The following is a 144,179-nucleotide window of genomic DNA, read 5'->3' as shown; positions in this document are numbered from 1 at the left end:
TACTTAGACTGGGGTCTCTGTCCGCTCTGACCTGCGAGAAACCGGGAAGTTCAATAGTTGCGTCTGTAATGTTATTGCAGAGCTGCGTCTCCGTAAAGATCATCACACTACTTTCCCTGTACAGTTTGACATTCCTCACCAGCGCTCCCAGCTCATCCGCTTTGTTGGATAGCGAGTTCACATTTCCCATCACACACGAAGGGATCACCGGTTTGAATTTCCACTGTTTGGCCAGAGCTCTCTTCTTCACTTTCTGTCCAGGGGTGCGATTCTGGAACGTTAGCATTGTACTACAGATGTACTTTAAAGTTATCTACTTACTTCAAGGCGAACTGCGTGCATTTCTCGAAGCCTTACCATTCCCACAGTAAGCCCAAAGTAGTGTGGCTACTTTTCTGAGTCCACACCGCTACTTACTTTCTTACACCATGTTACCATGGCGGCGCTTCCGAGAGGGCGACGCTGCGGTGCGCTCCGAGTCAATTTAATCGTTTTTCTGTTTATAATCACAATATTTATTTGCCAAGTTAATGCTCATGTATATGATAGAGCTACGTTACTACAGCTGAGAGCGGGAAGCCATTTCGGACTTTTTGACGCAAATAAGTTGGAAAATGTTCCAGAGTTGATAGTGCGGCATCAGTCGGAGAATTCGGATAATAACAATAACAAGCGAAGACGCGGCAGACGAGGAGGGGCGGACCGAAGACTTCGGCGCTTAATTAAAAACGGAAGGACAACTCTACCCGTCATACTGTTTGCCAACGTACAGTCTTTGGAAAACAAGATGGATGAGCTTCATGCGAGGATTTCCATGGAGAGGGACCTCCAGGAATGTTCAATTCTATGTTTCACCGAGACCTGGCTGGGGAACAGGACTCCTGACGCGGCGATAACACCTGTCGGCTACACACTTTTCCGGGAGGACCGAAGTGCGGTGGAGAGCGGCAAGACGCGCGGAGGAGGAACAGCTGCCCTCGTGAAGCAATCCTGGTGCACTGACTGTAAGCCCATCTCCAAATCCTGCACCCAGAATGTGGAATTTCTTACTCTGAAGCTAAGGCCTTTCTATCTGCCCAGAGAGTTTCAATGCATACTTCTGTCTGTTGTGTACATCCCTCCCTCCGCGAAAGAAGACCTCGCTTTGAAGGAGTTACATGACATGATTAGTGCGCAAGAAAGCAAGTATCCTGACGCTGCCAATATTATCCTGGGGGACTTTAATCACTGTAATCTGCGAAAATACATGCCTAAAATGTATCAATTTGTGAATTTTCCCACCAGGGGTGAAAAAACATTAGATCACTGCTACAGTAACATCAGAAATGCCTTTGTAGCTGAGCCAAAACCTCACTTTGGAAAGTCTGATCACATGGCAATTAGGCTCAAACCAGTATATGCAAAAAGACTCAAAACACATCCAGTCAGTGTCAAGATGGTCAACACCTGGACAGAAGAGGCACAGGAAACCCTGCAAGGATGCCTAGAGACCACTGACTGGAGTGTTTTTAAAGAGGCCACTGAGGACATCCATGAGTATACAGAAACTGTGAGTGACTACATCAGCTGGTGCATGTCCACATGTGCTCCCCCTAGGGCTGTGCGTGTGTTTCCCAACCAAAAACCGTGGTTCAATGGGGATGTGAAACATAAGATCAGGTTGCGGCAGGAGGCCTTCAAGACGGCAGACCAGGTGGAATACAAGAAAGCACGTTATGAGCTGCAAAAGTCCATCAGAGCAGCAAAAAGGACTCATTCCCAAAAACTGGAAAGCCACCATATTAGCCAGAACACACGCAGGATGTGGCAAGGAATTCAGTCAGTGACAAATTATAGGAGAACAACAACATCTACAGACTCCAGAGACACTACCCTTCCAGATAAGCTTAACACCTTCTATGCCAGGTTTGACAGACTGAACACAGACAACCCTATAAAAGCCCCCTGCGACTCCACCCTCACAGCCCACCAAGTGACTCACACACAAGTCCTTAAAGTCCTGAAGCAAGTAAACCCCCACAAAGCCACCGGACCGGATGGGGTTCCCCCCAGAGTGCTGAAGGCCTGCAGTGAACAACTGGCTGGTGTGTATACAGACATTTTTAATTCATCTTTATCTCAAGCAGTTGTCCCACATATTTTTAAAAAATCAACTATTATACCAGTTCCAAAAAGACCAGACACAAAAACTCTTAATGACTTCAGGCCTGTGGCACTTACATCAGTCGCCATGAAGTGCCTTGAAAAACTGGTCTTAGCCCATATAAATTATACAGTCCAGGACACTACTGACCCCTTTCAGTTTGCCTACCGTCCCAACCGATCAGTGGATGATGCAGTAGCAATAGCTTTACACCACATATTGGAGCACCTGGAGAGTAGCGGAGCGTATGTTGTTGGATTTTAGCCATTTTGTTCCAAACGTTGTAAACCCATTTCCAAATCATTTTCCAAACTTACTATGTGTTGGCTAGAATCCAGCGTGTTCTTTTTAAAGAGTCAGAGAGCATGGTGTCCAATTCTTGATTTCAGCGGGTTTATTTATCCAAAGCATCTGGCATGAAGTTACAAATAATTAAAGCATTTTTGAATTCTGTTCTTCTGTGACCTCACCCTAACAGCAACAGCCTAGAAAAGTTCTGTCTTTCCCTAGTGTATCTGTCTTTTTTGTAGTAGAGTGACCATCCCCCGTCTGTCTCCAAGCTGTGGGGGCTCCCATTGTGTCCAGGTAGACCTAGGCCCCTTGGCCAGACCTCCTGAGGTGTGTCTTGATCACACAGAGAAAGTGGGTTGGATGTGGCTGATAACCCTTCGCAAAATATACAGCATATGATCATGACCCTTATTAAACATTCTCAATGTCAATTTACAAAAATGTATGCCAATATATTTTCAATTCCCTCTCTTGATTCGATTCAACATCGAATCACAAAAAAAATATCTTAGCATGTCCATCTGCCATGTCTTTATCTGAAATGCAATCGAACGGCTATCACTTGGGTTATGGTTGGAGATTCATAGGCCTACCCATAGTAGCCTATAGGTATTGAAATGCAAAAATTCTGTTCAACCCAAAACAACAGTTCAAAAATAAACAACCAAACCTAAAAGAAGAATACAAAACAAGAACTAAAAATGCAGTCAATATATTGTCACCCCTTTTCTCTGGAGTCCCTCTCTTCAACTGAAAAAATATCGTGGCAACATCATAAAAATAGAAATGTTCTTTTTGGCCCCCGAGAGTGTCAGCTATGGTGAAGTGCTTCTCAATAGTATGTTAAACTCTTTAATAGGAATGATAAGCCCAAAGAAAGAAAGAAAGAAAGAAGAATAAAAGAAAAATTCAAAATTGTTCCAAAATTGCATTTTCATCGCATCACCCAGAGAGCTATAAAGAAAATCCACAACAAAAACCTGGAATAAAAGAAAATGTTTGCGCACCATTTATCATGTCAGACCCTGCCCAACTTTTATGTCACACTTTCCATGGGTTGAGAAACCATAAAAACGTAAAAACCATAAACCATAAAACAAAAACATATGCATTTCTGAAACAACAGCAAAAAATTCAATTTCAGCCCTTTGCCTCTTTACTAATCTAAATTCATAAATAAACTTTCAACTTCCCAAATTATGGTAAGGAAAAAATCTGAATTCTTAGAAGGGGGAATATTACTTCTCTTTGAAAGAAGAAGGGGGGGAATACTTCTCTTAGAAAGCTAAAGATACAGTCAATGACATGTCCCTTATTCATCCACCATTGACAATGAAAATAAACTCTCCCTCTCTTTAATCTGTATGGCACAGCCAAACAGATTAATCTTTAAAATAGTGGAGGTGTGTGCCAAAGTTTATGTAAGTTATCCCTTCAACAAGCAGAGTGCACATCCTTGTTTCCAACTCTAGGACTTTGTCGTCCCATATCATAGATCGAACCAGCGTAGTTCTTTGTGTCCCGTCATGGACACCCTACAGTACTTTGCTCAATGCCCTGGCAGAGAACCACAGTTCTCCCATCTGACTCCGTATAAATCTCCTTGGATTTCTCAACGTTTGCAACTGCCAGACAATAGAGAGCACGTACTTTACTTCATGACACCTGATTTCCTCCAAGTTGACCGCTGATTGATCACATGGTTGCACTCTGTTGAGATTCTGTATCAATTTAAACTATGGCACCTCACCGCCTCTGGGTTTTGAGCCCAAATTTTGGAAATAAAATTAGAACTGGGGGATGAACTTGGAAGACGGCAAAGTCTGTACAATAGCTGTTTAATTAAAGTTTCATGTTAAAATGGCATTGTTTATGACTTATCACTGAATATTACTTTTTATAACTTTTTAGTTTTCTTAAAAACCCATATCAATTACCCATATCATAACATACCTAACCAAAGTGAGTTTTCTTGTTTAATAAAAACAAAATGTATAAAGGGAAAATTGGTGAAGTCAACTAAAGAAATAAAGCACTGTTTAAAGTAACCCAAAACGATGAAAATATAGTCATGGAAACTATAAACTAGAAATCCTATAAAGCTTATTTTAATATAGTATCTCTAACTCCTGCATTTTGATGGAACATAACCAAATAAAGTCATATTTTCCTGAAAGAAGAACACGTTGTAACAAGAAAGCCACCTCTCTAAAAAGCTGAAAATGATTCCTTTGTAACCCAAATAGTAAATAAAATGTTGAAAAATATCCATTTGAAACCCAAATAGTAAATAAAATGTTGAAAAATATCCATTTGAAACCCAAATAGTAAATAAAAATGTTTCTTACTTCAAAACCAAACTCTTTGTTGACCAAAAAGAGAAAGAAAGACCCATCTGTTTTTTTTTAAAGAAAGGAAAACACCGCTTATTAAAAGAAAAATGCTCACAAAGAGGTTCAAATTGATTCATTTGAAAACCAAATCAAGACGTAAAATGAAAGCATTATCAAAACCAACTTGAAGAAACCGAATGAATAAACTCAAATCAATAAATGAAACAACCCAAAAAATGTGTAAAATAAATGTCATGACGTCACTGTAAGTAGGCCTCTGTTAAATTGCCATATTAACCATGTTCTTCTCATTTTTTTTTTTTTTAACCTTTGCAGGTGCACTCTCAATTTTTTACATGAACACACATAACACAGAGACAGACATAGGGCCCATTGACATACAATGACAAGACACACAAGGAATACATATATGTTAGTCTCCTGTTCTTGGGGAAAAAAGGGAATGAAACCTGAAGTTAATCAACCATGGTTACTTCTTGATGATAACCTGTTATGACACACTGATTCCTTCTTATCGTTAACCTGTAGATTAAATCAAATTCACATATAGCATACAAAACAAGAGATATGTTCACATTCCCCAATGTGTCTCGGTCCCCTGGTTTCACTCCATGGTCATGTTCCTGAAAGGACTAAATGATTAAGGCAATTCACAGTATATTCCTCTCTAGGTGTCGACTCCCAAACTCATTGTCTCCAGACATCCTGAAGGGATTAGGTCAACAACGAGCTTTGCACAACAGGCAACCGTATCCTGTTATCGTCTCCTAAGAAGAAAAAAAAAAATGGACAATTAGTTAATCTTCACTTAATTAAATCACACGAAACCAGGTCGATTAAATGCAACTTAATCCTTTTCCAAAACAAATTGTATGATTTTTCCAAACCTGAATGAATTAAAATTATTGCTAAAAACTAATCTATATTGATATCCAAAATTTGAAAACCTTGCCTATTTCATACAATTCTTTTATCACCCCAGTGTCAGTCAGGTTTCTGCTCCACCTCTAATGAATACGGCCAATTCCCCAGGGTGTCAAAGGACCCCAGGGTGTCGACGCCCCCCAAGGCATGCCCACACCCAAATTCTGAAACCCTGATCCATGGTGTGGCGAGGGTTGTGGTAATAGGTACGCTTGCTGTGGGACATACCCATAACCCCTTCTATATTGATTTGGGACGTTTGGGATCCCTCTCCACTGCACTTTGGGGCACATTCTCTTCCAATGACCCAACTCACCACAGCCATGGCATTTGTCCCATGACCTACGCCAACCAGTCCTATGCCTCCTGCCCAATTCCCCTGGGCCTCTTTTCGCTTGCTGGAGGCTCTTTTGAACCATTTGATACTCAGATTTATTTTTTGTGTCACCCACTCTGTTGCGAGCCTCCTCTAACTGCAGTTTCAATAGTTCCAGTCGTGCTGCGTCTGTCTCCTCTTTTGCCTCCTGCTCCTTAGTTTGTTGTATCTTCATGTGATGTTTCAAGTGCTTTTCCCATTGCTCAGTGGTACACCCTGCCAGGTCCGGGTTGTCCTCCATGGCTGTTCGAACTGCTTTGGGTACGCTTCCCATGATGGCTTTTCTGAATTGCAATGTCTGCCACTGTCCAGAGCCAGGGTGACACCCTGCTCTATCAGTCCAAATGTCCTTGCACCTGATCAGAAATTCTGATATGTCTTCATTTTCTTTCATGGTGAATGTGTGTGTGTGTGTGGTCCCTGTAGGAACAGGAAACTTTGCTCGCATAGCTCCTCCCAACTGTGTAGCATGAGAAGTGAATGATTCTGAATCCGCCAAATTGGTTGTACCTGCAATGGTCTCTATCTGCATTACATCAAAGCTGGTCACTTGTTTCTCCAATATTGCTCTCCAATCTCCAATAGCAAGCTTGTGACCCAAAGTGAGTTGAAACAACTTGCTCATCCATGCCCCTCCCCCTTCTGACGGAGGGGGCATTTTTTCAACGATGCAGTTCATGTCAGTGAAGGAGAATGGTTTGTATCTCTCTCCCCCCTGGGGGTCTTTGCATATCAATGGCAACATGTTCTGAGGCACAGGTAGTGGTGACTCCACTGTGTCTCTGCTTTTTGTCTTTCTCGTTTCACAACATGCCCCTGTCTCCACTTTTGAGTGCAATTTGCTCCTTCCATTTCCTGTCTCTCTTTCCACTGTCTTTTGACACTGCTGTGATAATTTAGTAGGAGTTTGTTTCACTTCTTCCAAGACATTTGCAAAGTATGATGCTGGTGCGGGTGGCAGAGATACTGAGGTGGGTCTGTTTTGTATCAACAAGTGTTGATTCTCCGGGCATGTCTCCGATTGTGTCTGTGCAAATTTTAAAGCTGCGCTGGCTAATGACATATTATGGAGGCAACTCCTTTTGTACTCTAATTGTTCCTTCTCCCTTTTCCAGTTATCTCTGAAAGAGAACCTGGACTGCTTCCTGTTTTTTTCATGTTCCTCCAACTGAATTTGGGCACACTGTACTGCTTTGATGAGATGTGGCAACAGGTCACGCTTTTCAGTATCTCTTGGCACATACTTTTGTCTCCTCAACTCCTCCCAAATTTTGTCATACTTTTCTCCAGTTCCTTTCCTTTCCTTTTCAATCGATGCAGCCATAAGCTGTTGTTTTATGGCCTCCCATTGACCCTTCACAGTGGATGTTAGCACTGGAGGTAATCCTCTGAAGTCACCCTTTCCTCCAAGGTCCATTATGTTTTTGTCTTAACTCCTCCTTTACTGCTAAACTCCTTGAGCTTAGTTAGTTAAAATTAATTATTTCAATGATTAACTTTCAACGGAGACTGCTATTCAATTCACATAGAAATAGGTAACATTCACACTGTAACTACCAAATTCCACTCTTAACTAAACATCCGATGAAATCTCTCATGGTCAACCTATACACCGATTCCCACAATGCAGTTGTAACAATCATACCAACACATTCAACGAGGCCCACACTTCAAGCACCATTTTCCCCAGCTATAAACACTCCAATAAATAACCAGCAATGCAATATTCCCAACCAATGCTACCACAATACTTCCCCAGCAACGTAACTCAGAGCAATGTAATCTCAACACAGTACAGTATCCACACAACCATCAGCCAATAATATATGTGCCATCCATTATATCCACAAAATATGGGCCCCTCTGCCCAGCCATAATGATTGTCCGTATTTTTTTTGCATGACCTTTGCCTTAAGCCAGTATTCCATATTTATTTCTTGTGCACTTTAACCTTAATGCTTTAACCATTTGTTTAGACATGCCTACAGTAGGGTGACAACAATAAAACCTTGATCTTCCCAATAACAGTACTTAGATAAATCATTGGTCTGCTTACCATTTGATTACACATTGTAGCGGCTGTTAGTTGTTGTCACCCAACTGCCCCTTCGTCCATTTCTTGTCTTTTTGTCCACCAGCTCTCCTTCTTTATCACAAGTCGTGGTCACCAATTGTTGGATTTTAGCCATTTTGTTCCAAACGTTGTAAACCCATTTCCAAATCATTTTCCAAACTTACTATGTGTTGGCTAGAATCCAGCGTGTTCTTTTTAAAGAGTCAGAGAGCATGGTGTCCAATTCTTGATTTCAGCGGGTTTATTTATCCAAAGCATCTGGCATGAAGTTACAAATAATTAAAGCATTTTTGAATTCTGTTCTTCTGTGACCTCACCCTAACAGCAACAGCCTAGAAAAGTTCTGTCTTTCCCTAGTGTATCTGTCTTTTTTGTAGTAGAGTGACCATCCCCCGTCTGTCTCCAAGCTGTGGGGGCTCCCATTGTGTCCAGGTAGACCTAGGCCCCTTGGCCAGACCTCCTGAGGTGTGTCTTGATCACACAGAGAAAGTGGGTTGGATGTGGCTGATAACCCTTCGCAAAATATACAGCATATGATCATGACCCTTATTAAACATTCTCAATGTCAATTTACAAAAATGTATGCCAATATATTTTCAATGTCAGAATGCTTTTCCTGGACTACAGTTCTGCCTTCAACACCATCCACCCAGGCAGACTGATTGAGAAACTGACAGGCCTTGGCCTCCCAACTCCCACCTGTAATTGGATACTGGACTTCCTTATAGAGAGACCACAGGTGGTGAGAATGGGGGGGCGGGTGTCCTCTGTGCTCACAGTCAGTACGGGATCTCCACAAGGATGCTGCCTCAGTCCTAAACTCTTCACACTGTATACCCATGACCTTCTCTCAAGCCATGACAACACCATCATCATCAAATATGCTGATGACACTACCATCCTGGGGCTCATTAAAGAAGGGGACGAGTCAGGATACAGGTCTGTTGTGAATTACATCATTGACTATGGGGAGACAAACGACCTCATCCTCAACACAGACAACACGAGGGAAATTATAGTGGACTTTAGAAAACATCCTCCTCCCCTACAGCCTCTGCACATTAAAGGGACAGAGGTGGTGAGGGCTGAAAGTCATAAATTCCTAGGCATGCAAGTAACATCAAACCTGAGCTGGAGTCTGAACACCACATCCATCGTGAAAAAAGCCCAGCAAAGGCTGTACTTTATTAGGATGCTTAGGAAGGCTGGACTGAACTACCGCCCTCTTACCCAGGCCTACAGAGGACTTGTAGAGAGCATCCTCACAACAGGCATCACTGTCTGGTATGGCAACATCACTCAGGCTGAAAGGAAGTCTTTGCAACGAATAATCAAGACTGCAGAGAGGATTATAGGCACAGCACTTCCCTCCATGGACTCCATATATGTACAGCGCAGCCATAGGAGAGCAGAGAGAATCATTAAAGACCCACTCCATCCAGCTAACTCTCTGCTCAAACACAAGAACTGCACATACAAACTGAGACACAGTAGAGCGGACAGCATTCCTACCAGAAAAGCAAGGTTTTTCAACAGTTTCTTCCCAGCAACAGTGAGACTGATGGCAAAAAAGAACATTTGATCCACCTTTTTTTATTATTATTTTGACCTCTTTGATTTTTATCACTTTTTAATGTATTTTGTCTTCCTATTTTTCTATTTAATTCTATTTATTGACTCAGAGGGCCTGCACAAGAGTTCATATGTGCTTGGACTACTAGTTTATGCACAAATGGCAAATAAAGTACTTTTTGAACTTTGTACTTTCTTGTCATTGCAGTGCGTGACCAAAGAAGCAAAAAGAGACAAGCATGGATAGCCCTTTTGATTGGATGACAACCACATGTGTCTAGCTGACTCATGATTCAGCTGTTTCCTCCTAAATTCAGTGCGTGAAGTAGAAAGCAATAGTGTACAACCACCATTAGCACATTTGATTGGATGTCACCGCTGACACCAGGGCTGGATCTCAAATGGCACACTTGTGCACTTCGGGTACTGTGTTTCAGTGCGTAACTAATACGGCATGCGCACTGAAACATGAACACTAAAGTGCACAAGTGCACCATTTGAGATTCAGCCCATGACTCAGCTGTTTCCTCCACTAACACACTTCCTGTAATATTGTTGAATTCATCATATGGTTAGACGTTGTGGCATAGCTAGCTTCTGGGACATATGTCCACAGCGAAAGACATTATCAGATTTGCATAACAACACTCCCGTGATCAATGAAAACTGAATATTGTGCTGGAGTCAACTATGGAGCCAAATAGCCTATGTCTGACGTTGTTTCGTTCGATGGAGGACTGAACCCACGACCCAAAAAGAATATCAACTAAACTCGCAACAGCACATTCTACCAGTTGCGCCACGACATGTTGAGGAGAACTAGATGGCTAAACTAGTAGTACAATCCATTCATATCCAAGGGGAAATTCAGGTGCCAAGTAGCTCATAGCTATGTATAGAATGTATAATGTATATGAATAATGTTTAATGAATACATTCTATACATAGTGTGTACATTCTATGCATAGTGTGTACATCTAGGCTATGTATAGATGTACACACAATGTCCTAATATAACACTTAATAGGTTGAAAGGAGGTGAAAAAAATGTTTGGCAATTTCCTATCCTTTGGTTGCACTGCCGACATTTTCATAAGTTCTTCGTTTCACATGTTAGGCTAGCCCACTCTCGCAAATAAAAGAATAACATGACTGGACACGCACACGCATGAATAGGATAACATGATGAATTAGGCTACACCTAGGCTAGGCCTACTAGACCAATGTTTCTACAATACACATTTGTGTAGGCTAAGTAAGGCTTATTCAGCGTAATATCACCCACCATTTAAGCACAATTTGTAGCCTACATTTTCGTCACCCCAGTATGGCCTTCACATAACCTGTCTGAAATAAAGCTGTCTCCAAATGTGTTATTTTATGCTTGTGTGGTATCGGATGCAATGCCGTTACGGCTTGTTGGTTTGGGGTGCCTTGACATTCTTCATGAATTGAAAGGGTGCCTCACCTACAAAAAGCTGAGAAACACTAATAGCCTACCTGCGGCAAACATGAAGTTACTGTAAAAGGCCAGTAGATGGCATTAACGCACTATTGAAATGAAACCTCCCGGTTTCTGAAAGGATAGCCTATCCATGCAGTCGACAGAGTCAAATTGTAAAGATACGCGCTAGGCCATGTCTTGTGATTTTGGAGGATTATTAGGCCACTGTTAGCCTAGAGCCTAGGTGATGGCAACTAGCAGAGTGTGACGTGAAAGGCCATTAGCCTAGGACATATCCAATATGAAAAGTTAAATCAACACCACACGCCTCACTGATTCTTGAGAAAGTGTCTAAAACAGGTTGTAATGTTGACAGAAAAAAACAAAGTGAATTACAAAATTATATGGTATATCCTCGTAGACTAAGGTCTTGGCTTTTCAGAAATGCACAAGGCCAATCTCCCCATTATGTATTTTTTTCAGAAATCAGGCTTTTCTCCGATCATACCTTGCTTTTTGTCAACACCGTCAGACACAATTAAAAGTTATTAAAATTGTATTGATTTGGTTGCATATGTATCTGGAGTTTTTAAGTGATTATGTGTATTTTTTGGTTCACACATATGCTTTTAAATGTTGAAAATTCACTTTTGTTCTATTTTAATACTGTTTCATGTGTTCTAATTTTCACCGTCATACCGTCTAATTTTAACCGTCATACGATGCTTACTTAACGCCTAAATAGAACAAACAATTTTTTGTAATTTCACAAATATTCGTGTAGGCTTAAATTGGCTATTACTTTGATATTTCAACAACTCCTAAGGAAAATGTTGTAAGCACATTCCTTTAAAATGTCCAAAACTCCTTCTTACGGTGGTGACTTAAGAACTGACGGTGGTGACAGTAATCTGAGAGTGGTGAAAGTGGCCTAATTAGTACCTGCATTTAGCAAAATAAATAGCCCTCTCAAGTCAATGGCATCTTGCATAAACACTTTATTTTTGTGTGTGCACAGTATGAGCATGTGTTTTTACTTCATTAGTTAGATTATCTAGGAAGTAAGCCACTGGTTGTTGAAAATGTGGTAAAAACAGGTTGTAGTCTGGACCAGTAGCTTAATGGTATTGATCGGGCTACCAGCTTGTCATCTATAGCCGCAATACCAAGGTGGCTGGTTCTATCCTCAGGTGGTGATTCAACACAATATCAACTCGGTACCATTTACCCAAATGCAGATTGTAGGCCTATTATCAGGGTAGGCCTGTGTCGGAACTGTTTGCAGTAGGCTATTCTTCCTCTCAAATAAGCACATAGCAGTAGAGGTGCTTAACTCGAATCTTTGAGGCGTCCGGATTGATTGGATCATTCCAAGGAGGGTATCCGGATTAGACGGATCACACGGATCACTTATTTAAAATAAATAATAATAATGTATTTTTAAAAACGTTTCTGCCGTTAAGTAGCTATGCGCCTCGCCTTTGTTGTTCCATTTATCAATTCATATTGATAAATCAAAGAGTAAGACAGTTTGATCAACAAAACTCACTTTATGAATGTCACAGTTCCTAAACTCATCCGACCCACCTGGGTCTCCTCCTCACTAAACATGCAACCACAACTCGAACAGCCTTTGGCAGCAGTGAAACGGCATGTTCCTGATTTTGCAATAAATAATGTGTGTGTTTGTAGAAGAAGACTAAAAGTCAAATATTTGGGAGCAGAACCCAGATAGCAAGCTGACATTGAATAGATATTGATTTTCCATCTGAATCATCAGAATGGTCGACATTGAAATATTGATGCAAAATAGATGTTGAATCACCATTGTTAAACCGATGTAACCCGACCTAAAATAAAGTTGACAGCAATGATATTGAAACAACATTGATTCATGGTCGTCCTTATTATGATTGATGTATCATTGATATTTGGTAATCACGTATGATCGAAAGGCCATCAATATATAGTTTACCGGGAAAGATTGTTATCGGTCGTTGCTGAACGGGACAAGACAAAGAGTGGCGCACGCTCGGATCCAGGAATAATTACAGGTAAGCAGACTTTCATACTTTTACACAGTAAGTGTCCCGCGATCCATAAACACAGTTTTCCTATTGAGAGCGCCTGGTGCAATCACGGCCGATTTCCTCCGGTCACCTACGATCGGCAACACAAGCTGAATGAAACAGGCTAGCCGGCTAGCGAGCTTTACTGCAGCCATTCTGTGAACTGCAGCAGTACGTGTAGTCTACTGGTGTCAGTTGCTGGAACACACACTAAAACGTAATAAACTTAACTTGTGTGTATGTGCTTTAGACCTTCCACGACCACGACGAGAGCTCCAGTTCTTACTTTCTTGGCCCATCACAATCATAACGACCTAACAGCCCAGTAGGACCGATGGCCAGAGATGGAGGAGGAGGGAGACAGACGCAGCAGAGGTCGGGGACCTTGATTAGGAAGACTCCAACAGAACGCCCTGCTAACTGTAAGGATACGGTAGGCCTATTCATCCCACAATACCATATTTCCTGCTGTATTCCTCCAGATGTGTAAGTATTGTAATGGATGTTATCACAACAGATGTAGGCCTACATATCGCAACACGAGTAGGCCTACACCTGTTGTGATAACACCCATTATAATATTTCAGAAATTGCACGGTATGGGATTTTCAATATATTTTGAAAAGTTTTATGGACCGCGATGTGTGTTGTTAGGATTCATTTTAATTAAGACTAGGCCTATATTTTGTGTGCTTCAGATGCCCTCGCTCAACAGCCTGGTGGGAATCGGATGGATGGTCTTGTTTTTACACAAGCTGTGCAGAAATGGCTGCGCTATGCGCCGGACAGAGCTGGAGGTGCCAGTCGCGGTGACAGTAATTTCAAATAATTCAAATAATAAACATCTTTCTTTATAAACATCTTGTGTTTCATATTTATTATTTTATATTATTAAAATGTGGATCCTGGCTGTAGATAAAGCAGGATATATGAGCCAGACAATTCTGGTAGCCTTTCTATTGAAATAACATTGAAAGCTCATTGATTTTAGTTACGTCGAAATTTCAATGTTGTTTCAATATAGGCACGTATCGAAATACAGTTGAAGTTACGTGGATCCATAGTTACAAAATCAACATAGTTTCAATGTTAGTCGAGGGTGCAAACTGATGCTAAATCAACATCAACATCTGATGTTGTTTCAATGGTTTAGCGTCGGCAATGGAATGCTGATTCTACATCAATTCAATGTAAGCTTGCTATCTGGGAAGTCTAGTTGAGCAGGGACAGTCAGGAGGCGAGCAGCAGATGACCACTCGCTTCCGCTGCCGAGTTGCGTTGCGACTCGCACACTCGTGGCAAAAATGAAACTTAAGCGTTGATCCGATCCGTAGGGGATTCGCTGCTACCAACAACTCAGTCAGAATTCGTCTCACCGAGTCGCCGAGGGCGCCGCTGCTGAGTGACTCAGACGAGGGGAGTGACAGCAGTGGCTTTAAAGACTGTACGCTGTAACGCAGTGAGTGATAGTAGAGTCACGTCTGTAGACAATAATTTCCCTAAGAGTAGCCTACAGACTGAGATGTTAAAGTGTACCTCCGGGATTTTGGACACCAGACCTCATTTCCGAGTCAGCCAGGGTGTAAACAATGTGTCCAGAACGTTTTTTTCACATTCCATGCAGTCCTTGTGAATTCTCATATCCATGTTGCTAAGCTAACGCAAGTGAACGGATATGGTAGTAGCCTGCCCCCAAAAATAGTCTTATCCGGTTGCAACAACATTCAAAACAACCCCATTATTATGCCAGACTGCAAGTGTAAATACTTGTCTTGATAGAATGAAGTTTGAAATTAAACCAACATTGCAATCATGTTTGGTCACCATCAGCAATTTGTGTTCCGGTTTGAAAGCTTGACAGCCGCGGAGTGATATTCCTAGTACAAATCCTAGCTTCGTTTGACACATCCATAACTTTTCCATAGAGCGAACTCCAACATCTTTGAAGTTTTTTAAAACTGAACGGTTCTTTTTCTAACTTCGCTCGGTGTTTCACTATGGGATACGCTTGGGCGTGACCATCTATGGAAGCTCCAATGACATTACGTCTGTCAAAGACAGACAGTCAACGCAGTCGGGCTCTGCCCGCTTGGGGTGTCTACCCCCGTCGACACGCTGAGTCCAGCATTCTCGCTTTCTTCCCGTGAAGATCTACTACAAGCTCCTCGCACCTGCCAAGGCTGTGCTCGCTTAACCGTTCACAGACGGACCGTCCAGGACCCCGTCGCCGAACGCGACCGCGGCCGGTAAGTGCTATATTGTTTGCCTTCGTCAAGAAGTGCATTGAAGGTTTGCAGTTAAGTCAGCTTACTTTCCAACTCTAGTGAAGTGTCCGCGTCGTGGCGAACTTCAAGTTTAGCATGGCGGGCTACCTAACCCACCTAGCTACCTAACTTCAGCTTAGCCTGATTTAGCTACCTCTACCTCCACCGAGCACTCGGGTGCCGGTGATAACTTATTAATGGTAAGCTACACCGTACAACAGGGAGCGAGAACGCCTTACTCGCTACTCTGTTTGACTATTTTCATCTGTTTTCTGTTTGTAACCCACCGCATGTAAACCCACTCGGCGGGAAACAAGTTGCTAGCTTCGATCTGTAGCTACAAGTTTAGCATGGCGGGCTACCTAACCCACCTAGCTACCTAACTTCAGCTTAGCCTGATTTAGTTACCTCTACCTCCACCCAGCACTCGGGTGCCGGTGATAACTTCTTAATGGTAAGCTACACCTTACAACAGGGAGCGAGAACACCTCACTCGCTACTTTGTTTGACTATTTTAATCTGTTTTCTGTTGGTAACCCACCGCATGTAAACCCACTCGGCGGGAAACAAGTTGCTAGCTTCGATCTGTAGCTACCCCGCACGTGCGGCTAATCTGCTAACACTGGTGTTAACTGAAGTAATCACTTGTTATGACGAGTTCTTCGAGTAACACTACTCTCCTCTCTCTTTTATTCTGAAAGATGCTTCAGGCATTTCCCCCGCCATAGGGAAGAGTGAAAACAAAGAGTGAAGAGCCCGTTGCCTCCCGTGCCGGCGTCACGCAGCCCACCATGGCGGGCGGAGAATCCCAGGTCTGCATGGAACCCTACCATGCACATGCAACGGTTGCAGGCCGCCATACCTGCACCACTGCGTGGACAATACCAGAGGGAATTCGGGAGCGGAGGCTGAATGTGGTGATCGTCACTAACAGCCCCCATGCACAAGTCAGACTCTGTGGATACCATGCCACCCGAGGACGACCCCAGCTTAGGCTACCCCCTCTCACAGGGAGCAGGAGGATACCCAAGCATAAAGCACAATATCGGGGACATCACGTCGCTGCCCCCGTGACCCCAACAGGGTGGGCGACCTATCCTGCAGTAATCAAGGCCCCCCAGTGACCATGCTGACTCGGCGGCCCTCTGCTCAGGATGCAGGAGACAAGGAAAGGGACCAGCAACACTGCCCCCCAACCCCCCTCCCTCCTCAAGTCCAACCTGGCCACCCCTCCCAGCAGTCCTGGCCTGTCTGAGAGATGGCCCCCTGTCACTGGAAGCCTCACAAGTATTCCAAATGTGCCCTAACCGACGGGCTGTGTCGACTATGTCCAACATCGCTCTCCCCTGCAAGAGAGACTGATAGGTGGGCGAGCCGGTCCGATTGCTCTCTGATGCTGTCACCAGGTCCAGACGGACACGGCAAAACAGACACTCAGGCATCATCTACACGCTGCACCAAGGGCCCGGCGCTGTGCTGGTGAAGATGAGGGAGACAAGGTCTCGGCAGGCAGAAGGATGATGCTCTCTGGGCGAGCCTGACACACAAGCCGCCCCCAGGCCCCAACCTCCCAGACAGGTCAACACTGCCAAGGTAGTCATCCTATGGAGAGAGAGGCCATAGCCTGCACCCTAAGGGCTAGAACGGTCAGAAGCTCAAGGTGCTTCAACCCAGAACAGAGGCCCAAACTGTCCAAACGGCCTACAGGACCCAGTGGCGGACCTGACAGCCCAGGCTCACTTGTTCCCACGTCCTCGCCCACAGCGGAGAGGAGAAAAGGTTATGTCTTACAGGTGTTCAAAATCTGAAACTGCAGACAAAGTGTCACCAAGCACAAATCACACCCAATCTCAGTGTCCAGTAAATATACATTATTCGCACCTAGGCCGTGGGCCAAAGGCGAATCTGTTGATACAAAATAAACGCCAATGCTACACAGAGGGTAATTTCACCAAACTGTTCAGTATACCAAGGTGTTCAGTATACAAAGATCTTTATCTTCCTAGCAAGGGCCAGGAACGATTTGGTCAACACATAAGATGCACATAATGCAAGAGAGCTAAGGTGTTAAGTAGACTAAGGTCATTCGCACCAAGGCAGGGCCAAGGGCGAATTTTATTAACACAATATACACACATTGTGTCTCACCAGACTAAAGTGTTAAGTAAACAAAGGTCATTCGCATCTAGGTAGGGGCCTAGTGCGAATTGTCTTAACACATAACAATGTTAACATGTTATAAACATGCACACTTTGCATCTCACCAGACTAAAGTGTTCAGTAAACAAGGGTCATTCGCATCTGGGCAAGAGCCAAGGGCGAAATTGTTACTACATAACTTACACAAGTAATGCAAAGCAGTAGCCTCTGTCTCACCAGACTAAACTGCTCAGTAAACAATTATCATTTGCATCCAGGCAGGGGCCAAGGGTGAAATTGTTAACATTATGCACACAGGGGATACTATCACAGTAGTCTCAGCAGTGTTAAGGGAACAAATATCCCTCGCACCCAGGCGAGGGGCAGATTTGGTAACACAAAAGTGGCTCCCCTTGCAGCCTAGGGGTAGCCTCAACAGACCAGTGTGCTTTAAAATAAATAAAGAATGCCATCCCCATCCAGGCCTTGGGCCAAGGACGGAGTTGTTATTGAGAAGTCACACACGAGGTGTACAAGTACAATGTACTGACACCAGAAATCTCTCTCAAAAATAAATACGGTACATAAATAAAAATAAATAAAAAAAAAGGGGGTGCACCACTGTCATAACACCACCAGGGCGCACCATTTCCCCTTTATTGGCAGCGGAGACATAGCAGAGATCTCTCCGGTGACGCTACTAGTGTGCGTCACGTCACGGCTGCGTGGGTAACGTGACTAACGTCATATAAGAGCGACGGGTCATGCTCATCCATGACGTACAGTACACAAACGCAACACTACTTTATTCCACTGTAAGTGGATAAAGAACTTCTGTTGATCACAAAACCACCTAGGTTCAGTGGAACACTAATTTAATGTCAGTAGACTGAGTTCTCGAGTTACGAACGAAGAGATCCCTTCTTTTCTACTGTAAGGAGCCGTCAATGGGCTCTGTTCAACATACTGCGCGATCTCAGCTGGAAAGCGCATTTTACAGACCGTCTTATAAAAACAGGTATGCCACAATCGCATACATCTGACAACAAGGTGCTTTGTCAATCATATCATCGTCTCGATTTTGGGGTTGTCACAAGAGTTACAGCAGATGATCTTATCACAAGGCTGTAGCCTGTCTGAAATCAGAATGTGTATTATGAGTTTCGCCGCCACGGCAAAACATACAGCATCTCGCTGCCTCAACCGGCGATTGAGGACGGCGTTAGCCCCTCTGACAGGCTTAGGATCAGAATACTGTAATTAAGACAATTTCCCCTATTGCTCCCTCTCGAAGGAGTCAGCATTAGATTCCAGGACGGCGCTAAAGCATCGAGTGAATTTGGGTTCAACAAGTCACCGTTAGTAGTAGTCAGACAAGGTCTAGACTACAGTTGGTGTAACGGCATCCGCTATTACGGTAGCGAGAGGTGTCTCTCTATGATGAAGGGCTTTTACAGTAAAGCTTACAGTAAAGCTTACTGGCCACGTTGTTCATGCAGTGGCTTCACCATCGCACGTCCAGGGCGACCATATACATTAAGTGTTCTGGGCCCTGAAACATTTCCAAAACGATGTAGGTGGTTGAGGAAACTATTGCTGGGTCACAGTTCTGTTAAGTCTGCAGAACAGGGCCAAGGGGAACATCCTCTCTACTCTCAAACATCGGCTTGTGTGGGGCAGGGGTTGGTGCAGGTTTTTGCTATCTCTACACCTTGTAAGGAAACACACAGTGCCCTCTATTCCTCCTTGGCATAAAAGATGCACTAGATTGCTATGGGCAAAACACCCTGCTCTATGCATTCACACCAATAAGCATAATAACCCCCACACTGGTCAGAGTCAGGCAACAGAGCCTGCTACTGATTTTGTTGGCCCAATTATGTCACCCTATGGGGTCACGATTGTGTAAGGTTGTTCGGAGGGCCCTCAGGGGCCCCACCTCTACTGAGAGATCCTCTCAGACAAGAAGCAATATTTATAATTCACACCTAGACAGGCTGGTCCGGTAGGCTCATTCTGTGAGAGGTAGAATTCAGACGCAGTCGCCCTCTCCCAGCAGTCACCGAGACTGTACTAGGGGCAACAGCAGCATACACACTTCATACTTGGTCATACATGGCGTGTGTTCAAGGTATGGGGCACACGGAGACACTTCTCCCTAACGCCCTGTTGTTCAGCTTCTTAGATTCCTACGGGATCTTATACACAGGGTTAAAGTCTTTCCCAATAGGAAAGTTTACCTTGCTGCATTTTCAGCCAGCCACTTAAGTTTTGAGTACAAGCCAGCAGGGTAGTACTCCTTGGAGACTTAGTTCTGGTTAAGTTGAGCTACACGCTCACCCCTCCAAATCACTGGTTTGAAGTTTAGCTTGTCAAGACTGTTCTAATACAGCATTAACCACCATGAAATGAGTGAGTGAACTAAAAGCCTTCCTTGTGAGGCCCTCTTGGTTTACAATCTGACTCTGATTTGAAGAAGGTGCGTCTTCTCCCCATTACAGATTTGTGCCCAGAGCAGGACTTTCTTTAGATGTCGGAGAAAGGACCTGGATGCCCCGCACCCTGCCCCCTCACTCAGAGGAGGGTCAGGAGCTCAACTATGTGTGTCCTGTTAAAGCTCTGTGACTATACAGAATTTAGCAGAGTTCAACTTTTTGTGGCGGCCACACACCATAAAGGACTACCACTGCCACGTCAGGGGTTGTCTCATTGGATTGTGAAAGCTACAGCGGTTGCCTATCAGAATAATGTCTCGCCGGCCCCTTAGGGACCTAAGAGCTTATGCATTAACAGGAATGGCCAATTCCAGGGCACTGTCCACGGGGTTGCCAATGGTAGGCCTGTGCAATGTAGCGAACAGGGCCCCAGGGTACACGTTCGCTCGCTTTCATGAGCTAGAGGTATCTGGCCGACACTTATCTCACGCTGTACTAGGTTCTGACTCCCCAGCAGCGATCTATACATTCTGACCGATGCTACTGTAATAAGGGCTTTACATAGCGTGCATTCCGGGAGTGGGCTATATCTCCCATAGTGAAACACCGAGCGAAGTTAGAAAAATAACGTTAGGTTATGGCTATAACCCTCGGTTCTTTGATAACAGAGTGAGGTGTTTCACCTATTTTTCCCTCCTTGCACTAGTTGTTAGGTGGGGAAGAAACCGTTAAGAATGCTGGACTCAGCGTGTCGACGGGGGTAGACACCCCAAGCGGGCGGAGCCCGACTGCGTCGACTGTCTGTCTTTGACAGACGTAATGTCATTGGAGCTTCCATAGATGGTCACGCCCAAGCGTATCCCATAGTGAAACACCTCACTCTGTTATCAATGAACCGAGGGTTATAGCCATAACCTAACGTTTTCCCCTCTCCCTGACTTCGCTCGCAAACATCAAGAGTAATGCTTTCTGTCCGACTTTGTAAACCTTTCGTAACATTGAAACATATGCCATAACAATGTTTGGTTGTTACTAGATGACCCGTGTGTCTACACAGCATGTTGGCGAACAGAACGCACACTCTTCTCCCTTTCATCCTCCCATTGCATCTCGTCTCAAAATAACATTCCATGTACCGGTAATAATAACTAGAGCTACGAGTGACATATTTCACAATGTCAAGCCAGATCACATAGCGTTGCGTAACTTATGAATCCATAGGAATACGGCAAGTCATGTCTAATGCCATTTGTCACAGCAATTACACAAAATAACAGTAAAGCATTACAACATGCCAATCCAAAAGGGTAACTTCTAGCCCAAGTTTTGGCTAACGTAGGCGAAGCCATTATACCACTGGGCTACCATCATAGAGGCAGAAGGAGACTGTTGGTGCGCGCCACAAAATGTAGATCTGGGAATGCGGTTGGCACCGCGGACACTTTTAGAGTTTTCCGTGTAGGTATTAGACTTCGAGAAGGACTTTGTGAAGTCGTCAGGCCTGAAATGGTCACTGCAAAGCACCGGGGTAGCTTACGGAGCGTCTCCATCGGTGTGTTGATGTAGCCCTGCAGCAGCCAGGAGCCAGAGTTTGGTTCTTTCAACATCTTTCACGGAAACCAATGGAAACTTGCCGATACCCATCTGTGGGCTTTATTATTGCAGTTGGTATATACACTGATGTACCATGGTGCGATGTCGTTGGGTTTTAATCCACTATTCGATCCGAAAGCAGTTGTAGAACTAGCCTTGATTTGCAATGTCTCTTGCGGGTCCCTGCAGTGGGTGGGTGGGCTACATCACAACTGAAGAGAGCAAAGTAAAATTCCGCCGACCCCGAGAAAATAGTCTCTCAACATGGCAAAATCCACGCAGTGCAAGGTTGGTTAAATTTCAAACTTCATTCTACTAAGACAAACATTTACACTTGCAGTATGGTATAATAACGGTTTTGTTTTGAATGTTGTTTAAACGGGATAAGACTATTTTTGGGGGCAGGCTACTACCATATCCGTTCACTTGCGCTAGCTTAGCAACATGGATATGAGAATTCACAAGGACTGCATGGAATGTGAAAAAAACGTTCTGGACACATTGTTAACACCCTGGCTGACTCGGAAATGAGGTCTGGTGTCCAGAATCCCGGAGGTACACTTTAAAGCGTTGACAGAGCACTGTTAACATTTAGAAGTGTAGACCTCAACAGAGTCAGAAGCACACACATATAGGGAGCGGGGATCCGCGACTCAATTGGCCACAACAGGCTGGACGGATCAAACAGGCTCGATGAATGACGAGGCGGGAGTTGGTTCAGTTTTACTCAGTGAGTGTTCGTGACTGAACAGCATAGTAGGGAGATTAGAGAATGGCTGTTGTAGTCAACTAAAGAGGATATATTCCGGTTTCACAATTTCTCGCGCTGTAACTGCCATTTTGTTGACATATTAATGAAATGCCGTCTGACCCGCCTTTGGCGGATCAATGCACGACAGCCATCCGGTCTGTTCGGATGAGGTCTTGAGCCGGCTCTCCAACCGGATCCTCCGGGTTTTATATCATCTCTACATAGCAGGGCAAGGCATGTGAACAGTGGTGTAGTCTACTATCCTTTTTTGTGGTGGGTATGTATATTTGAACATTTTATTAATTATAATTTAAGTGGGTATACTGTAGCCTATATGTTTGTGCTATTCTAAATAATGGATCAATCAATTTTAAGTGGGTATACTGAAATCACCGAAATTTTGAAGTGGGTTCACTCCGTATACCCGCGTTCTACGTAGACTACACCACTGCATGTGAAGCCGATGGTTGGCTGCAGTGCGCAAATCACGGCCGTGCCTCTGATTCAATGTGTTCATTCCGCCCTGCATTCCAACATGCAGTTTACGACACACCTTTTATTCTGATTTTATTATATGGTGTGACGTCATCGGTCGAATGCTCCATTCATTTCAACGGGGCTCCCCAACGTTCGCACGTCTGTTATTTTTTGATAACGGACGGGGTGGTCTATAACAGACCGCTGTCAATGGCAACAAGACTTTTCACTGCTAAAGCGACTTTTCAACAAGACTCTAATCAGCTGCTGTGATAGACAACGCCTGTTGTCCTGGCTAGCTGTTGCCTAGCGGTGTTCCACAACGGCACTGTTTTGTTTTGCGCAGCAACAATCTTAACATTAAATAGGCCTAAAGAAATGTCCCCGCCATGTGTGAATCATTTAAGTATATCCATATAATAAGCGGGTTAACTTTCGGCGAGTCGGTCGCTTTGTGGAATAGCAGCACTTAGGCCTAGGCGTACCTGGCGAAACTTTGCCCATCCCAACTGAAACACGTGGACCCTTTCAATAGGACTAAAGTAGCCTAGTTGGATTTTGCCGAAATGGTTTTACGAACCTTCGTTCACAATTAACACGTCATCAGTTCAAATTGAAAACACCTGGCGATGCCTTAGCCTATTTAAACACTGCGTTGAACCTTGCGTCCTGATCCGACAAACAACACCATGAACACCACGGCAAACAACACCAAGAGACCAAGAAAACCCCATTTTTCCCCCCAGGAGCTGTCTGCATTGGTGGCTGAGTCACCGTTGAAGACCTCAGTCACCAATGCAGACAAGAAATTAGCGTGGGTGGAGGTGACGCGGAGGGTCAATGCGGTGGGCCAGGGCATCACCAGAACAGCGGACGAGGTCCGCATCAAGTGGAGGGACTATTCCACCGTAGTTAAAAAGAAGGCTGCCGCTCTCAGGAGAGAGATGGCGAAAACTGGTGGTGGTAGCAGCAGTCTGCCTCCTCTCTCTCCTGAGGAGGAGAAGGTGCTTGCGGTGTTGGGTCCCGAGGCGACTGAAGGCACTCGGGGGGGGCTAGATATGTATCAATTAAACAGCCAGCCACCCCCCAGTCGCCTGCTGGCCTCAACATCTGCTGTAAGTACTATGTATTTTATGTGTCTGTCCATATACTGAATTTCTATGACAAGTTATTACATAAACGTAGAAAAAAAGCTATTGTCTATACTCAGAGCAACAATCACTTCATTGTTTATGTGAACAGAACACCAGCTAATATTAATAATGTGCTTCCTTTCCCCTTGCTGCTCACATGGTCACCAAGGCACCTTTCGGCAGCCTTCACACAAGTTCCTCCACTTGAAGCGGGCCTCTCTGACGCTAGTGAGTGCCCTGGCCCACACCCCAGACAAGCAACATCTGGCCCTCCGCACACCATTGCCACCTCCACCTCAAGACACCACCCTGCTAACTCCACCTCCTCCATCAACCAACCCAGCAGTCCTCCAAACATCACCGTTCACTCCCCTCCACTCTCCATATCAGGCACCCAACCCAGCACTCCACCGTCATCCACAGTCACCAGACCCAGCAGCCCAGCCTTCACCTACAACCCCTCATCCTCCCCAGCCGCTTCACCCTTCTACAGCAACACAGTGCCTGACCCTGCTCCCAACTATGCACACCCCAGGGCTGCCTCCTCACCTCCCTCTCGTCTAAGGAGCCTCCAAGCAGGGTGCAGGGACCCTTGTGGGTGCAGTGCGGAGCTCCTGGGGTATGAGAGGGAGAAGATCGTGGTGGGGAGAGCCATCAGGGAGGAGCTGGTAGCCCTGGGGGACATAGCAAAGGACATGATGGCCCAAGCGGAGAGACACCATCAGGAATCCCTTGCGGCCATCAGGGAGCAGGGTCAGAGACACCATAACCAGTTCATGGACCTCCTCAGTATAATCCAGCAGCAAGTCACACGACCTTCGTTCACACTTCACCTACCACAAGGTATGCCATTGTCATATGCCATATACCACATATGCCATATACCACAAGGTATGCCATTGTCTTTCTATAATGTGAGTTTTAATTCAGTAATTACAAATCGAACATATGTTTAGGGTAGCCATTGTGTAATGGAGGTGCAGTGAATATCACAGGGTTGCAGGTTTGAATGCCACCCTTAATGTTCCCTACACCTCTATCAGTGGATGAAGTGCCCTTGGGCAAGCCACCTAACCCCACATTGCTTCAGGGACTGGAACCATTACCCTGTAAATTATTAAATTGATCTGTATAGAAATGACGGCTTAGTGTAATGTAATGTAATGTGTAAAGACTTACTATGATTTCACAGATCACCAGGACACACCATCCCCACATCCTTCACAACCTCCACCCCCCAAGACCCCCACGCTTAAATAAATATCACATATATCTAAATGAAACTGCTTCTTTCTGTTGATTTCCCCACAATGAATTACACTAGGCCTACTTTGTGTTGCAAAGAGGTTATCTTAAGGGTTACATTACTGTAGTTTAGACAGAACAATTACAGTGTGAAGGACAAGGAATGGGAAATACACTTTGAAATGTTTGGCAAACCTCAGACCACACTCAAACACAGGTCCCTTGTGCAGCACACCAGCTAACAGAAAGTTCACCTGTGTGTGTGTGTGTGCGTGTGATTACAATCGCATCCAGTAGGCCTATATCATATTACAATACCATTCATTACACCGCATTACACATAGGTAATGCTTTTATCACAACAGAATAAGTAAGGTACCGTATATTGGTTACAATCTCCACAGCAATACATGGGCTCCAAATATTGTTTATTACCCGACTGCGCGAAACTATCTGTGCACAACTCCACCTCTGATTGTTGCAAACCGCTGTCGGTCAAAAAAATAGCGCATGAGGTTGGTGTCTTGCCCCTCATAACATTGTGTTTACAAACATTCAGAACCCATTTATTGGAACACAGAAGTCCTGACACAAGGTGGTGAAAGACACAGGATTTGAACCAAAGGCCTTTTACATTGAAGTCCCATATCTGTTTTCATCGTCATGACCATGGAATATCAGTAGCCATGACGTTATCTCGCCAGAACTTCCATTTTCATAGATGAATGGGATGTAGGCCTAATGGCCTTTATCAGGTGCAATCAGGTCTGCAGGGGAAACCTGACACTGCAGTGTGTGCAACTGGAAAACTTCATCGGTTAAGGACCACATGCTCTAGGCACACATTCAAACATGCAAGCACACAACTTTTGAATACAGATTCAACTGTTGCAGTGCCATTGCAATGAAATAAAACCAATCGGCTCATTTACAAGACACATTTAATTCAAAATATGAATGTCATAACATCACAGTTCAATGTAAAGTTGATGGAACAATATACCACAGTATTATTCCGGAATTAAATACATCATGTAAACGTGGCCATTGTCAATAAAACCGTTGCCATTAAAGGCCAATCTCACAATGTCAATGTGTTCCCTCATTAATGTCTACTACACATAGCGTATGCACCTGCTTGCAAGTCACAGACCCTGGTATCATGGGGAGCACATCATCAATTATCATCAATCTATCAAGCAGTTATTAGGCCATGCCAGGTGACTAATGATAACGATGGCATACAGCTGCTAATTGACTGTGTGCCACAATGTGAGGCCACTAAACGTGAAAAACCAAAGAAGACGTAGGCCTAGAAGAAGAAGAACCCACTGTCTGAACCCAATGGCTGCGAGACAAAGAATTCTGTTCTTAAATCACCTGGGGCAACGGCAGCGCCGCCGCCGTTCTGTCATCACCTACATGAATGCGTTCATCCGCCAAACATTCGATCCCCTTGACATACAGCTCCAGGCCTTTTTATTAGAATAGCATGAAAAAGTTGATTTATTTCCATAATTCCATCAATAATGTTAAACTGTCATGGATTGTAGATTCATGGCCCAGTTTTTTTTTTAACTATTCCAATCATTAATTTTTTTCTTTTTATATACGTTGGCCTTCCAGCTCAAAAAACCCATGAATTGGGGAATTCGCAGCATTAGAATATTGTTATTAAATCACATTTTTCTTCACCAAAATTCGGGTCACATTAAATCAGTTGAAATTTGGTACTTTCTACATAACATGCAATGGTCAATACTTGGTTAGGACTTTCTCTGTCTTCATAATGGCCATGATGCGTTGAAGTTGAACATTGAAGTCAATGGCAAAAACAGTGCATGGGAGTTATGGAAGCCCAGATATCCTTGATGCTTTGTTGTCAGCTGTTCTTGTTTGTTGACCTGGTGCCCCACACTTCACTCTTCAATATACCCTGTAGATTTCCATGCCACGTTTTGGTGTTAACTCACCAGTTTAATTCTAAATCACCAGAAATGAAACCCCATTGAAAATGAATGGGGTTTAATTTCTGTTGAGTTAGAATTAAACTGATGATCCATGACAGTTTAACATTATTGATGGAATTATGGAAATAAATCAACTTTTTCATGGTATTCTAATATAAAGGCCTGGAGCTGTATTTCCTGATGAAGTCATCATTAGGAAGTACCGTCTTAGACGGGGACAGATTATGGAGCTGCTGAATGCTGTGCGCCCTCATTTGGTAAGACCCACAGGGCGCAGCTTTGCCCTCACACCAGCAGTACAGTTACTGGCAGAGCTTCGCTTCTATGCCACAGGCAGTTATTTTGAGGTCCTAGGTGAGGGTCTGGGCCTCAGCAAGGCGTCCTTAAAGCTGGGCTTACACTGTGCGACTTTTGCCCCGATTTGGCACTCGCACGACTTTTTGAGAGTCGGGCCGATTTCTTGCTCAATCGCAGGTCAATCGTGAGTCTCGCATCGTGCAGTGTACATGGGGTAACGACAAGCGATTTCGCCTCACGACCGTGCAATCGCAGGGTCGCAAGAAAATCAAAACGGTTTGAAATTCTGGTCGTGGCTCGTGCGTAAATCGCACAGTTAAAGCAGTGCTACGACACGATTTGACATTTCACATGCACAAATGAATAGGGCCGTGCGATTCGCTGTTGAGCGCGACCTCATCTCCACCTCAGGTGCGCATGTTCCCTCCTCTGCAGACCGGGGAAACATGCCTGTCGCGTCGTACGGTGGAAGCATCCGACTGTCGGCTCGTGTAGTGTGAGGACGTGAGTCGTGAGTTGTGAACTTTTAAACACTGAAATTCCATCGTGCAGTGTGAGCAGAAGCTTAAGACCCACGAGTGAAAATATCGCACAGTGTAGCCTAGGCTTAAGTAGGGCTGTGACAGTGGTGACCAATGCGCTGCTGTTGCACTTTGCTCACAGGATGTCCTTTCCAGCCACTCCTGATGAAATCCGTCGGGTTAATCAGGGGTTTTATAATATCGCTGGGCTGCCAAGGGTCATAGGTGCCATCGATGGGACCCTCATCAAAATCGACCATCCCTCCGCCAACAGACAGTGGTACATTTGCCGTAAAGGCTTTAGTGCCCTCAATATCCTAGTTGTGTGATGCCGGTGGCACCTTCGTTGATGTGGTTGCAAAATGGCCTGGGTACACACATGACTCCTTCATGTGGTCAAACAGTGGACTGTACCAGGCAGCCGGAAATTATGCTTTTAGGGGTTGTTGGCTCCTTGCGGACAGTGGCTTTCCACTGTGGCCCTTCCTGCTGACTCCATACCCTAATGCTGATTCGGCATCAAAGGCTCGGTTACAGTGTAACAGAGACCACGCACAGTTGTGGAGAGGGCCATAGGGATGTGGAAGCAGGGGTGCTGGAGGGTTGCAACTGCAGACTCATAAGAGTTGTGCAGTGATTGTTGTCACAGCACTACTGCACAACATGGCTTTCAGGGATAACGTCCAACTGCCCGAGGGGGAGGAGGAGTTGCCCCAGGATCAGGATGCAGAAGATGAAGTTGCTGACCAGGACACGGACTATGCCGCAGGCCGCCAGGTCAGAGATGACCTGGTGGCCAACCTTTATGGCCCCCCTTAGACGCATTCATATCCCCTTCCCCTAGTCATTTTCCCCTTTCCCCTTGGTAATGCCCCCCTCTCCCCTTGTGATTAGCCCCTTTACGCTGATACAATACTGCTGCAAAAAGACGGCTCATGGAAAGGAATGTCAGGCGGCTATAGTTGAAGGCTGTTATACGGGGACCCATGAACAATTCCCGTCTCATTGCAGCCATGAAGCATCCAGCAGTCAACCAGTTCAATCTGCACCCTGTGTTGCTGGTGAATGGGACATCAAATAAGGCAGTGTTTCCCAACCACTGTGCCGTGAGAGATCGTCAGGTGTGCCGTGGAAAATTCTTGAGGATTTTTTTTGTGTGTGAATTCATCGTTATTATCGGCAAATAATGCCTATGGCTCAATTCGAAAAGGGAGGCAGTGACTCGATGACTCTCCTCCTACATAAACAGGTCACTGATCAGATAGGTGAAGTTAGCTGATGAGGCAGCCGTTACGAACGGCACTAACGAGTGCGCTGCCTTGCACATTTGATGTTACGGCGATTGTATGGCGGGAGTTACGTTCATCACGTTAGCGCTTAGCTTAGGCATGCTATTTGAACGGTGAATGATCGTCAGACGGCGGAATCGTAAATTAGGCTATAAATAGATCTAGCGACAGCATACTTGAATACTAGGCTACAATGTTGATTTATCCATTCGATTTTCAATATCTACATACATAAGTGTCAGAATAAAGAGTATGATAAGGTAGTAGCTTGGGTAGTAGCCATGTTTGTTTTTCAGGTTTCCGGTTGAGAGGGAGGTGGCGCACAGCATGTTGGGTACCAAGGCAGCGAAGTCAGCATCTGATGCTGACCTCAAATATCCCCGTTACACCCACAAATGCAGTCAACTGCCGAGGGAGGAAATAAAGCAATTTTTCGTTTCGATCCACACTTCATGACTCGATGTCCAGTTAGCTCACTGGAAGGACAGCTGCTTTCCCTGTTTCTAATTGAGCCTGTCATTTTCTAGTAGCCTACTGTCTGCTGTTGACTGGCGTCCTTAGTATGAAATAATTCCTCATCACTAGGTGGCAGCAGGTAGCGAATTGCATTGATGTATCTTCAGTAGCCCTAACAAAAAACATCCATCAGCTGCTAGTCAAAACAATCCTCCTGACGTGACTGATAGTTAACTTTGCCAGCGCTGTTTCTTCATTAATTAGGTCAGAAAACCAAAATCCTACCCTGAAACTGATTTGTGTTTTGCTTAAAATCTTACTAAAAAGTGAGTGAGGTGGTGGCATGATTGAGCACCATTGAGCACATAACGTAGTTTGTGGTCCGCGTGCTTTCTAGTCGAGTGTGAGGAAGCAGAGACCCTTCAAGCCAGACTATCCAAATAAGCATAATTAGCCCGGTTTTAGGGAAAGGGGAAATCAATTACCTCCTGTTACCTCGCGGGGAAACTTGCACCTTTGTCACAAACACCCCAGACACAATTTCCAATCAGTTTTTAATAATAATATGACCGTAATATCTTGCATTTGAAAACATGAGATTTCCGCTTTGAGTTCATATGAGTTCATGAGTTTTGCAGCGCTGTGATTGTGGTCAAACAGCATTTTAGGGCAGGCCTTAGCCAAAGGTGAAAGAGGCATAGGTTTCACATTAAGATTAAGTGAGTAAAATATACAGAGATTGATATTTGTATATGCATCTTCAGTGAAATATTTCCCAAATGTTGCTTCTGTCAGAATAAGCATTAGGCTATTTTCTGTATTCCTGCTAATAGAATGCTTTTGGACAGAATAACAATTTGTAAATTGTAGGCCTACTTTGAAGTTTATAGCTTCTTTAAGAAGTGAACATTAAGTGCACTTTTTATTTGAAAGAGGAAATATAAAATATGACTAAAAAAATACAGTTTTGTGTTTATTCGATTGCTATTCAAGACACTTTGTAGCCGCCTTTATTAACAATATAGTCATTCTTATCAGAGAATAATTTGTTTTCATTATTACATCATTTTTGGTTGGTTTTTTTTCAAGGGAAAAAGTGTGCCTTGGCACAAAAAAGGTTGGGAAACACTGCACTAGTAACTAGCTCTTCCAGTGATAATAGTAGCAGTAAACGGAAGTGATCCAGGTGTTTTTTCATGAACATAGTTAACTTTGAAGCGATTGGTCTTCTCTTTGGAGTGTGAAAATATATTTAGATCCTCAAATTAAACTCGGAGATTCAAAGAGCGCATCCGTGACAAAAAAAGCCTTTTTCTCCGTTTCGAATGGGGGAAAGTGCCATTTTTCGCAACATAAAAACGTGCCGTAAAAACCTGTAGAAAGAACAAGCCCTAACATGTGTCTGTAGGTCTAAGACAAAATATTCTGTGGCTGTTCGAAAATGATGAAACTGGCTGGGAGTCTTGGGCTAACATTTCAAAAACCGCCTGGTAGTCCATGAGTTAATGAATCTGCCCCCAACAACAAAAACATGAAGTCTGATCACTGCGTTATGACAAGAGTTGCGTTTGAGGGAAAAGATGCACACTAGTAGTCTATCTAGCGGTCCCGTGGCCCAATGGTGCGAAACTGAAAGTTGAGCGCGGCATTTGTTTCACTGAGCCTATCACTCCATCCATTGACTTATCGACCAGCTCCTCCAAAACAACCATCACTTCCTTAAAAACCTCTGCGTCCGTAAATGGTTTGTTGTGACGGGGGAACCCATGCTGCTTTAGGGGACACACTCGTAACCCTCTGATGCTCTGTGACAAGTATTTTGTTGCTGTGTGCATTAGGGTGCATCAAATGCCCCCTATGAAAAAATATTGCCTTGGCTCTATAGTAAAAATGCTCTACACCCAGTAAAAACACACTGTGTAAAATATTTTCAAATTTGGAGAAAATAATGGTGATAGTCAAAATCTTAGAATAGAAACAGGGCTGGACTGACCATCTGTCATAGCGGGCATTTCCGGGTGGGCCCTGCACCCTCATGGGGCCCCATTTTTTTTATTTTTTACATTACTGGAAATAGGGGCCCACCGGTGAATCAGTTCTCCGCCACTATATAATGAGGAGGCACCTTAAATCCAAAAGTGCCTGGTCCCTACAGTATTTATCCCCCAGTCCATGAATAGAAATGGACATTTCGGTGCATCAAGCTACCCAATAAAAAACATATTGCCTCAGCTGTGTCATAAAAATGTTCTATGCACAGTAAAATCATTCTGTGTAAAATATGTTGAAATTTAGATGAATTCTACTGGGCCCACCAGGCCCATGAAAATACAAAACAATGGTGGTAGTGATGGGCAACCTGGATTCCAAAGCTGAAGTCCAGTGCCACATGTTCCAAATATAGCCAATATAATGAACCAGCTGACCCACTGCTAGTATCAAGCAAGAGATTGCGAAGCTGTATGACTTTTGTTTGTTTCACCTGTGGGCCAACTGTTAATACCTGGTGGAACATCTGTACTAAAGCTGTGAATGCTCCTTGGAATTACTTGTGTTTTTTCAAGAAATCCCTGCAGCAGTTCAATAGAGTACAGTCAAAACAACTGTAGCCTATGTGATGTTGGAAAGAGTGGCTTCCCAAAACCTGTACTTAAGTGACTTCTAGATATGTCATGAGCATCACCAGGTCCAGAGTTCATTGCCAAGGGCCTCTCAGGTAAGTTATGGTACTCATCCGATGGAGTAAAGTGAAATACCACCACAGGCGATGGGATAAAGAAGTAATGGCACTCTTCGATACAGTTGTATTGACTGCCTTGTAGCCTAGTCATTCCAAGGAGCATTCACAGCTTTAGTACAGATGTTGCTCCATGAATTGTAGGCCCACAGGTGAAACGCACAAATATAACAGTCATACAGCTCTGCAATCTCTCGCTTGATACTAGCAGTGGTCCAAGGCAGCCAGGAATTGATATTGTGTCGCTAAACAGCAATTTTGCCTGTATATAGCAGTTTGACCATCAGTCTGTCCCGAGACTGAAGTCTGTGTAAGTGGATCGACTGAATACACTGTTTGTGCTCCCAATACAGGTGATTTCACTAATTACCTCATCAACCTGGCTTAAGTGGTAATTAGGATCAGCTGGTTCATTATATTGGCTGGGGCAAATGTGTCACCGGGTTTGTCCACCTCTGTTTTAAGACAATGGGAAACCTGGATTCAAAAGCTACAATCCAGTGCCACAGATTTCAAATTACCTGGTTTTACCTGTCCAATTGCCCTAATTGGAAAGGTAAAACTAGGTATGTCATTTGGAATATGTGGCACTGGACTTCAGCTTTGGAATCCAGGTTGCCCATCACTATCACCATTATTTTGTATTTTCATGGGCCTGGTGGACCCAGTAGAATTAATCTAAATTTCAACACATTTTACACAGAGTGACTTTACTAGAACATTTGTATCACACAGCTGAGGCAATATGTTTTTATCGGGTAGCTTTATATAGGGCCAAGGCAATATCTTTTCATAGGGGGCATTGGATGCACCCTAGTGTGCATATCCAGCCTGTTTCGAACCCACGACCTGTGCCTTTAGATTTCGTCGTAGTTTAGCAAACTATTACTTTTTGATTTTAACCTATGATCTTTTATTTCATGAGCCAAATAAGATTCGAACTCACAACACTCAGCACTGTATTTGCACAACAACGCCCCACTTCATGCCTCTAGAGTAATTTAGCTAGCCTAAATAGTTAGAGGAGGAAACATAAAAATATTCCCAAAAGAGCGTTTGAACCCACAATCCCTACCACTGCATTTGCACAAAACCACATCATACCACTTCTGTTTCTTTAAAAGAATGTTTTAAAGCAGACCTATGGGCAAATTAGCTTATCAGGTCTAAATTTACAAAACTCTGAGGTTTAAATGTAAAACCCATATGACATTCTATGCCTCGACTCTGATCATGTCATTTACTCTGTCTTCGTTTTACCGTACGGAAGTTAGACTTGATATTTTACCCAGTTCTAGTTATATAATGTGCAATACTTCAAATAGTGATTACATTTTTTGCTGAATTTGATGACACTCTTGCCAGGACTTGCACCCGGATTTTCCACCCAAAGGATAGCTGTGTTACTTTTACACCAGAAGAGTTGTGTGAAATCTGCATCAAAGAAGTTTTCAAGGAACTCATTTGGTTGAGCTTAAGCTCGTAAGCCCCAACACCATGTCAAGGTAGAGTTCACGTTGGGGTTTTTTTTCCCCCACACAGAACAAGGTGGGTTATTTTTGTTTTTTTTTCTGCGGTTGTTTTTTTTTGTTGAATTTTTTTTCTTTTTCTTTTTTTTTTTGGTAACGTAAAGTACATTTTAAAAAAAAAAACATGTTAAAAACAAAGAGGGGAGGGTGAGGGGTAGAAAGAACTATTTACAAAAAACAAAAAAATCAAGACCTTAATATTTTCTCCCTCTTGTCCACAAATGACCTAAATGTATGCACCGCGTGTCCCATGGCCTGTACATCTTTTATGTACATGACATAGGCCTCGCGGTGCGATTTTCTCTTATCCCTCGGAATAGCAGAGGGCTCTTCGCCCATCCACCTGCACCTTGTGTTGGGGGGCTGAAATCTCAATTCCCCCTTTGTCCACAAGGGCAGGTGGATCGTCAGTGTCCATCTGGACGTCCCCCGAATGGAGGGTTTGGAACTCCATCTGGCCACGTTTTCTTTTCTCTGCTTCTACAGGAGAAGCTGCTGCTCTGGATTGTGGGGGGACTTGGGTGGGGATGGTGTCATGCAGTTGGTAGATATCAATGTTTGTGATGTGTGGCAGTTTAAATGATGACAGCAGCAGCTTCTCCTGTATCTGCCTCAAATCCAGAGGCAGCCTCTTCTGTAGTTGTTGAAAGTTATCGAGGCCCACCTCCGTGCTGTTTTGTTAACGCCACACAGGATACAAATCCAGCCCTGTATAGTGAACTATTTGTGTCTGATAAGTTCATGGTGTATTTTTACATCAATCCATGGCCACGAAATATATTATCATCCAGGCTTTTTAAATTAAGTAAAAACTTTCGTGCTGTAAGTAGCACGGACGGCCGGCATATTTCTTCTTAGAAAGTTTTCTGTATTTACTAGGTAGCCCGGCCCCCCATCTCGCTCCTGGCGATTTGATTGGCCCTGTCATCGGATAACTTTCAGCCTCGCAAAACGGCCGGGGTCCGCTAGACTGCCCCCTGGAGCAAATTCAATTTGCGGTCGCTAGGGGAGTCCAGACTTCTAGGCTACAAAATATTAGCAAGGTATGGCAACTTCGCCAGCCATTGAAAATTATGCAGTTGGTTGTAGAGCTCCTCTTTCTGGTGCATGAACAACTTCACTTCGTGACGCAGCTCAAAAAGACGAGTTAAAACTTTGCCACGGGACAGCCAACAAACCTCCGTATGGAAAAGGACTTTTGTGTGGTCGCTCCCCATTTCCTCGCATAGAACTTTAAAAATGCCCATATTCAGTGCTTTGCCTTTGATGCCGTTGATGATTTTGACAGATTTGAGATACAGGCATTTTCTTCAACTGCCAGCTGTTCTCTGTGAATGCAGCAGTGGGATGCTGCCGTGAAAAGAGCTACTGCGCGTATGCGCACAGCCAGTCCTTTGTGCTCTGTGGTCATCGTAGTTGTACCGTCAGTGCAAATACCGACACACCTCGTCCAGTCCAGGCCATTCTGGCAAATGAAGGTATTCAATAGTGATGTGTCGGTCGTGAACGAAACGGCCCTAAGAACCGGGTCTTTGAAGTGAATGATGGGAACCGGCTCCGCAATGGGAGCCGTTTTTATTTTTTTGTTTGTTTTGTCCTTCTCTCCCCCTCCCTCTCATCGTGTGTATCCTCTAAAAGTGCCAGTGGTTACAGCGCAGGTGTTACAGACACACTCACAGTGATCAGAAATGCATAGTATGTATTAATACCTTTTTAATATTCTTTGTATTTCGGTATGTTGCGTCATCATTTAACGACTGATTAGTGTTATTCATAAAGGCTTTTACACATCATGCACTGCCCAAAGCGCTTCACAATGTCAATAATGAAACAAAATTAACACTATTAAGGTCCTGCTCACACTGCACGATGGAATTTCACTATTTAAAAGTTCACATCTCACGACTCACGTCCTCACACTATACGGCTCGACAGTCGGATGCGGGCGAAATGCTTCCACTAGTCCACGGGCCAGGTGAGATGTCGGTACCACTCAGAGGGGCAAAGGATGACTATATTTTTTGAAAAGATACATGTCTGAGGATAACATTTTTGTATGATAACCCTTCTGGATTTACAGCCAAGTCAGGCTTATCAGCTGTCAAAGTGACACCCCCCCATTAAAATTAGATGCTTTTGAGACAGGCGCATGTCTTGCTACTGGCCTTTGTTCAAGGCATATAGAACAATTTCATATTGCCATGTGTGATACCATTGTAATTTAAGCCCTTCCGTGAACATTTTGAATAAGTATAGCCAACCCTGGAGCTCCTCAAACTTGTCCTCACACACATTTTTCAACCATATCTGCCCATACCATCTTTTGTCATTTAGTCCTGTGGCATCAGGGAGTATCAGAGAGACCAAATCAAAACACTAACATAATGCCATGGGTCTGAGGAATCCGAAAATGTGTCATTTACTCATATTATCTCCTTTTGAGGGGGTGATTTGGAGTCTTGTATGACACATGGCATTTTTCACAAAGCACAGTTATGGGCAGTTTTGACATGTAGGTAAATATGTTGAAACTCTGTCACATACGCAAACCTCAACACTCTATATTTTAGATGTAGCAATCAATAACAATTGATGAGCTTAATCATGGACAACTTGCTACTTTTACAATTGCCTTTCTCTTCATTTGACTCCAGGTGTAACGTCCATAACGATGGAATTGCTCGTTTGGTAATTACTCAGGTTTTCAATGCTATTGGCTTTTCATGGGTTTGTGGGTTGTACTTTGTGTTTTTTTTCAGTCTGACCATTTCTATTTAGTTTGTTACCTGAGCAGTTTTCTTTGGGACAGCATTGTTGGTCAGTGTTCTGCTTAAGCTTAGTGAATGTTGCCCCAGCTCTGCAGGGTTTCAATCTTGAGAGTTGGTGGCCAGTTAGGCTACTCAGTGCCAGCACATCAACCTATGAAACAACCATTTTACATCTGTCTGTTATGGTGACTGTGTATTAATCATTATGTCCAGTGAGGAAGTAAATGACAGTCAACAGCAAATGCAACAACCAATGGAGTGTGTAATTCACTGCTCTGAAGATAAAAGTAACCTGGTAACACTTCAGGGAGTTGAGTCTTGGAGATCTCTGCTCAGGGCAGCTCAGATACGGAATCATGTTCCAATTCTTGAAATTCTGAAAGACCTTCCCGAGGGCCAGATTCCGACACTTAATTACCACCGTAAGTGCCATAGTATCTTCACGATGAAGAAACTTCTTGACAGCATTCTTGAAAAAGAGAAACAAAACTCTATAAGCTTTAGTGAGAAGACAGAACCCAAAAGATCACTTCGACAGGTCTCTGGAACATCTAGGACTTACAGTGACGAATGCCTATTTTGTCAGAAAACTCACAAATATGTAGGAAACAATAACAAGGAGAAATTGGTACAGTGTAGAGAACTTCGAGCTGATGAAAACATACGGAAGGTGGCAGAATCCTGGCAATTTTGAGTAGAGACCTTGTAGCAGCAAAGGGACACTACCACAGATCATGTTACAGATCTTGCACAAGAAAAGACATCCCTAAACCTCAGTCACTCTGTGATAATGAATGTACTGCTGAGGCCCAGTATGAAGATGCTGTAAAATCATCATTTGATGAGCTATTCCAGTTCATCAAGGTGGAGATTTTTGCCAAACCTGAAGTGATGACTATGATTGATCTGACATCTAGACTGGTTTTGTCTATGCAATCGAGAGGAATAACCCATGTGAAAAATACAACAAAAAAGCACATTCGGCGAAAACTGGAGCAAGAATTTGGAGGAGCACTGCATATCTTTCCTGATCACAATAGCAAACTCCTGGTCTATCCAGACAACCTCTCCATGAGGGAACTTGTGATGGAAAACAACAGGCTAAAAATTACTGCCAAAGATGCTGTAGCAAAAGTAGCAATGAATTTGAGAGCAGACATCAAGAAACAGCATGTTCCTCAATCATGGCCACCTGATGTTAAATCAGAAAAAGAATGCCCTACCATTCCAGAGTCTCTTTGTGCTTTCCTGTCTCATTTACTCACAGGCTCTCTGGATGTTCATCACACAACTGCGAGAGTCCAGCGGCTTGTGCAGTCATATGGTCAAGACATTGTGTATGCAGTGACATGTGGAGCTATAAAACCCTCCAAGCACATTATCCTCCCATTTACTGTGAAGTCATTGACAGGAAATGTGGAGCTAATAAATATTCTAAACCGATTAGGCCACTGTGTGTCTTATTCACAAATGGAGGAGATTGTCAGCCTTGTGTCTTCAAAAACTTCTTTTGGCTGAAAGTGACATAGCTCTGCCCACTAACATCCATCCTGGCTTATTCACTACTCTAGCATGGGACAATGTTGACCGCATGGAGGAAACAGTCAGTGGCAAAGGGACGTCTCATAGGGTAAATGGTATTGCTGTGCAAGCAAAGACATATGACCATGATGCCGTTCAACCCATGCCCACTGTACCCAAAACAAAGCAGCGAAGCATCAGTGCATCTGCAACAATGTTGCCCTCTTACAATGCTGGGCAACGAGTTGGACCACCACAAAGCAAATGTGCAGACATACATACAGCAGTCAATACTCGGGTTGCTAGAAAAAAGAACATTGTATGGGTTCTGTCACGTATGCAACAACAAGTGGGACAATCAATCAGCAGTTGGACAGGCTTCAACATCCTCACTCGGGATAAAATGTTGATCCTCCCCAACAATATAGGCTACCTACCCACTATCAATGCCCCAGCAACACAACTGGCTACTGTCAATGAGGTGCTTCACCAGTCATTACAGATCATGCAACAGTTAGGCCTTACAAAGATTGTTTGTGTGTTTGACCAAGCTCTTAATGCAAAGGCTGTTGAAATTGCATGGAAACACAGTGAGTTCCAAAACATCATCCCCAGACTTGGTGTATTCCACACAATTTGCGCAATGTTGGGAATTCTAGGGAAATGCTTTGTAGATGCTGGCCTGCGAGACCTCTGCATTGAATCTGGTGTTGTAGCTGAAGGTTCTATAGCTGGTGTAATGGATGGCCATAAGTACAACAGGGCAGTGCGAGTACATAAACTTCTGTATGAGGCATTAATGCGGCTGGCCTGGAATGGTTTCCTGGCCTGGTTGGAAGATAACCACCCCAATGCCAAAGGTCACCTTGAGGAGACACAGAAGTCAATTTGTAGCCTCAGAGAAGAAATGTCACAGGATGCTTTGCAGGAGGTCCTTGAGAGCAGCCCTTGTGCTCACATCTTCGAGCTGTTCGAAGTGTACTGTGAGTTTCTTAAAAACGACAATGGCACTCTTTCTGCCTTCTGGATGTCCTACTTGGATATGGTTGAAATTGTGTTAGGACTCATAAGGGCATCTAGAGAGGGAGACTGGATACTGCACCTGGCAAACATTCGGGCAATGATCCCTTGGTGCTTTGCATATGACAGAATAAATTATGCACGCTACCTTAGTTTCTACTATTCACAAATGTCTCAACTACCGTCCACACACCCAGATGTGTTCAAAGAGTTCATGGAAGGCTATTTCTCGGTTCAGATGGGCTCCACCAATCCCTTTGGTCACATTCCTGTTGACCAGACCATGGAGGAAACAATAAACAAAGACACTCAGACAGCAGGAGGGACAAAGGGGTTCAGTCTGAAGCCAGCAGCTGTGACAAAATATTACCTGACAGCTGAATACAGATGTTTGTTCCTCAGACAGCTGAGAGACATGATCGGTCAAGGCAGTTCCAAGCTGTCCCACCCAGACCTGCAGGCTCCAAGGATCATGAGAGATGAGAAAGATGTTAAGTCTCTTATTGACCTTTGGAAAACAACTGGGTCAATCCTTTGGCCCCCAATGACATGGACCTGGTTAGCCTCTCAACGGGCTCCTTTGCTCCCCCTGATGTGACCACAGATCTCCTGCAAGCCTCAGAGGTAGGGGAAGTGGCTTATCAGGAATTTAAACGGTCAAGACTGGAAGAGGACCCCACATCTTTAAAATTCTTCTTGAGAAGATAACCAAAAGAGGCCTGAAAACATTCTCCAACATAAACAGTAAAAGACCTCATAGAATGAAAGGTCAGGATGTTGTATTGAAGGCTGATCGAAACCTCTTCAGTCACATGATACTTGTGGCTGAAAGCAGGAATGTTAATATGAAGGATGTTCTTGCTCATCCCCTTGGTCCATTGCCATGGGCACTGGCAAATTCTGATGGTACCTTACGAAAAACCAACAAGGCTGCACTGGCTAGAGCGCTTGAAAAGAATATGTCTCCTGCAGAGCACATCCAAACTCCATCTACCTGCATTATTGATGGAATGAGCCTTGTTCAAAAAATGAATGGCGATAATAAAACCTTTGCACAGGTGGCAAAGTCACTGCTGATGATGGTCCTGCAAGAAAGTAAAGAGAGTGAGAGAATAGATGTTGTTTTCGATGTGTATCATCAAACCTCCATCAAAGATGCTGAACGAATACACCGGGGTGCAGAATCTGCAGTCCAGCACAAGAATCTTGTTGGTGGACATTATGTAAGACAGTGGAGGAAATTCCTGTGTAGCTCTGCCAACAAGACCTGCCTCATAAAGTTTTTGGTGGCAGAATGGAAAAATACACAGCACAGACAACTGCTGCAGGGCAAAACTTTGTACATGACATGTGAGGAAACATGTTACAAGCTGACAATGGAGAAGTGTGAGGAAGAAACAGAGTTGCAGTCAACACATGAGGAAGCTGACACACGTTTGCTCCTGCTTGCATTGCATGCATCCAATGCAGGATCAAAGTCAGTAATCATCATAGCTGAAGACACTGATGTCATAGTGCTTTGTCTTGCATTCCAGAAAGATATCGGCTGTCCTATTTATCAGAAATGTGGAACGCAGACTCGTACTCGTTTTATTGACATCACTAAATTGGCATGCTCAGTTGGATATGGTGTGTGTGATAGTCTAATTGGCCTACATGCCTTCACTGGCTGTGATACAGTCAGTGCATTCGCTGGACAGGGGAAGGTGAAGGCCCTGAAGATGGTGAAAAAGGATGCCTCATTCCGAGAGACCTTCACTCAACTTGGAAAGTCGTGGGATGTGACAGAGGACCTTCTCCAAAAAATTGAACACTTTACCTGTTGCATGTATGCAATCAACAGCAGCACAAGTAAAGTGAATGAATTGCGTCACCAGCTGTTCCGTGCCAAAAGAGGAACTATTGAATCGAGCCAGTTGCCACCGTGTCGAGATTGTCTGTCTGTACATGCATGTCCGACGGTCAAATTACCAAGCAGCAATTTGGAAGTGCTGTCTTCAAAAATGTCCCATGGTGCCAAGCCCAACTTTGCATGGATGGACAGTCAGTGATGGCAAGTTGGCCATTCATTGGACTGCACCAGAAGTTGTTTTGGAGCTTCTGTCATGCAAGTGTGTCTGTTTATGCAAACTTCCCAATTGCTCATGTCTGTCAAATGGACTGAAATGCACAGACATGTGTAAGTTGCAAACCTGCACCAACCAAAAAGGAGATGATGAGCTTTGAACTTGGGGAGTCAGATGAAGATAGTGATGAACTCTTAGAGTGATAATCATACTGTATTTGGTCTGCTTAGTGTTTCATTTTTGGTCTATAGTTTATGTCTTCAAATAAAAAAGCAAAAACAAAAAAAAGGATGAAAAGTGAAAAATACAAAAAAAAGAATAAAAATGATGAAATGGAATAAAACAAAAAGGTCTATGTCTGACAGAAGACTGAACATAACATACAAAAATGTTATCCTCAGACATGCATCTTTTCAAAAAATATAGTCATCCTTTGCCCTTCTGAGTGGTACCGACATCTCACCTGGCCCGTGGACTACACTGTGCGACGCGATAGGCATGTTTCCCCGGTCTGCAGAGGAGGGAACATGCGCACCTGAGGTGGGGATTAGGTCTCGCTCAACAGCGAATCGCACGGCCCTATTAATTTGTGCATGTGAAGTGTCAAATCGGGTCACGAGCCACGACCAGGATTTCAAACAGCTTTGATTTTCTTGCGACCCTGCAGTTGCACGATCGTGATGCGAAATCGCTTGTCGTTGCCCCATCTACACTACACGATGCGAGACTCGCGATTGAGCAGGAAATCGGCCCGACTGCCAAAAGGTTGTGCGAGTGCCAAATTGGGGCAAAAGTCGCACAGTGTAAGCCCAGCATTGAAGCTCCTCACACTTTCACCCAAAAAACGCTACGGGTTAGTCGATACAGTCCTTGGGCCTCATTTATAACGGGTGCGTACGCACAAAAGACTGCGCACGCCAAGTTCACCGCAAGGTTTGGTATTTATAGAAAAAGAACTTGGCGGTAAACATGCGCAGCTCCACGCAAAGTTTGACCCATGAGTAGGCACTAAACAAAAGACCAAACGCGGAAAGCGCGACCTCGGGAGGTAGCTGGAAGAACGACCCGAAATTGGTTGAAGAAAAAAATCAAAGGTCACGTGTCACGATAGTCACTTTAACATTAGTAAATCCAGTTCGCCACGAAAACGCGGTTGTTTGTTGTTTGGTAATGGTGGAAAATAATAAGTAGGCCTACCTGGCCAATCCATAGCCACATGCATGTAATAGACGCTTGAAATTGTACGTTTAGGATAGGCCTACGTTACATTTGGAAATACCCTACATTTTATTAACAATAACCACGGACCTTTCCAGTATCGGGCTATAATCGTATCGGTAGGCTATACAGTGTTCCGAGTCTGCAAGGAATTACGTCAACATTTAAGCCAGTTGCAGAATCATCTGCTCGAGTCCCAAGTGCATCTGTAATGGTTGATTTTCTCAGCCATACTGGCAAGCGCAAGTGCCATACTAATGGACAGCTTCGTTTCTCTTGTTGCATGTCATTTCTTTTCCATGCGGTTATTCGTCATCAAAGCAGAGGTGTGCATTTGACAGCTGGCCTTATACACTGATAATGTACGTTTATAATAGACGGGTGGGAGACGTGACGCCTTGTTTTCTTCATAACATTGGTTAAAAACCTACAAAACTGTTATTTTCCTTTACAAAACAAATGTCAATGAAAGAAGATGTGGTACATTATGTTTCATATTAGTCTTAGATGAGAATGTAACAGGTTGGACTACAGCTGAAAACAGCTGCCCGTGTGGGCGAGGGTGGAGCCCTTCCGGTTAGTATAAATTGCCTACTATGTTGTCTGTTAGCCAGGTGTGGCTAACCTCAGTACCGGTTGGCGCTTGGGGAAGCCCTGTACGCTGGGTGAAGTAGGTGATGTTGGCGTGTTGGGTGTTGGACCCACACTGGAGCGCGTAGAGCGCAGCTGAAATGCGGATGCCAGGTTGCCGCATGTAGCCTAACCGGCTCGAAGGTAAGCCCTTCTGTGTGCACCTGGCGATAGCCAATTATGTTTGTACTGTGGCTAACGAGATGTTGTTTCACTGCAGCATTGCATGGTGAAGCAAGGGTCAACCGTAGACTTCCAAGCTCGGTCCAGTGCTTCCCAATTGCAACTGAAGGTAATTTCTAATTAACCGTCACTCTGTGCCTGTGGCTTTCATGCCACACCTTGCTCATTGATAATGGCATTTCCCTGGCATTAACCCAGTCTGTCTTGTGCTTTCTAGGTTGAGCACATTATTGTCAATTGGCTGGGGTGGGGGGACGCCGCCGTCTTTTCCCGGTGTTTGTGTTTGTTATTTTGCCTTTTACCACCACGAGCTCTTTTAGTAGTGGCATGTTGTTGTTCCTTTGCGCAGGTGCGTGACGCTTTCGTCTTTCAGCCATACGGTCTGACATGGTCAGCTCCAGTCACCCACCCCTTAGACAAGGGATGAGTGATTGGGGACTGGCCGGTTGAGATTTGTAGCAGTATCGTGTAAACTTATTGGTGAGGTGTACGTAGATCCCCTGAGTGGTATAGTAAACTCTCTGCCAAGAGGCCTGATTTGATAAACATAGGCTACCTCTTCACTGTGAATCATTTCAGTGTGCTGTGACTTATTTTGTTTATTTTGATTATGTTTTGTGTGTACAGTTTTGATTGATTGCAGTGTTATTTTGCATTCGCAGTGCAGTGTGTAGTTAACACACTCAGTAAATTACCTGTACTAGGCCTACTCAGTGCTCTCGCACTTAAGCCGTCACCGTTTCACGATAGCCTATGTACCTGTATTGACTTAAGTAGAGTTAAGACTCTGTTTGTGTATATGGACTCAAGTGAACTGCCTGCTCATTTTGAAAACGAATAAGACTGAAAGCAGAAGAAAATAAAAACTATTGTATGTGCAACAGCTGTGTCATCCTTGTCATCTAGAACCTGTCGGGGAAAATTGTATTTTTAACATCTGGGTTGTCTCACCCTTAACGAGACTGGCGTAGTCACCTTTTAAAACCTAATTGCTTAAAAGTTAGTAACCCTACCAACCTCCACTCTGCTACATTTTGGCGTATGCAACAGCTGTGTCATCCTTGTCATCTAGAACCTGTCGGGGAAAATTGTATTTTTAACATCTGGGTTGTCTCACCCTTAACGAGACTGGCGTAGTCACATTTTAAAACCTAATTGCTTAAAAGCTAGTAACCCTACCAACCTCCACTCTGCTACAATAAGAAACATTTTTGTTGAGATTTATGTAAAGGTTTATATGTCAAATTTCCTGCGGTGTGACTGTAACATTAATGAAACAATATATAATAATATATATATAAATTAACCAACAACATTTTGAATAATGTATGAAGCATTTGGCATGATTGCATAAATCTTAACTTTAGATTAAGATATGTGAATGTGGAAAAAACTCAAGACAGTAATATTAACTACAAGTTCAATTTCGTAACACAAATTGCGTCCTGTGGGGTGACCTGTATGTCAATGTTTGTGAATGGGCAGCTGCAAGGCCAATTACAAGGGTCTTAAAGACTGGCTCCTAACCAGTCAGTACCTCGGTTATTGGAGAGTGCTGTGGAAGTTTAAGGTGACTCTTAACCTCTTAATATGTCTTCATATTGCAATCTTTCTGTCACGCAATGCTTAGGTTCATTTTATGGTGTCCTGTGGTGTGACTGCTCTTATAGGAGGAAAAAAAGGTTTTTTTATTAATGAAAACGCATATTAAGATTAAACACGATATCATTATCAAGTTAGCATGAGCTCAGATGTCAGTCATGTATACAAAAGGATTAAAATGGCCATAATGCAGTGAATTCCCTGTGGTGTGACTCCATTTTCCTGCGGTGTGACATGCCTATGCTATGTGTTGATGCAGGACACATTTTCCCAAAAATAAGGTGAAATTCCACAGACCACTGAGTGCTTTATTTTTTTCTATTTTTTTCCAATTTTTATCCATTTTTTTCAGGAATTTGAAAAACTTTTTTTTTTTTTGCGTTACGCCCTTAAACGTCAACCACCCACACACATTTAATAAATACAGACTAGAAAATGTCCATATGTCATGCTGTCTGTGGATATGTCGATCGACAGTTGGAGCGTCGCTTTGAACTGAAAGCAGACAGCTGCGCGCAGTGACCAACGGCAATTGTTGAAAAAAGTTTAAACCCGGTGCATATGAGGTGCGATGAGACAGCGAAGAGATTTTCTACCGGTGAATTTCACATGGGGACATGCCATGTGAGATGTTTCCTTGACGCAGCTATTTTTCCCTTTGCTCACAACTCAATTAATACTAGCCTACATGTCCATGACTTGGCAGGTTCATGCCCATGCCATCCTTATTTTATTTATTTTTTACTTCTGGTATAGCGATTTGTCAACATAACCATCCACATGCTGCAATTCAAGGTTTTATTTTTGTAGCCTACGACTTCCCAAACTTAACCGCTCCACTTTGCCCAACGTTCTCTAAGCCTATCTAATAAAACTGTTTGCTCCACATGTGGTAAATAGGCTATCTCATCTGCTTTCCGCACGCCGTCCACAGATATAAATATTAATTTTGGGCGTTTCACTCAATATTCATAGATAATTATGGGTGTGTCCACAGGTGCGTACATTTGCTGCAACTTCAGAGTCAGTTGGGATTTATAAAGGGAAATCGACGTGGAACGTGCGTGCGCCATGCTTTATAAATCTGAATATTTTCTTGCGCACGCACATCCTGAGTTTCGTGCGTGCGCCATCTTTTGGCGCATTTCTTCCGCAAAGTTTTATAAATGAGGCCCCTTGTGTTTTGACTCAAAGTGGCGTTTCCAATTGGCCGGCTTCATTGACTCGTTGGATAAGACATCGTAGCACAGGACACAGTGGGCAGTGTTGCCTAAAGAAAATCAGCCAAGGTCACTATTAGCTCGCTAAAAAGTCACTAGATGACGTCATGACGGTACTACAGCTTCACGCACGGCTAAACGTGGATTTTAATGTTGAGGCGTGTGATTTTTTTAAAAAGAAGAAAACCACCTCAACCATAGCCTAGGCCTATTATTGTTGAGACAGTTGGTTAAAATGAAGCAGACTCGTGAAACCATCCTGCAATTACAACGAAATTGGATGCCCCTCAGCAGTATTATTTCAAGTATTTGGCAGCTATTAAACATTGAATATTTTCTGGATCTGCGATGTGTCTTCTACATTTGTTGGGAACGTCCTCACCACGGTGCTTGTCTTTCTCTTTTAATAAGGCTACTGTAAAATTAGTCCATCAATTAACAGGTGATTCTATAGGCTAACTGAGTATTGGCTGCAAGTTATTCATAGGCCAAAATGTGGCGTAGCCTACATGTGTCATCTTTCATATTTATACCCGACGCGACTGCCTCATCGCAATGTGTTTTGATGTAATGCCTTGTAAATATCAATTGCTGGGAAACCTGCATTGTACTGCAGTATAACATGACAGTTTTTTCTGCAGTCCTCACATTAAGTATTAGGCTACCGATGCCTGATTTTATACACGCTAAAGCAGTGTTTTAGGTAATGTAATAAAAAATAGGGTTTTTTTAGCTGCAAAACTGACTGTGCTTTGGTCATACTAGTAAATATTGGTTTATTATTCATAAAACATTAATGAGAAGATCAAAATTGGCAATAGGCAGTTTCAGTGTCATTGAGCTCCATAAGGTAGTTGCAATAGCTACTCTGGCCATCCTGCACCACCATCTTACACGGTGCACCTTTATGATTATATGCTTTTGCCTTTAGGTGCAGGAAAATAATCAGCACTTTCTGATTTACCACAGCCTTCGGACACTTCAATCATCTGGAACTTCAGCTACCAGACATACGGAAAGCAACGATATATCATGCAGACTCACAATCTTTCTGATTCAGAGAGGACAGACATGGTCAGTAGAAGACCATCCCAGGTACATGCTGACTTTGATATTCCAAAAAGACAGGATAGGAGATGTTAACATCATCAGCATAGAGATTTATGAATACAGTATGACTAAGTGCCTTTTATTACAAGTAAAACTGTTCTGATACCATTCTGGTGCCTGTTGTTATGAAGTGTTGGCTCTTCAAGAATGTTGTGAGGAACTGCAAAAAAAAAAAAAACGGCAAGACAACCAATGGGTTGAGTGGCAGCAAAATTTAGTGCGTGGGGGGCGCTGAACTCAAACTTGCCTAGGGCAGCAAAATGACTATATGAAATATATAATAGAAATAAAAATACATATATATGAAACAGCCAAAAGTAATGGTGTGTGGTAGTAGAGCCTACACTGTAAGAGATTTCCTCTGCAAAATAACGGCAGTTACTGGCAATTATATTTACCTGTAATTCTACTGTTACTTCACACCAAAGATCAAATACAGCTCAGTGCTGTTTAATGTACCACAGTATATAACAATTTTTCAGCAGCAATTGAACTGTTAAAATAACACTACTCTACAGAACGTTCACAGTATTAGTATTTTTAAACTAATAGTGTTCTACAATATTTATACAGTAGTATAGGTAAAATAACAGTACACTACAGTTAAAAAGTTGACGAGTGTACTGTGAGATAGCAGGCAATTACTGGGTCATAGTTGCATTCATGAATATGGCCATGGCAACTTCCCTCCCACCCATCATTCTCCATACCCTGGCCATGTTACCGCCCCACCGTCCCATCGGTCACCATCACTGAAGTGACTTGAGCATGATACCATGCCGCCACTATGCTATATTGAGATGCTTGTTTGCGGTGGTCCTTTGAATGTGTGGGGCATGAATACGTGAATCAGTGTACGTAGTGCTATGTTATAATGACAATGGGAGTGTGCGAGGGGGGCTTTTTAATGTATCAGCTCTTGATAAGCCAATGATGAAAATAGCATTGGTCAGTCTGTAAAAACGTAATTTGCACCAAGTAGCACAGCAAACAGGCAGCACTACAAGCTAGCTCTCAAAGCCATGCCTAATTTGCAGCAAGTACATTATATGCAACAATGCCACAAATGATGCCACATACAGCAAGTGCCACAAAGCAAGCTTTCACAAAGAGGAAAGTATGCACGCCTATAAGCAAGCTTGTAGGCAAGCCATGCAGGCCAGCCATCAGGCAGGCAAGCAACTGAAGTGTTGATAGTCCAGATTTATATACAGGTGCTAGAGTACCATGTGACCAGAGTAATCAGGCATTTGGCAGGTGAAGGTCGTAATTGAATAATGGCATAACAGCCCTTAGTACTCAGGTGAGGTCAGGCACTGATTATCAGATTGGTTTAGATGGGACTGCTTGTTGCAAGAGTGTTACAAGTTCTTAAAATGTTTCAGCCATTCACATTTTCATCACTATCAAAATGCATGTGCTACTCATACTTTGCTGCATCAAGCACATTTTAAGTATTGTAGTTTCCTTAGAAATTGTTTCATCATGCTTGATAGTATCAGAGAATCTTTAACCAGTGAGAATGACTAAAGTTCTTCTGGTGGTATTGAAGCTTGATGGCGATCACGGACAAGTGGAGGATGAATGTTTCAATGGTGCTGCCTAAAATAACTTGGTTGTTTCCACAACGGCCAATGCTGCTATTGTGCAGTACTTACTGTTTATGCTCAATATGTGACTCAAAGTAGTATTTCCACAGTAGTTTTCTGTTTTTTCGAAAAACAGTAGAATGCTGTTGCAGAATTGCCCTAAATTAACAGCTATGTTTTACAGTGTACTTGATTGATCACGAAGCAACTTAACAATCATCTAAAACTAAATACTTGTAACAGGCTATCTCTGAAACAACATCAGCACAACACACCATGTGAGTTTTCAACAATTTATTAGGTTGTATTTATGAGATTACAGTATGAGAAACAGAAATCTCTCTCTTCATGAAAGTCATTTTTGACAACTAAAATACATGTACTTACTGGCACAAAGAAAAGATTTGAGGAGGTGGCCTGCACATCTTGAATCTTTGTTTGCAGGTGCAGCTGTCTCAATGGAAATCACTTGAAAATGGTAGAATGCAACACTGCTACAATTACGGTCAAGGTTTTAATGTGAAAGCTCTGATGAAGGTCTGATTGACCGAAACGTCTAGCCTAGCGCAGCCAGACCCGTACAGCAAAAAGCTGTACCAGGGTCTAGGAGGGCTGGGCGGCAGTGTGGGCGGGATAAACGGTTGCTTCAGCACTCAACGTCACGCAATAGGATGGTGGAACAACCAATCCCCACACACTTCTGTGTAACGTCACAGCTGTCTTTCACAACGTACACGCGACACGCCCCTTTGTAGGTGCAGCGGCAACTTCGAGCCGTCGTAGCAGTGAATTCGTGTGATGACCACAGCCACAAACAAGTTTCCTAATAAATCGTGTTTTCACTTATACAGTTCAAAAATGCATCGTTTTCAACCACATGGCCCTCCTTGATCAATCAGCGAAATGTCGAGCAATGTGGGGCTTGTTAAATGGTTATATTTATGATTGTTGTCAACATGGCATATTCGGTGTTAGCTAGCTAGCTGTATACCCATAACTAATACATGGCTAGCCGCTAGCTCGGTAGACTAGGTGTCATTCCCATCTATTTAGTAAGCGACTTACAGACTTTCAAAGCTCCCAAATGTCTCGTTTTTAATGACATGGATCTTATTAGAATTTGGGGCAGGCATATAATACAAGGCTGGATACCTAGCTCTGTTATTGACGACAGGTTAGCTAGCCACTAGCGAGGGCCTCTTTGTAGGTGAAGCGGCAACTTCCAGCCGTCGTAGCAGTGAAAGCGTGTGATGACCACAGCCACAAACAAGTTTCCTAATAAATCGTGTTTTCACTTATACAGTTCAAAAATGCCTCGTTTTCAACCACATGGCCCTCTTTGATCAATCAGCGAAATGTCGAGCAATTTGGGGCTTGTTAAATGGTTATATTTATGATTGTTGTCAACATGGCATGGTCGGTGTTAGCTAGCTAGCTGTATACCCATAACTTTCCCTGATTGTCGCTCCCAACGCAGGACGCTCCCCGGTCAGCTCGCTCCCACTAGCCAGACTATCGATCCCATCTATTTAGTAAGCTACTCAAAGACTTTCAAAGCTCCCAAATGTCTCGTTTTTAATGGCATGTGTCTTATTAGAAATTGGGGCCGCAATTTCATTCTACACCTACAGTAGTGGTCTGATAATAGCGTGTGGCTATCTGGTTCTGTAAAATGCTCAACTTAGCTTACCGAGCAGTTTAAAACATCGAATGATCAAATGGTAATGTGTTGAGATCTATTTGTGTCCGATAAGTTCATGGTGTATTATTACATCAATCCATGTCAGCCACGAAATGTATTATCATCCAGGCTTTTTAAATTAAGTAAACACTTTCGTGCTGTACGTAGCACGGACGGACACCATGTTTCTTCTTAGAAAGTTTCCTGTTTACTAGGTAGCCCGGCCCCCCTCGCGATTTGATTGGCCCTGTCATCGGATAACTTTCAGCCTCGCAAAACGACCGGGGTCCGCTAGACTGCCCCCGGGAGCAAATTCAATTTGCGGTCGCTAGGGGCGTCTAGATTTCTAGGCTACGAAACGTCAGCTTTCATATTAAAATCTTGACCGTAATAGTGGCAGTGTTGCGCTTCGTCTATAATTTACAAAGAACAGATTAAAAATCTTAACTAAAGCCATTTCACCGACTGAAAACAAGTTAGTAATTTACCATTAAAAATGGTCAGATAAAAATAATTTGACAACTAAAATATATAGCTCCTTTGTCATACTTTATCAGTAGCAATATGTATGTACTAGAAACCTACCAACGTTTAAAGAAAATTAGCCATGGCTTGGTCAAAGTCTGAAGCTATCAAACTTCCACTATTAGAATCCACCTAACTAATTTTAATCTATCCTAAACCTACAAAAACCCTGCACCATCTCCAAATATATTGACAGCAGTGGCGAATTCCTCTGGTGACATACTGGACCTCATGATCTGTCAGAGATCTGTCAGAGGTGCTTGCAGGCTTGGATGTCTGGGGAAAAACACAAATAAACGTGTGTGAAGGTGAGAACAGCAGCTACAGACAACAACAACTGAGCTGGACAATCTGTCTACCAAAGTCTGTGTTAACACTTCAGAATCGGGTTCTCTGTGTCCACCAAAACATGAACTGGCTCTCGTCAGATCCACGTGTTAAAGTCGGGGTGGATTTTCATATTCGCCCAGCTTCCAGGCGCTGATCCAATTAGGATCGCCCGGATTTTAGGGGATGTTATAGTCAAAGATTAAACAGAGTGGCAAAGGGAAAACTGAAATGAAATGTGACAGTTGTTTCAGACAACACTGGTGGAATGCATCAACATAATTTCTCCCATTTCAACTGTGGTGTTGAATCTGTGAGTATAAAGTAGAATGTAAAAAAAGCACATGGAATTCTTTTTTTTATAAAACCACGACTTCAGAGAGCTAAGTGTACAGCAAGAATCGTCTCGTAGACTAAGAAAAGAACGGGCTTGATGTATCTCACTCTAGGCTATAAGACGATTTTTGCATATAGGAAGGATTTTTTATAAAACTACGCCTTCAGAGTGCTAAGCTTATAGCACCAGATGAAACTTTGTGGAGCAAGGAGGGACAACATCAGATGGGAGCCAGGGTAACCAATTCACGCCTGTCTGCACAATATATGTATAAGATGAATGAAACAAAATCAATCATATACGTGTATTCATTAAATTCATTAAATATCTGCCTGCTATAAACACTAATGAGGACTTCATGTTATTACCTTCTTTATTTTGAGTTCAAACAATCTCGTTACGTTGTTCAAGTAGTTGGCTTCATCCGGAGACAGTGTATTGTCATCGCTCCAGTTGAGGTCATCCGGGAATGGTCCACACATGTAAATCCCACCGTCCATTGGAGTCACTTTCCTGATGGTAACAATGAAGTTGAGTGCAGATGGGTTGTCATGCAGAAAGTATCTGATATCAGAAATTCGCATTGATGACCGTGTCAACGATCCTTGGTCGAGGGGCAGGCGGAAGAATATCTTTGGACTATTTTGGTCTCCATCAGGGTAAGGACACTTTCTCAGATAATGTTTAGGTTCCACAGGAGAAGTCTTGGGTTTCCCCTCAGTGCCAAACTCAAGATTCACAGAACTATCAACCATGGTTACGGTAACAAACAGTGTATTTTCAGCTACCTGGTATTGGATGGATGTTGAGTGAAACCTTGTACAGAGGATCACGGCCTGACTGATCAAGTCCATAGAAGTAAATCCCAGAGTCCTTCCGGGTTACATTCTTGATCTTAACAGTGAAGTAAGGCCTACGTATCAATCTATTGTCATGAAGGGAGTATCTCCAACCTTCAAAAACTTCCCCTGATCTAATTAGAACATCTTCTTCCCAGCAGGGTGCACGACAGAAGTATTTTCCTGTTTGTTGATATCCATCTGGATAATAACACTGGATGTCCACGTCTTCTCCCTCTGTTGCAGACACCTGCCACACCTTTTCTCTGGGGACTCCCGCCTGCACTGCTGCTGTAACTACACACAACAACATAGGATACTTAGCGAATTGCTGATGGTAGTAGGCTACTTTACTTAGCAATAGAAAAATCATTTTATGTAACATTAAAATTTGCCAAATAACACTTCAATAACTAACATTAATATTCTATTGATTTACTTGATTAAAACTTTTTTGATATCCAACATTACTATTAAAATGTGTCCAAAAACATATGACTGCATCATCATTCCTCAATTAAAATGTGATTAGTGTAAAACATCCCTATGTCTGTGTCTGTCTCTAACGTAATTTAGCAACAAACATGTTTAGTGTTGCTATCACTCTGTCACTTAGTGTACGACTTTCACATAAAATGTGTATAACAGCATTGCTGCGACTGTGTCAGTCCTGTACAGCCTCTATTTACAAGGAACATTATATAGACAAAATAATGTTGTGTCTTGACTTTCTGTATTATATGAAAGATATATGTGTGCTGATGTCAAAAACGTCATTGGTTTCAATTAATAGTTGGTGGACGTGGCAAATAAAGCCCATGGACTTAAAACGTCACTAGTTATAGAATTACCCTCTTACAAAGTAAATTCCATAATCAATAAGATGAAGAGTTCTATACACTGGTAATTCCTGCATCAGAGTCACTTGAATTACAATAAATGCAGCCATCACTTTGCTATTTCCTCTAAATGGTAGAGATGTACAGGATCCAAGATCCGGTTCCAGATCCGGCAGGATAATAGGGTTTTTCAGACTATCCGGATCCGACAGGATCTTAAGCAGTGGATCCGGTATCCGGCAGTTACCTAAAAATCAGGATCTGGGGCATCTCTACTTTTTACGTAGCCTAGGCTTTTCAGTCAGTCTTTCACAACCCCAATCGCTGCATGGAGTGAAAGCCCTTTGGAAGCGGCCGTTGAAGGCAGTGTGGCAGTAAGCCAATGAGTCTTTTAAAAAGTTTGCACCAACGTAATAAAAAGGGCCCACGTGTGCAAGTTGGCTATGTCTTTCAACCCTTTCATAGGATCCGGTACCCGATTCCGGATCCGGCAGAAACTTAAGCAGTGGATCCGGTATCCGGCAGTATCCTAAAAATCAGGATCCGGTGTATCTCTACTAAATAGGCCTGCCTAATTTACACTATTAAAGCATATACATAACATTTCCTCTATACATCAGATTTACACCATTAAAACATGTAAATAATGTTCTTATAATGATGCAAGTGTAGCGGGCAGAGCGTAGTGCTGTGTAGGAGGTGCCACTTCGGGTGGCGACGCAAGCCAATTGCGTGCCGAGCGTAATTAGGTGGCACAGGTGGCATGTCATTTCAAATGGTGGCGGGAGCTTGCCAAAGATTGCTTTGTTGGTGGTGCAGGGAGCCAGGAGGTTGTTTGTTTTGCTGTGCGGCCCGTGAAGTTGGAAGTTTGTGTCGGTAGTGCGAAAACGTGAGCAATTTGGGGCTTATCGATCATTAAGCCGCATGCAAGGTGCCTACGTTGTCTTTTGGGAGTTTGCTGGGTGAACCCTGAGTAACACGGGAAGTGTCTGGATCGCAGCTGATATACTGCACTGAGCTGCCGACACGCGCATTTAATCCTTCCTACAGAAGCACGGGCGCTCGCGTTAACCCCTCCTGCGCTGCATTGTAACAACTTCGTTGGGAAGTTTAATCAACATTTAACTGCACCGGTCTCAATCCCAAGAACGGAGCCCAGTCACTGACTGACAGGCGGCCGGTGAGCGCGCGTCTCTCTCCAGTCCTGAGGTGCGCATTTCCTTATTTTAGTTTTAGTCGTGTCTTAAGGTCTCACTAATTCACCAAGCATGATGTTACAACCTGATGCTTTCTCTATTTCAGGAGGACCATTTTAGGAGCCACAGCCACTGATTTCCCTTCGTTAATTTTGTTGTATTTTCTTGTGAGTCTGGTCGGGCACTCCCCTCAGTACGGGTTTTAATTGGAGTTACTGCGCAGTAGGCTACTTTTGGTCCGACAGCCAATCGGTGAGCCACGACGTGGCCCAGCGCAGTGTTACACCCGTCTTTCGTCTCTTGCTTGAGTGTGTGTGTGCGTGTGTGTGTATGAGTGAGTGTGCACTTTGTGTACATGTTGTCTGTGTTTGTCTATTTAACCATGTGCAATATATTTGTTTGAGGACAGTGTGGGTTTGCAGTGCAACACGTGTGTAGTGTACAAACTGTCAATAGTGTTTGCAATTACTTACTAAACTGGGGTGCCGTGAATATTGTGTGCAATATACAGTGTGTGTGATCAATGTGTGTAGGCCTACCCTTTTATTATTTTCTATGTTTGAAGTGATCACCTGTGTGACTATTGCATGAACTACACCTGTTTGGTGTCCACTTAACCACTGTCTGTCTTCAAGTTATTGCTGCATGCCCTAGTGGCCACTATTTATTGTATGTCTTGATTCGTATGTGTTGTCAATAAAATTTGTATTTTTGATTACATCAGCCCCAATTGTTCCTTTACACGAACAGCCTGCATTAAGGCAATTAAGAGGTTAAAAGGTGTTTTGCGCTCAGTAGCGCCCCCTGGTGGTTACACAAGTTTGAGGAGTCTGCTATGAATGTCTCATGTATTAAATACAGACAGTACATGACCCTCATTTAAACACAAAGGCTTAAGATTCACACATATGATCTGAGTATAGATACATAGCCACAAAATACATTTTTAGACTTACCCAGGAGACACAGTAGAGTGTGTGTTAGCATGGCCATAGTGTTCCCTAGTCTCATCAACAGTGAAGTACTACTGACTACTTCTCACTACTTCTCATTATATAGTATATCACACACACACACACACACACACGGTACAGACAACTAAATACAGAGGTCAAGTCTCAGGCCACTTCCTCTTCATTAGAAGAGAATTGAGACGTGTTCACTCTTTGTACATCACGTAACATTTGAGAAATGCATTGACTTCTCTCGAAATGAGAAATCACTGATTCTTGAGAATGTGGCTAAAACAGTCTTGGCTGTGCATCAATGTATTGGAACAACCTCCCCATATATTTCCTCATCTTATTTGTTTTTGTAGATACTGTCTTACTTATTTTTTAAATATATTAAAATAAGGAATTAATTCAACAGCATTGTAGATACGTATATTGCAAGCTTATCCTTAAAACGTCAAAATCACGTACACTGAAATTCGCTTCAGTTGAGGCTAGAGTATAACTTTGGATCATAGTGAATACTATGTCTTGTAATGTTATATTAACGAGCAGAATTCAGTCACATGTGGAACAAGTACACAAAACCTGACGGAGGTGACAAGAAACTTCACTTTTACATAATATGCATGGTTTGTTCACATTTGCCATTTTGTTTTCACCCTCTTATTTTAGGTATACTTAAAGGACCACTTCAGTCAATTTCAATATTGTATTGCTTACGCTACCCTTGACTTGTCAGTACCCGGTGATGCCACATTTTTCGGCTCAGCCCGGGGCAGCGTTTGTTTACATTGAAATAACAATAACATAGGCCTACTCCAGATATTTTCCCAAAAGGTACCGTTGTTTGCTAGTTGTCTGCTGATGTTGTATAACCTTTTGGATGTTTTTGGGGGTAAACAAAAATGTTTTTTTTTTAAATGTAAGCAAAGTGCTGCCCCCATTACCATGATTAGGATCTCGTAAAAGGCTGAAGAAGAAGAAAAAAACCTCAGGTACTGACAAGTCTAGGGTAGTGTGAGCTTTAGTTGACATGCGCTTAGTAACAACAGCATCAACCACTGATAGAAACAGCCACGGGGAGCTGGCGACACGACAACGATTCCCTAGAAAAATCTATCTATCTAAGCTATCTATGCACCCCAAACCTCTGACAGCGTAGGCTTAAGATTTATGATTGATTAGCGTAGGCTAAGATTTATGTTTGATTTCGCTATTCAGTTTACTCGCATTTGACACATGAGAAATGTTTGTCTGTTCTATCTGCTCCACGCACAACTCCCGCATCACTCGTGGTGCCGGATAATCTGCAAATTGGAGGATGCAGGGCACCGCGGTTTGCAACAAAGTTTGTAAAATCCGGGCCATTAAATTAATGTTAGTCAAACAAATTAATTGGCTTTTGCTGTTCTGCTCGATAACCTACACATAGGCCTACAGAAGCCAACATTATTTTTTTAAAGTCGGCTGCGTCACAAACCTACAAACACCTGACCTGCCACACAAGAACCCCATGTGTTCAAAACTGATGTCATTCGTTAAAAGTAAATGTGACAAGGCATGACAGCAATTTGCGGACAACTATGCAATATTATTTATCATTCTAAAATATATGTTCTTTTATTCTTAAAATATACTTGCGTCGAGAAAAATATTAAATATAGAATTTCAGTCTTTTTGGTGAATTTTTATAATTTTCTATTTAAAGAAAAATTAGAAAGTTGTATGGCTTTTGCTCTCTGTGGACAGTATATTTTCCAGGGTATAACACTTTAATTAAAATTAAACAATTAAAAAGGAACAGATAACCAAATACTTCATCATATTCCTTTAACATTAACATCAATAATACATCCATGTAACTGATTTTAGAATTTATTTGGCTTGTACACATATAAAGGGGCTCAATTAAAAGTTTAACCCATTGATGCTGGATGTTGCATTGCACAACATTGGCCCTGGTATCTGGAGCTGCATGACGCAACATTCAGGTCATGAGATTTGAGACAATGTTATTAAATATCTTTGTAAGTTAGAGCTGAATGAACACATCCTAATGCAACATGAGGGTCTTAGCATAAATGCAACTCATTGCATGTTTTTACGTGCTTCAGAGGCTGCAATATTTAGGTTTTTATAGGCTGAGATCAACTTTTCTTAAAAAGGGCTTAGGCATTCAGCACCCTTTTTTGCAGGAGCTTTAGGCATCAATGGGTTAATCACTGTCCAGAATCAGCTGATTCTTATTTTGAGTCATTAGTTAGTGAGCGATGACTCTCACGACCACTTTCACGGTCCGCTGTCAGAGAACCACAAATGTAACAAATGTAAATGGGAAACACTTCTCGTACGAAAAATTGCTTAACATACCATATTCAGATTTGTTGAATGAACTGCTGGCATTCCGTGATGAAAAACATTCTCACAGCGAGTTTATTTAAACAGCATCTTTTTATGACGGTGTAGATTTTGAGACAAGCATGCCACGGGCACCGCGCAAACAACGTCATCCTACATTGTGCGTCTTTAAATCAACAAAATGTGCCTCGGACAGGAAATGTACGTTTCTGGGAAAATGACCCAGGACCGTTCCCAGGTATTTGTAGGTTTCCATCCCCCATCTCAGTGGGCTTAGGGGAAGGTGCCGAGCTCAAGCTAAGTCTTTACACCAATTGACAAAGTCGGCTATATACAGTTCTTGCCACCAGTGAAACCTCGGTTTGGGTAAGGCCCAGGTCATTAATGCTTGCTGCAGGATACGTGTGCACCGGCACTTTTCACAAATGCAGAGAGCATATTTTTTGTCAATTTGGTGCGTTAGAACACCAGACACAAAGTACGCAGACATGTGCGTACAGTGTGATGTTGATGTGGGATGTCAAGTTCGAGGTAGAGTCAAACAATGGTGGAAAATTGTGATGAGAGCCCTGTTATATCTGTCTTTGTCATGTTCCCTCCAGTATCGTGCCTTGTGCTCTGATCGTTCAAAGCTGGTATGTGCTGGTCTCGCATGATTGTGTGCGGAATTTAAGGCTCACAGCAAGCATGTCCCCAGCTGTGTGAGAGTGAGAGCTGGTTGCGTGATGATTTTGACGTCTTCGTTTCAGTAGGTAGTACACAGGCTGGTGGCTCTCCACTGCAGGGAAGTAGGAGGAGGGGATTGGTCTATGTCAGAGGTTCCCAAATTTTAGCATCACAAGGCCCCTATTTACTGGATTATCCCAGCCAAGCCCCCCCTTACCAGAGTTGCGCCACACTTTTTTCTCTGACCTCCCCATTTTACAGTCATATTCTAGGTCTGTTAGTCAGTGCCCCACTGGCATATAGAAAACAGCAACGCTAATAATTGCAATGTTGAAAGACACAATAGATTACTATGATACAGCTCTTTGTTTAGATTATTTTTGATTCATTTGTTAATTATTGAATTTTTCAATTATCTATTTTGTTTTGCTGATATACTTTTCCCGCCCACCCTTTCGCGCCCTACCTAGCAACATGTCCCGGCCCCAACTTTGAAAAACAGTGGTTTATGTTACATTGGTGCAGGGTTAAACAACACATGAAACATGAAATGGGGAAAACCCCACAAAAAACTAATGGAAGGAAAACAAGGAAAACTGCAAAAAGTCCATTTATTTACAAGTGATAGTGATGAAGAAATTAAAGCAAGCATCAGAATCAAACATGGCAAGAGGTTACAACAGAATGGTTTGGCAGATCATTGAAAACAAAATCACAACAAAAAAGTGTGAGAAGGTAGTCTAACCCTTCTCACTGGTTTTAATGACTTACACAAAGTTGACGCTTGTTGGATGAACTTCATAGACTGAACAGAAACACAGGCTCACATACACCTGCACACGGATCTCGAAAGCTGCAACACATGCGGGGCTCGCGGCCGAGAACTTCGCATGATGAACTTTGTTCCGTCAGTCATGTCTGCATCGCGGAATGCGCACCGTGGGGGCAGCGTTCCATCAATGACTTGTGGGGGGAGACTGGGTTTAACTTGTGTATTTGAATGTGTAAACTGTTTTGATGATGTGGTCAACTTTTTCATATATCACGGGGATTTGGGAATGTGTAATATGTGCGCAGGGCAATTGTCTTTTGTTTTTGTGTTTGTGATTTTTGTAAACCGGCAGCAGAGTAGGCTATTACGGTAAGAGCAGTGTAGGCAGCAATTGTGAAGCTGTGTAGCTATTGGATAATTGAATGTAATTAGTGAATTTGCCCAAGAGAAGGGTGTGTTTAAAATGTCCGTGTCACTCGGTGAACGGGAGATTCAGAATCAGAGACAGACAGGTGCGCGAACAAGGAGCAGCTGAAGACCAGAAGGTAGCTGGCTCTGCGCAGTCCTAGTTTGTAAATTTCAATGTAGCTAGATGCTGCTGATGAAGAGTAAGTTAGAAACGCTGCCGTGTCCTGTTAGAAAGCTTTCATTGTGCCCTCGTGCATATTTGTTTTGGTGTCAGAAGTAAATAAAAAGAGCTCGAATATTTTTCTAAGCCTTGGTCGCCGTGAAGTTCCTATCCTTCCATCTGCACTCCAGCCGCAAAGTTTCATCTTGACGGTGGCAAAGCAATCACTTTTCCACAAAAAGAAACACTAACGCAGAAAGGCAAATCGAGTGACAGCGTGGAGGGACTCCAGCAAATCCCTCCACCCTTTAGCAGGTGAAGTTGTCCGATTGGAATGCAGGAGGATGAGCCGACATGCTGCAATCTGCAAATGGGAAAACCGCACACAGAGTGGACCAACCTCACACAATATGTACCAATACAGTAACAGTCTAAGGATAGGGCTGGACCTTGTTGGCCAGAGTAGATGTCGGTCAGGGCTGGGACTGTTCAGAGGGCTGCAAGGTTGAGTCGATGTCAGCAGGGGATGGTGGGGATGGAGATGGGGTGGGGGTGAATGGAGTTGATGTCAGCTGGGGCTGGTCAGAGGACTGCAGGATGGAGTCAATGTCAGATGGGGGTGGTGGAGACGGGAATAGAGATGGAGATGGGAATGGAGTCGATGTCAGCTGGGGATGGAGATGGGAATGGCGTCGATGTCAGCTGGTGGTGGTAGAGGTGAGGCTGGGACTGGCCAGTGGGCTGCAGGATGGTGAATGTCAGCGGGGGCTGGTGGTGGGTGAAATCGATGTGCATTGAGGGGATGTAGATCATGGGGGTGATTGGGATGGGGATGGGAGTGGAGATGGGGACGGAGATGCATATGGGGATGGAGATGGTGGGTCTATGTATGGGGCATGTAGGGCTTCACTTGTGAATAGATGACAGATGGGTGTGGGGATGGGGATGGTGGGGCTAGGGATAGACCTGGGGCTGGGGCTGGTGTCTTCAGCAGAGAGTAGATGAGGGCTGGCTCTGGGGCTGAGGATGGGGCCATCAGGCCTGCTGTGGCAGAGGCCGGGCCTTGCGATGGGACATGCAGGGCAGAGGCTGGGGATGGGGCTGGTGTTGAGGCCTTCACCACAGAGTAGATGACACCTGAAGCCTCGTCCTCCCCTTCTTCTTCTTCTTCTTCTTCTTCTTGTTGTTCCCTGTGGGGCCGTACTGGCTCCAGTCTCCTCACGTTAGCATAGGTGCTCTCAGCACCCTCTACTGCCTGAGGAGGGAAACAACAGTCAATAGTCACCAACACAAACAGTCCCTTCACAGCAACAAATCACTACTATTTATATGGGCAGAGCCGTAAGAAAATAAAAAAAATTCAAAGTAAAAATCCTGCCAGATTTTTCATCCAATGATCTTATAGTCAGTCACCTGGTCGTCAAGACAAATATATCAGCCACTCAGTGAAGTCAGCTTTGTTAGTAGGAAAGCATGGCAGGGCTTTTCCTCTCTCTAAACCAATTTCACTTGCTCTTTGATAGCTCTGCATATGATCAACAACAACTATAAGACAGAGAAGCATTACATTACACTTACAGCTGACACTTTTATCCAAAGCGACTTCAGTTAATTTTTTAAGTACTGTTACAATGTACTTTTATGTACTGTTACTGTCTGGGTGAAGGGCACTTGAAAGTGAAAAGTGAAAGTGAAGTGAAAGCCCATTGGAGAACTCCAACTCCCATTATCATTGTGACACAGCACTCCACAGCACACATGTGAATACTGCATACAACAAAATTGCATTTATGCCTCTCCCGTGCAGGGGGGGCAGCCCTCAACGGCGCCCCAAGGGAGCAGTGTGGCGGGACGGTACCATGCTTAGTGCACCTCAGTCATGGAGGAGGATGGGGAAGAGCACTGGTTAATTACACCAAACTGGTGGGTCGAGAGTCAAACCGGCAACCGTTGGGCTATAAGTCTGACACCCTAACCGCTTACATAACTGCCCGAATACCCATCACTTCAACCATGGATGGAGGTGTAGGGAGAGGCCAGGTGTGATTGAAACCTGCAATCCTCTGATCTAAAGTCCATCTCCTTAACCACTACTAGCCAAAGATCAACTGCCCCAGGAGCCCTTAAAGTCACTCTACTCCTCTAATACTGCATGCTGTTTTTTATGAATTAAAATAACTTAACAACACACAACACTATGCCACACAGCTGACCTCATATTGTGCAGGCCTCTAGCCATGCCTGAGTGGTCAGCAGCCTATTCAGTAATTACATTGTGTTGAAAAGATGGGGCAGATGCATCTGACTCAAACTGTGTTAAGCTACAAGGTACAATTTGCTGTGGTAATTCAACACTGTTCTGAGCACAAAGGTATCACTCAATGCATTGTTTAATCCATCTCTTTGAGTGCTGAATTAACACCAGGGGAGTTGTATGTAACACTGCTTTTGAGCACACTGTATATGGCTTTGCATTGCTTATTCTACACTCAAAAAAGTTAAAATGTTACATTAAAATCGAGTAGAACTTGCTACCATACTACCGTATGTGCTCAGAGTTGTGTTTAATGAACACTTTTCTGCATTTCTGTAAAAGACACTAACTTGAGTTTCTTAGCTGTGACCACTTCCTCTCTTACACAGTGCTGTATCAGTACAAAGGTCAGTTTCAAGTCAAGAGTCAGACATAGCACATACAGTGTGTGTGTGTGTGTGTGTGTGTGTGTGTGTGTGTGTGTGTGTGTGTGTGTGTGTGTGTGTGTGTGTGTGTGTGTGTGTGTGTGTGTGTGTGTGTGTGTGTGTGTCTTACCCTACTCCTGGTGTGTGTGTGTCCATGTTGAGCTCTCCGACGTACTAGCAGTATGATAGCCAACAATGTAACACAGAGCACCAGCACGGCACACACAGCCACCATGACAACAACAATAGCGGACAGGGATGGGGCCTTTGCTAAAGTCACAACACACACACACACACACACACACACACACACACACACACACACACACACACACACACACACACACACACACACACACACACACACACACACACACACACACACACACACACACACACACACACACACACACACACACAATACTATTGAATTATTACGGCTTGCTTTGGGGTTCGATTGAGATGCCGTAAGGAAGTGTTTGGTGTGTGATTTTGGGTTTGACTTCTATTCTACTCTACTCTTCCTTTCACTTCATGATGGTACCGTATTATGACTGGTTTATGTAGAGGACAGTAACTATCAAATACAAACACAGTTACTAATCAAAACACAGTCACTATCAAACATGTACAGTGTTATCAAACACAAATATGTTAATAGCTATCCAACTCAGCTGCTCTCAAACACTGATAGCCTACTCTCAAATACATTTACTATCAAACACAGCTACTATACAAAACATTGTTAATGTTCAAATACAGTTAATAGCAAACACAGTTGCTGTCAAGGCCAAATCCCATTTCTGATATTAACCCCTACGCCTTCTAAAAACCCCTGCTACCTGGTATGAGTGAATCAGTTGAGGAGGGGGGAGTCGGAGTCCACACCCACCCAGCCGTTGAGGAGGAGGAGGAAACTGAAGAGGAGGAAGAGGAAGATGAGGAGGGAGAGGTGGTGGAGGAGTGTAGATGTGTCGAATGGGATGTAGCTGGTATTGCTGGCAGGATAAAAACAAACAAAAATATGTACACGCACGCACACACACGCACACACAAACACATGCGCACACAGAATGTAAATATGTATTGTATTAGTACATTAAGTGTGTATGGATGTGTGTTACTCACTGCACCTTTCTGGATGATGAGGGAAATCTTCTTGTTCAGGGTATCTTGGCCTATCAGGGCCAGTCCACAGAAGTAAATTCCTGCGTCCTTTGGAGTCAAATTCCTGATCTTGACAGTAAAGTAGAGAGCAGATGAATTGTCATGAAGAGAGTATCTCCCTTTAGTAACTTGCCCGGATTTAATAAGGACATCATTGTCCCAGCACCGCTGGCGGCAAAAGTATTTTTCTTTTCCTTGGTGTCCATTGGGGTAAGGACACTGGATGTCCACATCTTGTCCCTCAGTTCCAGACACCATCACTTCTGGACTGGAGCTCTCCACAACTACTGCAACTACAATACAACAATGTGTTTAGCATTCTACTGCCACTTTATATATACGAAGTAGACAATTACTAGGACTGTATCAGCCAACAAGTAATAGCCTATTTTATGGGAAAAAAGTAAAATATGGGGAGGTTGATCCCATACATTGCTGTGCAGCCACAACCATATATTGGATTTGAACAGCTTTTTTTCTTTGAAAATTGAAACCTGTTTTAGCCACATTCTCAAGAATCAGTGGTAAATCACAATGCCACAAGTAACTTCAGCCTTATTCAACCACTGCTCTGTCACACATTTTTCACATTTCTCTGATATTGCATTTTGGTAACACTTCATGTTTTGGTCAACCAACCACGTAATGCTGTACACTCAATGCATAATGTAACGATAAAGTAGTACACATGCAGTAGCTACAAACTTTGACACACTGTATGTAATTCATGTAATTGTCACTTGAAAAAAGTACATTTTTATTTTAGTTCTGCTATAGGTCAGGTTTCCATGTCAGGTTTCCTTGAAGCATGTACATAACTTGATGTCTCTACAATTATGATTATGCACAACCAGTTACAGTACAGTTGTACTTACATGGTCATTATCACTGTATTGAAGTTGACAACCTTTACATTTACTCATGGTATATGATTTTAGTACATAAAGTTGGTCACAAAAAACAAGATTATAGTTTTAAAGTGCCTGTGAGACTTACCAAGGAGAAACAGCCAAGCCGGTACGACCATCAACATAGTGGCTATGCGTCTTCTGATTCTCTCATCGAAAAAGTGTAACACACACTCTCACACACTCACACACTCACTCTTACACACTCAGACACTCTCTCTCTCTCTCTCTCTCACACACACACACACACACACACACACACACACACACACACACACACACACACACACACACACACACACACACACACACACACACACACACACACACACACACACACAGTACACAAAACCAAACACAGAGGTCAAATCTAAGACCACTTCCTCTTCATCAGAAGAGACATGAGAAATGTGTTCACTCTTCTAAAAATTACACATTTCAGAAATGTGTTTACTCTTCTTAAAATGGCACATTTGAGACATATGATTATGATTATGAAAAAGGCACATTGGCTAATTATTATCTGGTAGGCTATGTAGGCCTATCACAGTAGAAATGCATCTGACTAGGACATGATTGTAGATGGTGACAGGCAGCGAATGGGGCAGAGAGACAGGGGAGGATCGGGAAATGACCCTGGCCGGACTCGCGATGCGCCACAGCGCCCCCATATTTTACTCTTGTAACAGTGTCATCTTGCCAGTGCGGCTATCTGACTGACTGTTGTTGACCACATGCCCTAAACCACAGTACTACTGTATATAGCATATAGCATATAGTACATCCGTTATGTAGTAATACTACACTACCCAGCATGCACTTGACCTCAAATTTCATCAAATGCCATTTGTCTTACATGTGTGAACGAGAACTCGTGACAGCCGCTATGAGCATAACAGTAATAGTGTGCCAGTCAAAACCAGGAGACAGATCTTTGACTTGTAACCATCACAGGACTTAGCTCTCACCAGCAAAATCTTCTATTTGTAATCACAGGCTTGTGTTTTGACCAGTCAAGTCTTGTGCTGGTAATCAGTATGGCTTGGCGCATGAGAGGCCATGTGCATTTTTTTTGTCTTTTTGACTTAATGGTTGATAGGACAATAGGAGAGGCAGACAGGAAGCAAATGGGGAAGGATCAGCAAGGACCTGGTCTGGACTTGAACCCGGGTTGCCAGTGTTACAGCCCAGTACCCTACCTTTAGAGTTTAGCAGGTTAGTTCATTTTAAAATATACATTTTAAAGGGACACTGTGTGAGATTTTTAGTTGTTTATTTCCAGAATTCATGTTGCCCATTCACTAATGTTACCTTTTTCATGAAAACTTACCACCAGCATCAAATTCTAAGTTTTCATTGTGACTGGAAAAATTGCACTTTTCATACATGAAAAGGGGGATCTTCTCCATGGTCCGCCATTTTGAATTTCCAAAAATAGCCATTTTTAGCTGCAAAAATGATGGTACTTGGACCATACTAGAAAATATTTGTTTAACACTTATTAAACTTTCACGTAAAGATCAAATTTGGTAATAGGCAGCCCAATTTCAATAAGCAGCATAGTTGCAGTACCTTTTTTGACCATTTCCTGCACAGTGTCCCTTTAAAAAATATGGGAACCATAGGTCAAAAATCATGATACAATCAAATCATGAGTTGAGCGTATGTTTCTACCCTATTATATTAATATGTCTACACTGTAGGGCCTATATCAGTAATAAACTTCTCAGCATACACTCAGTCTGAATAATGCTGCATCATTCAGCATGCCGCTCTCTCAGTGTCAGTGTTTGCGTTTGATCCTAGCATATTCGACATTCCGCAACGTCTACAAATAATTACTGTCGCATACGTCGGCAAAGCATTCTGGGCTGAAAATGTTGCATGATGGTTAGAAATCATTTTCGTCTTGACCAAATATAGTGCTCATGTCATAAAGACATGACAGTGTTACATGGTTCCAAACACCCACGGGATCAAAGCATAAAATGATGCAGATGGACTGTTCAATTGCTGCAGTTGCTTTATTCCGTTGATGAACGTTGCATAGCCTACTCCCCCCATGGTGACGCTTTGATTGGTAGTCACACGGGTCCCACACCCCTAAAAATAGTTTGCAATGCACCCCACTACAACTCCTCCTCCCCTGTCACCTGTATACATGTGTTCTCAGTGTTTATCAACACGATGTTAGGAGGAGGGGCAAGACACTAGCAGCCAATCACGTGAGCAATTTTTTTGACCGATAGCGGTTTCCAACAAATCAGAAGTTGAGTTGTGCGCAGCTAGGTTCGCGCAGTCAGGTTATAAACAAAATTTAGAACCCATGTATATCATGCATGGAAAATAAGGTAGACAGGCCTCGTGTGTGCACTGGTTTTCACAGCATCCCACCCTCTGTGGAGAGATAGCACTCTCTAGTGGTGAAAAATGTACACTGCAGGAAGAAACACGTGTCACTAGCCCTAATCACAGCCTTGTGTGCAAATCAAACTAGTTCCTCACGTCCTCTGCTGATGCTTGTGAACTCTTGCCTAAATGGCGCCCTGTCTCTGTGGAGAAAACAATGACATTTCTCCATCATCCTCTGCCTTTCAGGTTTGGGCTGTTCCCCATTCAACGACTTGATTGCAAATGAGATAATGACCTGAAAACTGTTCTTTTACGGGATATTGAAGAAAACTTCAATCTTTATTACATTACATGGAATTTGGCGCTTTTATCCAGAGTGACTTAAATTAAGGGCATAATCATAACACACAAAACTTGCAGATACAAAGTGCAGAGCAGTAGGTGCAAGTGCCAAGTAGGGTTACCGGTATTTTTTATTTTTTGCTAAGTATATTGGCACAGGGCTAAGTAGACACACACACACACACACACACACACACACACACACACACACACACACACACACACACACACACACACACGCAACGCAACATATGGGCCAGCTCATCAAGGATATCGAGCACTGTAATCTGAAGTCACAGATAACAGGAGAGGAGGGAAGGTTGTAATTGCGCCCCCTGTCTACAGCTCTGACTCTAACAGAGATTGTATAGGCCTACAGAGATATGCCTATGTGCTGCCATGGGTGCCAAACATGAAAAGGTTCCAGTCCTGCTTAAATGGTTCTGTTGTCCACTTAACCTGAAATAAAACATCCGCTACTGAAACAAATAAATCATTCCCCTTTTCACCAACTAATCTCAATGCCATTTGCAATGTGTGCTTGTAGTAAAATAGCATTTGCAATGTGTGCCTGCTGCAAAATAAACCAGCACTGACAGATGCAGGCTTTCTTTGGTTATGTGTACTCTGACCTTCCCACCTTTGAATATCAAAAGGCGTACATTAGAATTTGCACACACACAACAACAGCATTGTGTAATTGAATACAAGGAGGCCAGTGTAGATTATACAGTGGAGAGAAATGTCACCTGCACATATGCACATCCCATTGCAGCGATGCTGGTAAACACCCTTGAATTCCTTGCTTTCTGTGAGCTGACTACTGCTCATCTGTACCGCAAAGATCACATATTCATTGCTCAACCTAAGAGATGGTCCAACGCTTGAGAGTATTGCAGGGAGCATTATGTGGACCTGTCCACCTTCCAAAGTGACTGGGAACAAAAACTGTTGCCCATACCAGCCAGCCAGCCTAACAGAGAACGAAACTGGATTGGGCTACATTTGATTGATGGGAACTGGGGGTTTATCGACCAAGAGAGTCTTCCCTTTCGGGAATGGAATTCCTCTCAGCCCGATGGCAATGGATATGAAAAATGTGCTGCTGTCGATTGCAAGTCTATGATAATCAGGCAAGCACTGTACCTCCAGTGGCACGCTGTAATAGACATTGAAATGTAACTACCATAGCACTACACTACTATGACACAACATAGGCCCTTTAGTAATGCACCACGACTTGGTCATTACCATACTGGTAACAACAAATTTATAAAGCCGCGTCTTAAGGGGTTAAAGGCCATGAACCTGAACAGTGATGCCCAGACTCCCCGTCTTTGGACCAGTTTGAGGTTCCTTGCTGATGAATGGCTTTGGGTTGACAGGAAGCTTGAAGCAGGACTAAGGGACCTGCACCTGTATGAACTACCCATGTGTACACTGTGGAGCCCTCAGCTTGGAGACAGAGACTGTGATCAGTGAGGACTGTCTGGAGAAGTTCAACTTCATTTGCTATGAGAAGATAGGATGAATTAAATATTTTAAAACCTTTAGGGACAATCCGCTAACAGGTCATATGCTTTACATGACGATTTTAAATCCGATTTAACACTTTAAATCTGATTAAAGCTCAATTCCGAACACTTACCAAACCGGAATTAAGGTTATTCGGAATTCAACATAAGTCCGAATAAAGTGAGTGGTTTATTCCTCTTTTAATTCCGATTAAATATTTTCCTCCGTCATGTAACCTTTCATTCCTCTTTAACAACAATTCCGGTCATTCCACGCATGCTCGTTGGCCACGCGATGACGCAAGACCCCATGTTCTTTGCTTCCGTGAGAAACAATGGCGGACTTCCAGTCAATTTTTTACATGAAAGTTTTTGCTTTATTTAAAGAGCCTAAGTGGCTATAAATGTTGTGGCATCCATATTGACGTAAAAATGCGCCACAAACTGATAAAGCACAAGAAAGTTACTCCATTACCCTTTCTAACGTTAGCATTTTAAATCCTCCACACACCACAGGGCCATATGCTAAGGTTTGACCCAGGCTGAGGTAAATATTTTTGGAGCTGAAGATGACCAGCCTTCCCTTTAGGACACGGAGGTACTGGAGGTTGGCGACCATGCCCACACACCTTATTTGACTTGCTTAGTACGTGTGTCCTCTATCCAATCGAAATACTTTGTTTTCCCTAGACCTTAGAATTATGTCAAAGTGCCACGTTGCAAAAGACCTGTAAATCCTATCTATTTAAATCTGAATTATTAATTCCAATTTAAAATCGTTGTGTAAACATACCCCCCGACAGACACACCTTTATGCATTTTACTAGTCGTTATTTGACTAGTAAGCACGAACACTATGTAATTGTTTGCTTATAGTTTTTGCATGTGTTTCAAAAGGGAAATTACAAAGCATGCATCTGTGAGCATTGGTTGATTCTACTGCAGGCACACATTGCAAATGGCATTTGTACTAGAGGGCAATAAGGGCACTGAAGAAGAGGAGAATTATGTATTTCTAGCATGATGATGGTTTTGCATTTTGTGTTAACAATGCATGGATCCCAAATTGTACAAATGTTAGCAGATTAATACAATGTGTCCCCTTTCCTAATAATAATGTAAACTATACTCTTTCTGTGTGTGTTACTATAGGCAAAGAAAAGAGACACGTCATAGAAATGAAAGAATGAACAAATGAATGAATGAATGAATGAATGAATGAATGAATGAATGAAAAAAAGAATGAATAAATGACCAAAATGAACAAAATAATGAATGAACAAAAATGAAAAATCATGAAACTTCAAAATTGTTGCTCTATGTAGTGAATAAGTTGCAAATCCTTGTGGATCATTAATAACAGAACAGGTGTAAATGAGTGACTTTTTTGTGATTCCCATTGTATCGAGTTTCATTATGGAAAACAGAAAAGGAAAATGCAACTCACCGCACAGCGCACAATCACGACTGTCAATTGGTGCTTATTTAATCATTCAACAGCCATAATTTAGGATGGTTCAGTTGTTCATATACATGTTGCATGAGGGAGGAAACTAAATATTCTTATTTCTCTAAGAGAATGCCATTCATTCAAAAGGCATGTCCCAATGGCTCGCTATGCTAGACAGCCAGCCTATACATTGAAACCAGTGCCTTTTGTTATTAAGCATTTATAGTGATACCAGAATCAGCCACACATTAGCTATTAAAATGATTATGTTATTAGCATTACTTACAAATTGCACTTGTGCTGTTCATTTAGGCCTACACTTCAAGCATTAAAAACAACTCACCGCATGTCAGATTGCATTGAAGCAGAACAGGCTTTAATACACACAATAGGCTACCTTGGGTGTTGTTGAACAGGTAAAGTGAAAATATAACAGTTCAATTCCCTATTAGATGTTTTGTATACCCAATTGCTATGCAGCGACTGAATCCACAAGCTTAACTAGTGTTAGTTAGCCAATGCCAACATGATCACACAGGGCCTACCTACCTATAACATTTAAAATGCTTTAGTCTATTCCCCTTTAGGGAATTTTCCTTGAGAGTCAAGGTCTGTTTTTTTACAGGTGTACTTTGCTCCTATATCTTTCTGTAGCAAATGAAGTTGAACTTCTCCAGACAGTCCTCATTGGTCACAGTCTCTGTCTGCAAGCCGAGGGCTCCACAGAGTAGTGGCTGAGGAGGACACATGGGTAGTTCATGCAGGTGCATGTCCATTCCTCCTTTTGAAGGTTTCCTGTCCACCCACAGCCACCTATCAGCAAGGAACCTCAAACTGGTCCAAAGACGGGGAGTCTGGGCATCACTGCTCAGGTTCATGGCCTTCAATAGCTCTGACCTTAGTGGTAGACCAGCCAGGTCGGTGTAGTGAGAGCGGCAGTGCATCAGAGCCTCCTCCCAAGTCTTGCTTTCTCTCACCAGGATCAGCTCATGTGTCCACTCGAAGCAGAAGAAGGTCAGTGGTATATTACACTGTTTTTCGAACCAGTTATTTTTATTGACGGCAACACATTGTCCATTGCTCCCAGGCTCAAGGAGACTCCATCCCATGTCAGGAAGACTCTCTTGGTCAATAAGCCTCCAGTTTCCATCAACCCAATGTATTCCAATCCAGTGTCGACTGTTTGAAGACTCGTCCTCCGATTTAGGCAACAATTTTTCTTCCCAGTACCTTTCAAATGTGGATAGGTCCGCATGATGCTCCCTGCAATACTCTCGAGCGTCGGACCATGTCATAGATTCATCAATGAGTATGTGTTTTTTGCGGTACAGGTGTGCTGTAGACGCCAGCTGGCAGAGACCGAGGACGACAAGGCTGTTGAGCAGCATCTCTGCAATGGGATGGGCACATGTGCAGATGGCACTGTCCTCCACTATATAAACCTCACTGGCCTACAGTAGGCAAATTGATATGTGACTCAACAGTTTCCAGTAGGCCTTCATACATGTAGCCACAATGTGACAACTATGATAACTATTTATTCAAACAGTAATAATAGATTATAGAAGAGCACATTTCATACATCATGTGAAACTACAATTGTAAATGTGATGGATGGTTAGAGTGAATGGGCATGTGCTCTCTGCATTTAGAAATAGTGTAGTTACCTTTTCAAAACATTAAAACTAAGATTTTTTTCTAATGACAAGATACAGTACAGTGATAACCATTCACAATGAGTTCAAAGCTATAGTGTTTTTTTCTGTGAAAATGAAATATACCCAATGCAAGTGGTTAGGCCTACTGGTTACTCCCTGCCTTACTGACATTTCACTCCTCAAAAAGCAGTGTATGATATTCATAACAATATTAAGTGCCAAATTTTTAAGTGTAAATACAAATCATTCAAAGGAGAAGGTTGGACTGAGGGTGGTGTATAGAGAAGGGGACCACCAATGTCTGACAATTGAGTGACACTCGAGGTTGACTATCTATTGATATTTTGTCCTTGTGAACACATGCCTTGTAAACACATGCAAAACTGCAGGCAAAACAAGTGACTGGGTATTAGTCAAATGTAATGACTGTGTTCTAAAGACAATAAAATACGCACACTGCAATGTCTCAGTCAAATTTTATTGAATTGCCTTGTAAATACTTTGACTTGCATTGCCTTCATAACAAGTTGATATTCAGTGTTTCCCTCAGATTTTTTGCTAGTCAAAGTGGTGGGGCGTTTAAAGTAGGCCTATGTATTTTTTCGTTAAGCAACTTGAGAAATTACGTTCACAACATGAAATCTTTCTCTTTTCAAGGTGTTATGTGTTTCTTGTCAAGGTGGGCACCTTAGCAATAAAGTGGTAGGGGAAACCCTGATATTTGAATGCTTCTTTTCAGTGTCTCCTTGTGAAAAGACATTCAATGTTTTGTGAAACAAAGTTTAGTCACGGTGTCCTTTATTCATTGCTCCTTTCATTTATTCCAAAATAATAATAACAATTGTATTGAGCATCAAGCAGAACTGTTTCTTTTCTACAGACTGCGCGCCATCTCCTGCAAGACAGACAGGCTGCGGAAGTCCTTTGTACCCAGGGCCATCCAGCTATTCAACATTGCACAGAAGGACACACAAAGAGAGATCGTCATAGGGGACTGGACTGCATAAACAGATCCCACTCCTGCACACTTTATTTACCTGGACTCTTTACCCTTCGACTCCTCTTCAGTGGAATGCACAGCTGCTTGTGTGTGTGTGTGTGTGTGTGTGTGTGTGTGTGTGTGTGTGTGTGTGTGTGTGTGTGTGTGTGTGTGTGTGTGTGTGTGTGTGTGTGTGTGTGTGTGTGTGTGTGTGTGTGTGTGTGTGTGTGTGTGTGTGTGTGTGTGTGTGTGGAGAGACACAGTTGGCGATGTGTGTAACCCCCCGGACTACTGATACTCCTGGACACTTTGGTGGTAACTTTGTCTTGGCCACCCAGCACAGGTGACACTATGTACACTTTATTTTTGGTGTGTGTGTGTGTGAGTGTGTGTGGAGTGACCCCCCCCTCCCCCCCCCCATCTCTTTTTCCAAGGAATACTAGCCAGAGAGACTATGGACACTCCTGGACACTTTATGTCCATGTCTTGGCCTCTATGTGCCACTTAGCTAAGGCACATGTGAACACTGTGGACACTTTACACTTTATTTTTTTGGTGTGTGTAAGTATTTGATCCCTTGCTGATTTTGTTGGCTTGCCTACGAATAAAGACATGATCATTCTATAATGTTAATGATAAAATGTATTATAATATAGAGAGACAGAATATCAAAAAGAAAATCCAGAAAATAACTTTGAAGAATATATTTTAATTGATTTGTATTCCATTGAGGAAAATAAGTATTTGACCCCTCTAGTCAAAAAAGACAAAATACTTGGTGGCAAAGCCCTTGTTTTCACATACAGAGGTCAGATGTTTCTTTCAGTTAATTACAATGTTTGTGGGTATATTAGAAATGATTTTTGTCCACTTTTCTTTGCAGATCATCTCTAAATCACTTAAGTTGTATGACTGTAGCTTGCCAAATGGGAACTTCTGTCTAGTCTAGTCTAGTCTGAACTGTCTAGGCCACTTCATGACCTTAATGTGCTTCTGCTTGAGCTACTCCTTCGTTGCTTGGGCTGTATGTTATGGATTATTATCATTTTGGGAGGCCAATCTATGACCCACCTTCCCCACCTTAGTGGTGGTGGGAAAGAGGTTGGCATGCAGCATTGTACGTTTACATGTCTCCCTCCATCCATTTCTTGACGATGTGAAGTTGTCCTGTGTCTTGGCCAGACAAACAACCTCAAAACATAATGTTACCACTTTCATTTATGATGTTGGAGAAGGTGTTGTTCTTGGGATCATAGGCAGCATTTCTCTTCCTCCAAACACATAGAGTTGTGTTAATGCCAAACAGTCTGATTTTGGTGGTATCTGATTCCAGCACCTCCCAATCATATCCTAATCCACTTTGACGTTCATTGGCAAACCTCAGGTGAGCCTGAACAGGTTCCTTCTGAAGCCGGGGTACCATACATGCACTGCAGGATTTTAATCCGCTGTGGTATCAAGTGCTTCCAATAGTTTTTTTTAGTGATTGAGGTCGCAGCTGCCTTGAGATCATTTCCTAGCTCCTTCCATACAGTTTTAAGGTGCTTTATCTCCTTTTTTCTGGATATTACATTCCCACAAGGTAAAATCTTGTATGGAACCAGAGACAGGCCTAAGATTGATGATTGATGATCATTTTGTATGTCCTAAAATTGGGAAGAAATGCACCAACGGTTTGCTCTTTAATATCCAGGAGCCCATTTCAGCCTCATTGAGTTCTAAAATCTTGTCCCTGACATCCTTTGACAGCTTTTTGGTCTGTCCCATGTTGGCGAGTTTAGTTTGATTGATTGACTGATTTTATGGACTGATTCTGCAGATTCAATGTGTCTTTTGTGCAGGTTACTATTAACAGGTGTGTTCAATTCAGATAACAAGTTGATTAGAAGTGCCATTTGATCTGCGGGATCAGAACTCTTAATGGTTGGCAGGGGATCAAATACTTATTTCCCTCAATTAAATATAAACCAATTATTATATATTCTTTAGAGTTAATTTCTGGATTTTCTTTTTTATATTCTGTCTCTCCATATTAGAATACATATTATCATTAACATTAAAGACTGATCATGTCTTTATTAGTGGGCAAACCAACAAAATCAGCAAGGGGTCAATTCTCCTCACTGTATGTGTGTATGCTACTTGACACCTTAATTTCCCCCTGTGATTAATAAACGATACTCTACTCTACTCTACTCTACTCTAAATCCTCAGGTTTCTTTTTTTAAAAATTGTATTGCGCATCAGGCAGAACTGTTTCTTTTAAATCCTCAGGTTTCTTTTTTTTTTAATTACACACTGTAGTGTGTGCACTGCACACATTTTAATGTGCCCCTTTGGATAGTCAAAGCTGAGAAGGACTGAGTACACATAGTCAAAGAAAGTGTGCATCCTTCAGTGCTGGTTTATTCTGCAGCAGACACACATTGCAAATGGCATTTAGATTAGTTTGTGAACAGGTCAAATGGAGAAACAGGGAATGACTAGCCTTTCTTTGTCAGATGTTTACGTGTCTCCAAATGTGCGATGCTACAGTATGTTTTCCTTTTCTTAATCAATATTGTGTGCTTTTTTTGTATGTTTTCCTAACGTGTGGAAAGAAAATAAAAAATATTTAACTGTAACTACTGCTGTGGAAGGCCAGGTGCAGTTCCACTGTAAACTGTGCTCCTGTCCACAAACTGTCTGTGGCAAAGCCCTGGAAAGAGTTTGTAACACTTCATTCATTCAAACTGTTGACGCTGAAGGCCCAAGAAGTCAAGAGCGTTGTCAGCAAGTAGCCTTTCCTGAAACACAAATGATCAGAAGCCAATTATTCACCATTTCTAACAGCTTAGTTAATTTAAACTGCAGCACTGTATATACTGTACACATTACCTTCAGGGCATGGTCAAAATCTTCCATGGATTCAATTAGTGAGCCAGGCTCCAGCTCCCCCAGTGGAAATGGATAGTCTGTTCCCAGCATGACCTTGTCCTGCAGACGGCAAGCAAATAGTGTCATAATTACACAATAGGAAGCTATTCATATAACAATCATCATCATCGTCGTTGTCGTCATCGTCGTCATCATCATCATCATTGTCGTCATCATCATCGTCATTGTCGTAATCATGAGTATCATAATAATAAATAAGTCTAGGTTTGATGAAAATGATTTCCATTTTGACAGCATGGCACAATGTGTGAACCTCTGTATCAAAGGTGCCAAAAGATGTGAACTTCTGTAAAATCCATCCATCCTCATGTACATTTTTGGTCAAAATCTGAGGCACACAATATCATCTATTGGTGACTCACAAGTCTGAAGCCATTTTCTTTGGAGTAAAAAATGATTAGCCTACCTTTCCAATTACATCAAGAAGTAACTTCAGTGCAAGTGGGTCGTGAACAAGTGAGTCTGTGTAGAAGGAGCCCAAGTATTTTCGTGGGTTAACTTTGTTGTCCACAGCACACAGGTCTGGCCGCACCTGAAAACCGTGCTCTATTCGACCAACTGTATATGGAAATGAACCACCTAGAAAAACAAATGTCAAGATTTCCATTGGCCCATATCCATACATTGACCATTTTATTTGTGTCATTTCTCAACTTTATGTAACGGAGACTAGCAGAGTGCGGCGTGGGACGTTAGTAAACCTCCCTCCCGAAGCCTCATGCAGTATCGGTAGCGTTGAGCTATCGGACTGGTGCTCGTGCTGTGCCTTCCGCACCCGAAACAATGTGTTGACTAAGAGGTGGCTAGTTCGAGACCCCGAGGGGTCTGCGCGGGAACACCTCAGTTACATTCACACTAGTTATTATTAGAGATGCACCGGATCCAAGATCCGGTTCCGGATCCGGCAGGATAATAGGGTTTTTCACAGGATCCGGATCCGGTTCCAGGATCCAAGATCCGGTAGCCGAGGCTTTTCAGTCAAAATAGTTTGAGCCAACGTGATAAAAAAGGTTCAGGATCTTAAGCAGTGGATCCGGTATCCGGCAGGATCCTAAAAATCAGGATCCGGTGCATGTCTAGTTATTATACTATGTTTCATCTTATTTTTGTTATGTTGTCATTGTGTCTTTGTTACAGTTGTTATGTATGTTGTTATTGTGCCTACTTATTATAGCATCAATCAGTATAAATCTAACTCAATGAATCAGTGAATCTATTCAGTTGGAAAAATAATTTTATACTGTCATTCCACGAGGCAGGAGTTGTGTTTTTACCTCCATGTGCAAAGCAAACCTTCAGTTTTGGAAACTTCTCAAATATCCCACCGAATATCATGGAGCATATAGCCATTGATGTCTCTGATGGCATTCCTGTTGAAACAAATGTTGATGTGTCACTACTGTATTGTCACACTTCACGAGTGAGTTAAGTCTGCCCCTCATTTACATAAAATGAGTAAATATAACCATCCTTGACCAACAATAATCAACATTAGTCATCAACCGTGTGAAATCTGACTTATTGCTCTGAATCAACGGTTGCTAGATAGGCCTATGGCTGTCATATCTCCAAGTTCATATGAAGCACTCCACCATAAGTTGGGTTTAAAGCAATGCTTTGCAACTTCCTCATAGGAGCCAGGATTAAAATGTTCACAAGGCTCCCATGGCAATGACCTATTGCAGTAGCCAGCTTGAGCATGTTTTCTTCTCCCTGCAGATAGCAAGGGTGGCTAATACAACATTCACTCTGGATTGACGCATGCAACCATCTACTTACTAACGAGGTTGACTGGACAACATTGAAAATATTGCATAGTTTTGCTTTAAATTAGGCTAATGTGCACAGTAAAGCCAGTGTTGTCCGTTTGACTCACCTACCAACCAAGGCAGCCAATACTTCGCCATTCGGCCATCTATTTGCATGTCCCAAGGATGCACAAATAGAGAGCAATTTAGCTTCTCTGCAGCCTGAAAGAGAAGAGGATGACTAATAGTGAGTGGCCATGTTTAAATGCGGACACAAAATGGCCATGGCCACTCTCTCAGACTCAGACCCATCTCACTCAGGTGGATTTATTTATGGTATGTTTTGAGCTTTTACACCTTTTATTGAAGTCAGAGAGAGAGAGAGAGAGAGAGAGAGAGAGAGAGAGAAAGAGAGAGAGAGAGAGAGAGAGAGCGAGAGAGAGAGAGAGAGAGAGAGAGAGAGAGAGAGAGAGAGAGAAAGTAAACAAGTGCAGAGAGGATTGGTACAAAACATAGAGTCAGAATCGAACCCGGTCCCCGATGTATGTAATGGCACGGTGCGTTAGCCAGTGGAGCCAGAGTGCTCCAGAGGACAGGATGCACAGAAAGAAATGCAGTGCTACTTCAATATTTATAGAGTGTATTTGGTCCCAGAGTGCTCTCTAGGTGTTGAATTTGCACGGCATCTACTCATAATACTTCAGTTTTATTTTTGTTTTCATGCTATTTAGGACAGTCAGGCTGAAGAGCCCATTGATGGGAAAAATAAAGTTGAACTGGACTGAACTGATTTTTTACTGTATAAGCAGAGATTATTTAAGTATATAGAGATATGCCAGTGTAATAGGTTGCTATGGGTACCTAACATGACCAGGTTCCGGTCTGCCTAAAGGGGCGTGTCATAATACTCCTAGCATTGAATAGAACAGTCCTTAGGTCTGCCTAGGTCTTCCTAGGTCTGCCTAAAGGGGGATTTCCCCCCCTCCCCCTTGAAATTATAGAACCCGGAAACAATGGGCCAATGGAACCTCTCTCTCTCTACTCTCTCTGGTATAGGTATAGGTTGTATAGGTTTTGAGATCACCTCATAGATGGGGTACAACTCGGGGGCGTTGAGGTCCCAGTCGTTGATATGGGAGCCGATTTGCACGCCGGGGAAGCCCAGGTCCTTGACGCAGCGCGTCATCTCCAGCACGGCCAGGTCGGGGGCCTGCATGGGCAGAGTGCCCAGCCCAACGAAGCGCTTCGGGTTCCGCTTCACCGTGGACGCCAAGTCATCATTCAGGATGCCACACAGGTCCAACGTGTCATGGGGCTTTGCCTGTTTATGTGGCATGGTTTTTATTTGAAACACAATACAGAATTTTGGTGTTTGGTATTGGTGTCGGGTGTGATGGACAAGACACACTTTGGCACTTATACACCAGATGCCTGTACAGTCTATACAGTAAATGGTCACGACATGTGCAATGACGCTTTGGAGGCTGCACAGGTCCAAGGTGTCATAGAGCTTTGTCTGTTATGTGCCATAATAAAAATAATTGAAGCGTTTGGTAAATGCATGCTACAACAGACTATAGACTTAAACACCTTGGCACCTTGGTCACAACCAATGCCTGTACAGTCGAATATACACAGTAAATGGTCACAACATGTGCAATTGCATTTACATGTAGTAACTTATTGATACACTTATTGATGTCACAGGACCTCAATATGATGCCAAGAAAATCAACAATCATAATTCTGTAACATCATACAACAAAAAACATTTAACATTCAGTTTATCATATTTCATTCTCGAGTGAGAAAAATACTTACCCAGTAGCTAAACATGACAGGAACAGTGGACAGAGCCTGGACAGTCACTCCTAGAAAAACACACACACACACACACACACACACACACACACACACACACACACACACACACACACACACACACACACACACACACACACACACACACACACACACACACACACACACACACACACATTCAGTAGTAGTCTCGAATAAGTTTGTCCTAAAATTAAACATTTTATTCCCCCACTCCCATTGTTAGATTGATTATTTACCTGAGTTATCCATGTCTCTGATGCGAGCTTCAGCATCCCAGCAATTCTCCTGTATGACTCTAAACAGTTTGCCATCCTTCATCATTTGAGCCTCACCCTGGAAGCCAAAGTGGCAAACATTACAAGAAGACCAAGTTAGACTTTATTTTATGGTCTCTGTTACTGGTTAGGTACAGTATAACAAAGCATGTAACAACATTATGTACTTGCACAGTATACAGGGTTAGGGTTAGGATAGAATGAAATGATGCTGATACATGTAGTCAGACAAAATACACCGTAAAACATAGTGTTACACAAGATTCATTCCATGCCAAGGCAGATATGGGACTACTTTCTTTTTTTATTATCTTGGGGGATTTCACACTTTGATTATTTAAATAGGACAGTGAGAGAGACAGGGAAGGATCAGGAAACGACTTCAGTCCGGAACTGATCCTGGGTCCTCAGTATGGCACTCCAACCCACTGAGCCACATCGCCACCAACAATACTTTCTTTTATTAACACTTGAATTAGAGATGAAAATCACTTACTTTACAGTGGTGATGGAGCTGCACGAATCCACCATAGCCATAACGCTACAGAGAAAGCATAAAAGGGTAAGAGGATGGTTAATCAAAATAGATCAACCGGTATGTAATTGAATGGTTGCTGATGGTTATGCTGTCCGTACGTCACTTCAAAGGAGGAAAAAAAGAAATTCAGTTTCAACTCAGTAGAAAATACTGATGTTTTCTGCAGAAATTGTGGTTGTATGTGCTATTGTGTATACGTATACACAATACTGCTGCTTTCCAGTTGTGGCTTGTGAAATAAGTATGAATTTTCAGTTGAAAAGAGGTGTCAAATGTAAAAGTAAACGTAAGCTCATGGTGTAAGAGCAACACTAGCACATGATATTACATAGATGTTACACCGCATTTACCCCATTGTACCAAATGAGGTAGATAGACTGTGTTGTTACTGAAAATCACTGAAAACTTAACAAGAACCTACCCCAAACTTGAGCCAATTAGCACAGATTCAGCTGATTGTAAGACACAGTAAGTACACGTTTACTTTTTACTCAGAAAAGTTACGTGTGTTGGGAGAGAACTGTGTTCCTATTTTACTTTTAATTTTGACACCTCTGCAGTTGAAGCATTTAGGCTCATTTGTAATGGGTAATGTGTACACCGCTTAAGTGTATTAACTTCTTTTAGAAGCAAGAAATACATGTTCTAGTAAACTGGACATCTTGTAAACTGGACTGAACATGTGTAACTGAGGTGTTCTTGCGCAGTCCACCACTCAGGACTCGAACCCGTCACCTCCAGTCAACGCTCCAGTTCGGGTATGGGAGGCACAGCACAGTGCCGCTGAGCTAAAGAACCAGTCCCATAGCTCAGCGATACCGATGCTGTATGAGGCTTCGGAAGGGAGGTTTACTAATGTTCCATGCCACACTCTGGTAGTTGGCCACCGTTACACTCACCCCCCTAATCCTCACTCCCATCCCAGGTCAACGGCACCAGTGTAACTGAGGTGTTCCTGTTCCTGCGCAGTGTGTGTGTGTGTGTCTGTGTGTCTGTGTCTGTGTCTATGTGTGTGTCTGTGTCTGTGTGTGGCGCATCATGCTGCATGTGTGCGTTGGTCACATGTTTGTGTCTATCTGTGTGAGACTAGGTCTGTGTGTCTGTGCGGGTTGGGTTATGTAAAAACTTGAGATTTAAGATTGTAGTCAAATAAAAGGCCCTTGTTTTAATGACTAAATTTATGTTTTGGTTTGTAGCTTTCAGCCTTAAGGGTCAGCATTTCAACAGTCTCTGGTATTGGCTCAACAGCCCCTGAAGACACTCAGATTAGGCCTACTGGAGGAAAAGAAGGCCAAACCCTTGTACTTCTGAGCTAACTTTGAAATTGTCCATACGTATGAGCAGACCTGCTGCAACTCACCACATTCCAGGGCTTAACAGAAGAAATATAGTGCAAAACACAAAACATATGTGCATGTCACCAGCTCTGCCGTGTTTGAAGTTGCCATGAAAGGTTAATATTCAACAAGCAAATAGGGACATCATGCGTGAACTCTGCCCACTCCTTCCTAATGTGCAACGCAATGACATAAACTCAACAACTGTGCTAAGACACCATCCTTGGCCTAATATACCTTTCAGAACTCTGTTGTAAGAGACCCTGTTAGAGCATGAATGCACCCCATAACAAAACTGTCTTTTAACATGAAGTTCTGACAAAAACAGTAATGAAAGCCTCTTCACTTGTACACAAGCAACCTAATCCAAACACTGGTCCATACGATGGGTCCTACCTCCTTCAGATTTGGCCAGTCCTTGGGTAAGATGTGGTTGTGAATATCAATCTTCATTGCACACAGCCTATGTGGACTTTCCTATCTCCGTATGTGCCCCTTGTATCTGGCCGATACATTTCACAGTTTTACTCCTCCTATGCGACTCTTCCCACCTGTGAAACCCAATGGAGAGGAGGGCGGGAAGCAAGCTAGACTTTGAACGGCACTCTGGAAACAAAGGACGACCCAGGAGACAGAGCTGTCATACCTATCTGGAAGTTACCAAAACACAAAAAATGTTAACCATTTACAATGTTATGATTTGTAATAAAGGCCTACTGTATGTTCTGAAACGGCACTTTGCATTGCAAAACAATTATTACTTTACCCCTCTCTGCTCACCCCTAACCTGCTGTCAGTTGGCCAGACATATTGATAGGCCTGGTCCCAAAGAGGTGGGACAGGGAGGTACCTTTAATTGGTAAAGGAAACAACGAGGTGAGACTAAATTGATTTGGCACGGCAGTGAATTAGTTGAAAGAATTTCATTTGATTTATTGATTATTGATTGATTATTGCTGTATTAAATGGGCCTGCTAATATGCAAATTGCATATTAATGTAGATAGGCCTATAGAGTGCATATAGTGTAATAATAATAGAATATTGTGACATAAACACACACAGATATAGACCTATAGGGAATAATAGTCACTGTTGACATCAGCCCTGTCTGGACTGCTGTACGAGTTTGACATAGTAGGGGATAGGTCTAGTGTGCTCATTCACTAAATCAAATCATGCGCTGCTTCTGAGGATCTCAGTGTGTTATGATACTTTCTTGTGCCATCGTGTGGTCACATTGAATATTGTATATGAGATCCGTGTAGGCTTATGTGTAAAGATATGCCTTACTGCACACACTATTATTATACCTCAATTGTGTCCGATGCAGATATGTTCTGTCGAAAAGTTGTCAAGCCTCATAAAACCAATTGGCAGCTTGAGGACCACCTTGAGAGGACGCAGCCTGCGGTATCGACAAAACATGTTAATTAGCACCGAGCGACTCACGTGTGGACCGAAGCCCAGCCCAGTTCGCATTCGTAAATGAATTGTATAGGCGAACTAATCCGATTGCCGCTGTTAATAGGTCCTGTTAGCAAGCTCGTGAGAGGGTGGGGAAGGGTCTTTAGTCAATTCCAGGAGGATTCTTTCCAACTTGAACTTGTCGTCGTGTCCAATACTCTCATGAACGCGGAAAGAAACTTTGTTTCTGAAAGACGATGGACTCTGTGACTTCAGGGTCTTACACAAGCCCGAACTCCACGACGGGTTCGTCAACCGTGATGAACGGACAGACTTCATCCATGGGTCGGGACGCGTCCCGATCCGCGTCGCTGGATGCGGAGCACAGGATGAAAGTCAGGGAAAGCATGGAAGGTCAAGGTAAACTAAACACTGTAGCCTTCTCACTTATTTGACACCAAGATCAACGGTCATACTAGTTAGAATCAATTCAGAACTTTCACCCTACTTCTCTTTTACGCACAGCTGGACTTGTGGAGACCATTTGGCAACACGCTGATCGGTAATAATAACAGCAAATGACGTGTCTTTATCAAATATCGGTTGATAACAGATAGTCTGGCAAGATGCGCAGTGCATGCATGTTGTTTCATAGATTTGATTCATACTTTTGTGCCACTCCAATTTGACAGCTTTACAAGCACGTGTTAGTCATTTATTAAAGAGTGTAGGCTACCGTCACATCTAGGGCTATGCGGCCGGCCCGAGTCCTTTGCCAACCCTACCCCTTCTCTCTCTCTCCCGACTAGTTTCCTGTCACCATCTGCACTGTACTATCATGCATGAAGTCAAGAAGACCAACAAAAAATGTTAAATCACATAGATGTATGACGTGAGCTGGTTTTGTTGTGTTTTGTGTTTGAAGTAGGCGCGCCACGAAAGGGAAAAAATGGATGGGACTGTCAAATTGTCAATTTGACTACTGTCAAATTGTGCTTAGTGGTGTCTGATAGGCTACCTCTCCAATGCTCCCTACCATATATTTTATGTCGATTTTACGCGTTGCAACAGGCACGTTATTAACATGTAATGCTGCAAATTATTATTTTGTAACTTTTGTTTTTTCGGAGATAAAGTTGCCCAGGTAGGCTATCCCAGTGTCCAATAACCAGTGTGATATAGGTCAACGTGTCGAAATGCCAACAGCACAAAGAAGGTAGCCGTTTTCATTTTGCATATAGTCAGTGGGCATAGCCTCCTGTGGTTAAACTCTGTAGCCTATGCGTGTCTGAGAGGGCACCTGCAGCTGGACAGCAGGCATACATCACATAGGCTCTGCTCAATGGCACATTCCAAAACGTGTCTTTAGTTGTCAAAATGAGCAAAAGCACAGCCTGAACACCCTGAACTGGTAAGCCATATCAGGGTCTTCTCAAGGTCAGACGCTTTCTCACCAAAGGTCTGATGTGATGTGATATCCCGCCTCCCCCTCCCCCTTCAGCAGTCTGAAGGGTGCTTGAAACTGCCCTAGAAAACTGCCCACGAAACCCCAACTCACCTCTTTCAGTTAGAAGAGAATTTCATTCAGAATTTATGTTGGTCAAACAGCTATTAAAATGTAAAAAGCAAACGTGTTACAGCTTCACACATGCATTGTTCTTATTTGGGATTATGGTAACTAAGAAACAAAGGAAAACCAGTCCCATTCTTGACAAATGGCCAACATTTCATGTTGTTTTTTGATATTGTAATGCCTTGGCAACACAACACTAAATGGTCACGCCAATAACATTTTTTTATTTGAGAGAGAGAGAGAGAGAGAGAACTGTAGTTCTGTGCAGCCCCTTGAAAGAGAACATTGCAACATTATCCGCTTGATATTCTGTATAGTATTAGCTTTAGGGGAGTGTTGAGCCAGATTGTAAACTGTAGATTACACGTCTGTATAGTAAAACCTCTGACATAATGACTTTACACAGTATGGCATGTTTGCCTCATGTGTCCCCAAGTTCCCCATGTGGTTTCACATGTGATTCGTGTGTTTTGAAAAGTTAATTGAAATGTTAATGAAGTTCAATTAAGTCTGTATGAGTGCATGAGTTCATCATGTCTGCAAGTTGTATTTAGGACTAGCCTAACATAATTTGTTGTTTTGTGAGTCTCTCTCTCTCTCTCTCTCTCTCTCTCTCTCTCTCTCTCTCTCTCTCTCTCTCTCTCTCTCTCTCTCTCTCTCTCTCTCTCTCTGAATACATGCTGCTTTGCATTACATGGAGCATACAGTGACTAGTCTGTGTTTGTGTGTGTGCGTGTGTGTGTGTGTGTGTGCGTGTGTGCGTGTGTGTGTGTGTGTGTGTGTGTGTGTGTGTGTGCGTGTGTGTGTGTGTGTGTGTGTGCGTGCGTGTGTGCGTGTGTGCGTGTGTGTGTGTGTGTGTGTGTGTGTGTGTGTGTGTGTGTGTGTGTGTGTGTGTGTGTGTGTGTGTGTGTGTGTGTGTGTGTGTGTGAAGCATGATGCCCCACATAGGCTATGTGTGCTCTTGCATATAGTGTTAAGCATTTAGTGCTCAGGCAGGCAGCACATGCTCTCAGTGGTGACTGAACGTAGGGATCATGTGAGGGGCCCCAAGTCCTCGTAGCATAGTCTCTCCTCTCTCTCTCTCTCTCTCTCTCTCTCTCTCTCTCTCTCTCTCTCTCTCTCTCTCTCTCTCTCTCTCTCTCTCTCTCTCCTGCCTTAACCCATTAAGACCGGGATCTGTGTATATTTACACTTAAGAACGGCTGCAGTAGCTATGCAGTTACCCAGAACAGTTCTGACAACTCTGTTACAATATTAGACCTGTTAGGTCAAAATGTGCCAAAAGAAATACACTAAAAGTATGTACTGGTCTGTGTAGAGTAAGTGTTGCAGCCGAAGATGTCAGTGACCGGTAATTTAAAATGACAAATTCACCTGAAGATATTCCACCCACCATGTACTGTATATAATAGCTGCATATTTCCAAGCTCTAAGAAAGATGACATTCTGAATGAGAGGAATGAATTCCAGAAACACGTAAACACTACTAAAAACAATTACACACAGGTCCTTTAATCCCGGTGAGCGGCTGCTTGTTGACTCAACCCCCTGCTCTTCCGACACCAACACCAGCATGTGACTGCCTTCACTTCACAACTCTCTCTCTCTTTCTCACTCCCCCCTCCCCTCTCTCTCTCTCTCTGTTAGCAGACATTATGACAAGGGAGTAATTTTCTTGTAGGGCCTTCATACTATTCCTTGATATATTTCATGCTTTTATTATGTCATACTTTGTCATACTCGCTCTGTGTGTCTGTCTGTCTGTGTGTTTGTCTCTCTCGCTTTCTCTTTCTCTATCTCTCTCTCTCTCTCTCTCTCTCTCTCTCTCTCTCTCTCTCTCTCTCTCTCTCTGTAGACCATAGTGAGAGCAGGCTGCCCCGGACTCCGTGTGGCTGATATGTCTCTGTGTGTGTGTGTGGTGGCCATTGTGTTATCTGCCAGCTCGCTAGGTATGTCAAGCGTTTGGTTTGCAGCCATTGTCCGAGCACTGGGCTTGGGGAGATGAGGAGCTGACTCCTGATAACGAGGAGAGGCATGATATGGCATGACTGAGGACCTTTACAGTGCCTGTGTGCAAGGCCATACCAATGTGTGTCACTCTGAGTGGCCGGCCATTGTCAGCATAGCCACTGCGGAAAGCACCATCTCTTAAAGGTCTTTATTTGAAAGGTTGAATGGACAGTGGAGAGGAAGATTGCTTGGTGTTGCCGTATCTCTCATAGGGCCATATTGTTCATGGTGCTGGTGTCAGCAAGCATGCTGGGACTATACTGCAGGAATGGGTGCTGATGTGTAAGACGAGAGTTTGTGTGTACTTATGCTGATGCTTATATGCACACAAATCTTATCCATTATGTTATATATTAAACTCTTAACTCTGTTACAACCTTACTGTCACCAAAATTTGACCAACTTTTAGTCTTTACCCAAGACTAATGTCAGATGATGTAGTTGAGTGTTTGCAGTTGAGTGAGGTAGTTGAATGCTTGCAGTGAAGTGTGTTTTTTTCTGCAGCCCTTTCTGAGACCCTGATCATTGTAATGGGGGTAGGGCCTATGGGGTTGTTTACATTTTAAAAATGTGTGTCTTCACATACTCCAAATACCATCCCAAAAGTTATTGATGTGTTGTAAGGTGTCTGATGCCTGATGTTGCATAACTTTTGGGATGATATTGACATTGAACTCATTACATGACATTACACTGTAATTAAGCTGTAAGTTTTAATGTAATGTAATGTAAGTTTGTACCGTCACTGAAGCGGTGTGGCTTTAGGTGTCTGGCTCAAGGGCACTTTAGCCATGGATGGAGGAAGGCATTGGAAAGGGTGGAAATTGAACCTGCAACCTTGTGAGCTACGGTCCAACCCCCTTAACCATTACACCACAGCTGCCCCTAGGGTATAACTGTCTTTTTCGTCTCTCCTGACAGATTTATTAGAGAGCAGCTTGAAGTTGAACCCATATGAGGCCCAGAAGTATCGCAGGAAAGCACTGTGGGTGTCATGGGTCTCCATCATCGTCACTCTCAGCCTGGCCGTTGCCGCCTTCAGTGAGTATTAAGCACCATGAATACGATTTACAAAAAATATCATATACAAATTACATTACATTATGTTACGTTACATTTAGCCATTGCTGACTTCCGTGAGCATTGGGCTAACGAAATATTTAATCTGTAAGATTAAATATTACATTTAGCAGACAATACTATGCAAACGCACATACTAAAGACGAAATAAACAACGACACACATAGGCCTACAATGTGTGGGTTAGTATTCTGCAAAATACATACACATACCGTATTTCCTCGGTTAACATCCAACATATCGCATTAGCCTACATTTAGCAGACAATTTAATTCAAAGCGATTGCCAAAAGGGGACATGCATAATCAGCAACATACAATGTGTGGGGAAAATACAGAGTACACAAGCATAACGAGGTTAGTGCAGATGACCAGCGTTAGTTTTGTTGTTACAGGAAACTCTCACGGAAGAGAGGCGGCTTCACAAGCTTGTTCAGGGTACAGCAAGATGACTCCACTCTCGTAGCTTCTGGATGCTTATTCCATCCAGAGATGGCAAAAAAGAAAGTAGAAGTAAAAAAAATGAAGGGCATTTTCACACGTCTTCCCTTTCAGCCATTTAAAAGAACTCAGACCTGTCTGCGCATACAGTAGCCTATGTGAACACTCCAGCGTACAGCGCCATCGGAAGTGAACCCTACTGAGGTCCTTATTGACGTGGTCTCAGTACGGTTCACTAAAGAGTCCGGACAAGTTACACTTGTGAATAGGTGTAATCACTGAAGGAGAGCTCTAGAGGACCGGGTGTGATAGCCTTATGGGACAAGAAAGAGCACCTGGTCCTTTTTGCGATAGGCCTACACTCACAATGTGAAGACAAACAGAACTGAGTTCTTTTTCTGTTGGTTCACTTTTTGGTCCACTTACAGAGGACTTAGTTCGGTTCACTTTAAGGGGACTATACTGTATGTGACATAGTTTCCTTCCAACACAGGTAAATTCACTGATTAGCCAGTAGACCAGTGTACCTGTCCTACAATCAGCTGATTATGCGCTGGTTGCATCAGATTTGTGGTCCGTTTTGTGTTTCAGTAACAACATAATCTATCCACCTCATTAGGTATATCTATCTCATCAAGTGGTGTAACATCTATGTAATATCATGTGCAAGTGTACTTACACCATGGATTTCTACTTTTACTTTGACACCTCTGGTTCCACATTGTTGGGACAGTGATGGATAACAGGAAATACATCAATTAGCTTTTATACCAATAACTTGACATGAAATGAATGGTTATGCACAGTAATATAGGCTACTTAATATTGTAATACCGGTATATAGGCTACCTTAATCAAGGACAAATTATCTGTGAAGATTATCTTCCATTCCGGTAATCAGGTTAGTTTAAACTGTTTACTGTGATGAACTGGTGATCAAGTTGTAATCGAGCAAGCTTATCACTTTGCCAAACAGCCCCATGGAAGACATTCCATATGTTTTATCTTTCTTTTTTATTTTGGGCACAATTTCTGCGTTGAGCAGCAATCAGTCCTTGGGCTAGCTATTGTCTCTGCCAGAGTGCAGTGACCTATGTCAAATGGAGGATAATGTTTTGTCCCACTTAGCCCTTCCTCCATAGGGATTAACATACCACTTGTAACCATCCATACCAGTGTCACACATGGCATACCAAGGCACTGCTGATACTGATTGTCTGTGTGTGTCCACTGCCACCCCCCCAAGGACGCACACACAAATCCTGAGTCATCTAAGTGGCATAAACTTGGGAACAACATGTCACACTTTAAAAGACATCCATACCATCGTCACATCACGTCACATACCAAGTCCTCATACTGATTGCCCACAATGACACACGCACAAAAAGAGAAAACTCCAGTCATCTACGTAAGTGCCAGAGGCTTGTGACTGTCTCTCAGCTGAGAATCTTGGTTGGGTGAACACAGGAAGCTGTTGTTTTCAACCTCGCTTTATCGGCATGTTGCAATTCCCTCTTCCTTGCATAGCCTATGGTGCCAGAGGCCTAGGAAGACACATCATATGATACGCTAGTTTAATATAGCACGTCCGTGCCGTCACACTCAGAGAAGCTGATTCTCTCATACCCTGCTCACGGACAGAAAACCTGGATTTCCTGATTTATGCAGAGACATGTAACAGTTATAATGGCTGCCTGCTGATGGATGAGACATATGAGTCACATTATGTCTGGTCATATTGTGGCCTCAACGTATCTGTCAGCAACTGAGCACAGCTGGATTGTGTGTGCGCAGCGCAGACAGACAGACAGAACTTGGAATTTCAAATGTACAATTTAGGCCAGTGACTCCACTAATGGGATAGGATTTTCTGCCTCGTCGCTTAACTGGCATCTCTCCACGCGCAGAGAGAGAGAGAGAGAGAGAGAGAGAGAGAGAGAGAGAGAGAGAGAGAGAGAGAGAGAGAGAGTGTACATCTGCCGAGAACTCTCTCTCTCTCTCTCTCTCTCTCTCTCTCTCTGTCTCTGTCTCTGTCTCTGTCTCTCTCTCTCTCTCTCTCTCTCTCTCTGTGTGTGAGTGTGTGAGACGATGGTTTTGCTGTGAGACTGGGCTAGCAAGGCCCCTGCCTTTAATAGTTTAACAGTATTTCACAGAAAATGGGATCTTATTGACAGGAACAGCTACACGGTCAACTAAGACTGGAGGATTTGAGGAGATGTATACCACAGACTTCTATTATAACTATACAAGTCAGTGATGTATACAGTTTGTCAGGGAAACACTGAGTGCTTGTGTTTAAAGTACAACTCTGTGGCCCCCGGGGAAGTATTTTCTCTCACGACTACTTATTTACAAACTTAATAAAGAAAACTCAGAGCAAAACTCAAGGGGAAGGCATTTTTTATCAATCCGTCATGGGTTAAGCATGTGTGCAAGTGCGCTCTCTGCTGTTAAGATGCTGTCACAACAGAAGAGGATCTTGACTGTGCAATGTGTTTTACATAAAACTACTAAATAATCTCCCCCGGGGAAATTATGTAAACCTTGCACCATAAAATAAAGAGGACACATGTGTAATGATACAAAGATGTTTATATGCCACATGGACAGACATAAATACTGGGAAAAGGAACAGTGCAGTTGCAGCTGTTCATACTATATCAGCTAATACACTATGTATGTATGTATGTATGATGTGAGACAGACCTGTGTACAGTCATACTGAAGCTCTCTCTATGTTGTCTCTTACTGTAGATGGGCTGGTGGACGGGCCTATTCTCTTTGCTGAAAACATTCAACTACATCACAGCAACATTGCTATGAGAAAGCAGAGAGTCTTTTTATACATATATATATATATATATATATATATATATATATATATATATATAAGGGCTTTTTTGACAGGACAGTGGAGAAGAAACAGGAAATGAGAGTGGGGAGAGAGAGACGATGAAGGATCGGCAAATGACCCGGGCCGGAGTCGAACCCGGGTCGCCGGTATAGATACCCAGTGCCCCACCGTTAAGCCACGGCAGGGCCTACACAGTAACCGATTAAAACTTGGTCATTACCATTTTACTATAAGGTTATAACAGAGGCTCTGTGATAAGGGTTTGAGGCGTACCATGTAAGTTGTTGTTCCGCCATTGTTGGACAGTGATGGAGAACAGCGAATATACTGTATCAGTTAGTTTTAACACCAACCATTTGACATTTAGATTAATGAGCTCTTTATTTTATCTTATTATTTAAAGTACGTTGACTTTGACTTTGATTTACGTAACATGCATATATTTTGGGGGAGCTGTAGTCTAATGGTTGGGGAGGTGGTCTTCTGAATTAGAGGGCTGCCGGTTCATATCTACCATTACCTCTCCCTACATATCCACCCATGGCTGAAGTGGCCTTGAGTAAGGCGTATGACCCATGCAACATATAGTAAGGTAATATTTGTGATAATATTTAACATTTTTGTTAGAATGTATGCCTTTAATGAGAATAGAACAGTGAAGATTATGACAGGAAGCGACTTGGAGATAGAGATGGCTTAAGGTTTTGAAATGACCTAGACTGGACTCGAACCTGTGTCCACAAGGGCAAATGGTGCAATGTTAAACATAATTGTAGCATAATTTTACCCTCATGAATAAGCCTGCTGGTATATCAGTTACTGATCAGAAACGCCAACATCCGCCTCTCCATCTGTGTCCGTCTCTGCACATCTTGGCAGGGGAATTGAATTGCAGTGATTGACTTGGAGATAATTACACAGGAATTGCATAGACAAGCGGCTAGTAATAACAGACATTAAGATGAACACTTGATTATTTACCATTGGGCCTCTGACAACTTAAACATACTCTAGCCATTCCTCACCAGATACGATCTCATCTAGGAGCTCTTCTGCACAAGCTTTATTTTTGGACAAACTCTTTGTTGCACATCCATGGCCTGTTGCAATGCGCTGTTTCAGCTTCGTTCATTAAAATGTGTTTATTTTCATATAATAGCGCTCTTGTACAGACTTCTATAAACATGTTTCAAGCATTTTGATTGTAAAATAAATGGCCGAGTTGTTTAGCATGCTAGGGCTCACTACCAAGCTTGCGTCGTCTGCCTTTTAATTATCTAAACTGTTTGTGCCGTGACAAACCCCTTGTAAACTAAACTCTCTCCTTTCCCAGCATCTTAACCCAGTGGTTCTCAAGGTGTGGTCCACAGACCCCTGACAGTTTATGAGATACCTCATCTGGTCTGTGAGGGGATTTCTACAGAATCAATATTATGTGTGCTACAAACTCAGATAAAGATTGGTTTTTAAAAATATAAATTACAGTACAGGCCTGTGTTATTGTAGTGAACAAAAAAAAAAAATGTATGTTTAGACTTATAACATAAAAAATTATCTATATGCACTCTTGTCTTGAAATGCTGACAACATCTGATTATATCAATTATACAATGGGAAAAACGCAGAATCGGTGCAGCTACCTACAGTAATCTTCCATATCTAGCCAGCTAGGGTAGTTCTAGAGAGGACGCGCTAGCATAACTTAAACAGCACATCACGAGCTTGTTACAGCTCAAGACAAATGAGAGTTCGATGCTGGCGCAACATTACAAGAGAAATGCATGGAAAAGTATCAAAATGGGTACATGTTTGTGAATGATTTGATAAAGTCAGAATGACAACTTGGTCTCAGGCAATGGGAAATAGCTAGTGTGTTGGGGTGAATTCTAACCTCTCTCTCCCTGGGTCACGTCTTGTCGTCTCCTCCTCCTTTATCTGAGTTTGTAGCACACATAATATTGTTGCTGTGGTGGAAAAATACATTTTGGGTACGGAGTGGTCCTCGGTCGGAAAAAAGTATGAGAAGCACTGATCAAGCCCAGCCTTCAAACTGTCCCAGGCTGAAACTCTCAAGCCCCAATCACAAGCCCCAGTCGCAGGCCTCAATGAGCATCCTGGCCTGACCTAGCCGTAAATCTAAGCCTTGTTTTACATCTTACTGTCAGCCGTGTGTATGGGCCTCGGAAATAAATTGCTCCTAATTTGGAGCGCAACAGTAGTCATTAGGTTTGTTGTGTACCTGGGTTGGTTACCAATCACAATCTCAACAACACACACACGCGCAACATGCACACACACATGCACACACACTCACAGTCTCACGCATGCAGGCACATACATACACACAATTACAATCTCAACATAGACATACACACACGCAACACAGACACACATGACACATACATACAGTACACACAAACACACACACACACACTCACACACGCACACACATACTCTCTCTCTCTCTCTCTCTCTCTCTCTCTCTCTCTCTCTCTCTCTCTCTCTCTCTCTCTCACACACTCTCTCTCTCACTCTCTCTCTCTCTCTCTCTCTCTCTCTCTCTCTCTCTCTCTCTCTCTCTCTCTCTCTCTAAGTGATGCTCCAGTCTGACAGCTGTCTGCTCACAGCTGTGTGTGGTTTTCTCAAATGAACTCGCTTCCCTGGGTTCTGCTGGGAATCGATCCGGGAACTTTTTCCCCCAACCCTCATACTAATTTTGGTATGGCATAACAGGCTACAAATTAGTTTAGAAAGATCCAGGCAAATGATCAACTTCAGCAGCGGCCTCAAGCATGATGATGCAATCCCTCTGTGGACTAGCATGAGAATCATTTGGCCCTAATCCGGCTATTGTTTGTCAAAGACACTGATGGAGCACAATTTCATGCTATGGCCAAGATACAGGGGATGTGGAGCTATGAAATGCACGCATACACGCACGCACAAACAATCATGTGCACACGAGCCTACATGGATACACACACACACACAGACAGACAGACATAGAGACATACACGCCACGCACACACAATCATGTGCACGCATGCATCCATGAATGAATGAATGAATGAATGAATGAATGAATGAATGAATGAATGAATGAACACCTGTATTGCCCCGAAGGGAATGGAGCCATACAATAAACACTTGGACATACAGACAACATTTTACAAAGACAAGACTAAACTAGACTAAAAAAACAAACAAAGCATACAGAGTAGATTAAAATAAAAAAGATCTGGCAGTTGGAATAAACACATAAAATAGAAATAATTAAAATCCTTAAAATCCTTATACAATTATTATATTAAGGTTAGTCTGTCTAAGCTTTACTTATTTAAAAGTTGGATGCCTCTAGGCGCGCACGCACACACACACACACACACACACACACACACACACACACACACACACACACACACACACACACACACACACACACACACACACACACACACACACACACACACACACACACACACACACACACACACAGAGTCATGTGCACACATGCATGAATGGACACACACACACACACACACACACACACACACTCATGTGCACACACACCCACACACACACACACACACACACACTGGAGACGTCTCTCCCAGTAAGTAGCCACTGGTGGTGTTAGTCATGTGCTTGATTTCCTGATCTGCTTCTTGTGATCTGCTGTCCACTCCACTGTACTGGGGTGGGTGGGGGGGAGGGCTTCACCATACCACCTACTTAGACTGGGAACGCCCCAATCCCGGCCCCTTACACATACATAGACACACACATTCGCACACACACACGTGCACACACACGCACACGCACACGCACGCACACACAGTCATGTGCACAGATGCATGCATGAGACACACATGAGACACACACGCACACGCACATGCACACGCACACGCACACACACACACACACACACACACACACACACACGTTTTTCCTACTGCTGGATATGATTGGAATGTGCTTCCGAGCGCCGACAGTCATACGGACAGGCTTAGCATGGCCCAGTTTATTTGTAATTTTTTTCTTTGATGAGCACTGTTTTTTCATGACTTTTGTAATGATGTTTTGAGATGTGATGATCTGTGGTGTGGTTATCTGTACGATCACCCTCCTGAGTAGAGAAGAGAATGGCTTTGTTACAGTTTTTGCTTACACACAATTTCTGGCAATTTTTGAGATGAGACGTTCATTTTGCAGCAGAAGCGAGGTGTTTTATTTTGTGTGTAGAGTTTTGAGAATGTACTGTCATGTTAAGTGTTTGTGTTAAAGATATTCCTGAGAATTAACAAGCTCTTCAACCTCTAGACTTTTCAAAACAGTAGTTGAAGGGTTCAGATGCAAAAACCCCTAAGTGCCTTTTCAGAAAATAATCTTAATTCATTTTTATTTAATATAAAGCTATCAAAATTGCATATTTTTTATTTTATTTATGTAATATAACTATTTATATGTATTATCAAGTACATGAATGTAAACCAAACCAACAACTGGGTTCTCTAAAAATATAGAAGTGCAGGTCTTCAGAAATAGAGTTAGGGGGTTTTGCATCTGAACTCCTCAGTTATTTACAGCATGTCAAATCAAAGCTCCATCGTGAAGTGTCTTCAATATCTATGCGGTGTGTCCATGCTTTTCCCCTGTGGGTCTCATGTGACCTTGTGTGTTTTCGAATGAACCGTAGGATACAATGACACCGACATTGCACACTACACAGTTGTTTTTCATGAACTGCAGGCACTGGCCATTTGCAGTGTTAACTCAACCCTCAGAGAGTCCAATTTAACAATTTATTTAGTCCTACAACTCTCTAGTAAGTTGAATTAATACCACGAAAATGACTGTATAATGACCAGTTTAAATGTACGTAATCTTTGTTTATGGTTTGCAATACATACAATTCATGTTTGCATACAAACAAATCAACGATCCATATAAGCTGCTTTCTGCCACTTGGCACTATATACCATTGGAAGCACTAATGTTGGAACGTTGGACACTCCATGCTCCATTCAGCTTTTCATCTTTTTGTTTGGCTACGTTCAGACTGGATTTTGTATTTTTTTATGAATGTGTTGTTGTTACATTGTATGTGTCAAGTAACAGTATCCACTAAGAGACTTTTGTTCCAGTACATAATCCTGGTGTTTTTCATGCAACCCAAGGTCTAATCATCATATTGTGTGTTTTTCCCCTGTAAATGGCATGCTTGCATATGATTGGCATAGGTAATGTTGATGTCCAGGTGGTATTGTGACCTTATACATGTTGACCACAACAGAGCCACATGAATTAACATTGAATGCCATTTGAGTGAATTTTAATGAAGACTGTCCATGCAGGTCTCGTGTCCCCATGGGAGCTGGCCAAGGCCATCCCTGCCCATGGCAGAAGCACAGAGGCAGAAAAACATGTTAAGCTGCCAATGGCTGAAAGAAGAATCCATGGTTGACATTTTGTAGATTTGTTTGTTGTATTGTTGTGTATAAACCACCGGTTTCACTACTGGCAAAGCGCAGCGATATGCAATATATGCAATGTGACAGCCAATGTCCGCCGTCTCATGCGTTGCTATTTTGTTCTCTTTCTCTCTTTGTCTTCAGCTGTTTCCGTCATGAAAAACAGCGTGTCAGCCTTCGGCTTTGGCGTAAGTTTGATTTACATTCATTGAGAGTTTCCAAAAGATGAAAAACATTAATCCCCTATCCAAATATGCTGTATTTACACAGATGGGATGTTTTTTGTTGGATAAACAAAAAAATGATATGACAAGGTGATCGTGTCAAGGCCCCTCATCTGTTTTTCTGGTCAGCTCACCAAAGACAGGGCAGCTATTGAGAAAGATTATTTCTTTAAGATAGATTCTTATCTGATGATGTGTTTGGATAATGCTGTAACTATGGTATAAGATACTTCTCACCTCTTCTGGAAACCACTGTGTGTCTGGTTGAAGCAGTTTTAAAATACCAAACAACTTTTTAAAACCATTGAAAGGAAGTTGTAGAATGTTTTCACTGAGGGTAGGGATGTTAGCAGACATTATGACAAGGGTGCAATTGCCTTGTGGGGCCCTCATACTTTCATATGCCTAGATAATATCCTGCTTTCATTTTCATATAAGTTACCTTCATATAGGCCTATTTCTCGTTCTCTCTGTCTCTGTCTCTGTCTCTGTCTCTGTCTATGTTTCTGTCTCTCTCTCTCTCTCTCTCTCTCTCTCTCTCTCTCTCTCTCTCTCTCTCTCTCTCTCTCTCTCTCTCTCTCTCTCTCTCCTTTTGGCAGTTTGATGCCTCGTTAGACGTTCTCTCCTCCATCATAGTGCTGTGGCGCTATAATAATGCTGCAGCTGTGCACTCAGCATACAGGGAATGCATGTGAGTACTCACACCTCAGTAGTTACTGTATGGTCACTCAGTTTACACACAGAACATATAACAATATTATAACATATATTGATATACTGGTATACAAAATCAGATTTATTTTACAGTAAACTGGCCAAAAGAAATCAAGTCAGTCCTACTGAACATACGTATGGATGTGTATGCCAGTAATGTATAAACATTAATATGGGTTTGAATATATTTGGATGTTTATATCAGCAAAAACATAAGGGCATATAATGGATTATGCCATACCAGTTGAACAAATCTCCACGCACTTGCCTCTCAAAATAATGTAAAAATAATACCAGGTGTCCCGTAGACAATGGATTGAAATCTCTGGATTGAGTCGAGTTTTATCAATAGAGGAGCTGTTCATTTTCCTCAAACTTTGTGTTAATGCTAAGTTCTCTGACGTGGACTGACCCTGTTCTACAGCAGAAGTTTGCAAAAAGTGTTTACTGGTGTTTGGGGACCGTAGAAGAGGCAGTCAGATTCTGTGTGTGTGTGTGTGTGTGTGTGTGTGTGTGTGTGTGTGTGTGTGTGTGTGTGTGTGTGTGTGTGTGTGTGTGTGTGTGTGTGTGTGTGTGTGTGTGCGTGCGTGCGTGCGTGCGTGCGTGCGTGCGTGCGTGCGTGCGTGCGTGCGTGCGTGCGTGCGTGCGCACACGCACTCTTGTTTGTGCGCGTGCATTGGTTTGGGGTATATGGCCACACAGGCTTGTCTCTCCATTTTTCTTTGCCCCTGTCTCTCTCCTCTCTAATTTTCCAGGTTTTTCTCTCCTTGTCACTTATAGTGAATTACAGCATGACGTCTGTGAGCGTGTATAAACAATCCTGTTTTCTTTGTTCCTGAACTGTCCCATAGAGCGTGCTCCATCTTGGGGGTGGTATTCATCCTCTCCTCGCTATGCATTCTGGGAAAGGCCATCCATGACCTGGTGACCACGGTCTTGCCTGAGGTGGTAAGTGACATCAGAAGTTATTCAATTGTCACAAGAGGATAACATGTCAAAACACATGGATATATTTTGAAATATCAGAATTTGTAATACAATCAGTTACAGCTATGACACACATTGATGGAACTGCAGGAGAGACTGACTTGAGTTGGAAGAATTGAGTTTGGAAGACTTTTGCTAAAAGCGTTCTGACTGACAATGTGGTATTTTCTGCAGATGTGATGGGGAAATACTTTGTAAAAAATGCTGTTCTAAAGTGAACCTTGAGACTTGCTCTTTTTAGATCTCAATGAGCATCTTCACCCCCCAAAGCAACTTCCTCACCACATTTTTGACAAATAACTTTTGAATTTTTTATATTTATGTGGAATATCTTTGACTTTTCATTTTGATGTATCATTTTCCCCTTACTAATTACCAAAACAAGTAAACAGGAACAATTAACAGGAACAAAACAGGCGCATTAACAGGCACAATACTTTCTTCACATTTGAAAAATGCTGCTTTTTTTGGCTGTCTAGGATGACTTCCTGTTCATTGTGTCCATTGTGAGTGGGGTGCTGTGTCTCATCCTGGCTGTGGCGAAGTTCCTGCTGGGCAAGGTCCTCACCAGCAGGGCCCTCATGACCGATGGTAAGTAAGCGACACTTAGTGGACGCTGTTTATCCAAAGCGACTTTTACAGCTGTTAGTTTTTCAGAGTATTGGTTACAGTGCCTGGAGCAATGTTGGCTTAGGTGCCTTGCTCAAGGTGCACTTTAGCCATGGATGGAGGTGTAGGAAGAGGTCAGGTGGCATTTAAACATGCTACCCCCAGATTGAAAGACCAACTCCCTAGTCCAACTATCTAGCCTGTGGGTTAATCCCGCCCTGGCCATACCATTAATCTGGGGACCCGGGTTCAAGTCAGACACGGGTCATTTCCCAATCCTTACCTATCTCTTTCTCCGACTAACTATGTATGAAAAAGTTAAAGAGCTCTGAAGCCCATAAACAGAGTTCCTCTATAATAAGCTTTTAACCAAAATGGCAATGAACAAGTCTTAACCTGTTACGAAGTCTCTTCATGCAGACAGACCCTTCGACGGGCCTATTCACTCTTTGCTGGAAACACTGAAGTACATCTTAACAGTCTTAAGAAACCGATTTTCACTGACGTGATGATACGGTTGTAACAGAGGCTCTTACTCTTGGTAAGGTCATAGCAATGTTGCTGTGATGTACGTAGTTGAGCTTTTTAAGCAAACAATGACGATAGCTGGCAATCCAATGTGCACCAAAAATGCTATGAATACAGATACTGTGTTTGCCTGTGAGGAAAGAGGAGAAAGGGAAGGGCAAGGACAACACACACACACGCACACACACTCACACACACAGACACACGTGTGCCCACACACACACACACACACACACACACACACACACACACACACACACACACACACACACACACACACACACACACACACACACACACACACACACACACACACACACACACACACACACACACACACACACACACACACCATTCCTGAAGTGTACAATGTCTGACACACCATTCCTGAAGTGTACAATGTCTGACATGAAAATGCACATAAAATATACCATGCTGCTTGAATCAGATGCCTATTTGAAGCCAGTTGTAGATGCATGGCTGAATATTGTTGCGTACTAGTACATTCATCAGAAATAATTGGATTTATAGTCACAGACAAGCCTTTGAATGCGGTCCTGATTACGAGCTATGACATCTCCTGAATGTGACCAAAAGTTCCGTATTCTGGTTCTGCTTACTCTACAAGTGCTCCACTGAGGGTTAGAACGCCCAGAGGTACAGCAGATAATTGGAAGCCGATTCTTCAGCAACACCAAGCTGTGTTTCCCACCGAAAAAAAAACAAAAACGTTCTCACGTATTGAATATGAAAATGTCTGTCAACTTGACTTTTGCAGGATTTAACTCGCTCGTCGGGGGAATCATGGGATTTTCGATCCTCATCAGTGCGGAGGTCTTCAAACACCACGACAGCGTCTGGTTCCTTGATGGCACTATTGGGATCCTCATAGGCCTCACCATCCTGGCGTATGGAGTCAAGTAAGCCCCTTCACCTCATACACCACACACACTAATGCTGTTGAGGTTCTGAATATGTTTGATGTAATATACGCACACATTTGCAAATGCATGCATGGTGCCCGTGCGTGTGCACACACGCACACGTTCATGGACACGCACGCGCACACACACACACACACACACACACACACACACACACACACACACACACACACACACACACACACACACACACACACACACACACAAACACACACACACACACACACACACACACACACACACACACACACACACACACACACACACACACACACACACACACACACACACAGAAGCCAACAAAGGGGAACAGAGGGGTCAGTACTGTAGTATTATTATAGTATATAGTATATTATAGTGTGGTATATTATGATATAGGCCTACTGTATATATACATATATACTATATATTATTATAGTATTGTACTATTAAATGATATATTTTTACATATACCCTTGAGACCATGTGTTTGTGTGCATGTGCCAACATACAGTCTAATGGAGAATTCTGTCAATCTCTGAAGTCATTAAAGTCATTCCCACAATTATTTGCTTTCTTTAATTATTGTCAGTGCAGTAACATGCCATGTAATAAATACCTCTCTCATGAAAACCAAATGTCAACTTCTTTTTCTCTTATTGTTCTTCTTTCTCCCCATCTCCTTCTTCTCTTTCTTCTCATTCTCTCTCTCTCTCTCTCTCTCTCTCTCTCTCTCTCTCTCTCTCTCTCTCTCTCTCTCTCTCTCCCTCCCCCCCTCCACAGGCTTCTGATTGATATGGTTCCCAGGTTGCGGCAGACAGGGAGCTATGAGCGCTTTGAGTGAGCGATTGCCCAACAGGCAGCTGAATGAGTTATAGTTTTTGCTCCCCTGCCATCTCTTTTTGTCTTTATTTTGGCCACACTACATTTCTTTATCCACCCCTCCCTCCCTCTTATTTTCTAAAACAGAGCCATTCTCTGTTGAAACACTCCCCCGCCATGTCAAAAAGTAACTGAGTTGGCGACCATTGTGGTTTTACAGTATTTGCCTTTAGACATGGGAGAACGAAGACGAATGAAAGTGAAGGGTGACACGGGAGCCAAATCTTCCGATCCTCCATTCGCCGTCTCCACTATTCACCAGCAGGTGGCGCCTGTGACGAGCTGTCAGGATGGTGAACATCATCAGCCTGTTGGAGAGCGCCAAGTGTCCCGTCTTTCCCAGGCATGTAGAGTGAAAATAATAATGGGCAATCAAATGTGTGTGTAGGGTCAGTGTTGTGTCACACACGTCAACACAACGTAAATGAGCGGATAATGTGTATCGACGTTGAGGCCACAAATACCCCTTAGAGTAAATACTGGCCCATTGCAGGGGTGATGTGTATATTCTTTTTTCAATTCATTTTTTGTCATCATGTGTCATTGTAAGAACATATGTCCACTAGCGTGGATGTGTTGTGTTCATGTGAATGCATCTAAGAGACACACATGAGGGAAGTGCGAAATGCTTTTCAGATGTTTATTGTGATGATGTTGAACCATCTTGCAGCTCATGATTACAATCTATTTATTGTGGTGTTGATATTTAGTCATCCATCGTCCTACTCGTGTACGTTCCATCCTTTTCAGGTCACAAAAAAGTTGCTGAATCATTTTGTACATAATATGTACATGCATGTGTGTGCAAACCCTATGGTATGTATGCACAGAATCGTAATTTTCCTTTCTGTGTTTGTGAATTTAGTCGTGAAATGTCGTAAACTGTTGAACCATCAAAAGCCTCCTTTTGGAGAGGAAAGAGGTTTGCACTTTTGTACACTTCAGTGTAGATATCACTGTAATATACTGTACTGCTGCCGTCTCAACCAAGGCATCTTGGCCTTCTCCATAGATATTTACTGTGCAGTGCATAACGTGTTGCTTGTTTTGGCTACTGTCATGAGTGAGTATGTGTATGAGGTGTGTATGGAAAGAAAAAGGCAGTTGGTCATATTCTTTGTACATGCTATATCAGTTTTCGAGCAGTCAGTTCAGTTTGTGTCCGTGGGTCAAGCATAATTATTTAAGAGTATTTAAGCTTTAACTTGAGTTATGTGTTTACTGAATGTAGTATCTGTCATTTTACATTCCAAGGAACTGTCAAAGTCCTTAAAGGTGTTTTTTATTTCTGGTTTGCACAAGTGGGTGCCCATGCCTTGGGAGGTCTCTCTCTTTTTTTTTTTTTAGAAAGGACTATGTGCTCCAGGATGACTGGAGCAAAAGCTTTTAAGTTCACTTTTAGTTTTGTTGCAGTATATCAACATTTTCTTTGTTGTAGAATAAGTTCTCAATTAATCTCAACACAGAATGCTCAGCATCATTCAGAAAGAATGAAGACAGTCCTCGGCAGCCAGACCATATTATATGTCTGTGTACATCCATCCTACATTTGCTTTGTGTATGATATTGCATCAGAGGTGTAAATAAAGTACACAATATGTAAATACCTAAACAAGTATGAATTGTACGAGAATCATATGTGAAATGTATGAAATTCATATTCAAATCAATATTTGGAAATGCTTTAACCTAACTTGATATTTCAATTGAAAAAAAATGTTTTGCTCTGGTAATTAAAATAGTATTTGGGTTTCAATGTCTTCATTGTCTTTTACATCCATCAATGACAGTTCACTGTGCTTAACGGCCTGTGGTGTGTCTTTGAGTTCCCACAATAAGGTCCAGTACATTATTTACACAGTAAATAAACAGGAACAACTTTGACTTACACTGGAGGCTTTTGCTTGACAGAAGGGACCACATGAATAGAAATAAGACATACGTAGGCTAATGCACGTTGTCTCTCTTCAGAATAATAACTTACAGAGGCCTCAGACAACAGCTGGGTTTTTTTCAGTCAGTTGACTGAGTTCATTATTCACTGACTCCTGTCTCTAGTTGTTTGTGTCATCCACACCATTAGCAACAAGATATTCTAACTGTATGGTAAATAAATCAGAAACTCAATAAATAAATAAATAAATCTGATAAATAAATCTGGGACTCAATAAAATGACTCTGAATCTGAGAGCAATGTAATGAAGCAGATCACCGGTAACCTTCTGACAAGATGTCCGACCCTGTTCCTTTGACTGTGCTTCAAGCTATTGCCCTACAATCACCAGCTTGGTGCAACAAATGCAAGTTTTACTTTGTTTAACAGTTAGGCCTATATTCCCATTGCCCTGTTACAGGCTAGGGCTATCCCAAAACTAAAGCCACCTGCAAAGGTCAACAAGTGCACTGAAGTAGCTGCCTCAACAGTAGCTCCTCTCTAACGTAATTGCGTGAATCATTTTGCCCTCCAGATGGCAGTGCAGAGCAGTGTTGGCTAACGAGCTCCACAGCTGGCCCCCGAGCCTCTACTCTCCTGGGGACACCTCTGACATGTTTTGTACCGTTATAAACATCCCCCTCACAACCCCTCGACTCTGAACCATTTTGCACTGGGGGTTTAAATGAATGTGTGGAAAGGTGTCACACCAGCTGGCCTGCGGCGCTCGCCAGACTGCACTACTAGTGTTCTGGGGCTGGGGGACACCAATTTGCACTTGCCAGTGATTCGACTGCATCCTGAGAGGGTTTGTTGCGTGCCATATGTCTTTACAGTCTAGGCTGGTGTTTGTAAATGTTTAAGAAAAAATGTCTGGCTTGAGCATCAACAGTGTCTTTTACTCCGAGATGTTTGGCTTTCTTTGTCTGATTCACCTCAAACGGATTGTTGTATTCATCTGCCCTTGTCATCATTTTCAAGTTGCATTATTTGCACTTGACCCCTTTGTTTATTGAATCGATAATTCAATTATTTGAATTTATTAAACTAATGTCTTCCTCCATGGAGATGCCATGCTGTCCTCCATGCTGTCCACCAGTGAAACTTCCTTTTTTATTGATTTAGTATGAAATCAAAAGTAGCTGACCCCTTTGTTTTCCAAACCAAAGAGAATGATTTAAATATAAACACTTCCAAAAGACTTAATTTATTAGGAGCAACGTTTCGATCATAGATCTTCTTCAGGCATCTATGATCGGAATGGTGCTCCTAATAAATTAAGTCTTTTGCAAGCAGTGTGCAGATCCTTTCCCGCTCTTACATGTGACAGTTTTTTGATTTGGCACCTGCTGATGCTTTTTTGCTGGATGTGCGCACTTTCCACCACACTTTAAAAATAAACACTTACCATGAGTTGTTTAGTATATATTATGTATTACTTTTACATTCATAATGCTGAGTAACGGTGTGCATGCAGTCATACAAAAAATCCACATATCAATCAAAATATTAGAGTTAAATCTTCATTTAAACATTTACATTTTTAGACACTAGTAAGTGTTGATATCAAAATAGTCATTAGTGAAAATAGAATGATACATGAAGGCAGGATTGTTCGCTTGCTCCAGCATGACGGTACATGGTCCCCTCTCCGTCTCTCTCTCTCTCTCTTTCTCTCTCTCCCTCTCTCTCTCTCTCTCTCTCTCTCTCTCTCTCTCCCTCTCTCTCTCTCAGCCTCAAAGGATAGTTAGCTTCCTGCGAGACATTGAGCCAGTGGTCTCTGGGGTGGGAGGGGAGCGGGGAAATGATGATTACAGCAGATTACAGTAATGTGGCAACTGTAATATGGCAAAGTGGCAGAGGCACTCGGTATTCCTGACAGGAACCAAGGCTCAAGGACGTGTAATGACCGGAATTTTGTTATTTGTTGAATGTAATGGTATGTTAGCATGAACAATGAAAATCATAGGAAAGCATTCCCATGTTAGTGGGTTGTGGGACAATGGGAAAGGCTATGGGGAATGCTTACAGTACACCTGAGATATTGAAATAAATTGTATATTAAATAAGTTTAATGGTGTTTGTAATTAGATTTAATTGTATTCTTAATTGTACACTTTATTAAATGTAAAGACACTGACATTAACAGTTTTAAAAAAAAAACTTCAACACAATATCCATACTCTGAATTTCTTGGGACAGCCGTTGATTCGTTTCACCCTAAAAGCATTAACGACACAAAGAGCAATAGGCCAGCTCATCCATTACAGGAACTACCAGTTGAGGTTACTTTATGTACAAGTCAAAAATTAAAAGCAGACTTTACTGCCTCATCCTTTATCATTAATACAATATATTAATATACTGACATACTCAACATGAAATATAGTATATAATAGGAACTAAGAGCATAAATATCATGTTGTAGTTTTCCATGGATGAACAGACTGCCTGTTGTCTGTGTCTCCTGTATACTGTGTGGCCTTTGTCCATGCAGCTCTGCTCCGTCATGGCGACTCACTGGAATAACTGACAGGATTCTAGCAAAGCCACCAAGCAAGCTTTTATTTTGTGTGTGTGTGTGTGTGTGTGTGTGTGTCCGTGTGTGTGTCCGTGTGTGTGTGTGTGTGTGTGTGTGTGTGTGTGTGTGTGTGTGTGTGTGTGTGTGTGTGTGTGTGTGTGTGTGTGTGTGTGTGTGTGTGTGTGTGTGTGTGTGTGTGTGTGTGTGTACTGGCTTAACTATCCTTGTGGGGACCAACCAAATGTCTGCAGTAAAAAAAAAAAAAAAAAAGGGAATGGGTGCTCTCTGCAGCCCAAATGAAACGCCCAAAAATCCAAGTGTTTTTCTTGGAAACGGAGCTAAAAGAGTAAAAACGTTTTTTTCCTGACAGGTTACTTTGGTCTGAGAATCATTCAACATTGGGTTAGGGGTGAATATGAATACGAGTCAATAGGAGGCCGCACAAGGGTAGTTCAGCAAGTAATTGTGTGTGTGTGTGTGTGTGTGTGTGTGTGTGTGTGTGTGTGTGTGTGTGTGTGTGTGTGTGTGTGTGTGTGTGTGTGTGTGTGTGTGTGTGTGTGTGTGTGTGTCTGTGTCTGTGTCTGTGTCTGTGTGTGTGTGTGTGTGTCTCTGTGCATGTGTCACTGAGTGTGGGAGGAAGCTTGCGTTGCGATACATTTAGGAAGCTGTTAATCAGCGTAGCTGTTGCTTTAGCGGTCAGCAGCTCAGGTTTCCACAGAGATGAGCGCTTGTTGCGATTAAGCTATTAAGCAAAGCGTTTGACGGATGCATGGAGGGGATTGCCTCTCTATCTGATGCTTTGTGTTAAAGCCACTTGTCCACCCCCACCCTCCTCCAAGGCTTCTCTGGACCACCAACACTCAGCACGGCAAGACGACTCTGGATGTCAGACATCTGTAAAAGACACAATCACAGGAGTTTAAGTGTTGAGGGAAGAGAACACAGCTTATCAGGAGAAGAGAAGACAGGGAAAGGTCTGAAAGGGGAGGCACTCCTTCTTTGAAATACCTCATTACAAAATGCCTTTGTTGAAAATGACATGAGAACACAATCATGCTCTTCGAAATTCGGTTCAAACAGGGGAAACTTAAGAGTTTCCAGGCCAAAGCACACCTTCATTAAAAATGTGCTTATTCAAAATGACATGTCTTAAAGGAGTAGTCAAAAATGAGTCTTTAAGGGCATGTCATTTTGAAGAAATGCAAATTAATTAAGGAGTGCCTTTTTGAAAAAAACAAATAATTGCCTCGACCCAAAGAGCATCCAAACCCAAGAAACCAAAAGAATCATTTCCAAGCGCTGATCACGCCATGATCTTTGGACTGTGCTTGTGTTGCATGTGAGGCTGGAGTGTACACTATGGGCTGGGCCAGTGGTAACTCTGGGACCTCAGTCTGCCATGTACCGCCTACGGCGTGCTGCGTCCAAGACCACTGAAGGGAGTTCAACATCAGTGCAAGGATAAGCGCACCATTAGGCCACCATGTATGTAAAATGTCTTTCAAATATGACTACAGAATATGAGTTCAAGGTTATGGTTGTAGATACACACAGTTGCACAGAGTTTGCCTTTTAAGGTGTGTAAACCATTGCTGGAAACTTTTCATAAGGAGAGAGTAGTGGGTTAAAAACATACCATGAATCCTTCACAAGCCTACATAACAGTTTTGCTCTAGTCGCATGTGTGATTTATTTCCTTAGATTAACCGATGACAACAGTTTATGGTATATTTGTCTTTGCTTTCAACATGCCAGTCAATGATCACCCCATGGTATTATGGAGGCCCCTGATAGAATGACGACAAAGGAAGAACAAATGGTGTGCTTAAGAGCACTGAAGGGTATTGCAATTTTGAAATTCAGTGAATGTAATGGACGGTTAGCATAATAGTGGTATAGCGCCCACCTCTCTCTTCGCCATGCCTGCCCCATAATAATGTACATGTATGCCCCTTTAAAACGTCCCTGAATGAAGCATTAGTGTAGTTAGGTTAGTAGAAGAGATAGGTAGAAGGCCTATATGGTATTTAGTAGTGCCCACTTTGCTCTTGGTGTTCTGGACCTCTTGCTTGCCATGACTGCACTGCACCACACAGGTATATTATTCATGCACATTCATGCACATTCAAAAAATGTCTCTGAATGGATCGTTTGTATTGATTTGTGGTGGCGAGTAACGTTGAACAATATAAAGTGGATGGGAAAACAAACGCAGGTGTGTGATAACAGCACTAGAGTAGTCGTGACAGTGCCCCACCCACCTCACTCTCTGCGTTCTAGACCGTGGCTGCTTGCCATGGCTCTTTGTGTTGTGTTGGGGTAATAACCAACTAAATATTGGTGTTTTGATCTGGACCTTGGCTTGCCATGACTGTTGGCGTCAGATAAACTCAAGTGATTTGCCCGGTTGTCTAGTGTTGCGTTGGGGTAGCACCCTCCACGCTCTCTGTGTACTAGACCTTGATTTGCCAGGACTCCTAGTGATGTATTGGGTAGCACCCTCCACGCTCTCTCTGTACTAGACCTTGATTTGCCAGGACTCCTAGTGTTGCATTGTGGTAGCACCCTCCACGATCTCTCTGTACTAGACCTTGATTTGCCAGGACTCCTAGTGATGTATTGGGGTAGTGCTCACCTCGCTCTCTCTGTACTAGACCTTGATTTGCCAGGACTCCTAGTGATGTATTGGGGTAGTGCTCACCTCGCTCTCTCTGTACTAGACCTTGATTTGCCAGGACTCCTAGTGTTGCATTGGGGTAGCACCCTCCACGCACTCTCTGTACTAGACCTTGATTTGCCAGGACTCCTAGTGTTGCATTGGGGAAGTGCTCACCTCGCTCTCGGTGTTGTGGACCTTGGCTGCGGCCAGGGCCACCTGGTCCTCCAGGTCGGCCAGCTCGAACTGCGTGGTGGCGCTGGTACTTTGCCTCCGCTTCATATTCTCCTTCAGGGCCTGGGCTTGCTCGGCTGACCGCTCCATCTTCAGGCACGACTGGCAAGCGAGTCATACAAAATAAAATAAAATAAACATGTTAAGAGTAATGGGGAAAATATGCTTGCCTCAATTTGTTTTCAGAATATCTGCATGTGCTTGAGATGACACATATCTACAAAGTTCATTATTATAAAAGTAACGTTACCCAACACATGTCACATCTCATATCTCAAGCAGTGCTGAGAATATCAGACATGACATTAATGATGACTGTAATTGTGAATGTAATAATTATGTCATAATTATAATCTAATACATTCATTACGAACTCTGAGGATGTCTCTTTGCCTGTTGCACAGATGTCATTACTGAGCTGCGTCAGTGACCTGCTCAACTTCACAGAACAACAGCCAGTGATTGGAGGTGGCGAGACCGAATGCTGTTTGCTTTACTACAGCCAGAGGCGCATCTTGCCACCAGGCAAGGTACTGTAGGCAGCCGCTTGGGGCCCCCAAGCCCCTAGATAGTGAATAACAGCCCACACATTACCACAGTAGTGGCGATTTTGGTTCAAATGTTCATTCTGTTGCATTTTTGCTTGGAGCCCCATCTGATCCTAGAATCGCCTCTGACTACAGCAGGAAAAAAATAACCATGACGTGCAGTGTCCTGTGTTATATTAAGAAGTGGAGGTGGTGTGTTGTGTGCTGTGTGCTGCTCTGCATCTGTGAAAAGGGAAGCCGCATCTGCCTCACCTTGAAAGGCTCAGTCCTTTGTGGAGAGTCTGTCTTTCGGGGGGATCCGTTCTTTCGAGGAGACGTCTCCGGACGTTTCGGGGAGTCCGTCTTCCTCGGGGAGTCCAGGCGACGTGGGGATCCTGGCCTGGAGATTCTGGGGGAGTCCGTCTTCTGGGGGGTGCGACTGTGGGGATCTACCTTTCGAGACGCTTCGTGGTGGTAGATCCTGTACTCGTCCTCGTCCGAGGAAAGACCCTTGTCACTGATGTTGCCTGTCAGCTCGTTCAGTTTCTTTCGCAGCTTTTCTTCTTCCAAATCGGCCACTGTAGGCTGCACAAGTATCTGACATTCGCAAAAAAATAATCAGTATGTTACTGCACTACATTATACTGCAAATTATAGTTAGTAATCTGTACTGGAAATGTTATTATAGCCTACATGTGTGATCTAGATGCGCATTAATGCAAATAAGAAGGCTACTTACATATAAGATAGTTCACATAGAACATATCCAAGAATCAGACGTGTCGTGAATGACACCAATACTATTGGTCAAATATCCTTAATCCCACCATGGCGTGACATAATTGTTAATCTCATTATCACATTACATAACAGTTACTAACCGGTGGTACATTGACAGTCATTTTGTGTTCCAGGCGGTTGAGGAGGCTCTCAATGGCTGACATGCGCTTGTTGATCTCCAAGAGCTAATAGAGGACATGGGAAAGACGCATAGGCAAAAATATTAAGATTAGGTTAGATTGTTTTCCAGAAATAAATTGTGTGTGACACTGTGAAGGCATGAACGGTAAACAGTCATACTCTTCCTGCAGTTTTTCGGTCATAAAAACATCTGTAGGTATCTTAGCTTTACCATGATAGCTATTTTAAGATCAGTGATGTGTGCAACATAACTGTAAGCTTTGACACCTTATAAAATACACCTACCATGTTGTGAAATCTTAAGACAGTATATGGTCTACAAATTGTATTCTGTGGGGGAACCGTCAGTTGCCAAAGTCAGTAACATTCAACCCTGCACTCTGGAAAGACATCGTGGACTATTGAACGGATCAAATGTGTGAGGGGAAATGAAACAAAAAATGGGATCTTATTGTCAGGACATATGCGGACCAGAGACACGCTTTTGTGCAGATGATGTGGATTTGGATGTGGATGGCCCGGGTAGTCTGTGGAGCATTCGTTTGATGAATAAACTAACAAACAATGTCATAAACAGACCCAAACCTTGAAGACAAATGGCAAAAAGATGGAAGCTACGGATGTTCTAAAAAAACACCAAAGTCAAAGCCTGAAGGTGGGACATGGACTATTTTCCAGGGCACAGAGGATTCAAACTATCATCCCCAAAAATTAACCACTGGCTACGCATGTGTAGCCTACTTCTTCAATCCTCACAGTTCTGTTCTCTGTGTCTCTGTCTTCAGGAAAAATATAAAAAAGGAATTGTGCTCTGTGCTGCTTTGGTAGACATATTTGCATTCAGGGTTCTCCTCTGAGAGATTTCTTTCATAAAGACATTTGAGACTTCCCTGTGTTGTTAAAGTACGTGCATGTGTGCCTCTGTACATATGTTTGAAAGCCTGTGCCCATATACCGTAGGAATGCATGCACCCGTGTGCACTTTGTATGTGTGTGTGTGTGTGTGTGTGTGCATGCGTGCATTCGTGCATGTGTGTCCCCCCGCAGATGTGCATCCCCATCCATATGGAAAACCTGTTGCGGAGGCACTTGGTCGTCCACCAGGGAAGCCTGGCTGCTCCTGTGCGAGAGCGGCTGGTACAGATAGCCGTTATCCTCCTCCTGCGACGGCTCCTCCTGACTCTGGGACGGCTCGTAAAACTGAAGGTAGTTGTTGCTTCCGCAGTACGAGTGCCTGTGCTTGGGATTGGACTGTGCACGCTTCCTCCTATGCTCAGGGTACACGCCATCGTCTGCCGTGAAAGAGACGGGATGGGATGGACAAAAAACAGCAGGATGACTGGCGATGGCAAAGAGTTCAAGTCTGGGTTGTCATGGACACAGAAACGTTAACTCCAATGTCCTGAATTAGTTCATTTTAACACAATTTTCCGAGAACGTAAATAGATTCATTACAGTTAAAAATGAATAGAAGTTGCACCTGATTTCCAAAGAACTGTACCTTCAGTGCTGGACTAACTACACTCTGCTACCTCACAGCAAAGCACATGATTTCTACAGGGTGATCTAAACCTGTTCCAGGTCCTGTTGCATGAAAGAGGTTGTTCAGCCACGATGTTACTCTAATCATGCAACATAAACACAAACCTTTATCCAATATTTACGTGATTCGCCTTGCATGCAAGTTCTTACTGTGTGTGTGTGTGTGTGTGTGTGTGTGTGTGTGTGTGTGTGTGTGTGTGTGTGTGTGTGTGTGTGTGTGTGTGTGTGTGTGTGTGTGTGTGTGTGTGTGTATGTGTGTGTGTGTGTGTGTGTGTGTGTGTGTGTGTGTGTGTGTGTGTGTGTGTGTGTGTGTGTGTGTGTGTGTGTGTGTGTGTGTGTGTGTGTGTGCTACGCAATCTGAACAGGAACTTGCCATGTGTTGGTGCATGCACACACACACATCTCGTCCTGAACTCCTTACCATGGTGTGTTGCTTTCTCCCGATCAAAGCGACTGTCAAAGTCCGAGCCGGGCCCAAAGCAGCTCTGGATCTGCTCAAAGACGGATGCCAAGTCCTTCTCCACAACTGCTGACTCGGGGGGAGCCACGTTCTCCAGGCTACCACTGTTCTACATTACAAACGGCAACACACACATTCAGACTGACATATGACTATCTTCTTGAATAGCAATTCCTATCCGACTCTAGGGCCTATAGGATCACAGTTCTGAGCATGTAGTAAAGGGAAGAATGGACAGACCGGCAGCTAAAAGCTTTGAGAAAACCTGGTCAGTTCAACAACTGTTATGTTTCTCAGACAGACAAAGAGTATCACTTTAGCCACTTGCATCAATATTCAGATACTATATTCCATGAATTAAGCTTCTTGAATGGTATGATGTGCTTTTTGAAGGGTACACATTTAGCTTTTTGAATAGTATGAAAAACAATGCATTTTTTTCATCCCACAGTGAATTAGGGGAGAATTTGCAAACATGGAAGATTGTACACACTTTCAGGTGTAGGGAATAAGCAGACTGACAACCATTGTAGGATCACAGTTACTGTATAAGCATTGAGCTCTGGTACTGAAACCAGGCAGATCACAAAGACAGTGTTATTTGATTAGATTTAAACAATTATCTTAATACAGCCTTTGAAAGAGTATGACTCTGCTCTCTTTCAGTGACATAAAGATCACAAGCTCTTCCATAAAATCAGGTCAAGCATTATTCTGTCAATAGTGGATTATGTGGGATTGGCAGCATGGAGGAGGATGATCTTGCACACCTGATAAGACTGGCGACGGGAATACGCAGAGTATTCCGGATCAAAATCAAGAGGGTCCACAGGGAGAAGCCGCTTGGATTTCCTTTTCTTCAAAATATGATAGAGCCAGAGAGAGAGAGAGACAGAGAGAGAGAGAGAGAGAGAGAGACAGAGACAGAGACAGAGACAGAGACAGAGACACAGAGAGAGAAATGGAGACAGAGAGACAACAGTAACAGAGAGGCAGAGAGAGAAGGAAAGAGAAAAACAGGGAGAGTGGGGGGAGAGAAAGAAAGAGAGAGTGAGAGAGAGGAACAGAAATAGAGATAGGGAGAACAGTAAAAGAGAGAGGGGGGGAAGGGGAAGGGGAGATTGTGTGAGAGACAGAGAGTCAGTAGAGAGAGAGAGAGAGAGAGAGAGAGAGAGAGAGAGAGAGAGAGAGAGAGAGAGAGAGAGAGAGAGAGAGAGAGAGAGAGAGAGATCTGTGCTTACATACTTAAGCATATGACAGTGACGTGGTTTCAAGAAACTGAATGCCAAAGTGGGATAAACACATAATTCACCAGCTACCGCTGGCTCTATCTAAGGAAATGCCAAGCAAGCAGCCTAGTCTACTGTAATGACATTAGGCAAAAATTATGCCCTTTGATTCATCTCCTATAGGCCACCTCAGCCAAAAATAGAAACACAAGACAAGTAGACAACACAAGTATTCAGGAGACTTGTTTGTACTGTATGTAGGCTAGCTCTGTCTTTGTGAGGTCGCATCTGAGCTTGGAGGCCACAATAAAGGAAAGCATTTTTTGAAGACCCCTGAAGCAAACCTGGCTTTGCCTGACTTAAGCACTTTAGCCTAAAAAAATTTCCGGTCCACATTATGTCTGGGCTGGGTGTTCGGGGAAGGGCTTTGTCCTGACAGACAGACAGACAGATAACCGACTTGTGGAGTTCACCCTTCCCACTAGTAATAGTTTTTTGTCAATGTTATAACCAAGTGTTAGCAGTAGGATAGATTAAGATGTGCCCTTCAAATTTCAACAGAGTTCACCCCTTGTATGACTGCATGGCAAGACCAGGCTATGCAGAAGCAGCGATGTCATTGGGTTGTTTCCTGTCTGCCTGGGCAAGGGACAAGGAAACCCAAGACACCCATGGCATGACAAACCTGCACTGGTCACAGCAGGCCTCTGGACTGTGTTGCCTATACAGTACGTGCTTCAATGTGCACAAATGCTCTCATCCGTGATGATTGATTTGTGTTTTCACATTTTTCCTGGCTGTCTGGTTGGCTGGTGTGTGTGTGTGTGTGTGTGTGTGTGTGTGTGTGTGTGTGTGTGTGTGTGTGTGTGTGTGTGTGTGTGTGTGTGTGTGTGTGTGTGTGTGTGTGTGTGTGTGTGTGTGTGTGTGTGTGTGTGTGTGTGTGTGTGTGTGTGTGTCATATGTCATACCATTTTCTTAGATCCTCTCTCCTGAGGGTCAGCATGGTCTTCATCATGGCTATATGACCTGCCTATACAAACCAGGGAAGTAAATCAACATTATTTACTACAACAACAACAACAACAACAACAACAACAATAACAACAGCAACAACAACAACAACAACACAGACAAAGACACTGACATTAACAAATGAGATCAGTTTTCCTTTCAGAATTTCTACTTAGCTTCTTCTAAGTACTTCATGACCTCTTTCCAACATTTTGTTCTTGTGCCTCTTATTGAATTAATTAAAAAAGTAGGACTGGGCCATGGGGTGAGAGAGAGAGAGGTAGAGAGAGAGAGAGAGAGAGAGAGAGAGAGAGAGAGAGAGAGAGAGAGAGAGAGAGAGAGCAGATCAAAGATCAAAGCTATGAATGGGAGTGGGAAAGTGAAAAAGGGTGTAAGGGAAGACGATAAAAGACATGCATTTGAAAAATAACGAGAAAAGAACAATACAAAAATTAAGTATGCACAGGATCGCTTGAAACAATTTCCCCATCGCACAATCGTACTCAGTGAAGTATGAGATGTTTTCCCATGGGCATAGTTTTATAACAAGCCCATAAAATGGGTTTCATTGAAGATATGGCTTTGAATATTATGTCCTCAGTGACCTGACTTCTCTCTTCACTTTTTACTGAGTGATGGATGCACATTAGCCAGGGAAATGCTATGCTGATTTGCACCATCGTTCCGATCTGAAAGACAGCATGGATTCTTCCCAGAGGTAATTCTATGGTCAGGTGGGGCCCCCCAAAAAAGAACTACTGTGATTTAAGTGGGGGTCTGCCCATTGGTCCGACAGCCCATTAGTCCGACAGACAATAAGCCATACGGGAGCATCACGCAGCTACTAGGTAGGCTAGGCTACACAAGGGCACGTCTTTTCAGACAAAAACATGCCTTTACTGCCTTTACTGCCTTTACGACAGTTAGGATTAGGAATTGTTTTGGTTTGGGCACAGTTCTTACTTTTTTTTCAGTAAGCATAAAAGTGAATATTTTCAAACTTATGACGGTATTTGTATACTGACAGAACATGCCTTTACTGACGGTTATGGTTAGGAATTGTTTAGGTTTGAGCATAGTTTTAACATGTGTGGTGGTCGGACTAATGGGCTGTCGGACTAATGGGCCGTCGGACCTATGGGATGTAACCGTTTAAGTGTTAGCTGCCAAGCGGCTGCCTGCCTAGCCTGATGAGAACACGACTCGCTATGGGCTACATACATGACAAATGATACAATCATAACGGCCATGGGGCATCGTAAACCACATCTTTCCTATAAGAGATATGGAGGTAGCCTCCAGACAGTAGGGGAGACCGGGGCTGGTATGATCAGGGGCAGTTATGATCATTGTTGATTGCCACTACACTAAGAGGTGCTGAGAGATCATTTCAACACCAAAATGATGTACATTTGGACTAGAATAAGTCAACCTACATTGGAGTTCTCAAAGTCATTAACCCTTGAGGTGAGAGCAACTTTTCAGTTTTGGGTTGTCATTCCGTGGATTTTACACATTCCACTCAACACATCCCAGAAAAGTGACAGTTAAAGATAAAAAGATGAAACAGATGATTGACTGTTAAGGGACTCAGCTATAAATCAAAACAAAGTTTGAGCTCATCAGATGATTGATTCAAGCAGGGTAACAGCTTTTGTGAAAAAATCTGTGCCTCAAATGGCCGGGGCAGGTTCGATCACTAATGTCGGGGCAGGTTCGATCAATGGATTCCATTGACTTCCATTATATGGCACTACAATGGGGGTCTATGTAATTTTTCAGAAACATGAAAGGAATATGGAATTGAACTGAAAATAGTCAAATTAGGTTAAATGTTGAATGTGACATGTTGTTTGACCTTTTTTGCCAGTAATATGTTCAACAGCTTCGGTTTTTAACAAGTTTAGTGATATTTTTATGATTATTTAATCATTAGCCAATTAAACATTTCTCTCTTTGCATTCAAGCTGATCTTTATAAGAAACCATGGTAAAAAGACATGCCTTTATTAATTTATCAAGCTATCTGCTTGCTATTTCACATTATAATTTAATTAGGCCTGTGATCAAACCAGCCCCGACACCTGATCGAACCTGCCCCGGCACGGGGCAGGTTCGATCAATTTCTCAGTGACAATTACGGTAACACTTCCAAATAAAGGGCCATAATTAACAGTAAAGTAGCTATAACCTAATACTTAAGTAAGGGTTAATAATCATTACTTTACGCCATATTAGACACATATTAATGGTTATTAATGCATATGTTGAGCATTAGTAGGCAGTTACTTAACTATTAGATAACAATAGCATATTATTATTTAACTAATAGATAAGTAAGGGCACAGTTAATAGTTAAGTAACTTTCAGGTCATACTTAACCAAGGACCAAAATTAATACTTACTTCATACAAAAGTATGGCATAACTAATGGATAAATAATACATAAATATTGGGAGTTGGGACCCTTATAATAGAGTTGGCTGAGGATAACTAATGGTTAATTAATGGATAGATATTGGTGTTTGGGACCCTTATATTAGAGTTGGCTGCGGATAACTAATGGTTAATTAATCCATAGATATTGGTGTTTGGGACCCTTATAATAGAGTTGACTGCGCATACCTAATAGTTACGTAATTAGTCTACTGTGACGTCTAGCAGTCACTCGTTCAAATCACTGTAATAATGGCAACAGGAACCATTATATAGCAAGGATTGGACGTACACTTCTCAATGATGGTGGGGTGATGAGATGTAATTTGTTAATATACCACTTATTAGTTTTAATGGTAAAAACCCTACAATAAATGCAGAACATTATGAAGAGTAATAGTTTTGAAACGAAACTAAACCATTCCTTTGTGATAATTAAGTTAATGTCTGAAAATATTAGCTCCAAGAGTGCAGTGCATGATGGGTCCTCAATCTACAGACAATATTTCGGTATTATTTATTCATTAGTTATGCCTTTGTTGCCTTAGTTATGCCTTTTGTATTAAGTAAGTGTTAATTTTGGTCCTTAGTTAAGTATGACCTAATAGCTATTTAACTACTACTGTACCCTTACTTACCTATTAGTAAAATCATTTTTATGCTATGAACTTGTAACACAAGGTAATAGTTATCTAATAGTTAAGTAACTGCTTGCTAATGTTTGACATATGCATTAATAACAATTAATATGTGTCTAATGTGGCGTTAAGTAATGATTATTAACCCTTACTAAAGTATTGGGTTATAGCTACTTTGCTGTTAATTATGGCCCCTTATTTGGAAGTGTTACCACAATTACATTGCTTATTACTCGAAACAAGGGATCGTTTGTTGACATTATATGCATGTATCTTATAGAGGAGACATGACTCTTTCAGTCAATCACCATTCGACAGCTGTAAAGCTTTGTAAAGGCAGAGAAAAATAAATGAGAATGAAAATTGATCGAACCAGCCCCGGTCTCCCCTATCTCACGTGTGAAACAGTCTGGTGTTACCCAGGCAAGATGCACATAGCCATTTGGTGCACATGACATGGCAATCCGACTCGATGTTTTGCTGAAAAAAGGCCAACTACAACATAACAACACTGCTATGCTATGCTACATTAACGAGTCTTAAGTACGAGATGAAGACTTGGCAATTACAATTTTGGTAATAGCAACCTCCCACCTCTGCATGAAAGGGTTAAAGTGGATAGATGCTCTTCTTACCATAGACGTCTGGCATACTATGAGTGTCATCATCACGGGACTCTGATTTAAATGGAAAGCAGGATAAACAGGATGAAATCTTCAACATTTACATTTATATAAAACAATGACACTAAACTTTTTTGGTTGCAAGAGACTGGGAACCTCGAGTCTTATCAAGGTATTATCTTACTTTTAAAGTGTAAGTGTATATTTTTATAGTAAAGAAATGTATTTTCATGACAAATAAGTAGACAAGGACACCCACCCCTTAGGTCAGTCTCTGAACGGGTGCGCTCTGAACCTGTACTCAGCCTCTTGTATAGGGACCGCATCACTTTGGCACTGCCAAAACGCTTGAAACGAGTTTTCACATTCTCATGGTACCAATCCAGTGTTCCGATTTTCACAACTCTGTGAAATTGAAGAAACAAAAATGTTATTTCAGTGAATTTAATTACTCTTACCTTACTTTCGCATCTTACTTTTCCAGTAGCGATGACAGAATGAAGAGTATTGTTGCAAAATGACGTAAGTGCCATTTGTCACTTTTGCATTTTATTTTTGGAAATTATGGTTTAGACCAGGGGTCCCCAAACTTTTTTCTCTGGGGGCCACATTATCGTTCCAGACTGTGATCAGGGGCCGGGATCAATCATGTGGGCTGTATACTAGGTCACTGCCTGTTATAGCCATAATTTCTTGCACAAAATAGTTCATCATTACAAGTGATTTGCAAAATAAGTGAGTACTTCACATGTTTTTCAATTTGAAATACCACAGGTATTCCTTTTAACCCTTGTGTTGTGTTCATAAGCTGCATACACCTGTGGTGTTCGGGTCATTTTTGACCCGTGATAACAAAACTCAGCTATAAAATACCTTAAAACACTAGTTATCATCAAACATTGTTTTTCATCTCATGGCTAACTTGGTATGTATTCATATCCATCGAAATATTACTTGATGTATTTATCTTTTTGACTTTAAAGATCTTTTATCTTACATTATGCAAATCGTTTTTGATGACCAAAACTATCAAAATCTGCATAAATTCACTATTAATACCTCCCAAAGTGATACAATTAGTGATTATGTTGTCCATGTATTACAGCTGATATGAGAGTACAACAACCCCCAAATTTATTTTATTAGTTTTTCTCTAATATTAAAAAATATCCTCAAGAGTGGCATTTGTGGTGTTCGGGTCCAAACCAACCCAAAGAGATTTATAGCAGGATAAAGACCAAATGTCAACTAAATTAGTTTTTCAGTGCATAAAATTAATGTTTAAATATGTTGACTTGGTGTTTTTCAATATTTATATGATTTTAGTGTGGTAAATATACAAAATAACAATTCTGTCAGAGTCACAGCTATTCCGCCAATCTAATGCAAAGGTATTGGAAATGAACACCTTAATGAACATGAAAAAAGTCACACTATTCATCTGAATCCCCTATGCCATGAACATGGACCATTATGTCATTGCCACATCAACTTTATGGAAAGTATAAGACCAGTTCTACAGGTTTGGGTGCCATTATGCATTTTTGATACGTTTTTTGGAAAAATAATGTGCAAAAATGTATTTTGCAAACAAATGTGCAAAAAATCTCATTATATAATGCAGAAATGGATTCCCTGACCATGAAAACATATGAGTAGACACCAGAAATACATCTGTACTCCTTTCACAACAGGAGATATGACATATTGTAGTGTATGGGACTGTCCGGCGGCCATATTGGATTTGTAATATCAAAAAGCTGGCAAAAAAAAAGTTCAGGCAAGAAATATATTTTCCTCACCATAAATCACCAAACTGAAGACAAATGGCAACCAACAGCTTTTCAGAAATGCATACAACAACCAAAAATCTATACCGGGTCAATTTTGACCCCCGAACACCACAGATGTAACTTTTTTTTTTGGACCTTTAAAATATACTAAAATGATAAAACGTATTTTTTTTTGTGTTGAAATGATTGTGACTGAGGATTAGATGAAGCCTTATTCTAAGAAAGTAAAGGAAAGTGTGTTTTTTTCACACTAAAACTTGAAAACGGGTCAAAAATGACCCGAACACAACATAAGGGTTAATTTCTAATAACCCATAGAAACATATGGTGATTGACAGTTTATGAGTGATAAAATATAAATGGTAGGCCTGTTTATATAACAATGAGATGAGAAACTATCAAGACAAGATAGGATTGCTTCTTTGGGGCAGTTCAAATGGTGAGTTGCAGAGAGGTGGAGGGCCGGTCAAAGGGGCGTGGCGGGCCGCATCCGGCCCCGGGCCTTAGTTTGGGAACCCCTGGTTTAGACATCCTTTGTGTGAATTCTTGCCACTCAAATATTTTCATAAAATAATTTTTAAACCTAAATAAAAAGGCATTTGCAGTGCAATGCAGTGCAATGCAATGCCCAATACAAAAATGACAACTTCCCAAAATGTTCCAAAATGGACAGGGGTCAGTGACGTTTTAGCGGTAGCCCACGTCAGGGTGGTGCAACGACAGCCAGTGACACTATTGTATGGATTTTTGTTTTGTCTGTTTTTTAGTGGACTATCTAAGAAGCATATTCATTGCAGCATATCAGCCACCAATTACTAATTAACTCATGGGCATTAAATGCAGTTACTCCGACTGACATCTCAGCACCAAAAAAAAGTCTTTTACCCATATACGTCATTTGCAACCAACGTTTTTTCATATTTTCCTCTCCATTTTCTGGGGATTATCATCATCATAGTAAGGATTTAGAATTATGATCACATGTACAGTAAGGCTGTACCTGGCCATTCGGCAGGGGTCACACACCCAGCCACGGTCCTTCTTGTTGTAGCGGCTGCAGGCCTTGCAGGTGAAGAGTTGGCAGTCCAGACACTGGCGCTTGCTGTTAACCAGGAACTTGAATGGCTGCAGGCACCGTATGCAGAGAGACTCGGACAGGTTCGACTGGGACCCCAATATCACTGTTTTGGTCTCCTCGGTTTTGATCTTGTGCTTCAGCTCTCTGTAATATGCATATTTCTTGTTTAGAATATTGGGAAAAGGAATGGTTTGGAAGAGTTTCCTGAAGAATACCCATGCTTGGCTATGTATATTTCCTTTCAAATAGTGCAGTGGGTGGAGATGGGATCTGAGCCCTGGGATCCAATTATAGTACAGTACTTCAAAGTATTCTAGTAAGATTGTATTTGCCTTAGCTGCATAGTAGTGTGTGTTAATTAGCCCTCCGTACTGCCTTTGATGGGAGGTGTTTCACAGTAAAAAAAAAAAAAAAAAAAAAACAGTGTTAATTCAACGCTTAAGTCAGGCTCAAACTACATGACTTTTAACCCTATCCAGACTAGGGGGGCTTAGAGTGCCCGCACCAACTTTGATGTCGTATGATGTTGTGTAACAAGAAATCTTGTCCGACAATTGCCTCCGTCGATGGTCATGGGAGTAACGTTCCACCAATTGTCGTAAGGCAGGTTTTCCACCGAGACTCGGGCTGATAGTCATGTTGAGCCCGGCTTTAGGGAGTAGGCTTACCAATTACACTCTAAATGATATTAAATCGACTCTCTAAAGCTGGGCTCAAACTACACCACTGATTCACGGCTGAAAACCCCCCTTACTACAATTGGTGGAACATTACCCCACAGGACCATCACAAGCGATTGTTGGGCAAGATTTCCTCATCGTGTCCAACGTTCTAAGGTAGAATTTTGCCGGGTCAAGGAGTCGCTGATCACAAATCATAGATATTAAACAGTGTTTGATATGTGTTTACGATCAGGGATACAATACACGACGAAACGATACGATAGTACTTTATTGTTGGTTTGAACAGAAATGTATTTTGTATCCCTGAGTTAGACTCGTTCAAGACAGGACATACACATAACATCACAAGACTATTGCACCAATTGCATTATGTGCCAATGGATTGACAATTGTGATTCTCTTTATGTATGCGGCGCGAACTGTCTTCAAAATCAGACACAAAATCGGAAGTTGTGTAGTTTGCGCCTGGCTTAAGAGTTGAATTAACACTTCATTTTTTACAATGTACCTCCCACCACATTATTTACATGAACATGTTGGCATCCCTGCTGTTTTTTGTATCCATGGATACTGGATCTGGATAAAGAAGTCTCATACCCATGCTACCTGCCTACTGTTTTTTCCCAGGTTTCTCCTGTGTTTTTTATTAATCTCCCAGCAAATTCCGACTACTACAGACAATAAATGTTATTCTCCCTTAATTTCTGACTTCCATATCCATGTACTCTCCACATCGACACACGTTTTACCGCCATCACAAAAATCTCCCGGATTTGGCTACGTTGACAGGTATGCCCATTAGTGCTGTGCTGCCCATAGCTGCCCTGTCTGGAAATCTCTTTTCTGAGAGGCTGGTCTCACCCGATCCTGTTTTCCTCCTTCTTGCGCAGGTTGAAGTCCCTCTGTACCACGTGCCAGACATGCTTGGCCTCCTCGTCCGTGAGTCGGGACAGGTCCAGCTTCCTCCCTCCTCCTCCTCCTCCTCTCGCGGCATGCATCATGTTCATCATGGCTCTATGATGGGAATTGACCCGTGCTAGACAGGTGCTGAGTATAAAAACAACAAAAAAACAGACACACACACTCAAATGAGATTTGCATTATACAAGTCATATGAAACCATTACGCACAGACACAAGTCATATTTTGTTTAATTTTGTCATCAGCTCGATCCAATAAGTGCCTGGGTAGGGCACAAACTAAGGAAACTGTAAAAAGTCATTTTTTCCCACCTACGCATCACAACCAGCAAAGCACAGAGTACACTTGTTGCTTTTCCCCTTTGTTTGTCCAGTCTATTCCTGGCTTAAAAAGGAACGAAACATTAGCACATTTTAGATATTTGTCTTTACAAGTTAAGTGAAGGCATTAGAACAATGACTGAATTCAGGTGTGCTGAATTTTGAGCTGTCTTTCCTTCCATTAAGAAAGACAAACTATGCAGGGGGAAAATGATGCAATCCTTGCACCTCTGTCTGAAACAGCCGGCCATGTGTTTTGAAGTGACTGGAGCTTGGCTGGCTGGCTGGTCACTTGACTAGGAGGAAAGAAAAGGGAAGGGAAGAGAAGGGAAGGGAATGGAGGGCCAGCCGGAGAGAGAGAGACCGAGGAGGAATGCAATCTGCATCAATGGAGAGAGAGAGAGAGAGAGAGAGAGAGAGAGAGAGAGAGAGAGAGAGAGAGAGAGAGAGAGAGCTCAGGGAGGGTGCTAAGCCCTCGTAAACCCATATTGTTCAGCTGGGTTCACCACACATTAGTGAGAGGGATAAAAGACATTATAGGTTCTAGGTTTTTGACGCTTCCACAGATGTCGAGAAAGCTGAATGCTAAAGAGGTTCTGTAGCTGTGCAGAGTAAGTGAGGATCGGCCAAAAGTTGCCCTGTTAAACAGAAAAGTAGAAAAGTACAATCCAGACCGATCTCCATGTGAGTCACTAATGAGGATAACATTTATTCTGGCTCAGGGATATTGTACAGTCAATAGGCACACCAGACCAGCCTAGTTTTTTGGACTTTTCAGAATATGCAGGCTAAGAGAAAAAATATTAGTAACTATTTTGTTTTTGATCGTTTTTGTTTGTTTTCTTGAGGTAAATCACTATATTGCGATTCGGGAAGCAAGTTTGTTGATTGTTCGTTAATTTCATCCTGTCTTTTCTTCTCGTTTACATTACAGACTAAAACGTGTTGCAGTCACACCAGCAAAATAACTGTTGTTTGGCAAAGGGACCATTTTCTGCCATCTGAAAGCTGATGGAATTATTAACAAATACAAACTCAGAAAAATCCCCTCGTGGTCCAAGTCAAACAGCACAACGCTTTCCAACATAAACTTGGAGTTGCTGGCCTGTTAGCAGCACATAGCCACTCTAGGCCGTTTATTCGTTTGACCGTTACAACCCCCATGTGCAACAGCACAGCACTGAGCTCAGTGCTCATTCATTTTCAATCAGAGCTCAACAAGAAGAACACGGAGAATTTTAATTCATTCCATGTTGCTATGACGACTCCTTCTGTGGGGTTGTTTCATGGGTTGTTTACTTTTTGTCCAAACTCTGCATTCGGTGAGGCCAAGCTGCGTATATGGCAGGCTGGCTGCCATAGCTGCTTGGACCTCGAGCATGACAACAGGACTTGGGCAAGTGTGCAGAGATTCATATATCATCAGGAAAGTATTTAGACTGGTAGCTGTGTCACACACAGTTGGCCAGCAACAGACTGATGTCTAACTTGTGGCTTTAGTGACCTTATTTTTGCCACCCCTTTTGCCCAGCCTAGCCCAGAAAATGTGAGATCCACAATGGGACTGCTTGTTATCACCAAAAAATATTAGTGACTATTTATTAGTGACCCTTTTGTCCAGCCAAGAAAAGGTGAGATCCACAATTAGACTGCTTGTTATTACCAAATGGTCATACAGTGTAGGTAAGACATTGAAGGTCTCCACATAATAAACGATCATGCACCACAATATGTCATATGGCTACCACTCCCCATGGTTACCACACCCTATTTAATTCAGAAGCATTTCTGCATAGTCGTCAAAACCTCTGCTTCCCATTCTCTTCCTGACTGAGGCAAGACGCACGCAAGACAAGGCGGCAGGCCGGTCTGCAGTAGGATCTGTGCAGCTGCAAACTCCATTCCTGATCCTCCAGAAAGGCACTAGGCTGTAAATCAAGTGTACACTGTGGCTCTGCACTTTTATGGCAGATCTGCAGAAGGCCTGGGACTGGAGCAGTGCATTGTTACTATTCATCTTCTATGTGCTACTGGTCCAGCTGTGCTGTCTTCCGTGATATTCGGGTATACGGCATAAAAATCAGTGAGGACCAATAACTAGTTTCAGGATGCATACTCTCCATATAGGCCTACTATGATAGTATAGTGTAGTATACCAGTTGTAACATTACACTCATCAAACCCTTTAATAGGCACACTTTTCCAACCGCTCATTAACACGGATTTCTAATCAGTCAATCCCACTGTGCCAACTCAATGTATTTAGGCACATGGCCAAGTCCACATGATGCAGTTCAAACCGAGCATCCGAATGGCGAATAAAGGTGATTTAAATGACTTTGAACATGGCATGGCTCTTGTTGCCAGATGGGTTTGGTTTAAGTGTTTTGATCTACTGGGATGTTCACACACAGTCATCTCTAGGGTTTACAGAGAATGGTCCAAAAAAAGAGAAAATATCCAGTGAGCAGCTGTTCAGTGGGTGAAAATGCCTTGTTGATGCCAGTGGCCAGAGGAGAAAAGCCACACTGGTTCGAGTGGAAACAAAGGCAAAAGTAGCTCAAATAACCACTCGTTTCAACCAAGGTATGCATAAAAGAATATCTGAACGCACAGCACATCAAATCTTGAGTCAGATGGGCTTACAGCAGCAGAAGACCCCAGCAGGTGCCACCCCTGTCAGCTAAGAACAGGAAAATGAGATACTCACCAGAATTTGACAATAGAAGATTGGGAAATGTCTATTCTGATGAGTCTTGATTTCTGTTACAACACTCGGGTGTGGTCAGAATTTGGGTCAACAACATTAAAACATGGATCCACCCTGCTTTGTATCAAGGGTTCAGACTGGTGGTGGAGTGGCGTAGGGATATTTTTTTTGGCTCAATGAGGGCTCCATAGTATCAATTGAACAATGTGTTGGAATACCACAGCCTATCTGAACATTGTTGCAGATAGATAAGGCATTTCTGAAGGCAAAAGGGGGTCCGACCCAGCACTAGGTAGGTGAACCTAATCAAGTGGCAGGTGAGTGTATAGAAAAACTAGGGAATAAGTAGACAACCCCCTTGATTTGTTGTTCCATCACAATGACTGAATACAGTCGGTCTTTGCTGTACGTTAAGAGCAAGATAAGAGCAAAGCAGTGGGAAATGAGTTTTGCTTCTTTTTTTAAACCTAACTTACAAACAACCAAACAAGCCATCATGACTCAAGTAATTCAATTCCTCCTTGAAACTGAATGACCATTCAGGAAGGCCTTATGACTGCATGTTTGGCCGAAAAAACAGGGCATCAAAATAAACGGTTTGTCATCGTTGAACACAGAAGTTACTAGTAAGAAATTGCATGATATTCTTTCTGTCATTCTACTGAAGGTATCTAAAATGTTAACACCTTACAGCTTACTGCTAGCTTGCAACAGTGACTGTGAAAAAAACACTGCACTTTCATTTTTGCCTCCCATGACACATTGTTCACTGACATTATACTAATGTGCTGAGTGGCGTATAGCATCTGCTCTTGCAGAATCTGTTGCCAGGAGTCACAGCCAGCATCAATTCCAACCCTTCATTCCAGTCCGGTTGATCCAGGTTCAATTAATGATGGAGGACAACAAAACGTGCAAGTATAAAACCGTTTTAAGTTGAAAATGACACCGGCAATGCTGCATACATACATTTGTACAGACACACAAATACAGACACAAAAATATTAAGACATTGCGATATGTAACTGAACTGCAGCCTATCGATAAGTATCATGACGGATGTGGGTTTTACCTTGTAGTCAGTCTTTCCTCTTGGGCTTCAGTGCAAATCCTTTGGGAGTGTGTCTGAGTGAGGCCAGGCAGCCTGGATGACCAAGCATTGGTCAGATCACATGTCCACTGACTGGAGGTGGAGGGAGACCAAATCTGTTTACTGCGATCTCAGCCCCACTGAGCCAGAAAGAAAAACTGATTTATCTAAAGGGGGAAATTGCCATCAAACAAACAAACAACCTGACATGACTTGAACACTCTCTCTCAGACTCTTATAAAACATAACCCACAAACCCTATGGGCTAATAACTTAGACAGACAACCGTGAAACACACAATATACTACACAAGTGGAATTAAATGCACATTTTATATCCCAGCCATAATTAATATATCAATGCTTGGTTTGACGTTTGTTTGCTGCTTCATATGTGCAACAGGTGTCTCTTCCAGACAGCAGCAGACGTCCAATCACACGCAGGAATGTTCGCCGAGCTGAAGGGGGGAAAGAGAGCTCAGCCAATAGGAACCCAAGCCAGGGAGGAGAGAGATGAGAGGGGAGCACAAGCAGAGTTTAGGGCAGGTCAGCCCCCCTTTTCCCATTCCCTTCCTTTCCCTTCTCTTCCCTGCTGAGCAAATCTGATTTTGACCAGCATCACATGACGGAGGGCCGGGGCAGATGCAAGGCTGGTGTGGTGGAGCGGTCTGGCAGGGAGGAGGGAGGTCTACAGGCCCCCGCACTGACTCCAATTTAGCTCTGGCCTCGAACGCTCACATGACACGAGGAATCTGAGCTAAATATGATCAAAACAGCACCAGATAGAACACCCTACTCTACCCCGCCCAACCGCACAGAAAACAAAAAAAAGACTGTTTCTTTGTTAGAAAGCTTCCTGGATTCTTTCCTATACACGTAATGGTTCATTACCACAAACCTTGTTTAGGGGTGAGAGTGACAACGTTTTAACGTTTTTCCCTAAAAAAAATTAAAATGTACTCTAGGCATAACAAGAAATTATTTATGTTATGGTTTTTATTACAGTACTGTTCCATTCCACTTGACTCCGTGTGGCAGGGCGAGAGGAAGAAACATATAAATCTGACTGCACTCTTGGAATGTCATTTTTTGGGCAAGACTCAATTGCAGATACTTACGTAATGTTAAAGGAAATCCAACAACGCGCAGTAGTTCACACATTGGGACGCTGTGGCATGATGGTGTTTACAGGAGCAATGCACAGTGACCAGCATAACACAAGCCACTGTACAGTTGTGTACATTTCACCAGTTACATGGCTCTACACAGAAATAGGTAGAGGGGAGTACAGGACATTCCTGCCCTAATCCAGTTGTCTAATTCAGTCAAGTAGTTAAGAAACTGGTTTGCACATACCAGGAGAGGGGACTGTTTCTGACTTTTGAAGATGATAAGGTGGAGAAACACTGAAGTTGTTGCTCTTGTATAGCAAAGATGAATCTGTTGAACGGTGGTGCTTAGGTTTCTCTGACTTTTCAGCATTATAATGTGCTGATTGTTTTTATTAATTCTGCACTAGTTTTGTACACATCCAGAGGTAGATCAGTGGTTCTCAGAGTGGGGTCCAGGGACCCCTGGGGCCTCAAACACGTTTAATATAAATACCTAAATACTTAAATGCTTAAATGTAAGCCCAAAAACTCTACCAGTCTACATTAAAAATATAATATCACATCACTGTTATATGTATTTATGTGGAGACTGGAGTACTTCTTATTGATGCTAAATTATGTGTTTCATTCCAAATTAAGCTTAAATGGCATATACAACCCTGGAAGTAGCCCATTATTTGCCTGCCTGTCTGTGAGCAGGTCTTTATAAAGTATAATGTCCCTGGTTTGTTGGTTTCGGAGTAATGTTCGTATCAACAACACCTGGGTTGCTGCAAAGTTTACATGGTATGAGATTACATTACTGGCATTGTACCTGAATACTGAAACACTGCTTGAGTCGGTTGTTGCTTGGTGCTAGGTAACTGTGATTGCACTCCAGCCGAGAATTTTTAAAAAAAAGCGTATTCAGACGGTCCTTACGACATGGGAAAAACATATGGGGAGGAGGAGAGCGGATGTTACTGACCATTCAGTGGCCATGCCAGCTCTGTGGGATGCATTAGAGGTGGACCCATGCTTTTTACAACACATCATGCCGTTCACCACCCCCACCCCCACCTCCATCCCACCGAGACTCAGACTCAGGAGTCCATGTGTAGCATACGCCCCCTGCAGCTGACAAAAGAGCATTACATGAGTGATGCTTTGGACTCTTCACTTTATCAGTGCTGGACCTCAACTTCCCTTCCCACAACAAAATGTAGCAATGTTCCTGTTCGGCGATAGCAGCACTATCAAAGTTCAGTTGAAAATAGCAAAAGAAACATGGAAAGCATAATGTTCCATTCCCAGTCAACAAAATGTGAAAACACACTGCAATAGAAATGGCCTCTTGCTAACGCATGTAATGCACATGTGGCTGGACTGGAGGACAGGAGTGACAGGTTGCCTTCCCATCATGCAGCAGCAAAGCACAACAAAACTGGTAAACTCATCAAGGGCACCTCCACACAAGGCCAGGGCCTGTTCGGCTGGGAGACAGTCAGTGAGGCAGAAAAGAGAAAGAGAGCGAGAAAGAGAAAGAGAGCGAGAAAGAGAACAGGAAAGGGGTGGGGGATGGAGGGGGGGAGTGTGTGTGTGTGTGTGTGTGTGTGTGTGTGTGTGTGTGTGTGTGTGTGTGTGAGAGAGAGAGAGAGAGAGAGAGAGAGAGAGAGAGAGAGAGAGAGAGAGAGAGAGAGAGAGAGAGAGAGAGAGAGAGAGACAGAAAGAGAGAGAGAGAGAGAGAGAGAGAGAGAGAGAGAGAAGGTGTGTACATCTACATCTGTGCATCTGTAATGGGGGCTCCCCTTGAGTCATTCGACACCCACCCCCTCGATTGCTAGCCGTCACTTTGGTTACACAACTGGTCGTGATGAGAGCCGAATTTTCACACAAGTTCAGGGCCACATGAACGGTGCTGTACAGCTGGGTTCTAGCCTGTCACTGGCCCTTAATGTGCTCCCAACCTCCTCATTATTTACAACAGTTTCTGGAATAAGTCCTGAGGACAGCTTGAAATGTAGCCCTTCAACACATTTGAAGACCCCAAACTACAGTACAGGGTTTTAAAGGTTTTAAAAGTGTCTTTAAATGTGTTTTTTAATCGCTGGACGGTTCCATGAACCTACTATTACACCTTGATAACTGTCCTTCACATCAGAAATGGTTCTTCAGAACTTAAGATCATACTGGACATAGCAATGTAATGTTGGAGGCAAATAGTTGAATAAAGAATGTCCACGGAGCGTTGAAAAAGATTATTTTAATTTATTGCACCCATGGCTGAATGGTAGAGTGCTGGCCTTTAGATCAGAGGGTTGCAGGTTCAAATCTCCCCTTTACCAGCACCTTCATCCATGGCTGAAGTGTCCCTGAGCAAGGCACCTAACCCCACACAGCTCCAGGGACGGTAACCAATACCCTGTACCTTAAAAGGCCTGTAAGGCGCTTTGGATAAAAGCATCAGCTATGTGTGATGTAATGTAATGTAAGAACCAGTACTGACCCCCCATTAAATAAGTCACAGTGGACGACAAGGTGAACTGTTCCATGGAAGTAATGGCGAGGTAGAGGTTTCGAACTCTGTCTGCAGCACAGAGCTGGAGTTGCCTCTGCCGAGCCACAGGCTGTCAGTGGTGTGCTGCTGGGGAGAGAAAAGAGGCCGTTCACATTCCCAGGGGACCATCTGTCTTTTGACCACTTTGCATAGCTCAGCTTGTGTTTTATAGCCTTTCACGTCTTAATGGTTCTATAGAGAGGGAGAACTGGGTTCTTCAGTTCTTCACATACAAAAAGGTTCTCTGAGGGTAATTGTGGGATATAGTATTGCATATATAGGAGCCGAATAGTTCTTTAACTAAAATATTTCCATAGAGTAGAAAAAGGTTCCTACTGTTTTGTTCCAAAGAACCAGTATTGACCCTCATTAGACTAGTGGTGTGTTGTAGGGGAGGAAGAATTGGCAGTTAAAACTCCCAGCGGACCATGAATGTTTTGGCTAGTTCTCCCCAATGATTGTACTGTATACAGTATAATGATTATTTATTACAGCCATTGGTTCACCCCGCTCAGCTTGATACCAAGTCTCCTGCAGAGCCGCAATGTCTGATTGGTTGAATCGGGACCCAAATCAAACATTCAGCAACAATAAAGTAGGGTCTCGTGGACATATGTGTGGTTTTGTAGCTTTCATGTTTCATGGCCAACACTTCTAAGGAGTCGTTTTCACTTAACATCAAAATGTGCATTATGTGTCACGAGTAACATAAGGACATGAGGAGATACATTCATTAAATGCATACTATACTGTACATGACCTGAAACATTCAAACTTTTCTGCCATTTTCAGGAAGAGCGAGACCTCCTTTTCCTGGGCCTGCCAATCAGAAATCGGTCTCCAGGCAAAACAAAAGGAAATTACAACATTTTTGATGTCCATATCAGCCCAGTTTGACTGTTTGTTTGGTGACTCACGTTCAAATGGTTTGACATTCCCTTGTGGCTTCACATTCATGTTTCATCTTCAGAGAAACACTTTTTCAACTTTCAACTTTTTCAATAAACCGTAGAGCAACATGCAGATAATGATGCCGTATTCACATTTTTTTAACGTTTCTTTTTTCTTCTTTGTGACATAATCTTTTATTCTATATCCACTGTGGCCTCGTGGCTGCCAACACATCCACTGATGGTAATACACTTCTTGTGTGTTGTAGCCTAGCGAGCTAAACCCCTACAGCAAATTGGCGGCCGCTAGGGGCGTCTATTTCTAGGCTATGTGTGTTGTGTCGATAAAGCCATTTGCATAAGGGCTTAAGAGCCACTTGAACTTCCCTGCAGATTCCTATCTCTGTAATCACTTCCCCCCACCCAAGCATGGGCCTAATTGTTCCCCAGATTCTCCATTTATTTGAGCACCGTCCTTATGTAGCCCCCGATGGATCGCATCAGGACCGCAGGCCCCAACAGCAGGAGAAGGTTAGACTGTTAAGGTTCACCACATTTCTGGACAGCTATTTGCTGACATGCAGCACAAGTGCAAAGGGAGAGGGATAGAGAGAGAGAGAGAGAGAGAGAGAGAGAGAGAGAGAGAGAGAGAGAGAGAGAGAGAGAGAGAGAGAGAGAGAGAGAGAGAGAAATGTGAAGAGTGAAATAATTTATCGATGTGTGTGAGAGTGAGAGTGACAGAGAAATAGAAAGAGAGAGAGAAAGAGAGAAAGTGGGAGAAGCTGTTTTTTCTCCACCTCAAACACCTGCAGCTGAGCATGTGTGACTCGCAAACGTGCCTTGACTCAAAACACGCTCAACGCTCAAATATGACTCCAGAATTTGGGCCAGAACCATGGCAGGAAACCTGCTTGAAATATAGTGCTGCCTTTACAATTTATCTGTTTTTTTGTTGTTCTTTTTTATTTGTTTTTTTAACTGATTGTATTGGTTTATAGAAAGTGACATCACTGTATGCTATTATCTGCTTTTAAGTATAGGCCTATGGGAGTATTGCAAAAAAGAATCTTACGGATAATAAGGTATTCTTATTGTGCAGTACGTAGGGAGCAGCACTAGAATGTATTTCTTGACCTCGAGCGCCCGCATTCAAGCATGCATGACTTGAATTGTGTTCTGACTCACAACTACTCTAGAATCATGACAGAACCTGGTTGAAATATTATTTATGTATGTTGTAGTTTTATTCCATTCACTGTATTTTTTTGTCACAGTGGCCAGCCATTTTCTTTACAAGAAAGACAACTTTTAAATGCAAAGTGATATCCGCAGAGCAATTTTGCATGGCAACTCAAGACATGTTGATTCAGCTTACATGTCATTACAATGAATGAAATAGCCAGCAAGTTGCCTGTGACATCTGGCCCTTCGGTCAATAGTCTAAACCCAGTGTGGCCCTTGGGTCAAAATAATTGCCCACCCCTCAATAGACATTGTGTGCATAGCTTTGTTTATTCGTCATATGACTTCGAGAGGACTACATGTAGTACTAGTGTACTGTATATGAGGGCCTTGGTCTAAAGGGCCGTACACACACATCACTGCTATTTGCTAGCTTCTCGCTTGTTCGCCTACTCGCCTCTCTTTCATGGAACGTTCGCTGAAAGTTCCCGCGGCTTTAACGGCCAATGAACAGGCGAGAAGTACCTAACTCTGCCTTCCAATTGGTTGCTCGCTTACTCGCCTCGCTCGAAGATAAAATATTTTCAACTCGGGATCCGCCCACATCGCATCGCTTGTACTGTACTCGCCTACTCGCCTGCTAGTGTTGCTGGAACACATTGACATTCTATTGAGTTCATTCGCTGAGCGAGTACTTAGCAGCGATGTGTGTGTACGGCCCTTTAGAACCAATGTCTTTTTCTCGGCAAATGTTCCCTTGTATCAAAAAGCACACAAACCTTGTAAATACTTGGCCTACTATATTTTATGGTTTGAATACTGCATCTCTCAATCATAATGTATCATGCAGTGAAATAATGTGTTGTTCCGTAGTCATCCTAAACGTCTGCATGATAATATACAGCCGTACTTTGTAGTATACTGTAGTAACAGTCTAAGTGCGATGCAAAGTTTTGGTAATCGGTGCCAACCAAGCAATGGACACTCAGTTACAAATGAAGAGGGTATTGGGAAGGCCTATTGTGAATGGAAGCCCTCACATCATTCTTGGAAGTTGGACATTAATCGTACAAAAAATGATTGTTTGGCCAACTATTATCGTAAATATTATTGGGCCATGTTGTTTTCATAATCTTTAACATTGTGCTGTTTGGTGGGGCGCGTTGGTATGCTTATGATGAGGTCACTACTCTTAACTGCAATCCTATGGCAGCCATGCCCCTTTAGGAGAGGAGACTGGGAGAAATAATGGAGTTCAATGGAAAGCCGTGCCCATTTAGGAGACCAGACTTGATTCCACTTTGTTGCATTGGTGACAAGTGCTTTGACTTATCTTGGGCTACCATATTGAAAATCGTTGGTATTACCTGTAACGCACCCAAAAATACTGAATCAAACCAAGATAAAGCAAAACACGCCCACTCAATGCAAAAGCGTGTGAAAAAGTTGGGTCTCCTAAGGCGGCGTTGTCCCCTACTTCTTCTTCTCTTTTTGAAGTGTTTGCGCAAGACGTGCGCTACCGCCATCTACAGCGCTAAGGGGACTTAATTGATTCTCAACCTCAGGACTCTGAAGGTCTCCTAACCGAAGGTCTCCTAAAGGGGCGTTCACCCGACATAAAGTGGATACCGGAAAAGAAACAAAATGACGCTTCTTGGTTAGATCCAGTTTCTTTGACGCACCTTTGAGTGTGATGAAAAAAAGTGCAATATAAAACTTACGTGTATGTATTGTTATTATTACTTTTCTAAATGTTTAATCTTTCATGGGCCCCAAAATATCTAACAGCACCAGCGGCTCTAGGTCAGCTAATGGCACTGGGCTGTGCTGCTGTGAGGAGGACTATCAGGTGAGAAGGAACCCAACCTACCGTGGCCTAGGGCACTAGGTTACTACCTAGGCACCGGCAACCAGGGTTCGATTCCGGCCTGGGTCATTTGCCAGTCCTTCCCTGTCTGTCTCTCCCCACTCCTTTCCTGTCCCTCTGTCACAGTCCTATCATAAGTAAAAAAAAAACACTAAAAAGACTAATAAAAAAAAAGAAGGAGGACTATGCACATCCCAGGTTAAGATGCAGGACAAAGGGCCGATTCAAGTTTTAGACTGAGGTGTCTGTACACTTGAAACCCGTTTTTTGTGTGTGTAAGAAGACCCTAATGGTCAAAACGTAGTTCTGCCATGGAAAAAAATATACACAAAAGGATTTAAGGTGTTGTACTGTAGGTGTAGACTCCTCACTCTAAAACGAGGACTCTCCTATTCCCAATGGGACAGCCAGTCAGTCAGAGGGCCCAGAACAGTACAGCACAGTGGCTGCACTCCCAGGCTTATTGAGCCTGCATGGCCTCTGTGAGGATTTGGCAGGCCACTTCTCTTCAGTGGAAACGTATTTCGCAGCTTTGGCACAATGACAGACAGCCCTTCGGTTAGGTTAGGTTTCCACATGTGCGCAGGATGAGAGTGGGATTACGGGGTCCAGCGCAGAGATCCTCTGCCATTTGTGTCTCAATCGCACACAGATGTGGCGCAGGAGGATCTAAGGGTCTGTCTGCCCTGTGATTGTTCTGACGACTCGTCACTGACCCATTGGTGACATTGTCAACGGCTTGGGGGATTACACGCTGTAGTAGCATGTTTGGGCTAAATGCCGTTTTATTGGGACGCCATTGCCGCAGTTGAAACGCGGCTCCCATGTTGTTGCCGGCTGTTGTGTGAGTTTGTGTGGCTCCTCAGTCTCCTTCAACGGTGACAGCATGTGTTCCTGTACTGTGTATAATTAGCTGTGATGATGGATCAGGAGTCAGTCTGATGAAGTTTCAGGAAGAGCTCAAAGTATTCGAAAAGTAAACAGTTTACTGTGGTAGAACCAGCCAACTGTGACCTCTTTCACCGCAGGACTAAGACTGTTTTAAAAACTAGAGTTTTCCTCAGGTTTAGTGTCAACATTGCTTTCTGGTTCTGACTTAGCTATCTGCAGAGAGATTTTGACTCACATAGCAAGCCAAATCTCTTTCTCAAGTCTTGTTGGCCCATTTCAGAAGAGGGTGACCAAACTCCACATACGGTAGTTCATTATTTGCACTCAGGTCGGATCTTCTGTTTATAATACAGCATAGAATGAAAAGTCATACCTGCAACAATCACTGTTGTGTTTACCATTTGGTTGTCACCATGGTTACGGTGCACTGGTGTGGCCATGGGTGTTGCTGAGGAGAGACAGGCATCAGGATGACACAGCTGGAGACAGAGGGCATTCTGTAGAAGGGGAATACATGGGGAAAGCCTCAGTGAAACAGCACGTCTCACCATGCCACACTACACACTAGAGTTAATTCAACACTGGGTGTGTCTAATTTAGCATCCAAAGTGTGGAACATACCATATAAGCGTTGAATTAACACTGCGTCCTTTACTTTGTAAAGGGAAGGTATTAACGGTGGAAGTGAGCATTCTGTTGAAGGGGAATAAAGCCTCAGTGGAGCAGCCTTTTTTTTTTAAACCAGTCTCACCACACTATGACACACCACACACCACACCATACACAAATATAAATGCTGCAGTGTTTCAACACCCAGAGAGTCATATTTAACACCCATAGTGTACTCTCTCTAAATGTTGAATTTACACTATGACATTTACTGTGGAAAGGCTCCAAAGGAGAACCAGATGTTGGGTCATACTGTACTTCCACAAATCTATACAATGAACCCCCTGACAACCGCAGGGAACGTTATTTTTTCTCCCCTGTCACACATCAACCAAAACATAAAACAAGAAGAGACACTACATATTGAATGACCAACATGTTTTTCATGATGTTCCGTAGAATGTGACACCAGGCTTGAATGACATAGCTTCTTTGAAAACTTGGATTATTTACTGGTATTTTGATTTTGAAAATGCAGAAGGCCTATAGCTGAAGGATCCGGGAAGGCACAACATGAGTTCAATAAGCACCATTATTTGGCTATGACCTTCAAACAGACTTCCATAGACTGAATGGCATGTACTGTATGTTATAAAGGCAACACGATAAGCCCCCCACATTTGGGCTTGCATGCCCATGGGGACCCAGGTTCGACCAAGGCCCTGTCCCATCTCTCACTCCCACTAGTTTCCTGTCATCTCTTCACTATCGCTATCAAATACAACAACTTAAGAGGAATTCTAGATAACATAGCTCCAATTAGAACGACGACAAGAACCAGAGCTAGGTATTCACCTTGGATGAATGACTCACTTAGAGCCTTAAAAAGAAAATGCAGAGTAACCGAGCGTCTTTGGAGGAAAACTAAATTAGAAGTCCACAGACAATCCCTTAGGGATGAGATCTCCTCCTACAATAATGCGGTACGCTCAGAGAGAAAAGCATATTTTTCCAAAATCATAACAGACAACCAGCATAATGCGAAAGTTCTTTTTTCCACTATTGACCACCTGCTTAATCCAACACATAGCAATAACAACCTAAATGCAGCATCAAATGCCAAGTGCGAGGAATTTGCTAGATTTTTTAATAAAAAGATTGCCGACATTAGAGAAGGCATCCAAGGTGGAAACGCAGCAACCTCTGTCGCCCACTCAGGCGATACACCGAGGGGAGGGTTAAACCCCCCTAGGAGACCTGAGAGCTTCCAAAAGTTTTGTCCAATTACAGAGGACGACCTCTGTTAAATTAGTCAGGGAAAGTAAGCAGTCTACCTGCAGCCTTGACGCGATCCCTACATATCTGCTAAAAAACGTACTTGGTTGCTTAGCAGCAACCTTTACTGCAAATTGTTAACACCTCTATGCTTACAGGCATTTTTCCAAGCTCATTCAAAACAGCCATGGTAAAGCCACTCCTAAAAAAGACAAATTTAGATCAGAATTCTTTAAACAACTACCGACCTATATCAAACCTCCCCTTTATAAAGCAAGGTACTAGAAAAAGTTGTATTTAAACAGCTTAATCAACATCTGGCTGGGAATGATATCTTGGAAAAATTCCAATCAGGGCTTTAGAGCCAACCATAGCACCGAAACAGCACTAACCAAAATAATAAGTGATCTTAGGCTCAACACTGCCGCAAACAAAGTTTCAGCACTTATCCTCCTTGACCTCAGTGCCGCCTTTTTGAACACGATAGACCACAACATACTAATTGACCGCCTTGAATCTTGGGTAGGCTTGTCCGGTCACGTCTTAGAGTGGTTCAAAACATATATTACAGGAAGACAGTTTTTTGTCACCATCGGAGAATACGTCTCCAACAAGTATGATGTGCCTTTTGGAGTTGCTCAGGGTAGTTGCTTGGGCCCTCTCCTCTTCTCTCTCTATATGTTGCCCCTGGGCTCCATCATCAGAGAGCACAATGTTGATTTTCATAGCTATGCCGATGACACTCAACTATATATCTCTGTCGAGCCTAGCCAAACCACTGCCATTTCATGCCTTGACTAAATGCATGTCTGCCATTACAGATTGGATGAACAGTAACTTCCTAAAATTAAATGAAGATAAAACTGAAGTGTTGCTCATTGGGCCTAAGAAAAAACGTGCAAAACTCCACTCAAGCCTAGGTGGCCCTAAGCATACACATTAAAGATAAGGTTACTAGCCTAGGTGTGGACATAGACTCGGATTTGAGCTTTTGAGCCTCACATCAAACAAGATAACAAAATCTGCTTTTTTTTTTCCATCTTAGAAATGTCAACAAAGTGCGCGCTTGGCCCCCGACAAGACGCTGAGAAACTTATTCATGCCTTTGTCACCAGTAGGATAGACTACTGCAATGCTCTTTTCTCTGGTCTCCCAAAAAAATTAATTGACAAATTGCAACTCATTCAAAATTCTGCGGCAAGAATCCTAACAAGAACCAGAATGAGAGACCACATCTCTCCTGTCTTGGCAGACCTGCACTGGTTACCTGGTCTCATACAGAATCGACTTTAAGATTCTGCTCACAGTATTTAAAGCATTAAATGGACTTGCCCCTAGCTATATCTCAGACATGCTCTTTTTTTTATGCCCCTGCTCGAGCTCTTCAGGTCCACTGATGCCAAGCTGCTAAGGACCCCCACCCCCCCGCAGAAGAAGATCGGCGACGCCGCGTTTGCCTGCTATGCGCCCAAGACATGGAACACCCTCCCCATCGAGATCCGATCAGCCACCTCCGTCGACTCCTTTAAGAAGCAGCTGAAGACCCACCTCTTCATCCTTGCCAACTCCTAGCTGCCAAGACGTCATAGTGTCCCAGCGCCGCAGCGCCCTTTTACTCGCAATCCAGCCCTGGCAGGGGGCTCCCCTAGGTGGCCGCTGGTCTCTGCCTGAGGTTTCTTCCTGACTACAGGGGGTCTTTTTTCTCAGACCTCACTGAGCTTTTTTTTCCCCTCACAAACTATGAATCAAGCGAAAGGGAGTTTTTCCTCACCCCTAACGCCACCAGGGGCCGCACCTGAGCGCCCAATCTCTGTGTGACTATCTATGACTTATGATAGGCCCAGCCACTATGGACCTTACACATCTAAGAATCCTGGTCCTAACCTACGTTGACCTTATGACTCTACATTCTCTGTCTATCTCTTCTTCCTCTGCCTTCCTGCTTTTTCTGCCTCTCCTCTATACCTCTCCTTTTAAATCTATCTCTCCTCTCCTTTTAATTCTATCTCTAACAATGTTTTTTCCCATTTGTTAAGCACTTTGAGTTACATGCCTTGTATGACACAGTGCTATACAAATACAATTATTATTATTATTATTATTATTATTAAATACAGACAGAAAAAAAGCCCTATATAAATGAATAAACAAAGGCAATTCTACTTTCAACGCTACATCACATTTACAGTAGGGGCCGATTATTTTCTCTTGTTCCATGTGCACTGACTTCCAACGTCTTTCTAGCTGGACCTTGCAAGAACCAATCATGGAGCAGTCAAGAAATATTGCACAAAATCTCCCACGACAAAAGAGGCTTTTATCCAAAGCAACATACAAAATACGACATAAACAAACAACAGGCATGTAGAGTGGCTCAGAGGTAAACAAACTTAGTGCAGACAGAGTGCTCTCGGGAGGGAAACGCCATCTTCACAAGCTTTTCGAAGGTTGAGAGGGGTGACCCTCTTGTAGCAGCCAGTAGCTTGTTTCACCATTGGAAGGCAACAGTTGACGGACAAAGACTTGACCAAATATTAAAAGTGCTTCCGCATAGCTTTAGTAATACAATCAAGGGTCAAGAAAGAGGAAAGGAGCCGTCTTGTTATAGCAAGAACATTTGTTATAATACGTCACTGTTCACTGTTGGTAAAGGATGAGTTAAATCAAACGTTGGTTAGGTCATTTGTGTTCTCTTACAGATGATGGAGGATAATGATTCTGCGGTGGCTTTCTTTGCTGTCCTACTTGGCTCATGAGGGAAGACTAATTTGAGAGAGTTTAAGCCATCTCCAGGGCCGCTGGTAGCTTTGGCCAGGCCAGGGACAACCTCATCTGAATGGACCCTCCACTCAACGCGTACAATGTAATGAACCATTTCTGGGCCCCCTCTCTCCATGGGCCTGGGATAACTGACCCCTTTGGTATCCCTGATCATCAATACCACTTCTTTCCCCTCAGCACTGCTGATAGAGTACTAGGTGGTCTGCAGCTTTTGGATACTTAGGTAGTTTCCAGCAGCTTGGCTTGTTATTACTGCACTTTACAAGACTTGAAAATGAGTTTAATGACCCAGAATGTATTTGATGCCCCATGTTTGCTGCTTTTAAATAAAACAACACACACAGAGACACACACACACACACACACACACACACACACACACACACACACACACACACACACACACACACACACACACACACACACACACACACACACACACACACACTAGACTAGACTAGACTAGACTAGAACATTCACTTTGATTCTTTCAAAACGTGACACGCGAGCCTCTATTTTTCGGTAATATTCATACAGGACTGTGTGGTATAAAAAAGTTATGACTTTTCCCCTCATTAAAAATCAAACAGAATTTTTTTGTGTTTTTTTGTTTTTGTTTAACCGCTGTACTCTGTTCTCCTGCTCCAAAGTCATCTCTCCCCGTGTTTACTCTAACTTGCTTGAAAAAAGAGAGAAAACTAACCAAAACCTCTTCCAGATGGACCTTTTGACTGTTCATTTATTAAAATCATGGAAGTGATGATGACTCTCCTGACGCTAAATCCAGCTCCTGGACCGGGGTGGAAAAACTGACTGTGTGTGATGACTCATGTAGCCGTTGCACTAAAGCAGCCCTCAAAAGTTTGCCCACTCACTCACTCACTCCCTCCCTCCCTCACTCCCTCTCTCGCCTCTCTTGCTAATGGAGCTACCTCAGCTCAGACCCACATGTTCATTATGGCAGTAGTGAGTGGTCTCTTTTTGCATGTAGAAACAAGGCTGAACTGGTAATCTGGCATACAGGGCATTTCCCAAATGGGTCGCTAGCCCTCACGGGCCGATTTTGTTCTTTTTTTCTCCGGGATTGGTCCACAATTTTGGCCCATTGGTCAATCTTCAATATATAAAGTAGAGTGAGCCAATGAGAATTTAGTATGGCAGCAGCCTGTGTATGTGAGAGGGGCCAGACTCGACCAAAAAAAAAAAAGTCCCGGTCCGTTTTTTTTGTCCCGGTCCAGTCCTGTGCAATGTAGGAAAGTTCTCACGCGGCTCGCTAGCTCCACTCCACGCAGGAATGGCCGCTGTGCCGCGCGCATGTACTGTACTGTAGTAGCGCGCGAGGTGCGGAGTGGTCTCCGCGGCAACCAGGCTCACAGTAATAATAAACATATGCTGCTGTAGATCCATTGAGATTTCAAAAGCAGGCATTGTTCAGGGAGTTTGGTTTGGTTGAGTCATAGAAGTACAAGGGGAGGGTCCCTCTGTCTGTGGCTAGTAGCTTTGGCAGGAGCAGAGGGAGATGTGATGCAGAAGGAGAAGGAGAAGCTAGCTGAAGCCCTGTTTTTACTTCAAGTAGCATACAGTAGCTCCATCCCATCCCATCCCCTCCCCTCCCATCCCCCTAAGAAGATGCACACAGCTAGCTCCGTGTAGGAAAAGAGGACTGTTACAGTTACTGACGATAATCGGGAGGATCCCTGGAAGAAATTAAACGTTGTGGTGGCTGGCTACAGTGGAATGGGTCAAAGACCCGTTGTATTTCCCTAGCTTCCCGAAGTTTCGAGAGGTTGCCCTTGGGAATTCTAATGAAACAGGAGTTTTCTGTAGTATGTATGCGATTATGTTTTGTGTATTGTATTGTGCATGCATGTGCCTGTGTCTAGTTTAAAGCCAGTTCACATGCAGGCCATTGCAGCACAAACAACTAACCAGGCTTTCCTTTGTTTCCCACTCACAGTTTGCCACCAGGCCACACATGTTCTGAATGTTCCCGAATTTGCATTTATGAGTGCCTCTAGTGTCACGTAGATGAGCGTAGAGACCTCTTGCCTAATGCGGAACACAATATTTAGCTCTTAACTCAATCTCAAAGTCAGATATAGTTCGTACCCACAGTTTCAGACCCATCTACTGTGTGGCTGGCAGTGCTCCACATTTGAGCTGTTTGCTTTCACGAATTTCACATCTGACTGTGTGGCCAGAAGAAGCTGTGGGCCTAGCTGCAGTGTAGATGCTTAAACACTGATGGAAAGTCATTCAGTTATTCAATAAGAGTGACCAATGTAAAAAAAACAAGTTCACGTAACAAGTCCATGTGAAAACATGTTCATGTACTGTAATGCAAATAGCAGGCAGATAAAAATAAAAGCATGACGTGGCTACATATGGAGAGCTGTCAATGGCTGGAGATCTCCATTTACAAATGGTGCGTGGGTCCCCCTGCCTTAAAGTAAACTGTGTAACTTTATGAAAAGTTTGAGAATGCAGCATGCTGATTCTCTCAGTATGGCATGCAGCTGAGTTTATGCTCGCCATGGCGTACGCATATGTGTGAAGAGATTGATGCCGTCGGCCTATGCCTATTATTCTTCAATGTTTATCATTACATGCGGGCTTGAGGTGAACCCCCCCACATACTAATGTGTGTGTGTGTGTGTGTGTGTGTGTGTGTGTGTGTGTGTGTGTGTGTGTGTGTGTGTGTGTGTGTGTGTGTGTGTGTGTGTGTGTGTGTGTGAGAGAGAGAGAGAGAGAGAGAGAGAGAGATAGAGAGAGAGAGAGAGAGAGAGAGAGAGAGAGAGAGAGAGAGAGAGAGAGAGTGTGTGTGTGTGGGTGCCCATGCTTGTGCAATGACCCTGTTCTCAACACATGTACCATGTACCATACTGTATGTTGTAATGCCATAAGGGCAATGCCGCCAAGTGCATGCAGAGGTAAATCACAACTTCAAATGCATAACCCTACTCCATATTGTGATGGAAAGCATTATCACTTGGCTTCAAGAGAAGAATGAGGAGGAGAAAGAGGAGGAGGATTTCTGGAGAAAAAAACCCTAAATAAATCAGAAGCAGGCCAGGTTATCAGCTGGCCAATATGATAATAACAAAAGAATGGGCAGAAATGTGCGCAGCACTTGAAATTTCTTATCCATGAGGTCTGTCTCAGGAAGTCCTTTTTTGATTTCTTTATATTAAAAATTGGGAATAAGAGGGCTTTAGGATCATATAGTAGGCTATGCCGTATCTGGTACATATGGCCTGTATTCTATCCAGATGAAGATGTTGGCACAACTGCATTCTAAAGTGAGCAATAAACTCATTCAGGCTGGGGGTTATGTTGGCTTTTTACCATGCACGGCTAACAGGTGTTGTTAGGCACGAGAAGGAGTAGCCTATAGCACAGCAGACCATGACACCCTACTGTAGTGCTTTTTTGATTTTCTAAAACTGTTGCCATGAAAGTGCAATGTTTACATTAGGGTTCAGTTTTCATGATCAAAACGCGAAAAGTGAATAAATTATGCAGGCTGATTGCACAACGCAGTCTCACCCCAAGTAGTCAATTTCCGACTACCTTGGACCAGACAGCAATTTTTGACGTCTTGAGTATTCCTTCCACGTCACATTTTGACTATGTGGCCTAACCCTAAACCTATTCCTAAACCTAACCTCAATGAGGTTATGCTGCCACAAGGGGGCGCCTTTGAGGACATAGTCAAAATGTGACGTGGAAGGAATACCCAAGACGTCAAAAATTGCAGTCTTGGGGTGTCAAAAATTGAGTAGTCAAAAATTGACTACTTGGGGTGAGACTGTGTAGTGATTGCAATGCTGCTGTTTCATCAACACGAGTGGGTCTGTGTCTGTCAAAGATTTAAGATTCAAGATTCATTGGCGGTGCTCGAAGCTGATTGGTTTCCGACGAAGTAGGCAGAGTTCCCGATTTTTCCGGAGCTCAGAAACTATATGTATATTGCTCATGTCCTGGCTAGAAACAATGCAGAGGGAGGCCGTGACCTGGCTGTTACAGTAAATGCTGCACAAACACGTCAACAGGTGAACACCAGAATATGTTGCACCGAATCCTCATAATGTGTCATCCTAAATGATGGGAACTGTGGGAATTTGAGTAGTACTCCAGATCAATCATTATCAGGTTATGCCTTCTCTCTGAAGTCAAATCACTACAAAAATAGGGATTTGTGATTGCAG

The 144,179-nt window shown here is 42.8% G+C and overlaps 4 protein-coding genes across 4 annotated transcripts; 2 read left to right on the top strand and 2 right to left on the bottom strand.

Moving 5' to 3' along the window:
- Positions 1-23,595: 23,595 nt before the first annotated feature.
- Positions 23,596-25,307, top strand: LOC134460500 (uncharacterized). Its single transcript, XM_063212886.1, has 3 exons — positions 23,596-23,966; positions 24,293-24,882; positions 25,232-25,307. Exons 1-3 carry the CDS (start codon positions 23,596-23,598, stop codon positions 25,297-25,299), a joined length of 1,029 nt encoding a protein of 342 aa, XP_063068956.1. The 3' UTR covers positions 25,300-25,307.
- Positions 25,308-75,503: 50,196 nt separating this feature from the next.
- Positions 75,504-82,362, bottom strand: acmsd (aminocarboxymuconate semialdehyde decarboxylase). Its single transcript, XM_063213775.1, has 10 exons — positions 82,197-82,362; positions 80,422-80,466; positions 79,887-79,983; positions 79,630-79,679; positions 78,893-79,129; positions 77,937-78,030; positions 77,335-77,430; positions 76,467-76,639; positions 76,001-76,099; positions 75,504-75,909 (listed from the first exon to the last, which is right to left on the bottom strand). Exons 1-10 carry the CDS (start codon positions 82,251-82,253, stop codon positions 75,847-75,849), a joined length of 1,011 nt encoding a protein of 336 aa, XP_063069845.1. The 5' UTR covers positions 82,254-82,362; the 3' UTR covers positions 75,504-75,846.
- A 986-nt stretch (positions 82,363-83,348) lies between these two features.
- On the top strand, positions 83,349-102,306 carry LOC134461704 (transmembrane protein 163a-like). Its single transcript, XM_063214583.1, has 8 exons — positions 83,349-83,626; positions 87,711-87,830; positions 96,782-96,825; positions 97,461-97,552; positions 98,427-98,523; positions 99,042-99,153; positions 100,478-100,619; positions 101,406-102,306. Exons 1-8 carry the CDS (start codon positions 83,464-83,466, stop codon positions 101,464-101,466), a joined length of 831 nt encoding a protein of 276 aa, XP_063070653.1. The 5' UTR covers positions 83,349-83,463; the 3' UTR covers positions 101,467-102,306.
- A 4,456-nt stretch (positions 102,307-106,762) lies between these two features.
- On the bottom strand, positions 106,763-122,798 carry mlphb (melanophilin b). The gene is made up of 11 exons (XM_063212885.1): positions 122,650-122,798; positions 121,028-121,249; positions 118,494-118,639; positions 118,254-118,288; positions 113,069-113,155; positions 112,260-112,407; positions 111,371-111,588; positions 110,257-110,340; positions 109,649-109,972; positions 108,792-108,950; positions 106,763-106,852 (listed from the first exon to the last, which is right to left on the bottom strand). The coding sequence occupies exons 1-11, from the start codon at positions 122,796-122,798 to the stop codon at positions 106,763-106,765; spliced, it is 1,662 nt and encodes a 553-aa protein (XP_063068955.1).
- Positions 122,799-144,179: the final 21,381 nt, after the last annotated feature.

This window comes from Engraulis encrasicolus, chromosome 13, assembly GCF_034702125.1.
Source record: "Engraulis encrasicolus isolate BLACKSEA-1 chromosome 13, IST_EnEncr_1.0, whole genome shotgun sequence".
In the NCBI taxonomy this organism is placed as follows: Eukaryota; Metazoa; Chordata; class Actinopteri; order Clupeiformes; family Engraulidae; genus Engraulis; species Engraulis encrasicolus.
The sequence above is the reverse complement of the archived record's forward strand: the minus strand, read 5'-3'. Positions and strand labels throughout refer to the sequence as shown.

Coding starts and splice junctions, on each gene's coding strand:
- LOC134460500 (XM_063212886.1), top strand. CDS start 23,596: ATGAACACCACGGCAAACAACACCAAGAGACCAAGAAAACCCCATTTT. Junction 23,967..24,292: donor ACTCGGGGGGGGCTAGATAT/GTATCAATTAAA, acceptor CCCACACCCCAG/ACAAGCAACATCTGGCCCTC. Junction 24,883..25,231: donor CACACTTCACCTACCACAAG/GTATGCCATTGT, acceptor ATGATTTCACAG/ATCACCAGGACACACCATCC.
- acmsd (XM_063213775.1), bottom strand. CDS start 82,253: ATGAAGATTGATATTCACAACCACATCTTACCCAAGGACTGGCCAAAT. Junction 79,680..79,886: donor CAGAGACATGGATAACTCAG/GTAAATAATCAA, acceptor GTGTTTTTCTAG/GAGTGACTGTCCAGGCTCTG. Junction 76,640..77,334: donor GGTTTGCTTTGCACATGGAG/GTAAAAACACAA, acceptor TTGTTTTTCTAG/GTGGTTCATTTCCATATACA.
- LOC134461704 (XM_063214583.1), top strand. CDS start 83,464: ATGGACTCTGTGACTTCAGGGTCTTACACAAGCCCGAACTCCACGACG. Junction 87,831..96,781: donor CCTGGCCGTTGCCGCCTTCA/GTGAGTATTAAG, acceptor CTTTGTCTTCAG/CTGTTTCCGTCATGAAAAAC. Junction 97,553..98,426: donor TCAGCATACAGGGAATGCAT/GTGAGTACTCAC, acceptor ACTGTCCCATAG/AGCGTGCTCCATCTTGGGGG.
- mlphb (XM_063212885.1), bottom strand. CDS start 122,798: ATGATGAACATGATGCATGCCGCGAGAGGAGGAGGAGGAGGAGGGAGG. Junction 108,951..109,648: donor AAAGGACTGAGCCTTTCAAG/GTGAGGCAGATG, acceptor CTCGCTTGCCAG/TCGTGCCTGAAGATGGAGCG. Junction 106,853..108,791: donor TCCACAACACCGAGAGCGAG/GTGAGCACTTCC, acceptor TGTCTTTTACAG/ATGTCTGACATCCAGAGTCG.